We start from the raw sequence: 144,179 nt of genomic DNA, 5'->3' as shown, positions 1-144,179 counted from the left end.
CCCACAGCAATTTGCTGAGGCAAAACCACTATATTTTCAAGAAACAGTTTGATGACGCACGTGGGGTGAAGGCAATCAACAATACGGGAGGGGAGGCGGGGGAAGGAGGGATCAGCCAATTGGGTTGGATGATCAGCCATGATCACAATGAATGGCAGAGAAGGCACGAAGGGCCGAACGGCCTCCTTATGCTCCATTTGTTTATGTTTCTATGATTGGCGCAGAGCAACTTAAAGGCTGCTAGGCGGGAGGTGACGCTGATCTTCACAGGAACAGACAGCGAGACGGAACATTGATCATAAACAGACAGTGAGAGAATACAACACAATAAACACAGGGAGCAACAATGGGAAATAACAAATGCATTTGATTGGAATGTTCAATATCGTTTGGAATTGACAAAACACCGCCTGAAGAGGAAATTAAACTGGAATTCCCAACATTTTACCATCTCGGTGAGAAAGGAGAAACGGAGAGAACAATGTAGGAAGGAAGAAAAGAAAGGATGGAACTGCTCCCTTGTACTTTGGGAACTGCTGGTCCACAATTTGCAGCATCTCACCGATTAGAAACAAAAGGCCATAAAACTCTATCATTCGTGGATTCAATCAGATTCAGATTCATTTTGAACTCTAAAGGCTAAAGTATTTCTCACTCACTCAATATATTGAGACATTTGAGAATAAATTGACCCCACAGGGTAATGTTGTGTTTCTGCTCTCTTCCATTCGATGTAAATCAACAGGAAGTAAAGAGGGAAAGGAGCGAGGGAGCGAATATTCTGTTTCCTTACATGATTCTCTTCTGATCGTCACTTTACAGGATATAATCAAGGTGTAAATGAGGAAATCTGTCAGCATTGAAATTTAATCTTCGACAGGAGGTCTTGTGGCGCCCGATAGCGCTTCTGAATGCCGATCCGAAGGCTGCGTGTTAAATCACGTCAGGCTCACAGAGTTTTTCTGCTTGTTCCAGGATTTTATATCTGGACAAAGCCCATTGTGTGGGGAAGTTTTGAAAATCACACAACGATAGGGAGTGAAGTATGTTGTGAAGAGGACAGAAGCAGATTACAGACGGATAGAGAGAGGTTGAGTGAGTGACAGAAACCTGGCAGCTCCAAAACAATGTTTAAATAGCGCAGGGTTTCGCTTTGGCAGGTAGAGTAAAAATAAACAGAGCTTTACTTCGACGTCCAACGGCTGCAGAATTACGAGGGATCTCGGTTTGCTGATGCATGAATCACGAAAACTGAGTGTGTCAGTGCAACAAGTAATTAAGAAGGTGAGTAGATTTCTATCCTTATTACGAGAGGAGTTGAACATAAAAGTAAGGGAGTTATTCTTGAGTGATACAGTGAATTGGTGAAACCACATCACAGGATCAGAGAATGGTTACAGCGCAGAAAGAGGTCATTTGGACAATCGTGTTTACACCGTCTCTCCAAACAAGCATTACGAGTTAGTGCTATTCCCCCGCCCTGTCCCCGAACTGTTGCAAGTTTTTTCTATTCAAGTAATCACCTGATGCCCTCTTGAACGCTTCAGTTGAACCTGCCTGCACCACACTTCCAGTCAGTGCGTTCCAGACCCGAAGCACTCGTTGTGCAAAAGTGCTTCTTTTTCAAACATCACATCTGCTTCCTTTGCAAATCAACTGAAATCTGTGCCCTCTCGTTCTTGCTCTTTTAACTCGGGGGAACTGTTTCGCTCTATTTACTTCGCCTCGCCCGCTCATGATTTTGAACATCTCGATCAAATCTACCCTCAGCCTGATTCTGTCCAAGGAGAACGTTCCCAACATCTCCAATCTAGCCTCATAAATGGAACCTATTCTATAAACCTCTTCTGCACGCTGCCCAATACGTCCACAGCCTTCCAATATTGTGGCTCCCAGAGCTGTGCAAAATATTCCATCTGATGTCTAACTGGCGCCTTGTACAGATTCAGCATAACCTCCTTCCTCTTGTTCTCTTTTCCATTCGGAATAAACCCAGAATAAGATCTGCTTTATTGTCTGTTCTCTCCACCTGTCCTGCTACCTTCAATGGTCTATCCACACATACACCCACTTCTCTCTGCTCCTTCATCCCATAAATATTTGAATGGCAGCACCGTAGCATAATGGTTAGCACTATGGCTTCAGAGCGCTGGGTCTCAGGTTCGGATCGCGCTTGGATCAGTGTCTGTGTTCTCCCTGTGTCTGCGTGGGTTTCCTCCGGGTGCTCCGGTTTCCTTCCACACTCCAAAGATGTGCAGGTTAGGTGGATAGGCCATGCTAAATTGCCCTGAGGTTAGATGGGGTTGCTGGGATACGGGGACAGGGTGGAGGTGTGGTTTTCAGTGGGGTGCTCTTTGAAGAGCCGGTGCAGATTCCATGGTCCGAATGGCCACCTTCTGCACTGTAAATTCTATGATTCTATACTTCCCTACCAAAATGCATCATCTCACACGTCTCCAGATTGAAAATCTTTTTGAAGTTCTATCCAGATTGTCCACGTCTCAATTTACAAAATTTCCAAGTTTGTACCATCATCAAACTTTGAAACTGTTCCCTGTGCACCATGATCTAGCACATTGTTATATATCAGGGAAAGCAAATATTCCAGTAGGAACCCATGTGGAACACTACAAACCTTCTTCCAGTCCGAAAAGTCTCTAATTGACCATTACATTCTGTTCTTAATATTCAGCCACATTTATATCCTACTGTCCCTATTACTACTGTCCCTTTTAAGCCAGGAGCTGTAACATTTCGCTAATGCTGTGCAGTTTTGGTCTCCTTATTTGGGGAAAGATGTAAATACGTTGGAGACGGTTCAGAGGAGGTTTCCTCGATTGGTGCCAGGAATGAGCGGGGTTTCTAATGAGGAAAGGTTAGACAGACTGCACTTGTTTCCAGTGGAGATGTGAAGACTGACAGTTAATTTGATTGAAGTACATCAGATTTTGAATGGTCTTGACAAGGTGGACGTGTAAAGGATGTCACTGCTTGTGGGTGAGAGCAGAACTATTGGGCAGAGAAAAACAAGGATTTCGCCCTTTTCGGTCGGAGATTTGGAAATGTCTCCCTCTCAGAGAGTTGTGCGACTTTGGAACTCTGCCTCAGAAGGCGTGGAAGCGGGACATTGATTATTTTTAAGGCGGAGATTGAAGGATTCTTGTTCAGCAAATAAATCAAAGGTTATCGGGGTCACATACAACCATTGCATTCAGCCAGCTACCTGGATGCACAAGCGTTCGTTTGTTTTACTTGATATCTGAGGATAAATTCAGAGTCCGACACCATGGTGAAACGGTCTTTAAATGTCGTGTTCGTTACTTCACATGTTCTGCACTGATATATTCTCTGCAGCTCAACCCTGCTCCCGATTTCAGTCAATGACACCATATCGATCGTCCTGATTTAAAAAAACAGGGCTCGTCCGGGATTTGAACCCGGGACCTCTCGCATTTTATCGCAAATGGAAGCTCCCTAAGCGAGAATCATACCCCTAGACCAACGAACCAACCGAAGATCACAGCTCACTCAAACCAGCTTCTCATTGCCTCCCGAAGCTTATTGTATCAGCTCAATGCGCTTCTATATTCCTGTTCAATTTGGTTTCGTTGTTAAAATAAAATCAAAAGAAAAATTGTTGTCCCTTGCTTTTCGTACTGGGATCATTGGGTAAATTGGGGTATTTTGGGTTTGTTAGCCTCCACTGCGAACAAAATAAAACAGAACCTGAGGAAGGAGCAGTGCTCCGAAAGCTAGTGTTTGAAACAAACCTGTTGGACTTTAACCTGTTGTTGTCAGACGTCTTACTGAACAGAATAAAAGACATACGGGCCCAGTCGTTGCTCTTGCTGAGTATTTCGCAAGCCCAGGCCAGATGGTGGGGGGTGAATGTAATGCGACATGAATACAAGGACCCGGTTGAGGCCGCACTCATGGGTGCGGAACGTGGCTACATGTTTCTGTTTGTCGATTCTGCATTGTCGCGCGTCCTGAAGGCCGCCTTGGAGAACGCTGACCCGGTGGTCAGAGGCTGAATGCCCTTGACTGCTGAAGTGTTCTCCGATGTGTTCTCCGGTGTGACATGTGAATATTCGATTCATTCTCTGTCTGCAGTCTCTGCTGCTGTGTGTGGCACACAACTCGCCAGCCGCTGATTTGATCTCACTTAAAATAACTTTTAATTGCGTCCCAAAGCCCATCAGTTTCCCCACATAATAAATCAGAAATGTGAATGAACAATGTGACATTTATCTCTCTGTACTGGTGATGATCAGAGCAGTGATGTCAGATTTCACCACTCGCCAAGTCAGCCTGTGGTTGCGTCTCGCCAATCACGTGGGTAATGTAATTCTGCCAGTCAGTGTGTTCAGTTGGCATTTTAGGAGAAATTCGAAGTCATCATGACTTCATCAGTGGCCTCATAGTTAAGGTGTGAGTGATAGAACATCGAAAATTACAGCACAGAACAGGCCCTTACGCCCACGATGTTGTGCCGGCCCTTTGTCCTAGATTAATCATAGAATATACAGTGCAGAAGGAGGCCATTTGGCCAATCGAGTCTGCACCAGCCCCCGGAAAGAGCAGCCCACCCTTGGACTGTCGGAGGAAAACGGAGCACCCGGAGGAAACCCATGCAAACACGGGGAGGATGTGCAGACTCCGCACAGACAGTGATCCAAGCCGGAATTGAACCTGGGACCCTGGAGCTGTGAAGCAATTGTGCTATCCACAATATCACCGTGCTGCCCTTAAGAAGAAATTAATCTACACTATATCATTCTACCGCAATCCATGTACCTATCCAATAGCTGCTTAAAAGTCCATAATGTTTCCGACTCAACTACTTCCACAGGCAGTGCATTCCATGACCCCACTACAATCTGGGTAAAGAACCTACCTCTGACATCATCCCTATATTTTCCACCATTCACCTTAACTGTATGTCCCCTTGCAATGGTTTGTCCACCCGGGGGAAACGTCTCTGACTGTCTATTCCCCTGATCATCTATCAAGTAACCCCTCATCCTTCTCGGTTCTAATGAGAAAAGGCCAAGCACCCTCAATCTTTCCTCGTAAGACCTACTCTCCATTCCATGCAACATCCTGACAAATCTCCTTTGCACCTTTTCCAAAGCTTCCACATCCTTCCTAAAATGAGGCAACCAGAACTGTACACAGTACTCAAAATGTGGCCTTACCAGGGTTTTGTACAGCTGCATCATCACCTCACGGCTCTTAAATTCAATCCCTCTGCTAATGAATGCTAGCACACCATAGGCTTTCTTCACAGCTCTATCCACATGAGTGGCAACTTTCAAAGATGTATGAACATAGACCCCAAGATCTCTCTGCTCCTCCACATTGCCAAGAACCCTACCGTTAACCCTGTATTCCGCATTCATATTTGTCCTTCCAAAATGGACAACCTCACACTTTTCAGGGTTAAACTCCATCTGCCACTTCTCAGCCCAGCTCTGCATCCTATCTATGTCTCTTTGCAGCCGACAACAGCCCTCCTCACTATCCACAACTCCACCAATCTTCGTATCGTCTGCAAATTTACTGACCCACCCTTCAACTCCCTCATCCAAGTCATTAATTAAAATCACAAACAGCAGAGGACCCAGAACTGATCCCTGCGGTACGCCACTGGTAACTGGGATCCAGGCGAAATATTTGCCATCCACCACCACTCTCTGACTTCTATCGGTTAGCCAGTTCGTTATCCAACTGGCCAAATGTCCCACTATCCCATGCCTCATTACTTTCTGAATAAGCCTACCATGAGGAACCTTATCAAATGCCTTACTAAAATCCATGTACATGACATCCACTGCTTTACCTTCATCCACATGCTTGGTCACCTCCTCAAAGAATTCAATAAGACTTGTAAGGCAAGACCTACCCCTCACAAATCCGTGCTGACTATCCCTCATCAAGCAGTGTCTTTCCAGATGTTCAGAAATCCTATCCCTCAGTACTCTTTCCATTACTTTGCCTACCACCGAAGTAAGACTAACTTGGCTGTAATTCCAATGGTTATCCCTATTCCCTTTTTTGAACACGGGTACGACATTCGCCACTCTCCAATCCCCTGGTACCACCCCTGTTGACAGTGAGGACAAAAAGATAATTGCCAACGGCTCTGCAATTTCATCTCAGGCTTCCCATAGAATCCTTGGATATATCCCGTCAGGCCCGGGGTACTTGACTATCCTAAAGTTTTTCAAAATGACCAACACATCTTCCTTCCGAACAAGTATTTCATCGAGCTTACCAGTCTGTTTCACACTGTCCTCTCCAACAATATGGCCCCTCTCATTTGTAAATACTGAAGAAAAGTACTCGTTCAAGACCTCTCCTGTCTCTTCAGACTCAATACACAATCTCTCGCTACAGTCCTTGATCGGACCTACCCTCGCTCTAGTCATTCTCATATGTCTCACATGTGTGTAAAAGGCCTTGGGGTTTTCCTTGATCCTACCCGCCAAAGATTTTGCATGCCCTCTCTTAGCTCTCCTAATCCCTTTCTTCAGTTCCCTCCTGGCTATCTTGTATCCCTCCAGCGCCCTGTCTGAACCTTGTTTCCTCAGCCTTACATAAGTCTCCTTGTTCCTCTTAACAAGACATTCAACCTCTCTTGTCAACCATAGTTTCCTCACTAGACCATCTCGTCCCTGCCTGACAGGGACATACATATCAAGGGTATGTAGTACCTGTTCCTTGAACAAGTTCCACATTTCACTTGTGTCCTTCCCTGACAGCCAATGTTCCCAACTTATGCACTTGAATTCTTGTCTGACAACATCGTATTTACACTTCCCCCAATTGTAAACCTTGCTCCATTGTACGCACCTATCCCTCTCCTTTACTAAAGTGAAAGTCACAGAATTGTGGTCACTATCTCCAAAATGCTCCCCCACTAACAAATCTATCACCTGCCCTGGTTCATTGCCAAGTCCCAAATCCAATATGGCCTCCCCTCTGGTCGGACAATCTACATACTGTGTTAGAAAATCTTCCTGGACACACTGCACAAACACCACCCCATCCAAACTATTTGCTCGAAAGAGTTTCCACTCAATGTTTGGGAAGTTGAAGTCACCCATGTCTACTATCCTGTGACTTCTGCACCTTTCCAAAATCTGTTACCCAATCTGTTCCTCCACATCTCTGCTACTATTGGGTCGCCTATCGAAAACTCCCAACAAGGTGACTGCTCCTTTCCTATTTCTGACTTCAACCCATACTACCTCAGTAGGCAGATACTTCTCGAACTGCCTTTCTGCATCTGTTATCCTATCTCTAATTAAAAACGCCCCCCCCTCCACCTCTTTTACCACCCTCCCTAATCTTATTGAAACATCTACAACCTGGGACCTCCAACAGCCATTCCTGCCCCTCGTCTATCCAAGTTTCCGTGATGGCCACCACATCGTAGTCCCAAGTACCAATCCATGCCATAAGTTCACCCACCTTATTCCTGATGCTTCTTGCGTTGAAGTATACAAACTTCAACCCAACTCCGTGCCTGCAAGTACTCTCCTTTGTCAGTGTTCCCTTCCCCACTGCCTCACTGCACACTTTGGAGTCCTGAATATCGGCTACCTTAATTGCTGGACTACAAATCCGGTTCTTATTCCCCTCCAAATTAGTTTAAACCCTCCCGAAGAGTACTAGAAAACCTCCATCCCAGGATATGGGTGCCCCTCTGGTTCAAATGCAACCCATCCTGCTTGTACAGGTCCCACCTTCCCCAGAATGCATGCTAATTGTCCAAATACCTGAAGCCCTCCCTCCTACAGCATTCCTGCAGCCACGTGCTCAGCTGCACTCTCTCCCTATCCCTAGCCTCGCTGTCATGTGGCACCTGCAACAAACCAGAGATGACAACTCTGTCTGTCCTGGCTTTTAACTTCCAGCCTAACTCCCTAAACTCGTTTATTACCTCCACACCCCTTTTACGACCAATGTCGTTGGTACCAATGTGCACCACAACTTCTGGCTGCTCACTCTCCCCCTTAAGGATCCTGAAGACACGATCCGAGACATCCCTGTCCTTGGCACCCGGGAGGCAACATACCTTCCGTGAGTCTCGCTCGCGACCACAGAATCTCCTATCTATTCCCCTAACCATTGAATCTCCTCCTACTATTTCTTTTCTATACTCCCCCTTCCCTTCTGAGCCCCAGAGCCAGACTCATTGCCAGAGACATGGCCGCTAGGACCTTCCCCCGGTAGTTCATCCCCCCCCCCCCCCAACAGCATCCAAAACGTTATACTTGTTTTGAAGCGGAACAGCCACGAGGGATCCCTGCACTGTCTGCCTATTTGTTTTCTTTCCCCTAACTGTAACCCAACGACTCTTGTCCTGTACCTTGGGTGTGGTTACCTCCCGTTAACTCTTCTCTATAACCCCTTCTGCCTCCCAGATGATCCGAAGTTCATCCAGCTCCAGCTCCAGTTCCCTAACACGGTCTCCGAGGAGCTGGAGTTGGGTGCACTTCTCGCAGGTATAGTCTGTGGGGACACCTGTGGTATCCCTCACCACCCACATCCTACAGGAGGAGCATGCAACAGGCCTCGCCTCCATTCCCTCTTACCTTACAGAATATAGCTGCCCTGTGGACCAACTGGACCTCGCCCTCCGACTCTGCTCCCAGTCAGCTGCACTCTCTGTAAACTCCTGGATCCCTTCTCGCTCTTTGCGGAAATGTAGGAAACGAAATGAAAGGAGCACCTTACTCCCTTCTCACCTAACTCCCTCAGTCACCAAACTCTCACTATAGCACTCAAATGCACCAAATTCAGCACTCAGTGCAAACCATGATGTTTATCATGATGTGATCAAATGAGCGTCTGTTTCAGTCTTTCTGCGGGGAGTTTTCATGCTGAGGAGAAACATGTTGGACATGGTCTGGGAATGTTTCACTCCGGTCCATTACCAACATATCCTGCCCGGATGGGATGGGCATTTCCTTCCAAACGTTGCAGGACACTTTATTAATATTGAATAATATTTGTTAAGTATCATTTATTAAGTATTGTTTCATATGTTTAGTGTAGTTTATTTAGAAATATTAATTATCAGACGCGATAATTTTTTACTTTCATTCCCCAAACAGCTAAATTGGGTGAAAACCATGAATGGGAGGCTAGGGAGCCCCGATCATTTGTGTGGTCAGTGGTTTGTTTATGGAGCTGAGTAAATATTCCGGAGCAGAGCCGCTCCGAGCGGGGTTCTAACCTGCGCGGGGATACAATAATGTGGGTTTGCCGTTTCTGTCCACACATCTGGATAGGAATGGAGCTGCTGCTGCCCGGGGAGCTGGACAAGCAAGAGGCACAGATATTGACCAACTGCATCCGCAACAAATAGATTCCCCAAATTACCGAACAAAACAAAAACAAGCGCTACTGATCTTTAAAGAAACTATGACAGTCTCTCTGAAATCAATATACCAACACCTCTTGAAGATTAGATTTGTTGTAACAATTCACTATGAACTGTCTCAATATCAGCCTTAATTCCTTGCCAATTCTCAGACAGGCGCTGACTGGTTAGAAGTCTGCTTCACTTCTCAAGGTCCTGTTCAATAAAATCAATCACAGGCCCATGATCTGCTTTCCTCCTGTTCTCAGACACATCCACTTTCTACCAGGGCGCACTAACTGGTTTTCAGAGTAAGAGTCAGAATTCAGTCACCTCGTTCTCTCTCGATCCCTTTATCTCAGAGCCACCTCACAACCAGGAATGGAACTTCTCACAGAGCCAAGAATGGATTAGTTTGTCGATTCTTCCACTGATTCAGGACCGTCCATCACCAGGATGTATTCGTCCAAAAGAGTTGGGGTGAGATGGGGCTGAGTTTCACTGTGTATCCAATCAGTCCCCGGAGAAGCACAAAAACAAGGTGTGAGGGAGAGAGAAAGAAACAAAGAAATAGATAGAGAGAGACAAAGGAAAGAAAACAAGAAAATAATTTTCAAATATGTTCCATTTCTGCCTCGATGTTTTTACACAGAAATACATTCACCTGAATGAAACCAAACCACGTTTCCATTCGCTGCCGTTGCTGCTTTTCCTTCCAAACGTTGCAGGAAATGTTATTATTTATTGATTGCTGCTTTGAGTGTGAACTCCTTATTTATCTTTATATTGAAGAATGAAATGAAAATCGCTTATTGTCACAAGTAGGCTTCAAATGAAGTTACTGTGAAAAGACCCCACTCGCCACATTCCGGCGCCTGTTCGGGGAGGCTGGTACGGGAATTGAACCGTGCTGCTGGCCTGCCTTGGTCTGCTTTCAAAGCCAGCGATTTAGCCCTGTGCTAAACCAGCCCCGTCTAGTTTTTAAAAAGAACGTTTTTCGAAAAAACTGAATTCGATAAATGTTCACACCGTTAACAGACAACCAACCGAAATTCCGATTAATTGTCGAGCCGGCAGCTTCCTGGGGGAGTTAAACAAACATTTCGAATCACAGTCGCTGCGAGCAGGATTCGAATCTGCGCGGGGAAACACTATTTCATTTGAGGTCCAACCACTCGACCATCACAGCTGCGTCATTCAACATCAATTTGGTCGATAGAATACATTCTAAAACCAGCCTGGAATCACTCCAGGAAGTTGTTGCATTCAAGCGACCAACGGGGTCCCGGGGTTTATGTGAGGAGGGATTGAATTTTCGTTGAAAATGACCATTCGATTTGGAGAGACTCGGAAATCTCAGCTCCCTAAACGCACAATTCCACTGAATAAATATTTTGTGTAACAACATCAGTTAAATTGGAAATATATTAGAAATTCATGTTTCTTTTCAAATGCAGCAGCACTACACTTCCCAGTCTGGAAGAAAATTAAAATGATGAATCTAGAAATTACAGAGGGAGACCTGTGCAGACCGAATGGTCACATGATGACCTGATGACGCAACTAACATGATCACGTGTCGGGATTCCGGCATTTCCCCGGATCGCGGTCAGAGCACAAGCCAGGAACAGCTGCTCAATTATTAAATCAGTTATTTTTTATTACAACTCCTTGGTCGCCAGTCATTGAGAGAGAAGCATTTCTACATGGTTTCAGGAGTGGGCAGTATGGCAGAAGGACTCCACCGCATCAACCTCCTTGTATCATCAAATCGTAGAATGTCCAGCACAGAAGGCCATTCGGCCCAACGTGTCAGCACTGACCCTCCGAATGAGCACCGCAGCTACTCTCCTCAAGAAGAGGTTTAATAACTAGCGCAGCGTCAGCCCAGCTAGCTCCGTCGGTAGAGCATGAGACTCTTAATCCCAGGGTCGTGTGTTCGAGCCTCACGTTGGGTGCGTCTATATTATTATCTGAAAATATTGATGCTGAATGAACTGTCTTCCTAACAGGAACACAAGGTGATGTCGCTGGACTGGGAATCCAGAGGTCTGAACTAATCCTTGGTGATAAGATTTAATAAATCTGGAATTGAAATTTCGTCTCATGAAAGGTTCTGCTTCAGACGGATCACATTTCCACAGCAGGGATTGATTTGACTGAACCACACTGAAGATCTGTCACCGGCAGACTCACGGTTCCAGCAGTTGCCTATCAGAGAGCTCAGTTACACAGCAGGATACATTTACAAACAGGGCCCTCTCCACCTCGGCACATTGTGTGTGCCCTGATAGTCTCTTCCTGCTTTTCTGTGTGTCTTTCTCTGTCTGTCACGGCCGTGCTGTTGTTACGTATTAATCTCACTTTTCCCAAACAGTAATTGTGATTGATAGATACACACAGATTTCCGCACTGACATTCAGTACCAATGTCTAATAGAGACTGAATCCCACCCTCACATACAGCACCAGACATTGACTCATAATGAAGGAATCCTGCTCTCACAAACTGTTGAGACTGAGTTGCAGAGTGTTCCCTCCACTACCTGTGATTTACAGATACAGAACAAATCTCAGTCAGGTAAGTAGCAGAGTTTGATGGGTACGACATGTATTCCACACTCACCTTCTCTGCGCCAGATAATCAGATGCAGTCGACACGCGGTGTCTGTGTTGTTTTAACAAGAGTTTTACACAAGAACCGGAACACATTTACACAATATCAGGGTATAAGACGGAGGAGCAGAAGTAGGCCATTCAGCCCATCGTATATGCTCCGTATTTTAATGTGATTATGATTGATCCGCCACATGACGTGTTATGACCTCATACGGTGGCACGTTGTCACAGTGGCTACCTCACAGCGCCAGCGATCCAGTTCAATTCCAGCCTTTGGTCACTGACTGTGTGGAGTTTGCACTTTCTCTCCGTGTCTGTGTGGGTTTCTTCCGGGTGCTGCGATTTCCTCGCACAGTCCAAATATGTGCGGGTTAGGTGGACTGCCCATGCTAAATTGCTCCTTGGTGTTCAGAAAGTTGGGTGGTGTTACAGGGATGTGGTGGTGACACAGAAACTCTTTCAGAATATCGTTGCAGAGTCGATGGGCAGAATTGCCTCCTTTTACATTTTAATGATTTCATGATAATCCTCATGTCCACTTTCCCGGGTTTTTATCTCTAGATTTCATGATGAACCGTTAAAACCAACATTCCAACCAAGCCTCAGGTACCAGTAACTCCTCAATGGTCGTTAATTTCCCGGCTGTCAATCATTTGGTCAGTCATACCTCAGGCGAGGAGCAATAAAAATAATAATAATAATAATCTGTTATTGTCACAAGTTGGCTTCAATGAAGTTACTGTGAAAAGCCCGAGTCACCACCTTCTGGCGCCTGTTCCGGGAGGCTGGAACGGCAATTGTGAGAAGGCGGGGTTTTCATGATTCAGTTCTAGTATAACCGGGTGATCTGAATCTAATTCATCTGGTTTTCTCTCTGCTAATCTTGTCTCACAGTGAGGCAAACCTCACTGATTGGATAGACGAGTGATCGTTCTTCAGTCTTGTCATGGACGGACCCGCTGAATATGGAGGCATATCCTGTGTGGCAGGATTTAGCTCCAACTCAATCTATAAGTTTGTGGATGATACCACGGTGGTAGGTCGTATCGCAAACAATGACGAATCAGACACAGAAGGTAGATAAATCACTTGGTTGCATCGTGTACCTAAAACAGCCTGTCTCTAAATGTCGGAAAGATCAAGGAACTGATCATCGACGCAAGGAAGCGTTGCACAACACACACACCCGTCTGCATCAATGGCTGCGAAGTGGAGATGGTGGATAGCATTACATTTCCGGGTGTCACCCTCACCAACAGTCTGTCCTGGTCCACTCATGTTGATGCAACAGTCTAGAAACCCAACATCGTCTCTACCTCCTACGGAAGGAGAGGAAATTCGTCATGTCTGCATCAACTCTCACAAACGTCTACAGATGTACCACAGAGAGCATCCTATCGGGCTGCATCATAGCTTGGGATCGCAACTGCTCGGCCCAAGGTCGCAAGAAACTGCAGTGTGGTGACATCAGCCCAACGTATCACACAAGCTTGCCACCCGCACAGTGATTCTGTCTCCAACTCCCGCTGCCGCAGGACAGCAGACAACATTATCAGAGACCCTCCCACCCAGGTTTTACCTTTTTACAGATTATTCCATCAGGCAGAAGGTACAGAAGTCTGAAGACCCGCACATCCAGACATAGGAACAGCTTATTCCCCAGAGCTACTAGACTCCTCAACAACTCTCCCTCGGACTGATCTGTTCCCTGTAAGAACACTATTCACGACGTCCTATGCTGCTCTTGCTCATGGGTTTGCTTTGTTTGGCCCCTTGTTCCGCACTGTAACCAATCACTGTTTGTCCATGTACCATTTGTCAATGTACTCTGTCGATTATTCTTTTTCTGTCTACTATCTATGTAATGTGTATGTTCCCTTGGTAGCAGAAAAATACTTTTCATGGGACAATAAATCAAATCAAAGTGGTTCCTCTCTCACTACCCGATCAACTCATCTCAATCAGAACAAGACTGAATTTTGAATTCTCGCTTTTCCAACACAACTCGCTGCAATCTGGCCTGACAACTTGGACTGGATTGTCACATCAGTTGTTGCAAACCCATCTTGGACAAATGTGTCCCACTTCCGAGCAACCAGCGGATGAAAAATCGACGAGGATGGGATTCGAACGCACAGAGAGCACAATGGATTTGCAGTCCAACGCCTTAACCGCTCGGCCACCTCAACCCACAAATGCATGCGTCAAAAAGTCTTAATTCGTGTTGCATCCATGAATTGATGGAAAATATCCGCCTCTTTGTCTTCAGGCGTTGGTTTAGCACAGGGCTAAATCACTGGCTTGGAAAGCAGACCAAGGCAGGCCAGCAGCATGGTTCAATTCCCGTACCAGCCTCCCCGAACAGGCGCCGGACTATGGCGACTAGGGGCTTTCCACAGTAACTTCATTTGAAGCCTCCTTGTGACAATAAGCGATTTTCATTTCATTTCAGCCCGGTGTTCAATGATGGAAATGCAGATTTTGTCAGTAAAACGAATTCCCAGCATATTCAGGGACTTTTGTGAATGGACTGATGGGAAACACTTCAATATCATGTCCAAGATGTTTACACACAGTGTGAAAGGCCCCCGCTGAAAGACTGGAATCAACCATCATTTGATAGCAAAAACAAACGCTCCCGGCTTCACAGAGGAATCCGTCGATTATCGGAACACACACTTCACGATGGACATAGTCTGATCATTGAGTTACAGGTATCTCCAGGAAATAGAGTATATTCTTTCAGCGAGTCATGAAAGTATACTTGGAGCAGATTAATGATAAATTATTGTGTTGGGATGAGACTATTCCTGGTAGAAAGGTAAACTTTTCAGAAAGTGCCTCAATATTCAGCGGGTCCGTCCTTGACAAGACTGAAGAACGATCACTCGTCTATCCAATCGGTGATGTTTGCCTTACCATGAGACAATATTAACAGAGACAACAACAGGTTCATTAGATTCTGATCACACGGTAAATATAGAACGGAATCATGAAAACCCAGCCTTCACAACCTTGCCCCTCGCCTGAGGTATGGTGATAATGAATGGCTTAGATAGGGTGGACGTAGTGGAGTTGTTTCCATTCGCAGGGGAGACTAGGACCCGGGGGCACAGCCTTAGAATAAAAGGGAGTCACTTTAGTACAGAGATGAGGAGAAATTTCTTCAGCCAGAGAGTGGTGGGTCTGTGGAATTCATTGCCACAGAGGGCGGTGGAGGCCGGGACGTTGAGTGTCTTTAAGACAGAAGTTGATAAATTCTTGATTTCTCGAGGAATTAAGGGCTATGGAGAGAGAGCGGGTAAATGGAGTTGAAATCAGCCATGATTGAATGGTGGAGTGGACTCGATGGGCCGAATGACCTTACTTCCGCTCCTCTGTCTTATGGTCTTATGATCCTCAGGTTAAACCACCACCAGTCAGATCTCACTCTCAAAGGGGAAAGCAGCCTATGGTCATCAGGGACTAGAGCGACTTAATTTACTTTAGAACTGGATCAATGTGTGATATTTCCAGGATGTGACTTCCTCAGACTGACCAAATGATTGACAGCCGGGAAATTAACGACCATTGAGGAGTTACCGCTACCTGAGGCTTGGTTGGAATGTTGGTTTTAAAGGTTCATCATGAAATCTAGTGATAAAAACCCGGGAAAGTGGACATGAGCATTATCATGAAATCATTAAAATGTAAAAGGAGGCCATTCTGCCCATCGACTCTGCACCGACCCCGTGACAGCGTCACTATCTCTGCACCACATCCCTGTAACACCACCCAACTTTCTGAACACTAAGGGGCAATTTAGCATGGACAGTCCACCTAACCCGCACACATTTGGACTGTGCGAGGAAATCGCAGCACCCGGAGGAAACCCACACAGACACGGAGAGAAAGTGCAAACTCCACACAGTCAGTGACCAAAGGCTGGAATTGAACCGGATCGCTGGAGCTGTGAGGTAGCCACTGTGACAACGTGCCACCGTGTGAGGTCATAACACGTCATATATCAGATCAATCATAATCTCATTAAAATACGGAGCATATTCGATGGGCTGAATGGCCTACTTCTGCTCCTACGTCTTATAGTTCCGGTTCTTGTGTAAAACTCTTGTTAAAACAACACAGACACCGCGTGTCAACTGCATCTGATTATCAGGCACAGAGAAGGTGATTGTGGAATCCATGTCGTCCCCATCAAACTCTGCTACTCACCTGACTGAGATTTGTTCTGTATCTGTAAATCACAGGTAGTGTTCGCGAGTGGACGGAACACTCTGCAACTCAGTCTGTGGAACAGTTTGTGAGAGCAGGGTTCCTTCAATATGAGTCAATGTCTGGGACTGTATGTGAGGGTGGGTTTCAGTCTCTATTAGACATTGGTACTGAATGTCAGTGTGGAAATCTGCCTGTATCTATCAATCACAATTATTGTTTGGGAAAAGTGAGATTAATACGTAACATCAGCACGGCCGTGACAGACAGAGAAAGACACACAGAAAAGCAGGAAGAGACTATTAGGACACACACAATGACACAGAAAAGGTGCCGAGGTGGAGAAGGCCCTGTTTGTAAATGTATATCCTGCTGTGTAACTGAGCTCTCTGAAATGCAACTGTTCTCTCTCCATCGTGGAACCGTGAGTCTGCCGGTGACAGATCTTCACTGTGGTTCAGTCAAATCAATCCCTGTTGTGGAAATATGATCCGTCTGAAGCAGAACATGAGACGAAATTTCAATTCCAGATTTATTAAATGATGTCACCAAGGGTTAGTTCAGACCCCTGGATTCCCAGTCCAGCGACATAACCTTGTGTTCCTGTTGTGAAGACAGTTCATTCAGCATCAATATTTTCCGATAATAACATATACGCTCGAACCCACGACCCTGGGATTAAGAGTTCCATGCTCTACCGACTGAGCTAGCCGGGCTGCTGGTGCAATATCTATTAAACCTCTTCTTGAAGAGAGTTGCTGCGGTGCTCATTCGGAGGGTCAGTGCTGACTCGTTGGGTCGAATGGCCTCCTTCTGCGCTGGCGATTCTACGATTCTATGATCCAAGGAGTTTGATGCGGTGGAGTCCTTCTGCCATACTGCCCACTCCTGACACCATGTAGAAATGCTTCTCTCTCAATGACTGGCGACCAAGGAGTTGGGATAAAAAATAACTGATTTAATAATTGAGCAGCTGCTCCTGGCTTGTGCTCTGACCGCGATCCGGGGAGAACTGCCGAAATCCAGACACGTGATCATTTTAATTGCGTCATCAGGTCATCATGTGACCATTCGGTCTGCACAGGTCTCCCTCTGTAATTTCTAGATTTCATCATTTTAATTTTCTTCCAGACTGGGAAGGGCAGTGCTGCTGCATTTGAAAAGAAACATGAATTTCTAATATATTTCCAATGTAACTGATGTCGTTACACAAAATATTTATTCAGTGGAATTGTGCGTTTAGGGAGCTGAGATTTCCGAGTCTCTCCAAATCGAATGGTCATTTTCAACGAAAATTCAATCCCTCCTCACATAAACCCCGGGGCCCCGTTGGTCGCTTGAATGCAACAACTTCCTGGAGTGATTCCAGGCTGGTTTTAGAATTTTTCTATCGACCAAATTGATGTTGAATGACGCAGCTGTGATGGGCGAGTGGTTGGACTTCAAATGAAAGAGTGTTTTCCCGCGCAGATTCGAATCCTGCTCGCAGTGACTGTGATTCGAAATGTTTGTTTAACTCCCCCGGGAAGCTGCCGGCTCGACAATTAATCGGAATTTCGGTTGGTTGTCTGTTAACGGTGTGAACATTTATCGAATTCAGTTTTTTCGAAAAACGTTCTTTTTGAAAACTAAACGGGGCTGGTTTAGCACAGGGCAAAATCGCTGACATTGAAAGCAGACCAAGCAGGCCAGCAGCACGGTTCAATTCCCGTACCAGCCTCCCCGAACAGGCGCCGGAATGTGGCGACTAGGGTCTTTTCACGTTAACTTCATTTGAAGCCGAGTTGTGACAATAAGCGATTTTCATTTCATTCTTCAATATAAAGATAAATAAGGAACTCACACTCAAAGCAACAATATATAAATAATAACGTTTCCTGCAGCGTTTGGAATGAGAAGCAGGAATGGCAGCGAATGGAAACGTGGTTTGGTTTCATTCAGCTGAATGTATTTCTGGGGAACATGATCGAGGCAGAAATGGAACATATTTGAAATGTTTTTTCTCGTTTTCTTTCCTTTCTCTCTATATATTTCTTTGTTTCTTTTTCTCTCCTCACTCCTTGTTTTTGTGCTTCTCCGGGGACTGATTGGATACACAGTGAAACTCAGCCCCATCTCATCCCAACTCTTTTGGACGAATACGTCCTGGTGATGGACGGGCCTGAATCAGTGGAAGAATCGACAAACTATTCCATTCTTGGCTCTGTGAGAAGTTCCACTCTTGGTTGTGAGGTGGCTCTGAGATAAAGGGATCGAGAGAGAACGAGGTGACTGCAGTCTTCCTCTTACTCTGAAAACCAGTTAGTGCGCCCTTGTACAAAGTGGATGTGTCTGAGAACAGGAGGAAAGCAGATCATGGGCCTGTGATTGATTTTATTGAGCCGGACCTTGAAAAGTGATGCAAACTTCTAACCAGTCAGCGCCTGTCTGAGAGCTGGGAAGGAATTACGGCTGATATTGAGGCAGTTCAGAGTGAATTGTGACAGCAAATCGAATCTTTAAGAGGTGTTGGTTGATTGATTTCAGAGACAGTGTCATAGTTTCTGACAAGATCAGTATGCGCTTGTTTTTGTTTTGTTCGGTAATTTGGGGAATCTGTTTGGAGCGGGTGCAGTTGGTCAATATTTGTGCCTCTTGCTTGTCCAGCTCCCCGGGCAGCAGCAGCTCCATTCCTATCCAGATGTGTGGACAGAAACGGCAAACCCACATTATTGTATCCCCGCGGAGGTTCGAACCCCGCTCGCAGCGGCTCTGCTCCGGAATATTTACTCAGCTCCATAAACAAACCACTGACCACACAAATGACCGGGGCTCCCTTTGCCTCTCATTCATGGTTTTCACCCAATTTAGCTGTTTGGGGAATGAAAGTAAAAATTGATCGCGTCTGATAATTAATATTTCGAAATAAACTACACGAAACATATGAAACAATACTTAATAAATGATCATTAACCAATATTAATAAAGTGTCCTGCAGCGTTTGGAAGGAAACGCCCATCCCACCCGGGCAGAAAATGTTGGGAATGGACCGGAGTGAAACATTCCCAGACCATGTCCAACATGTTTCTCCTCAGCATGAAAACTCCCCGCAGAAAGACTGAAACAGAGGCTCATTTGATCACATCATGATAAACATCATGGTTTGCACTGAGTACTGAATTTGATGCATTTGAGTGCTATAGTGAGAGTTTGGTGACTGAGGGAGTTAGGTGAGGAGGGAGTAAGGTGCTCCTTTCATTTCGTTTCCTACATTTCCGCAAAGAGCGAGAAGGGATCCAGGAGTTTACAGAGAGTGCAGCTGACTGGGAGCAGAGTCGGAGGGCGAGGTCCAGTTGGTCCACAGGGCAGCTATATTCTGTAAGGTAAGAGGGGCTGGAGGTTAGGCCAGTTGCATGCTCCTCCTGTAGGATGTGGGTAGTGAGGGATACCACAGGTGTCCCCACAGACTATACCTGCGGGAAGTGCACCCAACTCCAGCTCCTCGGAGACCGTGTTAGGGAACTGGAGCTGGAGCTGGATAAACTTCAGATCATCTGGCAGGCAGAAGGGGTTATAGAGAAGAGTTAACGGGAGGTAACCACACCCAAGGTACAGGACAAGAGTAGCTGGGTTACAGTCAGGGGAAAGAAAACAAACAGGCAGACAGTGCAGGGATCCCTCGTGGCCGTTCCCCTTCAAAACAAGTATACCATTTTGGATGCTGTTGGGGGGGGGGATGAACCACCGGGGGAAGGTTCTAGCGACCAGGTCTCTGGCACTGAGTCTGGCTCTGGCGCTCAGAAGGGAAGGGGGAGGATAGAAAAGCAATAGTAATAGGCGATTCAATGGTGAGGGGAATAGATAGGAGATTCTGTGGTCGCGAGCGAGACTCCCGGAAGGTATGTTGCCTCCCGGGTGCCTGGGACAGGGTTGTCTCAGATCGTGTCTTCAGGAGCCTTAAGGGGGAGAGTGAGCAGCCAGAAGTCGTGGTGCACATTGGTACCAACGACATTGGTCGTAAAAGGGGTGTGGATGTAATAAACAAGTTTAGGGAGTTAGGCTGGAAGTTAAGAGCCAGGACAGACAGAGTTGTCATCTCTGGTTTGTTGCCGGTGCCACATGATAGCGAGGCTAGGAATAGAGAGAGAGTGCAGTTGAACACGTGGCTGCAGGAATGGCGCAGGAGGGTATTTCTCAGGTATTTGGATTATTGGAGTGCATTCTGGGGAAGGTGGGACCTGTACAAGCAGGATGGGTTGCATTTGAACCAGAGGGGCACCCATATCCTGGGAGGGAGATTTTCTAGTACTCTTCGGGAGGGTTTAAACTAATTTGGCAGAGGATTGGGAACCGGATTTGTAGTCCAGCAACTAAAGTAGCCGATATTCAGGACTCCAAAGCGTGCAGTGAGGCAGTGGGGAAGGGAACACTGAGAAAGGAGAGTACTTGCAGACACGGAGATGGGTTGAGGTGTATATACTCCAACGCAAGAAGCATCGGGAATAAGGTGGTTGAACTTAAGGCATGGGTCGGTACTTGGGACTACGATGTGGTGGCCATCACGGAAACTTGGATAGAAGAAGGGCAGAAATGGTTGTTGGAGGTCCCAGGTTGTAGATGTTTCAATAAGATTAGGGAGAGTGGTAAAAGAGGGGGGGGGCGTTTTTAATTAGAGATAGTATAACAGATGCAGAAAGGAAGTTCGAGGAGTATCTGCTTACTGAGGTAGTATCGGTTGTAGTCAGAAGTAGGAAAGGAGCAGTCATCTTGTTGGGATTTTTCTATAGGCCACCCAATAGTAGCAGAGATGTGGAGGAACAGATCAGGGAACAGATTTTGGAAAGGTGCAGAAGTCACAGGATAGTAGACATGGGTGACTTCAACGTCCCAAACATTGAGTGGAAACTCTTTCGATCAAATAGTTTGGATGGGGTGGTGTTTGTGCAGTGTGTCCAGGAAGATTTTCTAACACAGTATGCAGATTGTCCGACCAGAGGGGAGGCCATATTGGATTTGGGACTTGGCAATGAACCAGGGCAAGTGATACATTTGTTAGTGGGGGAGCATTTTGGAGATAGTGACCACAATTCTGTGACTTTCACTTTAGTAAAGGAGAGGGATAGGTGCGTGCAATAGGGCAAGGTTTACAATTGGGGGAAGGGTAAATACGATGTTATCAGACAAGAATTCAAGTGCATAAGTTGGGAACATTGGCTGTCAGGGAAGGACACAAGTGAAATGTGGAACTTGTTCAAGGAACAGGTACTACGTGTCCTTGATATGTATGTCCCTGTCAGGCAGGGAAGAGATGGTCGAGTGAGGGAACTATGGCTGACAAGAGAGGTTGAATGTCTTGTTAAGAGGAAGAAGGAGACTTATGTAAGGCTGAGGAAACAAGGTTCAGACAGGGCGCTGGAGGGATACAAGATAGCCAGGAGGGAACTGAAGAAAGGGATTAGGAGAGCTAAGAGAGGGCATGAAAAATCTTTGGCGGGTAGGATCAAGGAAAACCCCAAGGTCCTTTGCACACATGTGAGACATATGAGAAAGACTAGAGTGAGAGTAGGACCGATCAAGGACAGTAGCGTGAGATTGTGTATTGAGTCTGAAGGGACAAGAGAGGTCTTGAACGAGTACTTTTCTTCAGTATTTACAAATGAGAGGGGCCATATTGTTGGAGAGGACAGTGTGAAACAGACTGGTAAGCTCGAGGAAATACTTGTTCGGAAGGAAGATGTGTTGGTCATTTTGAAAAACTTTAGGATAGACAAGTCCCCGGGCCTGACGGGATATATCCAAGGATTCTCTGCGAAGCATGAGATGAAATTGCAGAGCCGTTGGCAATGATCTTTTCATCCTCACTGTCAACAGGGGTGGTACCAGGGGATTGGAGAGTGGCGAATGTCGTACCCGTGTTCAAAAAAGGGAATAGGGATAACCATGGGAATTACAGGCAAGTTAGTCTTACTTCGGTGGTAGGCAAAGTAATGGAAAGGGTACTCAGGGATAGGATTTCTGAACACCTGGAAAGGCACTGCTTGATTAGGGATAGTCAGCACGGATTTGTGAGGGGTAGGTGTTGCTTTACAAGTCTTAATGAATTCTTTGAGGAGGTGACCAAGCATGTGGATGAAGGTAAAGCAGTGGATGTACTGTACATGGATTTTAGTCAGGCATTTGATAAGTTTCCTCATGGTAGGCTTATGCAGAAAGTAAGGAGGCATGGGATACTGGGAAATTTGGCCAGTTGGATAACGAACTGGCTAACCGATAGAAGTCAGAGAGTGGTGGTGGATGGCAAATATTTCGCCTGGATCCCAGTTACCAGTGGCGTACCGCAGGGATCAGTTCTGGGTCCTCTGCTGTTTGTGATTTTAATTAATGACTTGGATGAGGGAGTTGAAGGGTGGGTCAGTAAATTTGCAGACGATACGAAGATTGGTGGAGTTGTGGATAGTGAGGAGGGCTGTTGTCGGCTGCAAAGAGACATAGATAGGATGCAGAGCTGGGCTGAGAAGTGGCAGATGGAGTTTAACCCTGAAAAGTGTGAGGTTGTCCATTTTGGAAGGACAAATATGAATGCGGAATACAGGGTTAACGGTAGGGTTCTTGGCAATGTGGAGGAGCAGAGAGATCTTGGGGTCTATGTTCATACATCTTTGAAAGTTGCCACTCAAGTGGTTAGAGCTGTGAAGAAGGCCTATGGTGTGCTAGCATTCATTAGCAGAGGGATTGAATTTAAGAGCCGTGAGGTGATGATGCAACTGTACAAAACCCTGGTAAGGCCACATTTGGAGTATTGTGTACAGTTCTGGTTGCCTCATTTTAGGAAGGATGTGGAAGCTTTGGAAAAGGTGCAAAGGAGATTTGCCAGGATGTTGCATGGAATGGAGAGTAGGTCTTACGAGGAAAGATTGAGGGTGCTCGGCCTTTTCTCATTAGAACAGAGAAGGGTGAGGGGCGACTTGACAGATGATCAGGGGAATAGATAGAGTAGACAGTCAGAGACGTTTCCCCTGGGTGGCACAAACCATTACAAGGGGACATAAATTTAAGGTGAATGGTGGAAGATATAGGGGTGATGTCAGAGGTAGGTTCTTTACCCAGAGTGTAGTGGGGTCATGGAATGCACTGCCTGTGGAAGTAGTTGAGTTGGAAACATTAGGGCCTTTCAAGCAGCTATTGGATAGTTACATGGATTACGGTAGAATGATATAGTGTAGATTAATTTCTTCTTAAGGGCAGCACGGTTGCATTGTGGATAGCACAATTGCTTCACAGCTCCAGGGTCCCAGGTTCGATTCCGGCTTGGATCACTGTCTGTGCGGAGTCTGCACATCATCCCCATGTGTGCATGGGTTTCCTCCGGATGCTCCGTTTTCCTCCCACAGTCCAAGGGTGGGGTGCTCTTTCCGGGGGCTGGTGCAGATCGATTGGCCGAATGGCCTCCTTCTGCACTGTAAATTCTATGATTAATCTAGGACAAAGGGTCGGCACATCATCGTGGGCCAAAGGGCCTGTTCTGTGCTGTAATGTTCTATCACTCACACCTTAACCATGAGGCCACTGATGAAGTCATGATGACTTCGAATTTCTCCTAAAATGCCAACTGAACACACTGACTGGCAGAATTACATTACCCACGTGATTGGCGAGACGCATCCACAGGCTGACTTGGCGAGTGGTGAAAACTGACATCACTGCTTCTGATCATCACCAGAACAGAGAGATAAATGTCACATTGTTCATTCACATTTCTGATTTATAATTGTGGGGAAACTGATGGGCTTTGGGACGCAATTAAAAGTTGTTTTAACTGAGATCAAATCAGCGGCTGGCTAGTTGGCCTGGGGAGACCTGTGCCATAAACAGGAACAGAGACTGCAGATAAAGAATGAATCGAATATTCACATGTCACACCGGAGAACACATCGGAAAATTCTTCAGCAGTCAAGGACATTCAGCCTCTGATCTCCGGGTAAGCGTTCTCCAAGGCGGCCTTCAGGACGCGCGACATCGCAGAGCCGCCGAACTGAAACATGTAGCCAAGTTCCGCACACATGAGTACGGCCTCAACCGGGACCTTGGATTCATGTCGCATTACATTCACCCCCCCACCATCTGGCCTGGGCCTGCGAAATACTCAGCACGAGCAACGACTGGGCCCGTATGTCTTTTATTCTGTTCAGTATGAAGTCTGACAACACCAGGTTAAAGTCCAACAGGTTTGTTTCAAACACTAGCTTTCGGAGCACTGCTCCTTCCTCAGGTCCTGTTTTATTCTGTTCGCAGTGGAGGCCAACAAACCCAACATGAACAGAGAAGGGTGAGGGGCGACATGAAAGAATCACATTCTATGCTCCGGTTTCCTCCCACAATCCAAAGATGTGCGGGTTAGGTGGATTGGCCATGATAAATTGCCCTTAGTTTCCAAAATTGCCCTTAGTGTTGGGTGGGGTTTACTGGGTTATGGGGATAGGGTGGTGGTGTTGACCTTGAGTAGGGTGCTCTTTCCAAGAGCCGGTGCAGACTCGATGGGCCGAATGGCCTCCTTCTGCACTGTAAATTCTATGAAAATACCCCAATTTACCCAATGATCCCAGTACGAAAAGCAAGAGACAAAAATTGTTTCTTTTGATTTTATTTTAACAACGAAACCAAATTGAACAGGAATAAAGAAGCGCTTTGAGCTGATACAATAAGCTTCGGGAGGCAATGAGAAGCTGGTTTGAGTGAATCGTGATCGTCGGTTAGCTCGTTGTTCTTGGGGTATGATTATCTCTGAGAAAGCTTCCATTTGCGATAAAATGGGAGAGGTCACGTGTTCAAATCATGGACGAGTCTTGTATTTTTTTAATAAGGACAATCGATAGGGTGTCATTGACTGAAATCGGGAGCAGGTTTGAGCTCCAGATAATATATCAGTGCTGAACATGTGAAGACACGAACACGACATTTAAAGACTGTTTAACCATGGTGTCGGACTCTGAATTCATCCTCAAATATCAAGTAAAACAAACGAACGCTTGTGCATCCAGGTAGTTGGCTGAATGCAATGTTTGTATGTAACCCCGATAAACCATTGGTTTATATGCTGAACACGAATCTTTCAATCTCCACCTTAGAAATAATCAATGTCCCGCTTCCGTCGCCTTCTGAGGCAGAGTTCCAAAGTCTCTGAGAGGGAGAAATTTCTACATCTCCATCCGAAAAGGGCGAAATCCTTGTTTGTAACTGCCCAGTAGTTCTGCTCTCACCCACACGCAGTGACATCCTTTCCACGTCCACCTTGTCAAGACCATTCAAAATCTGATGTACTTCAATCAAATTAACTGTCAGTCTTCACATCTCCACTGGAAACAAGTGCAGTCTGTCTAACCTTTCCTCAATAGAAACCCCGCTCATTCCTGGCACCAATCGAGGAAACCTCCTCTGAACCGTCTCCAGCGTATTTACATCTTTCCCCAAATAAGGAAACCCAAACTGCACAGAATTAGCGAAATGTTACAGCTCCTGGAATAAAAGGGACAGTAGCAATATGGATATAAATGTGGTTGAATAATCAGAAACAGAATACAATGGTCAATCGAAACTTTTCGGACTGGAAGAAGGTTTGTAGTGTTCCACCTGGGTTCCTGCTGGCATATTTGCTTTCCCTGATATATAACAATGTGCTAGATCATGGTGCACAGGGAACAGTTTCAAAGTTTGATGATGGTACAAACTTGGAAATTTTGTAAACTGAGACGTGGACAATCTAGATAGAACTTGAAAAAACAAAAGAAGATTTTCAATCTGGAGACGTGTGAGATGATGCATTTTGGTAGGGAATATAGAATCATAGAATTTACAGTGCAGAAGGTGGCCATTCGGACGATGGAATCTGCACCGGCTCTTCAAAGAGCACCCCACTGAAAACCACACCTCCACCCTATCCCCGTATCCCAGCAACCCCATCTAACCTAAGGGCAATTTAGCATGGCCAATCCACCTAACCTGCACACCTTTGGAGGGTGGGAGGAAACCGGAGGACCCGAAGGAAATCCACGCAGACACAGGGAGAACACAGACACTGATCCAAGCATGATCCGAACCTGAGACCCAGCGCTGTGAAGCCATAGTGCTAACCACTATGCTACGGTGCTGCCATTCAAATATTTATGGGATGAAGGAGCAGAGAGAAGTGGGTGTATGTGTGGATAGATAATCGATGGTAGCAGGACAGGTGTAGAGAACAGACAATAAAGCAGATCTTATTCTGGGTTTATTCCGAATGGAAAAGAGAACAAGAGGAAGGAGGTTATGCTGAATCTGTACAAGGCGCCAGTTAGACACCATATGGAATATTTTGCACAGCTCTGGGAGCCACAATATAGGACGGCTGTGGTCGATTTGGGGAGCGTGCAGAAGAGGTTTACAGGATTGGTTCCATTTATAAGGATAGATTAGAGATGTTGGGAATGTTCTCCTTCGACAGGATAAGGCTGAGGGTAGATATGATGGAGATGTTCAAAATCATGAGCGGACGAGGCGGAGTAAACAGAGAGAAACAGTTCCCCTGAGTTAAAAGAGCAAAAACGTGAGGGCACAGATTTCAGTTGATTTGCAAAGGAAGCAGATGTTTGAAAAAGAAGCACTTTTGCACAACGCGTGCTTCGGGTCTGGAATGCACTGACTGGGAGTGTGGTGCAGGCAGGTTCAACTGAAGCGTTCAAGAGGGCATCAGGTGATTACTTGAATAGAAAACAATTGTAGAAGTTCGGGGACAGGGCCGGGGAATGGCACGAAGTCGTAATGCTTGGTTGGAGAGACGGTGGAAACACGATTATCCAAATGACCTCTTTCTGCGCTGTAACCATTCTCTGATTCTGTGATGTGGTTGCACCAATTCACTGTGTCACTCAAGAATAACTCCCTTACTTTTATGTTCAACTCCTCTCGTAATAAGGATAGAATTCTACTCACCTTCTTAATTACTTGTTGCACTGACTCACTCAGTTTTCGTGATTCATGCATCAGCAAACCGAGATCCCTCGTAATTCTGCAGCCGTTGGACATCGAAGTAAAGCTCTGTTTATTTTTACTCTACCTGCCAAAGCGAAACCCTGCGCTTTTTAAACATTGCTTTGGAGCTGCCAGGTTTCTGTCACTCACTCAATCTCTCTGTATCCGTCTGTAATCTGCTTCTGTCCTCTTCACAACATACTTCACTCCCTATCTTTGTGTGATTTTCAAAACTTCCCCACTCAATGGGCTTTGTCCAGATATAAAATCCTGGAACAAGCAGAAAAGCTCTGTGAGCCTGACGTGATTTAACACGCAGCATTCGGATCGGCATTCAGAAGCGCTATCGGGCGCCACAAGACCTCCTGTCGAAGATTAAATTTCAATGCTGACAGATTTCCTCATTTACACCTTGATAATATTCTGTAAAGTGACGATCAGAAGAGAATCATGTAAGGAAACAGAATATTCGCTCCCTCGCTCCTTTCCCTCTTTACTTCCTGTTGATTTACATCGAATGGAAGAGTAACAGGAAAAACAAATAACCAGAGAGCAGAAACACAACATTACCCTGTGGGATCAATTTATTCTCAAATGTGTCAATATATTGAGTGAGTGAGAAATACTTTAGCCTTTAGAGTTCAAAATGAATCTGAATCTGATTGAATCCACGAATGATAGAGTTTTATGTCCTTTTGTTTCTAATCGGTGAGATGCTGCAAATTGTGGGCCAGCAGTTCCCCAAGTACAAGGGAGCAGTTCCATCCTTTCTTTTCTTCCTTCCTACATTGTTCTCTCCGTTTCTCCTTTCTCTCCGAGGTGCTAAAATGTTGGGAATTCCAATTTAATTTCCTTTTCAGGCGGTGTTTTGTCAATTCCAAACGGTATTGAACATTCCAATCGAATGGATTTGTTATTTCCCATTGTTGCTTCCTGTGTTTATTGTGTTGTATTCTCTCACTGTCTGTTTATGATCAATGTTCCGTCTCACTGTCTGTTCCTGTGAAGATCAGCGGCACCTCCCGCCTAGCAGCCTTTACGTTGCTCTGCGCCAATCATAGAAACATAAACAATTGGAGCAGAAGGAGGCCCTTCGGCCCGTCGTGCCTTCTCTGCCATTCATTGTGATCATGGCTGATCATCCAACCCAATTGGCTGATCCCTCCTTCCCCGCCTCCCCTCCCGTATTGTTGATTGCCTTCTCCCCATGTGCTTCATCAAACTGTTTCTTGAAATTATAGTGGTTTTGCCTCAGCAAATTGCTGTGGGAGCAAATTCCAATCTGACCAAACTCTGCGTAAAGACATTTATACTCTTCTCCGTCCAACACGGTCTACCCCATATCCTCAGACTGTGACCCCTGGTTCTGAACATCCCGCCATCAGGAGCATTCTTCCTGCATCAACTTTGTCCAGTCCTTTTGGAATTCGACAGGTTTCTATGAAATCCCCTCATTCTTCTGAACGCCAGCGAATACAATCGCAACCGGCCAGTCTCTCCTCATACGTCAGACCTTTAATCCCAGGAATCAGTGTGCTGTACCTCCGCTGCGCTCCCTCTACAGCAAGAACACCCTTTCTCAGAGAAGGAGACCAAATGTGCACACGATATTCCAGACGTGGCCTCACCAGGGCCCTGGATAATTGCACCAAGAATATTCCTGCTCCTGCACTGAAATCCTCTCGCGATGAAGGCCAACATACTATTGACCTCCTTTCGCGCCTGCTGCACCTGCAACCTCACCCTCAGCAACAGGTGTACGAGGACCGCCAGGTCTCGTTCCACATTCCCCTCTCCTATTAATGGACATTCAGATGACAATCTGCCTTCCTGTTTGTGCTCCCAATGTGTATAACCTCACATTTATACATATTATACATTCATCTGCCATTCATTTTCCCACTCACTCAACACATGTGGAGTTAGAGCAATTCATCCTGTCAGTTCGCATTTCATTATAGTTGGATTCCAGCTTGCGTGACTATCTGTGTGGAGTTTACACTTTATCCCCGTGTCTGCATGGGTTTTTTCAGTGTGTTCCTGTTTCGTCCCACAGTGTAGGTTGGGTGGATTCGTCATGAGCAAGTGCGGGGTTATGAGGAGAAGCGGAAGAGGGGGTCCAGGTCGAGTGTGCCTTCCGAAGTTCGGTGCAGACTCAAGAGGCCGAATGTCCTGCAGGGTTTCTGTGAATAACAAATTAGAATCGTCAGAACTCCGACATTGACGGGATGTTTGATGCGTCCGAGTGATGTCCATCATGATGCGATCAATTGTTTGTATCTTTCAGTCTTTCCGCGGTGTTTTATTTACAATGTGTAGAAACATGTTGGACATGGTGTTGAAGTGTTTCCCATCAGTCCAATCAGAACAATCCCTGAGTTGACATGATGGAAATGTAATTTGCTGACAGGAACAACATTTCCAACACTTCACATCTGGCTGCACATCTGGACCAATGCACAAAGACAACCTTCTTCCGTTAGTTATTGGGGATGTTAAAAGTCCATGAGGTGGTTTGGTGAAGTCAGGTTACATGGCGAGTTGGCCGAGAGGTGAAGGTGATGCGCTGCTAATCCATTGTGCTTTGCATCTGCGGGTTTGAATCCATTCTCGTCGACGCGGAACGAGGATGAAGGTTAGATTCGGAGTTCAACAGGCCTGAGGAATGAATCTTCTTGCACCAATCTCCATACCGATATTCCTAATCCTCTGTCTGATAATCGATTTAAATCACGACACCAGTTTTGGGCAGGAGTTTGGCACCATGAAAACTTGCGGCTTCAGAAGCTCCAAAACAGATGTATAAGATCATCTGGGGCACTGCTGGCAGATTTTGTCTTTCCGGAACCGGCAGCACAGCTGTGAAAACAAGTTAGTCAGATGATCTCATTGCACTGTAAGACGTGGGAGCAGAAGTAGGTCATTCGGCCAATCGTGTCTGCTCCACCATTCAGATAGGTTTTAACTGATCTGATATAATCCTCAAACCCACTTTCCCACATCATCCCCATAATCCTTGATTTCCTTACTGATTAAAAATCTGTCTGTATCAGCCTTGAACATATTAACTGACCCAGCCTGACAGCCCTATTCGGTTACAAAAATGGTTCCACAGATACACTATAGTCTGAGAGAAGAAATTACTCATCATCCCTGGTTTGAATGGGCGGCCCCTTACTCTGAGATCATTCCCTTTGGTCCGAGACTCTCCCACATGAAGAAACAACCTCTCAGCATCCACCCTGTTAATCCCCTTGTAAATCGATTAAATCGGTGAATTTGAATGGTGGGATTTCTTACGTGTCCCAAAGTTTAGTTCAGGCCTCTGGATTCCCAATCCAGTGACATAATCTTTCATCCCTCTGGACATAAAACAGTTGATTCAGCTCATTGTTAACATCTTGGGCCAGTGGGCCTATGAATGGCAAATGGTGTTTAATTTGGATAAATGTGGGGAGATACATTTTGGTTGATCCAAACAGAGCTGGACTCGCTCAATTAAGAGTAAGGAGTTGGGTACAGTTATAGAACAAAAAGATCAAGGAGTGTACAGGTCCATAGCTCCTTGAAGATAGCGTCGTAGTCGGACAAAATGGTGAAGAAGGCATTCAGAATGCTAGGTTTTATTGGTCAGAATATTGAATACAGGAGTTGAGACGCCTTGTTGAAGTTGTACAAGACATTGGTAAGACCACACACGGTATGCTGTGTTCAGTTATGGTCACCCTATTATAGGAAGGATATTGTTAAGCTAGAAAGAGTGCAGAAGCAATTTACGAGGATGCTACCAGGACTTGATAGTCTGCGTTATAAGGAGAGGCTGGATAGGATGGGACTTTTCCCCCTGTAGCTTGAGAGGCTTACGGGTGATCTTACAGCGATCTATAAAATAATGAGGAGCATAGATAAGGTAGGTAGTCGACACATTTCCCCAAAGGTACATGTGTCTCGAACTAGAGGACATTTGTATAAGGTGAGAGGGGAGAGATACTAAATAGACCAGGCAGGACATTTCTTCACGCTGAGGGTGGTGAGTATCTGGGACGGGCTGCCAGAGGCAGGGGCGTGTACAATTTAATCTTTAAAAAATCAGTTGGACAGTTACATGGGCAGGGTGGATAAGAGAGGGCCAAACACGGGCAAGTGGGACTAGCTTAGTGATAGAGACTGGGCGGCATGATCAAGCTGGGCCGAACGGCCTGTTGTCATGCTGTAAACATCTATGCCTCTATCCATCTTCCTGAGGACATTCGAATTTCCTCCACAGAATTGTATTTAACCGATTGATGCATAATAATTTATTCAATACTTTATCTAAATTAGACAGATATTGTGGATTCATTAGGGGCTAAACAAAATATGAGAGACAATTGAATGAACAAAGTTACAAGAAATTACATTCCAAAAAATCCCAACAGTGTTTGGATGGACAGGTGGAAGTTTGAGCTGAGGAGGGAAAACTCGGCTGTCAGCAAGTTGCACCGGATTTCTGTAAAAAACGACCGCGGCAGGACTCGAACCTGCAATCTTCTGATATCATCACTGAAATTCACCGAAGTCAGACGCCTTATCCATTAGGCGACGCGGCCACTGGCTCCGATACGTGAGCTGATGTTTATCTCTTGTGAATAAATACTGCGATTCTATGTGTTTCATTTCTATTGTTTGGTGATCCGCTGTTTCCCAGATCCCAGAAAATACAAGGGAAAGCTCCAGCTGCCGGACATGGTCATTTTCAAAGTGGAAAAGCCCTTCACTCTGTGAGCTGTGAAGATTCATGGAGGCTCGGGGACTCTCAGGCCGGCCAGGGCTCTTTATCCGGCTCCATTCACAGGAAAAGTGACTTCAGTTTCCGCAATAACATCCGCTCTCTCTGAAACCCCCAAACTGAAATTCAGTCTCACCGTTAAGGTGAAGACTGCGGACTGCGGTTCCCGCTCCTGCTGTTTAATACAGATCACTGTAACTGTGTACATTGAGCAGAAATAAATTGCAGTTGTTTGTAAACATTTCTTACTGAACTCACTGTCATTCTGCATTAACAGGACGAGTTTGAGTCTCGTGATATTTGATCCGATATTAAACCTTGCAAAAATATAAACTGAGCAGGTAAATCAGAAATATCCGGAAAAGATTATTTGAATTGCGCTTTTGAACGGAGTCATTTCAAAAACATTCCAACACAGAGAGAAATTCCTGGAACCAGCTGCAGAAAATCTCCGGGAGCCTGACGTGATTTGGACGCAACCTTCTGATGTGGAGTCAGACGCGCTACCTTAGCGCCAGAAGCCCAAGTTCTAATAACTGAACCTTTCTCCTCAGATATTTATTTTTTATTTACACTTTGACGGTACACTGTAAATCAGCACCTGTGCGAAAGAAACTCAAAGAAGTCTGATTGAGGGATACTACAGGGCCCTGAAGTAAAGCAGCTGTACCACGTTGTTAAGGTGATGCACAATAATCCATTGTGCTCTGTACACGTGGCTTCAAATCCCATCCTTGTCTGGAACGTGTCTGTTGTGTCTCTGGGTAACTTGATGTGGGTGAAGTGAAAATGCTGTGATTTTTAGCTTTTGTTTGAGGGCTTGGGTGGTGAATAGTCAAACACTGTCCATACTGAAAGCACATTCATCGTGGCCGGAAACTTCCACAAGGCCAACCTCAAGAGTGTACTGCCAAAATTCCACCAGCTCATCTCCTGTCCCACCAGGGGAGACAACACGATTGACCACTGCTCCTCAAAAATCAAGGGCACCTACCGTTCCATCCCGTGGCCGCACTTTGGAAAATCAGACCATAGGACGGTGCTCCTTCTCCCGGCATACAAGCAGAAACTTAAGTGGGACAATCCAGCTAAGAAGGTCGTGCAGTGCTGGTTCGAGGAAGCAGAAGAGCTCTGACGTGACTGCTTGGAGACAGTGGACTGGTCCATATTTAAGAACTCAGCGACTAACTGAAATGAGTATGTCACCACTGTCACAGACTTCATCAGCAAATGTGTGGACGACTGCGTGCCAAAGAAAGCAGTACGTACGTTTCCCAACCAGAAACTGTCGTGTTGGGTGTTGCGATACACAAATGAACCAACACGGGTGTAGATGGTACAAGTCTGTTTTATTATTCTGTACAATAATAACTATTAACTTCTGGCTGTGGTTCGTACTTCAACAGCTAACCTGTGGACCCAGCCCTAGCACTATCTTAGTGAGGCACTCAGCACATGGTGTATGTCTGAGTGGCTCGCTGTCAGCTCTGTGCTCTGAGCTATCTCCTGGTAGAATGAGCGGGAACTGTGGTGTGCCCTGTTTTATAGTGCGTGTGCCCTCACTGGTGATTCGCTGCGATGTTGTGTGTGTGTTGATTAGTCCAACTACCTGTCCATCAGTGTGTGTGTGTGATTGCACCATAACACCATAAGACATAGGAGTGGAAGTAAGGCCATTCGGCCCATCGAGTCCTCCACCATTCAATCATGTCTGATTTCAACTCAATTTACCCACTCTCGCTCCATAGCCCTTAATTCCTCGAGAAATCAAGAATTTATCAACTTCTGTCTTAAAGACACTCAACGTCCCGGCCTTCAGCGCCCTCTGTGGCAATGAATGCCACAGACCCACCACTCTCTGGCTGAAGAAATTTCTCCTCATCTCTGTTCTAAAGTGACTCCCTTTTATTCAAAGGCTGTGCCCCCGGGTCCTAGTCTCCCCTGCTAATGGAAACAACTTCCCTACGTCCACCCTATCTAAGCCATTCATTATCTTGTAAGTTTCTATTAGATCTCCCCTCAACCTCCTAAACTCCAATGAATATAATCCCAGGATCCTCAGATGTTCATCGTATGTTAGGCCTCCCATTCCTGGGATCATCCGTGTGAATCTCCACTGGACCCGCTCCACTGCCAGTATGTCCTTCCTGAGATGTGGGGCCCAGAAGAATAAATGGGGAATAACTAGTGCTTTATAAATCTTCAGAAGTACATCCCTGCTTTTATATTCCAAGCCTCTTGAGATAAATGACAACATTGCATTTGCTTTCTTAATTACGAACTCAACCTGCAAGTTTACCTTCAGAGAATATGTTATGATATGTTAATGTGGATATCATGACATCCCCCCTTTTCACAAGGAAATGTGCCGACATGGTAATAAATATTGGTGTGTACTGAGTGCATATGAATATGTGTGTGCAATATTTACAACATGTACATGAGGCTAAACTATATACATCGGAAGGTGTCAGGTGCAACAGAGCAACGAGGTTGTAGCACAAACAAAACAAGTGCAATCAGCAAATATCGAAACAGAACTTCTGGAACAACAAGAAAGAAACACGTTAACAGTATTGCAAAACAATTCAGTGAGTCCAATGTGCAAACAGGCTCATAAGTCCAGTCTATTAGGTGGGCGACGGATTTGGGTTGGCCGTTAGGATGGCACACCATTCATCGCCCGGATTAATGCTGTGCACTGGCATCGGCTGGTGGGTCCGACTTGGGGACATCCAGTTCTTGTTTATTACCGCAACACAAAAGGTTTCCCGGTCGTCGGTATCACCGGTCTGCACGTCGTCAGGGTATGATTCGGTGTATGGGGGCTAAATGGCCCGCACGTCCCTGCGAGGTTGGCAGAATTGCAGAGAGTTGGCACGTTGAGCTGCTCGACAGCAGGCAGCGTAGTGGCCCATCCTGCTGCAGCAGAGGCATTGTCGCGCTTTGGCTGGACATTGCCGCTTTAAGTGTGCGAATCCACAGTTGCCGCACGTCGTGACATCATGGCGTTCGTCGCGCCACCGTGCATGCATGGTGCGGTCCTGCATAGAGCATGCCTGCGCATCCCGTCCCTCTGTGTCGATGTCCCCTCTTTTGGCGTGTACAAGCGCGGGAGGCCTCGGAAAGCGCGCAAAATGGCCGCCCCCGTCCGGGCCGCGGGCCGGGAGGAACTCAATCGACTGGACCTGCTCGGCTCATAGGAACCCTGCCGTGCCGATTCGGCTGCCTGGAATTTGGAGTACCGGCTGGTTGCGTCTTCGTGGAGGACACAGGTCTCGATGGCGGTGGCTAGGGTGAGGCGCTTTATGTTGAAGAGCTGCTGGCGTAGGGTGTCCGAGGTGACCCCAAAAACTATCTGATCCCGAATCATGGAGTCGGAGGTGGCCTCATAGCCACAGGACTGCGCGAGGATATGGAGATATGTCAAATAAGACTGAAAAGGCTCATCCATACCCTGCAGGCGCTGCTGGAAGAGCTACTTCTTGAACCTCTCATTTATTTCCACGCTGAAGTGTTGCTCAAATTTTAGAAGGACCGTCTTGTACTTCGTCTTGTCCTCGCCTTCCGTGAATGCCAGGGAGTTGTAGATGTGGATGGCGTGTTGCTCTGCCGTGGAGAGGAGGAGGGCGATCTTCCTGGTGTCCGATGCATTCTCCCTGCCTGTGGCTTCTAGGAAGAGTTGGAAGCTCTGTTTAAACAGCTTCCAGTTGACGCCAAGATTTCCAGCGATCCGGAATATGAAGGTTTCCAGCGATCCGATGTGGCGGGATGATGGTTTCAATGGCGCAGGGTGGCGGGTTTCTGAAGAGGTGCCGGTAGGTCTCACAGTTGCTGGCGAGTATCCAGACCTGGTATCATGTCGTGTTGGGTGTTCCGATAAACAAACAAACCAACACGGTTGTAGATGGTACAACTCTGTTTTATTATTCTGTACAATAATAACTATTAACTTCTGGCTGTGGTTCGTACTTCACCAGCAAACCTGTGGACCCAGCCCAACACTATCTTAGTGAGACACTCAGCACATGGTGTATGTCTGAGTGGCACGCTGTGAGATCTGTGCTCTGAGCTCTCTCCTGGTAGAATGAGCGGGAACTGTGGTGTTCCCTGTTTTATAGTGCGTGTGCTCTCACTGCTGATTGGCTGCGATGTTGTTTGTGTGTTGGTTGGTCCATCTACCTGCTTATCAGTGTTTGTGTGTTATTGCACCAAGATATGTTAATGAGGATATCATGACAGAAACCATGGCTTAATCGGGAGATTGACTCCCTACAGAAGGGCAGGTCTGAGGTGTTCAAGTCAGGCGGCCCTGACCTATACAATAAATCCAGGTACAACCTCGGTAAAGCCATCCGGTATGCCAAGAGAGAATATCAGACCAAGCTAGAGTCACAGCCTAGCGTTACAGACTCTCGTCGGTTGCGGCAAGGTTTAAACAACATAACGGGCTACAAAGCGACGCCGAGCAGCGTCTCCAGCAGCAGAGCACCCCTCTCCGATGAACTCAATGAATTCTATGCTTGGTTCAAGCAGGAAACCATTGATCCGCTGTTGAGTGCCCCAACAGCCCAAAAAACACTCATACCCACCGATACTGAATTAATCCCACTTTTCCCAAACAGTAATTGTGATTGGTAGATACAGAAAGATTTCCACACTGATATTCGGCACCAATATCTGACAGAGACTGGATTCCACCCTCACGTGCAGTACCAGTCATTGACTGATAATGAATAAATCTATGAGGAGAAAGGTTCAGTGACCAGTACTTGAGCGTGTCGCGCAACGGTAGCGCGTCTGACTCCAGATCAGAAGGTTGCTTGATACGAAAGAGAAAATGATGGAAAATCACAGCAGGTCTGGCAGCATCTGTAGGGAGAGTAAAATCTAATGTTTTGAGTCTAATGACTCTTTGTCACATCAGGAGGTTGCTTGTTCAAATCACGTCAGGCTGACTGAGTTTATCTACAGCTGATTCCACAATTTTACATTTGGACAAAGTTCATTGTGTGGAAATGAAATGACTCCGTTTAGAAGCATAATGTAAATAATCTTTTCAGGATATTTCAGATTTACCCGTTCAGTTTATATCTTTGCACAGTTTTATATCGATTGAAATATCAGAAGACACAACCTCGTCCTGTTAAAGCAGAATGACAGTGATGTCAGTAAGAAATGTTTACAAACAACAGCAATTTCTTTCTGCTCACTGTACACAGTTATAGTGATCTGTATTAAACAGCAGGAGCGGGAACCGCAGTCCGCAGTCTTCACCTTAACGGTGAGTCTGAATTTCAGTTTGGGGGTTTCAGAGACAGCGGATGTTATTGTGGAAACTTTTCCTGTGAATGGAGCCGGTTAAAGAGCCCTGGCCGGGATGAAAGTCCCCGAGCCCGGGGTCAGTGGGAGCCCGGAGACAAGGGAGAGCCCAGAGAAAGAGAAAGACATTAGAGAGAGGGAGTGGGGTAGGAAGAGACAGGGAGGGGGAAAGGGAGGGAAATCGAAGGATGGCACAATGTGTGAGAGTGAAGAACGAACAGAGGGAGAGAGCTGGAGGAAGAAAGGCAGCTGGAGGCAGGACTCCGGGTAAATCTCCTCTTCTCTGGTTGTAAATAGTCTGGTTGGATTGTTCACACCCGTCCGAGAGGGGAAACTGGTGTCTCGAGTTTTATTGTGGTTTATATCTGGATATTGTTAAATACCCTTATTGTCCCTCTGTGGTGTATTACTGGATGTTGTTAAATATCCTTATTGTCCCTCTGTTGGGTATTACCGGATATTGTGAAATATCCTTATTGCCTCTATGTGGGGTATTACTAGATATTGTTAACATTCTTATTGCCTCTCTGTGGGGTATTACTAGATATTGTTCAACATCCTTATTGCCCCTCTGTGGGGTATTACTGGATATTGTTAAATATCAGGTTCGAGCCCTGCTCGCAGCGACTGTGATTCGAAATGTTTGCTGAACTCCCCGCACAAGCCGCTGACTCGAGAATGAATCGGAATGTTTGTAAATGAACGGTTTGAACCTATATCGAGTTCAGTCAGATATTCAACATTTGTTTTTGAAACTGAACGAAATATAAAGAAGCTCGCACTCAAAACAACAATCAATAAATAATAACGTTTCCTGCAACGTTTGGAAGGAGAAGCAGCAACGGCAGCGAATGGAAACGTGGTTCGGTTTCATTCAGCTGAATGTATTTCTGGGTAAAAAGATCGTGGTAGAAATGGAACATATTTTATCTCTCTATCTGTTTCTTTGTTTCTTTCTCCCTCCCTCACTCACTGTTTTTGTGCTTCTCCGGGGACTGATTGGATTCACAGTGAAACTCAGCCCCATCTCACCCCAACTCTTTTGGACGAATACGTCCTGGTGATGGACGGTCCTGAATAAGTGGAAGAATCGACAAACTATTCCATTCTTGGCTCTGTGAGAAGTTCCATTCCTGGTTGTGAGGTGGCTCTGAGATAAAGGGATCGAGAGAGAACGAGGTGACTGCAGTCTGACTCTTACTCTGAAAACCAGTTAGTGCGCCCTTGTACAAAGTGGATGTGTCTGAGAACAGGAGGAAAGCAGATCATGGGTCTGTGATTGATTTTATTGAGCCGGACCTTGAAAAGTGAAGCAAACTTCTAACCAGTCGGTGCCTGTCTGAGAACTGGTAAGGAATTACGGCTGATATTGAAACGGTTCATCTTGAATTAGTTACAGCAAGTCGATTTTTTCAGAGGTGTTGGTGTATTGTTTTCAGAGTCACTGTCATAGTTTCTTAAAATATGATTTGTGCTTGTTTTTGTTTTGTTCAGTAATTTGGGGAATCCATTTGGAGCGGGTGCAGTTGGTCAGTATCTGTGCCTCTTGCTTGGCAGCTCCCCGGGAAGCAGCAGCTCCATTCCTATCGAGATCTGTGGGCCAAACAGGAGACCCAAACTATTGCGCACTGCTGCCATCTCCTGGCTGAAAGCAAGTTGTGCAGCAAGGCAACGATGTATTCGTGACACGTTTCAATTGGAGCAAAATAACATTAACATGGTTAAATATTATCATTGTAGTAATCACATTTAAATCCCCAGATATCTGATTTCTGCCTGAGCGATCCAGCTCATCCCGATCTATCGGAAAATGAAGGATTCCCATTACAGCCATATTGGTTACAAGAATATCCAATCTCTGATTTAATACATTCCCCCGCTTCATTGTTTGTGTATTCGTTCTATAAATACAGAGGGGGTGACATTGCCCGGGGGGCAGGTGGTGGTATAGTGGTGACTGTCCCAGCATTTGACCCAGCTTCAGTTCCTGGCCATCACAGTGGTGAATTATTTAATTAAATAAGTGGTTGTGGTGTAATGGTGATGTTCCTGGGCTAGTAATCCAGAGGCCCAGGCTAATTCTCGAGGGACACAGGTTCAAAATCCCTCCATGGCAACTGGTGGAATTTATTTGGAGGCGGCACGGTGGCACAGTGGTCTTCACTGCTGCCTCACAGCGCCAGTTCCCTGGTTCGATTCCGGCCTCGGGTGACTGTCTGTGTGGACTTTGCACGTTCTCCTCGTGCCTGCGTGGGTTTCCTCCGGGTGCTCCGGTTTCCTCCCACGGTCCAAGGATGTGGTTAGGTGAATTGGGTAACTTTGTGGGGGAAATTGCCCCAAAAAGATTAGGTGGGGTTACGGGGCTAGGAGTGAGAATTGGATCTATCTTACAGATAGGTTCTGGATTAATAAGGGGATCAGGGGTTATGGGGAGAAGGCAGGAGAATGGGGATGAGAAACATATCAGCCATGATTGAATGGCGGAACAGACTCGATGGGTCGAGTGGCCTAATTCTAGGGCAGCATGGTAGCACAAGTGATTAGCACTGTGGCTTCACAGTGTCAGGGTCCCAGGTTTGATTCCCCACTGAGTCACTGTCTGTGTGGAGTCTGCACGTTCTCCCCGTGTCAGCGTGGGTTTCCTCTGGGTGCTCCGGTTTCCTCCCACAGTCCAAAGACGTGCAGGTTAGGTGGATTGGCCATGATAAATTGCCCTTAGTGACCATAAAGGTTAGGAGGGGTTATTGGGTTACGGGGATAGGGTGGAAGCGAGGGCTTAAGAGGGTCGGTGCAGATTCGATGGGCCGAATGGCCTCCTTCTGCCTTGAGGAGGTGGTGGAAGCAGGGACGATAGTGACATTTAAGGGGCATATTGACAAATACATGAATAGGATGGGAATAGAGGGATACGGACCCAGGGATTGTAGTTTAGTCGGGCAGCATGGTCGGCAGGGGCTTGGAGGGCCGAAGGGCCTCTTCCTGTGCTGTACATTTCTTTGTTCTTTGTTCTTTGTAAATATCGCAGGTCAGGACAGAAAAGGAGGGGACACTCCTCAAATAAAATTCACCAATTGTTCTCATCACACATGGGTTTCTTATCTAATAACCCGCATCAATTTGTTTTGAGTGGAAACATAGTTTAAATAAACAACAATCTTCAACATTAATAACTAAGTTCTCAGTCTGAAACAATAGTAAATAGGTGGGTTAAACGGGCCGGAAATACGAGCCACGCAAAGTTCCGTTCACAGAATGAGCTTAAAACACTCCTAGTGGCTGAATAAATTAATCACTAAGTAAGTTACATAATTAATACCAGTAAAAAGTTATTACCGAAACAGGATGAGAAGGGCAGCATCAGGACACAAGGACAAGGTAAGGTCTCAGATCAGAGTAAGAGTCCTATGTAATGACACACAGAACATCAGAAATAAATTGCATAACTACATTTATTGTGGACTGGTGCAATCTCCTGGCTGAACGGGAGCCGTGTGACACGGACACTTTCATTCAGGGGCGTTTCAAATTGGAGTGAAATTTACACAAAGAACACGAATTTCTTTCTGCTCACTGTGCCCAGTTATAGTGATCTGTATTAAACAGCAGGAGCGGGACCCGCAGTGTTCACCTTGTTTTAAAAGAATTTAGAGTACCCAATTCATTTTTCCCAATTAAGGGGCAATTTAGCGTGGCCAATCCACCTAGCTTGCACATCTTTGGATTCTGGGGCGAAACCCACGCAAACACGGGAGAATGTGCAAACGTCACACGGACAATGACCCAGAGCCGGGATCGAATCTGGGACCTCGGCGCCGTCAGGCAGCAGTGCTAACCACTGTGCCGCCATGCTGCCCTCGCAGTCTCCACCTTCACGGTGAGTCTGAATTTCAGTTTGGGGGTTTCCGAGAGAGCGGATGATATTGTGGAAACTGAAGTTACTTTTCCTGTGAATGGAGCCGGTTAAAGAGCCCTGGCCGGCCTGAGAGTCCCCGAACCCGGGGTCAGTGGGAGCCTGGAGACAAGGCAGATCCCAGAGAAAGGGAATTGGATTAGAGATAGAGGGCGGCTAGGAAAAGCGAGGAAGGGTGAGAGGGGGGGAAAGAGGTGAGTGACACAATGGGTGATATTGTGAGAGGAACAGATGGAGGGAACTGGAGGTAGGGAGGCAGCTGGAGGCAGGATTCCCCTTTATTTATCCTGATCATTACCACTTCAAATAATTCGAACAGATTGTCATGCATGATGTGCCCTTCTTGAAGCCATGCCGAATCTGTTTCATTATGTTATATATTGCTAAATGTTCTGCTATTATATCCTTTAGAATGGATTCTAACAGTTTCCACATGACAGATATTATGCTAACTAGCATTTAGTTATCTGTTTCTGTCTCCCTCCCTTTTCGAATAAGGGTGTTATGTTGGCAGTTTTCCATAAAGAACAGTACAGCACAGGAACAGGCTCTCCGGCACTACCAGCCTGCGCTCATTATGATGCCTGTCTGAAGTAAACACGCTGCAATTTTCCAGAATTTAAGGATTCATGGAAGATTTTCACCAGTGCATCCTTTTCATCGATGAGAAGTTGGTAAGAAGGTTCTGAATGTGCAGCCTGGTTTGCAATATTGGAAATACATCTTCCGGAAGCACACTCTTCACCACTGATACCACTCCAGTCAATCTCCACTGCACAACCTCCTCGGTCTTGGCGGTTTTCCAAAGGGTTTGTTTGAATCCTCGCAAGGATCTAACAATCCACAGGAATGCCATATGACTCCAATTCTTTGAATCCCATCTATCAGAGCAATTTTGATAAAAGGAGGTAATCACACATTATAGACAATGACATGCTTCCTTCAATGTTAATCTCCTTAATTACATCAAATACAATGGGCCTGAAATCTCTATTGAATAAATAAACAGCAAATTCTACAATCAGTTCAGGAACAACCCGTGCCTTCATTCCACTTATTGTTACTTTCATTTCCCGAATCCCACTTCTTTATCACAAAGGTTTCTTTAAACTCCCTTCAATAAAAGTGCTCACTTTCCTCATCGACCATTCGTAATTCTTTTCTTTTGTATAAAACTTATGTCAAAGAGGAATGAGAAAGACTGGCTGTAGGTAATGGTGACATGTCATGTGGACCAGATGAGATGCAGCTGAGGATGCTGAGTGATGTAATAGTGGACATTGTGAAGTTACTGGCCAGAAACTTCCGAATTCTATTTGCGTTTTTAATGGACAGCTACAATCCACTTGCTTATTCCAGGACACAACAATGAATAAAATGAATCAGTGCTGAACAGTTTCTATCATCCCAATCCTCCAGCTTGTTCTTATTGACAAACCGGTCCTGGATTGAAATTTTTTGCTTTAAGAATGAGACCACCACCTCCTGGGAATACAGCAGCGATTTCTCGAGGACCTGAGCTGTAAACGTGAAATTCAGTGAAAGGATTTCACCCTCCGCACGGAATCTGATCACCACCTCAACCCCAACATTCAGCTTGAGTGGGCAGGCAAGACAATTTCCTTCCCACAGCCCCCCACAAAGACTGGGTAATCTCCCAAACTCGTATCCTGCTATTGTCACAATGCTCCACAACATCGCTCTCTTCCCAAATCTCCAGGAATCTCACCCCAAATCCTCAAACCTTTTATTCTGTATTCAAACAACATTTTGTCCCCTGACTAAGTTCATCCTGGGAAGAGAGGTTTGGTATTCCGAGTTCCTCTGCAGATATCCGGTTTTTGTTTAATGACCAAAAGAGGCCTAAAACCTGAAAGAAAGCCTCTCTCACAGCCCTGTGAGCATGTCTCAAATAGACGGTGCAGTCAATACCCGCAGAGTAGATAACAATGGAGAGAACTGTGAGGAATTTCAGCGTCAACATTCGGTGGAAATAAAGGATTCAAAAGAAAACATTATTTTAACGACTGAACAGATTCTCTGGGAGCAGGACTGAAGTCAAAGGGAAAAATCCAGTTGATTTCTAGTCGAAAGCATTAACCATTGGACTGAATTCAGTCCTTCTGTTAAAATGTCTGTAAATTATCCACTGGAAAGTGAAGGACAAGTTAAACCTGCAATTCTGGAACAAAGACTGATTTTGCGCTGTTGTATTCTTTGGGGAGAATTACAGAACAAAGAGATCTAGGGGTACAAGTTCGGAGCTCCTTGTAAGTAGAGTCGCAGGTGGACAGGGTGGTCAAGAAGCCATTCAGCATGCTCGGTTTTATTGGTCAGGATATTGAATAAAGGAGTCGGGACGTCTTATTGAAGTTGTACAATACATTGGTAAGAGCACACATGAAATACTATGTTCAGTTCTAGTCACCCTATCATGGGAAGTATATTGGTAAACTAGAAAGAGTGCCGAAGAGATTTACGAGGATGCTACCAGGACTTGGTCCTCTGGGTTATAAGGAGAGACTGGACAGGCTTGGACTTTTTTCCCTGGAGCGTCGGAGGCTTCGAGGTGAACTGATAGAGGTCTATAAAATAATGAGGAGCATAGATCAGGCAGATAGTCAACATACCACAGGGGTGGTACCAGGGGATTGGAGAGTGGCGAATGTCGTGCCCCTGTTCAAAAAAGGAACTAGGGATAACCCTGGGAATTACAGGCCAGTTAGTCTTACTTCGGTGGTAGGCAAAGTAATGGAAAGGGTACTGAAGGATAGGATTTCTGAGCATCTGGAAAGACACTGCTTGATTAGGGATAGTCAGCACGGATTTGTGAGGGGTAGGTCTTGCCTTACAAATCTTATTGAATTCTTTGAGGAGGTGACCAAGCATGTGGATGAAGGTAAAGCAGTGGATGTAGTGTACATGGATTTTAGTAAGGCATTTGATAAAGTTCCCCATGGTAGGCTTCTGCACAAAGTAAGGAGGCATGGGATAGTGGGAAATTTGGCCAGTTGGATAACGAACTGGCTAACCGATAGAAGTCAGAGAGTGGTGGTGGATGGCAAATATTCAGCCTGGATCCCAGTTACCAGTGGTGTACCGCAGGGATCAGTTCTGGGTCCTCTGCTGTTTGTGATTTTCATTAATGACTTGGATGAGGGAGTTGAAGGGTGGGTCAGTAAATTTGCAGACGATACGAAGATTGGTGGAGTTGTGGATAGTAAGGAGGGCTGTTGTCGGCTGCAAAGAGACATAGATAGGATGCAGAGCTGGGCTGAGAAGTGGCAGATGGAGTTTAACCCTGAAAAGTGTGAGGTTGTCCATTTTGGAAGGACAAATATGAATGCGGAATACAGGGTTAACGGTAGAGTTCTTGGCATTGTGGAGGAGCAGAGAGACCTTGGGGTCTATGTTCATACATCTTTGAAAGTTGCCACTCAAGTGGATAGAGCTGTGAAGAAGGCCTATGGTGTGCTCGCGTTCATTAACAGAGGGATTGAATTTAAGAGCCGTGAGGTGATGATGCAGCTGTACAAAACTTTGGTAAGGCCACATTTGGAGTGCTGTGTACAGTTCTGGTCGCCTCATTTTAGGAAGGATGTGGAAGCTCTGGAAAAGGTGCAAAGAAGATTTACCAGGATGTTGCCTGGAATGGAGAGTAGGTCTTACGAGGAAAGGTTGTGGGTGCTAGGCCTTTTCTCATTAGAGCGGAGAAGGATGAGGGGCGACTTGATAGAGGTTTATAAGATGATCAGGGGAATAGATAGAGTAGACAGTCAGAGACTTTTTCCCCAGGTGGAACACACCATTACAAGGGGACATAAATTTAAGGTGAAAGGTGGAAGATATAGGAGGGATATCAGAGGTAGGTTCTTTACCCAGAGAGTAGTGGGGGCATGGAATGCACTGCCTGTGGAAGTAGTTGAGTCGGAAACATTAGGGACCTTCAAGCAGCTGTTGGATAGGTACATGGATTACGGGAAAATGATATAGTGTAGATTTATTTGTTCTTAAGGGCAGCACGGTAGCATTGTGGATAGCACAATTGCTTCACAGATCCATGGTCCCAGGTTCGATTCCGGCTTGGGTCATTGTCTGTGCGGAGTCTGCACGTCCTCCCCGTGTCTGCGTGGGTTTCCTCCGGGTGCTCCGGTTTCCTCCCACAGTCCAAAGATGTGCGGGTTAGGTGAATTGGCCAATGATAAATTGCCCTTAATGTCCAAATTGCCCTTGGTGTTGGGTGGAGGTGTTGAGTTTGGGTAGGGTGCTCTTTCCAAGAGCTGGTGCAGACTCGGGGGGCCGAATGGCCTCCTTCTGCACTGTAAATTCAATGATAATCTATGATTAATCTAGGACAAAGGTTCGGCACAACATCGTGGGCCGAAGGGCCTGTTCTGTGCTGTATTTTCTATGTTCTATATGTTCCTATATGTTTAAGGTGAGAGGGGAGAGATGCAAAAGAGACCAGAGAGGATTTGCTTTCACGCGGAGGGTGGTGAGCATCCGAAATGGGCTGCCAGAGGCAGTGTAGAATCGGTACAATGTTTTCCTTTAAAATACAGTGAAATATTTACATAGAACATAGAACATACAGCACAGAACAGGCCCTTCGGCCCACGATGTTGTGCCGAACCTTTGTCCTAGATTAATCATAGATTATCATTGAATTTACAGTGCAGAAGGAGGCCATTCGGCCCTTTGAGTCTACACCGGCTCCTGGAAAGAGCACCCTACCCAAACTCAACACCCCCACCCAACACCAAGGGCAATTTTGGACATTAAGGGCAATTTATCATTGGCCAATTCACCTAACCTGCACACCTTTGGACTGTGGGAGGAAACCGGAGCACCCGAAGGAAACCGGAGCACCCGGAGGAAACCCACGCAGACAAGGGGAGGACGTGCAGACTCCGCACAGACAATGACCCAAGCCGGAATCGAACCTGGGACCCTGGAGCTGTGAAGCAATTGTGCTATCCACAATGCTACCGTGCTGCCCTTAAGAACAAATACATCTACACTGTATCATTTTACCGTAATCCATGTACCTATCCAATAGTTGCTTGAAGGTCCCTAATGTTTCCGACTCAACTACTTCCACAGGCAGTGATTCCATGCCCCCACTACTCTCTGGGTAAAGAACCTACCTCTGATATCCCTCCTATATCTTCCACCTTTCACCTTAAATTTATGTCCCCTTGTAATGGTTTGTTCCACCCGGGGAAAATGTCTCTGACTGTCTACTCTATGTGTTCCCCTGATCATCTTATAAACCTCTATCAAGTCGCCCCTCATCCTTCTCCGTTCTAATGAGAAAAGGCCTAGCACCCTCAACCTTTCCTCGTAAGACCTACTCTCCATTCCAGACAACATCCTGGTAAATCTTCTTTGCACCTTTTCCAAAGCTTCCACATCCTTCCTAAAATGAGGCCACCAGAACTGTACACAGTACTCCAAATGTGGCCTTACCAAAGTTTTGTCCAGCTGCATCGTCACCTCACGGCTCTTAAATTCAATCCCTCTGTTAATGAACGCGAGCACACCATAGGCCTTCTTCACAGCTCTATCCACTTGAGTGGCAACTTTCAAAGATGTATAAACATAGACCCCAAGATCTCTCTGCTCCTCCACATTGCCAAGAACTCTACCGTTAACCCTGTATTCCGCATTCATATTTGTCCTTCCAAAATGGACAACCTCACACTTTTCAGGGTTAAACTCCATCTGCCACTTCTCAGCCCAGCTCTGCATCCTATCTATGTCTCTTTGCAGCCGACAACAGCCCTCCTCACTATCCACAACTCCACCAATCTTCGTATCGTCTGCAAATTTACTGACCCACCCTTCAACTCCCTCATCCAAGTCATTAATGAAAATCACAAACAGCAGAGGACCCAGCGGTACGCCACTGGTAACTGGGATCCAGGCTGAATATTTGCCATCCACCAGCACTCTCTGACTTCTATCAGTTAGCCAGTTCGTTATCCAACTCGCCAAATTTCCCACTATCCCATGCCTCCTTACTTTCTGCATAAGCCTACCATGGGGAACCTTATCAAATGCTAATTTTATCAAATCAAATTTACCTGGGCAGGGTGAATATAGAGGGACATGGATCAAATGTGGGCAAGTGGGACTAACTTGGTGATAGAAACTGGGCAACATGGACAAGCTGGGCCGAAGGACCTGTTTCCATGCTGTAAACATCTATGACTCTGTGACTTTATGGAGGAAGTGTTCAATCACACAGATCAGGTCAAACGCAGTGACACCCTGCTGGGATTGATCTAAGCTACAGAGTGTGAGGATGTTTAGCTGAACAAACCGGAATGCTTGAAATATTTTACGAATCTGTGGTATCACTGACAAGAGAAATAGTTAACATTTCAGATCCTGACCCTTCATTGGAACGACCTGTTCCTCTCTCCACAGAAGCTGCCGGGTCAGCTGAATATTTGCAGCATTTTCTGTCTTTGTTTCAGATTTGCGGCATCCGCAGTATTTTGCTGTTGGGCCAAAGGACAATGAGTTGTCTTTCCTGCTCTGAGGGTTATTGCAGGTCTCTCTGGCTGTGATTATCGCTGATTATCCATCTCTGGGATCTGTATTATTCAATAAGACTGCCGTTTGTGGAGGGTTTCTGAAATCCAGTCAGGGAGCTGGAGTTAAAATACACGGAGCCCTTACTCAATCTAAATGTAGGGCAGAACAGTCTCGAGGTGCTCAACGACCAGCCTAGTTTGTTTGTTCCTGTGAATACAACAGGATATAGACAGAGACAGCTGCAAACACATGTTGCATTTCATTCAGAAAGTCATCGAATCAGACAGCAGAGAAATGGCCCTTCAGCCCATCGCATCTGTGCCGGTCAGAAACAACCACCGAACCATTCTCATCCCATTTCCCAGCACTTGGATCATCGCCTCGTGTACCCTGGGATCGCAAATGCCCATCTAAACACTTCTTAGATATTATGAGGGGATCTGCTCCACCAACCTTTCAGGCAGGGAGTTCCAAACTCCCGCCTCCCTCCAGGGAAAGAGGTTTTCCAATAAACGGTTTCACAAGAAAAGCCTCTGCAGTCAGGAGCTGAAAAGGGAGAGATGACCCCTCTGTCATCTTGTACTCAGTGCCGCTATTAATAAAGTCATGACACTGTTTGATTTATAAACGACTCTTACAGCCTGCCCTGTCACCTTCAATGATTTGGACACATGTCCCGCTGTTCCTGCACTCTTTCTTGTAAATAGACACTTTATTTTATATTGTCTACTTCTGTTCTTCCTACAAAAATAAATCGCCTCATTCCTTGTCTGCTACATGTCCTCCCATTGCACCAACCTGGCTGTGTGCTTTCGGAGTTTTACTAGAATTTCTGTAGCGCTTTTCACAGCCACAGGACGGTCCAAAACATTCCCAGACAATGAAGTAGTTTTGAAATGTCGTCACTCTGCGAATTACTGAACTTTTGAACTGCCTGTTGGACAACTACAGAAATCCTCATATGGGGATGGGAAAGCGTTGCAGGTGTGGCTCTGTGGCGCAACGGATAGCGCGTTGTGCTTCTAGTCGCTGTCGTGATGAGACATTCAAAGGTTGTGGGTTCGAGTCCCACCAGAGTCGGTTTTTAGGCAAGGTTTGAATAAATCAGCAACAGGTTTATCAATGTCTCCAGGTCAGTGAAACTGCCGCCCCGAACTTCCTTCTGAGAGGCGACTCCAGTCACTCTCCGCTTTCCCATCAGAACAACGTCACAGAAGAAATCCCATAAATAAAATCTTTGAAAGCTGCTGACCAGAGTCAGTCTGTTCCCTCCTCAGACAGATTGCAAACCGTGCAGATATATCAGCGGGCAGTTTGTTCCTCACAGGCAGCTCCAAACAAGGATGATGTGAATCGACACCACTGGATGATGTGAATCTAACACCAACACGTTTATCACAGCTGTGATGAACAGCTCATGTTGCAGCTTTAGATCAGACAGTGGAGGATGATCACAGGCGCTCTGTCAGACTGCATGGTCCTTCAGACATGTTTCCGACTGGACACGTGGAATGAGCGGCCGTGTGAACATTAGCGGTTCAGGGGGAGATTTCTCACTGGAGTTCCGGTTCCATTCCCAGACCTTTCTCTTTCCTTGTCCTCTTGTCATTTGCACTTTTCATTTTTCCATCAATGGCGGCCGCGTCTTCAGCTGTCTGAGCCTTGAGCTCTACAATTCATTCTAGAAAAATCTCCAGCTGTCTCTCCGCCGTCCAAGTGCAAAATGAATGAATGCAATTAGAAGCAAAAAAACGGGGACGGGCAAGAAACACACCAAACAAAACATAATCTAAAATTACTGAGCTCGATGTTGAGGACGGAGTTCTGTGGGTGGCTACTTAAATGTTGAGGTGGTTTTACTCGAGTTTCCGTTAATCGCCATTGGAACACGGATGACCAACGACAGAAAGGTCAGAGTGGGGAGGTGGAGAATTGAAATGACAAGTGGCAGGAAACTCAAAGTCATGATTGTGGATTGAACAGAGATTTATCAAAGCGGTCACAGTCTGTTATCTGACCTGTTGAAGTAGATGAGACCAAATTGTGGCAGCAAATACCGTTGGGGGCGAATGGCCTCCTTCTGCACTGTGAATTCGATGATAATCTATGATACAGGAGATTAAACTGAAAAGCACAAGTGTCTCACTGGTTCACTTGGGATGAGTGTTTTGGGCCCTTGGATAATGAGGAGGGAGGGGGTAAAAAGACAGGAGTTGCATCTCCTGCACTTGCAAAGAAAGGTGCAGATAGAAAGTGAGCGGATATTGGCGGTGGAGCAGCGGTCGCGGAGGGGATTGTCCCTTCAGTCTGGTGAATGGGGAGAGCAGGGGAGGGCGTTTTTGATGATGTCATAAATGGTCCCTGGAATACGGAGACTGACGGGCTGCAAGGTGAGAACAAGCGGCACCAAATCAGTTCAGCTCGACTTACACAGGACACAACAATGTCAGTAACGGAAAGATATTTTGGGAGAAGAGCAAGAGTTTTGCAACATCGTTCACTTTTATTTCCATTTCCCACCTTAGCCGCTTTTCCTACAAATGTTGGCAGCGGTTGGACTTCCACCCGCATCCTCGAAGAGACTGAAACCTAAACCCATCTCCTCAGACCGCTCGGCCTCGCTATCCTAAAGGTTCATTGTTTCTGATACTGATGACTGGTGATTGGCATCTTGCTGTTTATCAGCTGAGTCCAGGATTTCACATTGAGAGAGAAGGAAATGATCCAATCACAGAGCTGGAACGCTGCTTCTAGTTTTCTCCCCACAGATGCTGTTTAATTCTGAGCATTTGCAGCATTTCCTGTGTTTATTATTTATGATGATCAATATTTGAAGTAATTTGCTTTGTGATTTGTGAACTTTCTGAGCTGAGTTCAGGGGACTCGGTTTCCAAAATATTTTTTAAAATATTTGACGGGATGTGAGTGTCGCTGAATCCGTCAACAATTATTGTCCAAAATGTATTACCCTTGAGAATTTGGCGGTGACGTGAATCTTGAGCCGCTGCAAGTCCATGTGGTGTATGCACACACACAGTGCCGTTAGGGAGGGAGTTCCGGGATTGTGAGCCAGCCACAGAAAGGGTGATATATTTCCCAGGATGGTGTGTGTCTCGGAGTGGAACTTGCAGGTGGTCGCTGTTTCTCTGTATCTGCTCCCCTTGTGTTTCCAGGTGAGAGATCCCGCGGGGTTGGATGGACCCTCGCGGAGGAACTGTCAATGTCAGGGGTGGGATTTCAATCCTCGCCTCCAAAGGAGACTGCGACCTGAACTACGAACTGGCCTTAGACCCACTCGGCCATCCTGACACACGACGCACTATCAGAAACTCCCAGCGCAAATGATATCAAATCCATAACTGCAGTGACCTGGGCTAAGTTTCTGAGTCAGCACCCACACAAACATTACCTACAGCCTAGAGCTCAATGACTGAAGATCGAGTTTGTCTTTCCAATGAAGATGGTTGGAGTGTGAACAATTTCCTGTCCTTCCTTTGATTTTCTCCAGGCCTGTGGGGAAGTTGCTGGGTGGCAGGTACAATATTGAAGTGAGGAAAATGGAAAAGTGAATTGGTGCAATGACGCTCCCTTTCTTTCTCTGCAGTTTTTATTGAGGGGAGTTTGTGTTCGTTCACTTGGTGAGGATCACTGACTGTATGTGATTGTGGAGCAGGCAGAGGATGTGACACATGTCCGGAAGCAGCCGAGTTTGTGGATGTTGCTCCATGAATCTTCACGGCTCACAGGGTGAAAGGAGTTTTCGACATCGAAAATGACCAAGTCCGGCAGCTGGAGCTTTCCCTTGTATTTTATGGAATCTGGGAATCAGCGGATCATCAAAACACAGAAATGAAACACGTCTAGTCACAGTATTTTCTCACATGATGTTAACATCAGTTATCTCAGCGCAGCAGGTGGCTGCGTGGCCTAACGGATAAGGTGAATCTACTGATAATATCAGAAAACTGCAGGTTCGAGTCCTGCCGCGGCCGTTTCAAACCAAAATCACATTGCTGGTTTTCCTTCCTCAGCTCAAAGTTCCGCGTTTCCGTCTAAACATTTCCCGACTTGTCTCAGAATCTATTTTCTTGCTATTTTGTTCATTCAATTGTTTCTCATCTTGGTACTCTGCTTAGATCCTAAGGAATCCACAATTTCTGTTTGATCTGGATAAACAATCGAAGCTCCATCCAGAACAAAATGTTTTGTGTCAATCGGTTCAATAAGATTCTGTGGCGGGAATTCTAATCTACTCAGGAAGATGTTTAGTAATGAGCTGAATGGACGGTTTTGTTAACTGGGGTGAAAGGTTATGACACTGGATTGGGAAACCAGCGGCCCGAACTAATCTTTGGGACAGAGAATAAATCCCAACACGGCCTCTGGTGACAGTTAAATTCACTGATTTAATAAATCTGGAATTGAAAGGCATCAGAACTGGTTAACTTTAGTCAGGTGTAAGCTGGTACCTTTTCTGATTGGTTAGATAATGCACCGCAGTCAATACTTCACTTCTTCACCAACTGCGCCCAACTGACCGCAATGTTTTTTAAAAAAACATGAATTTCTGGAATATCTGTAACTGATATTGTTACACCAACAATTTAATCAGTCGAACAGTGCGTTTAGGGAGCTGAGATTTTCGAATAGTTCAAGGGTTGGACTCCAAATCCAATGGTCTTTTTCCACGGAGATTCTATCCCTTCTCACATACAGTAAGAAGTCTTACAACACCAAATTAAAGTCCAACAGGTTTGTTTCAAATCACTAGCTCTCGGAGCGCTGCTCCTTCCCCAGCTGAATGGAGAGGTAGGTTCCAGAAACATTTATACAGACAAAGTCAAAGATGCAAGACTTTAAATGCGAGCATTTGCAGGTAATTAAGTCTTTACAGAGCCAGAGAGAGGGATAACCCCAGGTTAAAGAGGTGTGAATTGTTTCAAGCCAGGACAGTTGGTTGGATTTCGCAAGCAAAGGCCAGATGGTGTTTGGAAAGTTATGAAGGGTTGTCTATAGAGTCCTGTATCTTTTGGGGAGTGGTCAGGATTTGTAGTTGATATACTGTTTACTGTGTGTTTATAAAATGTTAACTGGATTCATGTAATAAAAATACTTTTGTTTTAAACATACTTTAGATCTCTGTTGCATCACACCTGTAAAATGGGCCCTTGTGCTCCCCATAACCAAAATGTATTTAAAGTTGTGGGTCAGGTGAACTCCGTGATATACTTTGGGGTTCTCTAAACCCTGGCCCATAATACGTGGACCGAGGTACAGTGAGAAGTATTGTTCTACATACAGTCCAGACAGATCGGTTCATACATGTAAAACATAACATAGAACATAGAACATAGAACAATACAGCGCAGTACAGGCCCTTCGGCCCACGATGTTGCACCGAAACAAAAACCATCTAACCTACACTATGCCATTATCATCCATATGTTTATCCAATATACTTTTAAATGCCCTCAATGTTGGCGAGTTCACTACTGTAGCAGGTAGGGCATTCCACGGCCTCACTACTCTTTGCGTAAAGAACCTACCTCTGACCTCTGTCCTATATCTATTACCCCTCAGTTTAAAGTTATGTCCCCTCGTGACAGCCATATCCATCCGCGGGAGAAGGCTCTCACTGTCCACCCTATCCAACCCCCTGATCATTTTGTATGCCTCTATTAAGTCTCCTCTTAACCTTCTTCTCTCCAACGAAAACAACCTCAAGTCCGTCAGCCTTTCCTCATAAGATTTTCCCTCCATACCAGGCAACATCCTGGTAAATCTCCTCTGCACCCGCTCCAAAGCCTCCACGTCCTTCCTATAATGCGGTGACCAGAACTGTACGCAATACTCCAAATGCGGCCGGACCAGAGTTCTGTACAGCTGCAACATGACCTCCCGACTCCAGAACTCAATCCCTCTACCAATAAAGCCCAACACTCCATAGGCCTTCTTCACAACCCTATCAACCTGGGTGGCAACTTTCAGGGATCTATGTACATGGACACCTAGATCCCTCTGCTCAGCCACACTTTCAAGAACTTTACCATTAGCCAAATATTCCGCATTCCTGTTATTCCTCCCAAAGTGAATCACCTCACACTTCTCTACATTAAACTCCATTTGCCACCTCTCAGCCCAGCTCTGCAGCTTATCTATCTCCCTCTGTAACCTGCTACATCCTTCCACACTATCGACAACACCACCGACTTTAGTATCATCTGCAAATTTACTCACCCACCCTTCTGTGCCTTCCTCTAGGTCATTGATAAGACATGCATAAATACACAATGTAAATAATAATAACAGTAATAATAAATGTAAGTAATATTAGTAAACAATAGCAAATCGTAAATAGAGACAAGAGTGAAAAGTTGGGTTAATCGCGTCAGTAAAATGACACAAGCAACATTCAGTTTACGGACACTCCTGGAGCCTGATGAGATCAGCAACTGATGTATTTGCATTGTGATAAGAAGTCTTACAACACTAGGTTAAAGTCCAACAGGTTTCTTTCGAATCACTAGCTTTTGGAGCGCAGCTCCTTCCTCAGGTGAATCGAAAGAAACCTGTTGGACTTAATCCTGGTGCTGTAAGACTTCTTACTGAGCCCACCCAAGTCCAACACCGGCATCACCACATCATGGCTTACATTATGACGACTAATACAAAAACATGCAATTCGTGGCCATGAGGCGGTAGATTCAAATCCCACCAGAGTCGGCTTTTGGGTGTCACCGTGGTTAACACTCAGGGACCCGGGGTCAATTCCAGCCTTGGGTTACAGTCTTGCACGTTCTTCCCGTGTCTGCGTGAGTTTCCTCCACTGTCCAAAGATGTCCAGTTTAGGTGGATTGGCCATGTTAAATTAGCCCTTAGAGTCCAAACGTTTACGTGGGTATGGGCCGTAGGTTGGGTGCTCCTTCGGATGATCAGTGCAGACTCGATGGGCCGAATGTCCTCCTTCTGCACAAGAAGTATTCTATGATTGCTTAAACAGGGTGAAGATGGCAACCTCAGGACACAGAGACAAGGTAAGCTCTCAGGCCAGAGTAAGAGCCCTATGTAATGATTCCTAACATTGGAAATAAACTGCATAAATACATTTATTGTGGACTGGTGCCATCTCCTGGCTGAACGGGAGGCGTTCGGCAAAGACACTTTCATTCATGAGCATTTTAAATTTGGACACTCCTCAAATTCAATAAACAAAATAACCTTCATTTGTGCGCTTCTTTCTTAAAATCCACCTTCATTCTTTTTCAGTACAAATGTTTTTTGAACACATGAGTTCTCAGTTAGAAACAATAGTAAACAGCTGGGTTATCCGGGCCAGAAAAATGAGACAAGTACATTTCAGTTTACAAACTGTGTTATGGACACACCTGGTACCTGGTGAAATTAGCACCTAAGTTACTTACAAAATGATGACTAATTCATAAAAGTGATGGTTACAAAGCAGGTTACAAACGGCAGCATCGGGACACAAGGACAAGTTGAGGTCTCAGGCCGGAGTAAGAGTCCTATGTAATGGTACCGTACGGCCTCCCTGAACAGGCGCCGGAATGTGGCTTTTCACAGTAAGTTCATTGAAGCCTACTTGTGACAATAAGCGATTGTTGTTACACACAGAACATCAGAAATAAATAGCATCAATAAATGTATTGTGGACTGGTGCCATCTCCTGGATGGTTCCTGACACTTTCAGGAACATTTTTAAATTGGAGTGAAATAGCATAAACATTGTAAGAATGATTAAAAACAGTCTCTCAAGCAAATGAAAAGTGAAGATAAACAATAGTTGGGCCATGGTGAGTCAGCAGGGACGGTATATGGGGAGCATTGCTCCCTTCCCGGCTGTTGACAAGCCTTCAATTTGTTGCGCTGCTTTATTTAGAACTTTCAGTTCGGCTGGTCAGTTTCACAATGAGAGACATTAAAAATTCTGACATATGATGAATTCTGGCAAAAGATGTGACAAAAATAAATTTCACATTGCTTTGTGATCAGACATTTTCACAATTCTGCTTCCTGACGAAGTTAATATGAACGTTACTGAGGTGATGATCTTGTCCTGACAAATAAGAAAATTCAGAGCGAAAACAGAATAAGAAAAACAGCTTCAGGGCACAAGAAGATTCTAATGTAATGACATTTCATCAGAATACATTGAATGATGACACAAAACTACATTTTTCGAACAAATGGCTCCAACATGGCCGTTATTTCGCTGCGAGTAGGGTTCGAACCTACGCGGGGAAATTTATTGGATTTCGAGTCCAACGCCTTAACCACTCGGCCATCGCGGCTGACAGCTATGCAACCAATTCGTTCTATAGAAAGCATTGTAAAATCAGACACGCGGGATTGCAGTAATGCGATGAACGGTGTCCCAGTCTTTCTTTGAGTAGGGATTGAAACTGCGTGGGGAAAAAACCATTAGATGAACCTTCACAGTATTGAGAATGTTAAGGAGAACGAACTGTTTTGATAACAGGAACACAAGATTATGTCGCTGGACTGGGAATCCAGAGGCCTGAACTCACCTTTCGTGACAAGATTTGATAAATCTGGAATTGAAATTTCGTCTCAGTAATGGCGCAGAAAGGTTCTTATTCAGACGGACCATATTTCCACAACTGGGAACACATTTACACAACAGGGAATGATTAGCACAACCACACTGAAGATCTGTCACCGGCAGAGTCACGGTTCCAACAGAGAGAACAGTTACACAGCAGAGAGCTCAGTTACACAGCAGAGAGCACAGTTACACAGCAGAGAGCACAGTTACACAGCAGAGAGCACAGTTACACAGCAGAGAGCACAATTACACAGCAGAGAGATCAGTTACACAGCAGAGAGCTCAGTTACACAGCAGTGTACAGTTACACAGCAGAGAGCTCAGTTACACAGCAGACAGCAGAGAGCACAGTTACACAGCAGAGAGCACAGTTACACAGCAGAGAGCTCAGTTACACAGCAGAGAGGTCAGTTACACAGCAGTGTACAGTTACACAGCAGAGAGCTCAGTTACACAGCAGAGAGCTCAGTTACACAGCAGAGAGCTCAGTTACACAGCAGAGAGCTCAGTTACACAGCAGAGAGGTCAGTTACAGAGCAGAGAGCTTAGTTACACAGCAGAGAGCACAGTTACACAGCAGAGAGCTCAGTTACACAGCAGAGAGCTCAGTTACACTGCAGAGAGGTCAGTTACACAGCAGAGAGCCCAGCTACACAGCAGAGAGCTCAGTTACACAGCAGAGAGCCCAGTTACACAGCAGAGAGCTCAGTTACACAGCAGAGAGCTCAGTTACACAGCAGATAGGTCAGTTACACAGCAGAGAGCACAGTTACACAGCAGAGAGCACAGTTACACAGCAGAGAGCTCAGTTAAACAGCAGAGAGCACAGTTACACAGCAGAGAGATCAGTTACACAGCAGAGAGCTCAGTTACACAGCAGTGTACAGTTACACAGCAGAGAGCTCAGTTACACAGCAGACAGCAGAGAGCACAGTTACACAGCAGAGAGCACAGTTACACAGCAGAGAGCTCAGTTACACAGCAGAGAGGTCAGTTACACAGCAGAGAGCTTAGTTACACAGCAGAGAGCACAGTTACACAGCAGAGAGGTCAGTTACAGAGCAGAGAGCTCAGTTACACAGCAGAGAGCTCAGTTACACAGCAGAGAGGTCAGTTACAGAGCAGAGAGCTTAGTTACACAGCAGAGAGCACAGTTACACAGCAGAGAGCTCAGTTACACAGCAGAGAGCTCAGTTACACTGCAGAGAGGTCAGTTACACAGCAGAGAGCCCAGTTACACAGCAGAGAGCTCAGTTACACAGCAGAGAGCCCAGTTACACAGCAGAGAGCTCAGTTACACAGCAGAGAGCTCAGTTACACAGCAGATAGGTCAGTTACACAGCAGAGAGCACAGTTACACAGCAGAGAGCACAGTTAAACAGCAGAGAGCACAGTTACACAGCAGAGAGCACAGTTACACAGCAGAGAGGTCAGTTACACAGCAGAGTGCACGGTTACACAGCAGAGAGCACGGTTACACAGCAGAGAGCTCAGTTACACAGCAGAGAGCACAGTTACATAGCAGAGAGCACAGTTACACAGCAGGATATACATTTACAAACAGGGCCTCTCTGTGTGCAGCAGAAAACACATTTTCCGAAAAAAACAGTTTCACCATCTCGGCACCTTTTCTGTGTGGCATTGTGCGTGTGTCCTGATGGTCTCTACCTGCATTTCTGTGTGTCTTTCTCTGTCTGTCACAGCCGTGATGATGTTGCGGATTAATCTCACTTTTCCCAAACGGTAATTGTGATTGACAGATACAGAAAGATTTTCACACTGACATTCAGTACCAATGTCTGATAGAGACTGAAACCCACCCTCACATACAGTATCAGACATTGACACATAATGAAGGAATCCTGCTCTCACAACCTGTTCCAGAGACTGAGGTGCAGTGTTCCCTCCACTCGCGAATACTACCTGTGATTTACAGATACAGAACAAATCTCAGTCAGGTGAGTAGCAGAGTTTGATGGGTACGACATGTATTCCACAATCGCCTTCTCTGCGCCAGATAATCAGATGCAATCGACATGCGGTGTCTGTGTTGTTTTAACAAGAGTTTTACACAAGAACCGGAACACATTTACACAATATCAGGGTATAAGACGGAGGAGCAGAAGTAGACCATTCAGCCCATCGAATATGCTCCGTATTTTAATGAGATCATGCTTGATCTGATATATGATGTGTTATGACCTCATACGGTGGCACGTTGTCACAGTGGTTACCTCACAGCGCCCGCGATCCGGGTTCAATTCCAGCCTTTGGTCACTGACTGTATGGAGTTTGCACTTTTTCTCTGTGTCTATGGGTTTCCTCCGGGTGCTGCGATTTCCACGCACGTCCAAATGTGTGTGGGTTAGGTGGAATGCCCATGCTCAATTGCCCCTTTGTGTTTATAAAGTTGGGTAGTGCGTTACAGGGATGTGGTTGGGGCATAGGGACTCTTTCAGAGTTCGGTGCAGAGTCGATGGGCCGAATGGACACCTTTTACATTTTAATGATTTCATGATAATCCTCGTGCCCACTTTCCCGGCTTTTCATCTCTAGATTTCATGATTAACCTTTAAAACCAATACTCCAACCAAGCCTCAGGTACCAGTAACTCCTCAATGGGCGTTAATTTTCCGGCTGCCAATCATTTGATTAGTCTGAGGGAAGTCACATCCTGGAAACATCATACATTGATCCAGTTCCAAAATAAATTAAGGTGCTTTAGTCCCTGATAACCATCGGCTGCTTTCCCCGTTGACGGTGAGATCTGACTGATGGTGATTTAACCTCAGGATCACGATACCTCAGGCGAGTGGCAAGGCTGTGAAGGCGGGGTTTTCCTGATTCAGTTCTATTGTAACCGTGTGATCTGAATCTAATTAACCTGGTTCTCACTCTGGTAATATTGTCTCATGCTGAGGCAAACCTCACCGATTGGATAGACGAGTGATCGTTCTTCAGTCTTGTCATGGACGAATCCGAGCTCACTGGGCTAAATCGCTGGCTTTTAAGGCAGGCCAGCAGCACGGTTCAATTCCCGTACCAGCCTCCCCGAACAGGCGCCGGAATGTGGCGACTAGGGGCTTTTCACAGTAACTTCATTGAAGCCTACTCGTGACAATAAGCGATTTTCATTTTTCATTTCATATGAAGGCACTTTCTGGACAGTTTACCTTTCAAACAGGAATAGTCTCATCGTACCACAATAATTTATCATTAATCTGTTCCAAGTATACTTTCACGACTCGCTGAAAGAATATAATCCCTATTTCCTGGGGAATGAAGCCAGGCAGGTGTAGAAACCTGCAACTGAATGATCAGAAAATGTCCATCGTGAAATGTGTGTTCCGATGATCGACGGATTCCTCGGTGAAGCCGGGAGCGTTTGTTTTTGCTGTCAAATGCTGGTTGATTCCAGTCTTTCAGCGGGAGGCTTTCACACTGTGTGGAAATATCTTGGACATGATATTGAAGTGTTTCACATCAGTCCATTCATAAAAGTCCCTGAATGTGATGGGAATTCATTTTACTGAAAAAAACTGCATTCCCAACATTGAACACGGGGCTGAAGACAAAGAGGCGGATATTGTCCATCAGTTCATGAATGCAAAACGAATTAAGACTTTTTGACGCATGCACTTGTCGGTTGAGGTGGCCGAGTGGTGAAGGTGATGGACTGCTAGTCCATTGCGCTCTGTAACGGCGTTCGAATCCCATCCTCGTCGATTTTTCATACGCTGTTTTCTCGGAAGTGGGGCTCATTTTTCGATGATGGATCTGCAATCACTGACGTGCAAATCTATTCCAAGTTGTGAGGCCGGATTGCATCGAGCTGTGTTGGAAAAGCGAGAATTCAAAATTCAGTCTTGTTCTGATTGAATGAATTGATCGGGTCGTGAGAGAGGAACCACTTTGATTTGGCTTACTGTCACATGTACTGAAGTACAGTGAAAAGTATTTTTCTGCTACCAAGGAACATACACATTACATACAGAGTGGGCAAAAAAAGAATAATCGACACAGTGCATTGCCAAATGGTACATCGACAAACAGTGATTGGTCACAGTGCGGAACAAGTAGACAAACAAAGTAAATCCATGAGCAAGAGTAGCATAGGGCGTCGTGAGTAGTGTTCTTACAGGGAACAGATCAGTCCGAGGGAGAGTTGTTGAGGAGTCTAGTAGCTGTGGGGAAGAAGCTGTTCCTATGTCTGGATGTGCGGGTCTTCAGACTTCAGTGCCTTCTGCCTGATGAAATAGTCTGTAAAAAGTCAGAACCTGGGTGGGAGGGTTTCTGATAATGTTGTCTGCTGTCCTGCGGCAGCGGGAGTTGTAGGCAGAAACACTGTGCGGGTGGCATGCTTGTGTGATTGGTTGGGCTGAGTTCACCACATTGCAGTTTCTTGCGAAGTTGGACCGGGCAGTTGCCATACCAAGCTATGATGCAGCCCGATTGGATGCTCTCTATGGCGCATCTGTAGAAGTTTGTGAGAGTCGAAGCAGACATGACGAATTTCTTGTCCTTCCTTAGGAGGTAGAAACGATGTTGGGCTTTCTAGATTGTTGCATCAACGTGAGTGGACCAGGACAGACTGTTGATGACGGCGACCCCCAGAGATGTAAAGCTATCGACCATCTCCACTTCGCACCCATTGATGCAGACGGGTGTGTGTGTTGTGCAACGCTTCATGGCGTCGATGATCAGTTCCTTGGTCTTTCCGATATTTAGAGACAGGCTGTTTTAGGTACTGTTATGAGCGAGGCGTTTTCCGAACCCCAAAATGTATCAGAGAGTTCAACCAATCTCTCCCTTTAATGGATTTGCTGCTTTTCCTAGCACATGGCTTTTTCCCTAGATGTGGGATTACAATTATGGGCACGTGGGTTTTTAAACACAAAACACTGTTTATTCCATGAACTCAACTGAAGATCTTAAATAAACATTGGATCTCTGACTTCAAAGATAACTCAGAAAATATTGCAACAGTAAATAATTCCTTAAACTGTTCCTTCAAACTTCCAAGAGACTTAACATCTTGAAACAGAATCACATCCGGTTAAAGGCTTTACAATTATCAGTTTAAATCACCCAAATGATCCAGAGATTGTCTTTTATATCAGAGATCCAGCTCCCTGCTAACACAGGCACTCCCAAGCTCTTTTCAAACTGGCAGCTCTCTGGAAACACACAGACACACACAAGCTGCTTTTTAAACTGAAACAAAAATTTGAAAAATGGCTGACCTAAAGCCCAGCTCCACCCACTCTCTGGCATTACTGTTTTCTTAAAGGGACATCGCTCAAACATCCATGTCTTAAAGGAACTCTTCCATGATACCTCCACCCAAGCAAAAAAAAACCTTCAACTTCAAGATGGTTTCATTTTTCACTTTTGCACCATTCACTAAGAAATATACACAGTAAATATACACTTTCGTTTAAAAAAAATAACAACACATGCAAACAGGTATAAGAATATAGTCCATTTTTCTTTGTTCTTCTTCCTCCGACCGAAATCCTTCTCGATTGACAGTCTCTTTGAACAAAATCTCTGCACGATCCATCCATTCCTCTACTCCTCGGCATTTCTCTTTAGAATCAGACACTTTAGTTCAATCTGACCACAGTGTCCCTTGCAATTCTCCAATACAGGAACATTGGTGATCACAGCTTTCAGGCAGTCAAATGCCTGTTGAAAGTCCGCAGTCCATTGAATATTTTTACGTTTCTTCTGCAATTCCATCAGTGGAGTAATCACGCCACAAAACGTTTGCACTAAAGTTCGATTAAATCCACTCATTCTAAGAAATCGCATTATTTCCCTTCCTCTTGAGGGTATCAGAAACTCCTCAAGGAAAGTGATTCGGGCTCCTGCAAATTCACTTTCGGCTAGTTTCATTACCAACCCCGCCACCTGAAGTCGATCGAAGAACTCCATACGATGCTTTAAATGTTCTTTCCATATCTGGAAGTTGGAAATAAAAGCAGATTGTTCCACTTTCTCAATGCAATCATTCAAACGTGGGATAGGATAAGAGTCAGTTCTTGTAACTGCATTCACCTTTCTATAGTCCACATACAACCGTTGGGTACCGTCTGGTTTAGGTACCATCAATATGGGTGAGCTCCATTGGCTGCGACCCACTTCAATTATGCCATTTTTAAGCATACTCTCAATCTCTTTGTTAACCTGTGCCAATTTTAACGGATGAAGTCTATATGGATGTTGTTTGATAGGAACAGCATTTCCTACATCTACATCATGTATAGCCATTTTAATACTACCCAATTTATCTCTACAAACTTGCCCATGTGATTTCAATAACTCTTTCTGGTCAGTTCGTTTTTCCTCTGGAAGGTAACTTAACAATTCATACCAATTTTTAAGAACATCCTCATTTTCCAATTTAATTTGAGGTATGTGAAGTTCACAGTCATCTGGATTTGGTTCGTCACTTTGAGTTAGAATCATTAAAATCTCATTTTTCTCTCCTTCCCTTTCAAAGTACCTTTTAAGCATATTCACATGACACACTCGGTGAGTCTTCCTTCTATCTGGTGCTTTTACCACTTAATTCACCTCATTTAATTTCCTTTCAATCTGATACGGCCCACAAAACATAGCTTTTAAAGGCTCCCCTGCCACTGGTAACAACTTTATCCCCACTGGCAAAACTACGAACTTTGGATTTCTTGTCCGCTACCCGTTTCATTCCATTTTGTGCAACTTTCAAATGTTGTCTAGCCAATTCACCTGCTCTATTTAATCGTTTCCTAAAATTTGACACGTAATCCAATAATGTAACTTCCGATTTCGCACCCACCAATTTTTCCTTAATCAATTTAAGCGGTCCTCTTACCTCATGACCAAAAACTAGTTCAAAAGGATTAAATTTGGTAGACTCATTAGGTGCATCCCTAATTGCAAACAATACGAATGGGATTCATTTATCCCAATCCTCTGGATAATCTTGACAGTACGGCCTCAACATTGGCGTTAATGTCTGTTGCAACCTTTCTGACGCTCTCTGCGATTCTGGATGGGACGCAGTTGATTTAAATTGCTTTATTCCTAAGCTATCCATAACTTCTTTGAATAACTTTGAAGTAAAATTAGTTCCTTGATCGGATTGAATTTCTGGTGGTAGTCTATATCTAGTAAAGAATTGAAGTAACTCCTCCACAATCCTTTGAGCTGTAATATTACGTACTGGAATGGCCTCTGGAAACCTAGTAGACACATCCATTACAGTCAAAAGATATTGATTCCCACTTTTTGTTCGAGGAAGAGGTCCTAGACAATGGATTAGGATTCTTTTAGAAGGTTCCTTAAATGCTGGAATGGGTATTAAGGGCGCTGGTTTTGTCACTGCTTGAGAGTTCCCTATCACTTGACATGTGCGACATGATTTACAAAATTTAACTACATCTTAATGTAGTCCAGGCCAATAAAAAAATTCTGTATTTTAGCTGGTGTTTTCCCTATTCCCAAATGACCTCCCACTGGTACCTCATGTGCAACTCGCAACACGTCCTTTCTATACCCTACCGGCAATACTACTTGATGATCTTCTGCCCACTTTTCATCTGCCTGCATATGTACTGGTCTCCATTTTCTCATCAGGACATCATTTTTACGGTAATAACACACTGGTATACTCTCAGATTCCTCTTCTGTATCTGCTTTCTGATATATCCGTTTTATTTCTATATTTTTCTGTTATAACTCCGCCAATTTTCCTGAACTAAAAATATCCGCCTCATCCTCCACCTCTTCCTGTTCTTTTTCAACCATCTGATCAAACATTGTTGCTGATAATTGCACTTCAACTTCATCTTTACTCTTTGATTTCTCCTCTTGCCTTAACCTGTAACTTTGCGACCTTGTTACTACAAAATCCGGACAAATCCCAGGATATTCGTCCTTCAACACTTCAGTTGACTGATTTTCCACTGTCTTATCAACCACAGTAGGCATCACTCCCACCTGCGATGCAGCTATATCATTACCCAAGATAAACTGTATTCCTGGACAAGATAGTTTATCTATTACTCCTACTACCTCTTCACCATTCTTCACTGGACTTTCCAACCTCACCTTATACAAGGGAACGCGACTCCTTTCATCCTGAATTCCACATATCACCACCTTTTCTGGCAACATTCTTCCCAAACTACATAATTCCTCATCTCTTACCATTAAAGATTGACTAGCCACTGTATCTCTTAACATTGTGACTTCTTCACCTGCTCCTCTTGATACACATAAGTAAAGTTTACCCACACAAGTAAATTCTTTAAATACATCTGGCACCTTCTTAACAATTGCTTCTTGAACAGGCTGTACAATTGTTTGCACCTCCTTCGCGTCCCTTGGGATTTCCTTTACCACTCTTACAAACCCCACCGTCTTATCCTGTTTTACCACATCACCCTTCTCAGTGCTTGTCTTCAACCACCAACACTGTGACTTTACATGGCCTAGTTTATTACAGTGAAAACATTTGAAACTTTTCATTTCTTTTCCACCCTCCTGGATATCTTTTTCAATCAGAGGTACACTCCCTTTATTGTCTCCCATCATATCAGCTTTACCTTTACCACTTGAGTATTTCTCATGTCCCCAGTTTCTATCCCTCATCGGCTGAAACTGATGTCGGAAAACAATCTTTGAATTATGAACTAATTCATAATCATCTGCCATTTCTGCTACTAATCTCGCAGTTTTAACCCCCTGTTCTTCCACATGAGATACAGTTTTAGTGTGAGTCATCCTAAAGTCTGTATAAAAGTCAGACAGAAAGCGCACATTAGTAAGCATTGCGCAGGTCAAGGAGACACAGCCAGAGTTAGTGAGACACAGACAGAGTGAGAATTTGGTAATTTGGTGCAGTGAGGTAACCAGGAAAAGTAAGTGGTTCATCTAATTTTGCTGTTTTTCAGTTAAAAGTGCAGTGTAGATTAGTGTCTGATTGGCTGAAGCTGCCCCCACCCTAATTGCTGAGAGGCAGTTATCTGGCAGTCACCTGAGGCCTGTTGAGGGGCACAAAGGTACACATTGTATTCTTCTCTTTGAAGTTTTAGTGTGAGTCATCCTAAAGTCTGTGTAAAAGACAGACAGAAAGCGCACATTAGTAAGCATTGCGCAGGTCAAGGAGACACAGCCTGAGTGAGAGAGATACAGACCGAGTGAGAATTTGGTAAGTACTGCTTAACAACTTCCTTACCTTGCAGGTCAGCTGTTAGTTTCGGGAGATCAGTTTCGGGAGCAGGCCTATTGGCTGACTAAATCAGGAAGGATACAAAGGGTGTGGCTGAAGTGCCTATAGAAACAGAGTGCTGGAGGCAAACAGAGTGTATCTGAGTTTGGGTAAGGCTGAGTTCGGGTAAGAGGTGAGTGAGGGCTGTGTTTTTTGGAGTTTGGTGTTTGGGGTTGAGTTTCAAAAAAAAAAAAAATCCAATTAATTAAGTAAATTAATTAACTAGTTAAGGGAATTTGGTGCTCATCTTAAGGAGGTGCAGAGAAGCAGACCTGTGAGGGAGTCTCGGGAGCAATTATATCACAGCCAGCAGGTAAGTGATTGGCTTGTGACTGGTAAGTGATTTCTCTCTCTTTGACTTTCTCTTAGCTGTGTAGTGTAGTTCAAATTTAACTTCAGGTTTAAGTCATGGCAGGAGAGCTCAGACCCGTGTCATGCTCCTCTTGTGAGATGTGGCAAGTCAGGGACCCTTCTGGTGTCCCTGACTCCTTCATCTGCAAGAAGTGTGTCCAACTGCAGCTCCTGTTAGACCGCTTGACGGCTCTGGAGCTGCGGATGGACTCACTTTGGAGCATCCGCGATGCTGAGGAAGTTGTGGATAGCACATTCAGTGAGTTGGTCACACCGCAGATTACAATTACTGAGGCAGATAGGGAATGGGTGACCAACAGACAGAGGAAGAGTAGGAAGGCAGTGCAGGGATCCCCTACGGTCATCTCCCTCCAAAACAGATTTACCGTTTTGGAAACTGTTGGGGGAGATGGCTCACCAGGGGAAGGTGGCAGCAGCCATGTACATGGCACCGTGGCTGGCTCTGCTGCACAGAAGGGCGGGAAAAAGAGTGGCAGAGCTATAGTGATAGGGGATTCAATTGTAAGTGGAATAGATAGGCGTTTCTGCGGACGCAAACGAGAATCCAGGTTGGTATGTTGCCTCCCTGGTGCAAGGGTCAAGAATGTCTCGGAGCGGCTGCAGGGCATTCTGGAGGGGGAGGGTGAACAGCCAGCTGTCGTGGTGCATATAGGCACCAACGATATAGGTAAAAAACGGGATGAGGTCCTACAAGCTGAATTTAGGGAGTTAGGAGTTAAACTAAAAAGTAGGACCTCAAAGGTAGTAATCTCAGGATTGCTACCAGTGCCACGTGATAGTCAGAGTAGGAATGACAGGATAGCTAGGATGAATACGTGGCTTGAGAGATGGTGCAAGAGGGAGGGTTTCAAATTCCTGGGACATTGGGACCGGTTCTGGGGGAGGTGGGACCTGTACAAATCGGACGGTCTGCATCTGGGTGGGACCGGAACCAATGTTCTCGGGGGTGTGTTTGCTAGTGCAGTTGGGGAGGGTTTCAACTAATGTGGCAGGGGGATGGGAACCGAAGTAGGAAGTCAGTGGGGACAGAAACAAAAGGCAGGAAGGGAGAGTGTGTAAAGCATGACCAGAGAAAGCAGGGCAGAGAGCAAGGAAAGTTTACATTAAACTGCATTTATTTCAATGCAAGGGGCCTGACGGGCAAAGCGAATGAACTCAGGGCATGGATGGGCACATGGGACTGGGATATTATAGCTATGACTGAAACATGGCTAAGGGAGGGGCAGGACTGGCAGCTCAATGTTCCGGGGTACAGATGCTATAGAAAGGATAGAACAGGAGGTAAGAGAGGAGGGGGAGTGGCGTTTTTGATTAGGGAGAACATCACGGCAGTACTTAGAGGGGATATGTCCGAGGGTTCGCCCACTGAGTCTATATGGGTGGAACTGAAAAATAAGAATGGAGAGATCACCTTGGTAGGACTGTACTACAGGCCCCCAAATAGTCAGCGGGAAATTGAGGAGCAAGTATGTAAGGCGATTACAGATAGCTGCAAGAATAATAGGGTGGTAGTAGTAGGGGACTTTAACTTTCCCAACATTGACTGAGACAGCCATAGCATTAGGGGCTTGGATGGAGGGAAATTCGTTGAGTGTATTCAGGAGGAATTTCTCATTCAGTATGTGGATGGACCGACTAGAGAGGGGGCAAAACTTGACCTCGTCTTGGGAAATAAGGAAGGGCAAGTGACAGAAGTGCTAGTGAGGGATCACTTTGGGACAAGTGACCATAACTCCATTAGTTTTAAGATAGCTATGGAGAATGATAGGTCTGCCCAAGAGTTAAAATTCTTAATTGGGGCAAGGCCAATTTTGATGGTATCAGACAGGAACTTGCAGAGGTAGATTGGGGGAGACTGTTGGCAGGCAAAGGGACGGCTGGTAAATGGGAGGCTTTTAAAAATGTGTTAACCAGGGTGCAGGGTACGCACATTCCCTTTAGAGTGAAGGGCAAGGCTGGTAGAAGTAGGGAACCCTGGATGACTCGAGATATTGAGACTCTGGTCAAAAAGAAGAAGGAGGCATATGACGTACATAAGCAACTGGGATCAAGTGGATCCCTTGAAGAGTATAGAGATTGTCGAAATAGAGTTAAGAGGGAAATCAGGAGGGCAAAAAGGGGACATGAAATTGCTTTGGCAAATAATGCAAGGGAGAATCCAAAGAGATTCTACAGATACATAAAGGGGAAAAGAGTAACTAGGGACAGACTAGGGCCTCTTAAGGATCAACAAGGACATCTTAAGGATCAACAAGGACATCTATGTGCAGAGCCACAAGAGTTGGGTGAGATCTTGAATGAATATTTCTCATCGGTATTCACGGTGGAGAAAGGCATGGATGTTAGGAAACTAAGGGAAATAAATAGTGATGTCTTGAGAAGTGTGCATATTACAGAGGAGGAGGTGCTGGAAGTCTTAAAGCGCATCAAGGTAGATAAATCCCCGGGACCTGATGAAATGTATCCCAGGATGTTGTGGGAGGCTAGGGAGGAAATTGCGGGTCCCCTAACAGAGATATTTGAATCATCGGCAGCCACAGGTGAGGTGCCTGAAGATTGGAGAGTGGCGAATGTTGTGCCCTTGTTTAAGAAGGGCAGCAGGGAAAAGCCTGGGAACTACAGACCGGTGAGCCTAACGTCTGTAGTAGGTAAGTTGCTAGAAGGTATTCTGAGAAACAGGATCTACAAGCATTTAGAGAGGCAAGGACTGATTCGGGGCAGTCAGCATGGCTTTGTGCGTGGAAAATCATGTCTCACAAATTTGATTGAGTTTTTTGAGGGGGTGACCAAGAAGGTAGATGAGGGCAGTGCAGTAGACGTTGTCTACATGGACTTTAGCAAAGCCTTTGACAAGGTACCGCATGGTAGGTTGTTGCAGAAGGTTAAAGCTCACGGGATCCAGGGTGAGGTTGCCAATTGGATTCAAAATTGGCTGGACGACAGAAGGCAGAGAGTGGTTGTAGAAGGTTGTTTTTCAAACTGGAGGCCTGTGGAGTGGTGTGCCTCAGGGATCGGTGCTGGGTCCACTGTTATTTGTGATTTATATTAATGATTTGGATGAGAATTTAGGAGGCATGGTTAGTAAGTTTGCAGATGACACCAAGATTGGTGGCACAGTGGATAGTGAAGAAGGTTATCTAGGATTGCAACGGGATCTTGATCAATTAGGCCAGTGGGCCGACGAATGGCCTTTTGGCAGATCGAATCAGGCCAGGACCTACTCAGTTAATGGTATGGCGTTGGGGAGAGTTATAGAACAAAGAGATCTAGGAGTACAGGTTCATAGCTCCTTGAAGGTGGAGTCGCAGGTGGACAGGGTGGTGAAGAAGGCATTCGGCATGCTTGGTTTCATTGGTCAGAACATTGAATACAGGAGTTGGGACGCCTTGTTGAAGTTGTACAAGACATTGGTACGGCCACACTTGGAATACTGTGTGCAGTTCTGGTCACCCTATTATAGAAAGGATATTATTAAACTAGAAAGAGTGCAGAAAAGATTTACTAGGATGTTGCCGGGACTTGATGGTTTGAGTTATAAGGAGGGGCTGGATAGACTGGGACTTTTTTCCCTGGAGCGTAGGAGGCTTAGGGGTGATCTTATAGAGGTATATAAAATAATGAGGGGCATAGATAAGGTAGATAGTCAACATCTTTTCCCAAAGGTAGGGGAGTCTAAAACTAGAGGGCATAGGTTTAAGGAGAGAGGGGAGAGATTCAGAAGGGCCCAGAGGGGCAATTTCTTCACTCAGAGGGTAGTGAATGTCTGGAATGGGCTGCCAGAGGTAGTAGTAGAGGCGGGTACAATTGTGTCTTTTAAAAAGCATTTTGATAGTTACATGGGTAAGATGGGTATAGAGGGTTATGGGCCAAGTGCGGGCAACTGGGACTAGCTTAATGGTACAAACTGGGCGGCATGGACTGGTTGGGCCGAAGGGCCTGTTTCCATGCTGTAAACTTCTATGATTCTATGAGTTCACACTACATCAGGAAATGAATTTTTAAACTCCTCCAAAAGTATAATTTTCTGAGAACTTAATACATTTGGTCTATTTTCAAAGCCCTTATCCACCTATCAAAATTACTCTGTTTCAGCCTTTCAAACTCCATGTATGTTTGACCAAATTCTTTCCTTAAATTTCTAAACCTTAGTCTGTAAGCTTCAGGCACTCGCTCAGATGCACTTAAGATGGGTTTCTTCACCTGCTCATACGTTCCAGATACCACCTCCGGTCGTGATGCAAACACTTCACTAGCTCTACCTACCAGCTTTGTTTGAATCAGTAACGCCCACATGTCCTGTGGCCATTTCATTTGTTTAGCTACCTTCTGAAATTAAATGAAAAATGCTTCCACTTCCTTCTCGTCAAACCGTGGCAATGCTTGGACGTATTTAAATAGATTCCCACCAAGCCTTTGACTATGACGCGCTTTCTCACTATCCTCATCACTATCATCCAACTGTACGTTTCCCTTTACGTCTGCCAATTTTAACTGATTGTCATGTTTCATGGCCATTTTCTGAAGTTCAAACTCGCTCTCTTTATCTTTTTCCCTCCTCTGTATTTCCATTTCTTTTTCTTTTTTTCTGCTAGGACTATTCTTTCTTTTCTCCTTTCTGCTCTCTCCTTTTCTTTTTCCTCTCTCTCTCTTTCTCTTTCTTTTTCCTCTCTCTCCCTCTCGTATTCAAGCCGCTTTAATTCTTTCTCATGTTCCATTTGTTTAATTTGCAACTGAATTTTTGCCATTTCCAATGAGTCAAACTCTATCGCATGCAACTTTAAATGCTTAACCACCGCCATAATTACTTCATCTTTTCGCATTTTGTCAGGTAAGGTTAACTGCAATGTTCTTGCCAAATCTAACAGTCTGCTTTTCGTTTCTGCCCGTAAAGTACTACGTGTGACATTCTCCACCCCCAAAAACTTCTGAGCCTCTGAAAGAGACATTGTTCACAACACTCTCCCCACGTAAACTAAAATACCACACCGGAAAAGCAACAATCTTTCACTGTCTTTAAGTTCACAAAAGCCAATCCAATAGATAGACTTTTATCCCGGATGAGCCCCCAATTTTTATGGGTGAGGCGTTTTCAGAACCCCAAAATGTATCATGGAGTTCAACCAACCTCTCCCTTTAATGGATTTGTTGCTTTTCCTAGCACACGGCTTTTTCCCTAGGTGTATTGTTATTATACAATTATGGACACGTGGGCTTTTAAACACAAAACACTGTTTATTCCATGAACTCAACTTCACATCTTAAATAAACATAGGATCTCTTAACACCCCTTACTTCAAAGATAACTCAGAAAATATTGCAACAGTAAATAATTCCTTAAAATGTTCCTTCAAACTTCCAAGAGACTTAACACCTTTAAACAGAATCACATCAGGTTAAAGGTTTTATAATTATCAGTTTAAATCACCCAAATGATCCAGAGATGGTCTTTTATGCCAGAGATCCAGCTCCCTGCAAACGAAGACACTCCCAATCTCTTTTCAAACTTGCAGCTCTCTGGAAACACACAGACACACACAAGGTGCTTTTTAAACTGAAAGTAAAAATCTGCAAAATGGCTGACCTAAACCGAGCTCCACCCACTCTCTGACCTCACTGTTTTCTTAAATGTACATTGCTTAAACAGCTAGGTCTTAAAGGTACAATCACCTTGTGATTTATCTACCTTCTGTATCTGATTCGTCATTGTTTGCGATACGACCTACCGCAGTGGTATCATCCACAAACTTATAGATTGAGTTGGAGCTAAATCCTGCCACACAGGATATGCCTCCATATTCAGCGGGTCCGACAATGACAAGACTGAAGAACGATCACTCGTCTATCCAATCAGTGAGGTTGGCCTCACTGTGAGACAAGATTAGCAGAAGGAAAACCAAATTAATTAGATTCAGATCACACGGTTATACTAGACCTGAAACATGAAAACCCCGCCATCTCACAATTCCCGTTCCAGCCTCCCCGAACCGGCGCCGGAATGTGGCAACTCCGGGCTTTTCACAGAACCTCGATTGAAGCCTACTTGTGACAATAAGAGATTATTAGTATTATTATTATTGCTCCTCGCCTGAGGTATGGTGATCCTCAGGTTAAATCACCACCAGTCAGATCTTACCCTCAAAGGGCCTATGGTCATCAGGGACTAGAGTGACTTAATTTACTTTAGAACTGGATCAATGTATGACATTTCCAGGATGTGACTTCACTCAAGACTGGCCAAATGACTGACAGCCGGGACATTAACGACCATTGAGGAGTTACCGCTACCTGAGGCTTGGTGGGATTGCTGGTTTTAAAGGTTCATCATGAAATCTAGAGATAAAAAGCCGGGAAAGTGGACATGAGTATTATCATGAGATCATTAAAATGTAAAAGGAGGCCATTCTGCCAATGGACTCTGCAACGATATTCTGAAAGAGCCTCTGTGTCCCCACCACATCCCTGTAAGACCACCCAACTTTCTGAACACTAAGGGTCAATTTAGCATGGATAGTCCACCTAACCCGCACACATTTGGACTGTGCGAGGAAATCGCAGCACCCGGAGGAAACCCACACAGACACGGAGAGAAAGTGCAAACTCCACACAGTCAGTGGCTAAAGGCTGGAATTGAACCGGATCGCGGGCGCTGTGAGGTAACCACTGTGACAACGTGCCACCGTATGAGGTCATAACACGTCATATATCAGATCAAGCATGATCTCATTGAAATGCGGAGCATATTCGATGGGCTGAATGGCCTGCTTCTGCTCCTACGTCTTATACCCTGATATTGTGTAAATGTGTTCCTGTTCTTGGGTAAAACCCTTGTTAAACCAACACAGACGCCGCATGTCGTCTGCATCTGATTATCTGGCGCAGAGAAGGTGATTGTGGAATACATGTCGTCCCCATCAAACTCTGCTACTCACCTGACTGAGATTTGTTCTGTATCTGTAAATCACAGGTAGTGTTCGCGAGTGGAGGGAACACTCTGCACCTCAGTCTCAACAGTTTGCGAGAGCAGAATTCCTTCATTATGAGTCAATGTCTGGGACTGTATGTGAGGGTGGGATTCAGTCTCTATTAGACATTGGTACTGAATGTCAGTTTGGAAATGTTTCTGTATCTATCAATCACAATTACCGTTTGGGAAAAGTGAGATCAATGCGTAACATCAGCACGGCTGTGACAGACAGAGAAAGAGACACAAAAAATCAGAAAGAGACTATCAGGACACACACAATGACACACAGAAAAGGTGCCGAGATGGAGAAACTGTTTTTTTCGGAAAATGTTGTTTTCTGCTGCACACAGAGAGGCCCTGTTTGTAAAATTATATCTTGCTGTGTCACTGAGCTCTCTGCTGTGTAACCGTGCTCTCTGCCGTGGAACCGTGACACTGCCGGTGACAGATCTGTGTTTGTGCCAAATCATTACTTGTTGTGTAATGTGGTCCCAGTTGTGGAAATAAGATCCATCGGAAGCAGAACCGTTACTGAGACGACATTTTAATTCCATATTTATTAAATTTTGTCACGAAATGTTCGTTTAGACCTCTGGATTCCCAGTCATAACCTTGCGTTCCTGTTACGAAGAAAGTTCATTCAGCATCAATATTTTCAGATAATAACACGGAAGCGCCCAACGTGGGGCTCGAACCCACGACCCTGGGATTAAGAGTCCCATGCTCTACCGACTGAGCTAGCCGGGCTGCTGGTGCACTATTTATTAAGCGTCTTCTTGAAGAGAGTTGCTGCGGTTAAGTCCTTCTGCCATACTTCCCACTCCTGACACCATGTAGAAATGCTCGTCTCTCAATGACTGGCGACCAATGACATGTAATAAAAAATAACTGACTTAATAATTGAGCAGCTCCTCCTGGCTTGTGCTCTGACCGCGATCCGGGGAACTGCCGGAATCCCGACACGTGACCATTTTAGTTGCGTCATCAGGTCATCAGGTGACCGTTCGACCTGCACAGGTCTCCCTCTGTGCTGTAATTTCTAGATTTCATCATTTAAATTTCCCTCCAGACTGTAAAGTGTGGTCCTGTTCCATTTGAATTTCTAATATATTTCCAATGTAACTGATGTTGTTCCACAATCTATTTAATCGGTGGAATTGTGCGTTTAGGGAGCTGAGGTTTTCGAGTCTCTCAAGGCCTCTCTCCAAATCCAATGGTCATTTTCCACGAAGGTTCAATCCCTCCTCACATAAACCCCGGGGCCCCGTTGATCGTTTGATTGCGATAACTTCCTGGAAAGATTCCAGGCTGGTTTTAGAATGTATTCTATCGAACAAATTACTAATGAATGACACCCTGGGCACAGCTGCGATGGCCGAGTGGTTAAGGCGTCGGGCTTGAAATCCAATGGGGTTTCCCCGCGCAGGTTCTAGTCCTGCTCGCACCGACTGTGATTCGAAGTGTTTGCTGAACTACCCGCGCAAGCCGCTGACTCGAGAATGAATCGGAATGTTTGTAAATGAACCTATATCGAGCTCAGTCAGATATTTAATGTTTTTTGGGGAAACTGAACGAAATATAAAGAAGCTCGCACTCAAAACAACAATCAATAAATAATAACGTTTCCTGCAATGTTTGGAAGGAGAAGCAGCAACGGCAGCGAATGGAAACGTGGTTCGGTTTCATTCAGCTGAATGTATTTTTGGGTAAAAAGATCGTGTTAGAAATGGAACATATTTTATCTCTCTATCTGTTTCTTTGTTTCTTTCTCTCTCCCTCACTCATTGTTTTTGTGCTTCTCCGGGGACTGATTGGATACAGTGAAACTCAGCCCTATTTCACCCCAACTCTTTTGGACGAATACATCCTGGTGATGGACGGTCCTGAATCAGTGGAAGAATCGACAAACTATTCCATTCTTGGCTCTGTGAGAAGTTCCATTCCTGGTTGTGAGGTGGCTCTGGGATAAAGGGATCGAGAGAGAACGAGGTGACTGCAGTCTGACTCTTACTCTGAAAACCAGTTAGTGCGCCCTTGTACAAAGTGGATGTGTCTGAGAACAGGAGGAAAGCAGATCATGGGCCTGTGATTGATTTTATTGAGCCGGACCTTGAAAAGTGAAGCAAACTTCTAACCAGTCGGTGCCTGTCTGAGAACTGGCAAGGAATTACGGCTGACATTGAGACAGTTCATCTGTAATTAGTTACAGCAAATCGATTCTTTCAGACGTGTTGGTGTGTTGTTTTCAGAGTCACTGTCATAGTTTCTTAAAATATGATTTGTGCTTGTTTTTGTTTTGTTCAGTAATTTGGAAATCTATTTGGAGCGGGTGCAGTTGGTCAGTATCTGTGCCTCTTGCTTGGCAGCTCCCCGGGAAGCAGCAGCTCCATTCCTTTCCAGATCTGTGGACACAATCAGGAGATCCAAACTATTGCGCACTGCTGCCATCTCCTGGCTGAAAGCAAGTTGTGCAAAAAGGTAACGTTGTAATCGTGACACGTTTCAATTGGAGCAAAATAACATTAACATGGTTAAATATTATCATTGTAGTAATCACATTTAAATCCCCAGATATCTGATTTTTGACTGAGCGATCAGTTCATCCCGATTTATCGGAAAATGAAGGATTCCCATTACAGCCATATTGGTTACAAGAATATCCAATCTCTGATTTAATACATTCTCTCGCTTCATTGTTTGTGTATTCGTTCTATATATAGAGGCAAAGTTTGAAGAACTCAGTAACAGGTTGATCAATGTTCCCAGAGAGGTGAAACTGCCGCCCCGAACTTCCTACTATGAAGATGATTCCAGTCACTCCCAACTTTCCCATCAGAACAACGTCACAGAAGAAATCACATCACCTTCACAGAACAACCATTCAGCACGAAAGTAAATGATCTGAACTATGCTGACCAGAGTCAGTGTGCTCAAACATGTGTTCTTGTTGAAAGAAAAAATGAGGAAGTGAATAGTTGTGTGGCTACAGCAGGGCAGTACTGTTGTAGCTCCTGGTTTAAGGAGCAGAGTGCCGCAGCGGAAGCGTGCTGGGCCATTAGCCCGAGGTCGAGGAATCGAGGCTATTCTCTGCTATTTACATCCTCCCTGACACGAAAAGTAAACATAACGCACGTTCCTGTTTGCTTTGCAGCAAATACCTATCAGAAAATTTCTTGCAGTCTCATCCCGACATTAAACCCAGGAATGAAGCAGACAGCATGACACATTACAACATTGTAAAGGTCACACAGAGGGAACCACAGAGAAAATGCTTTAAAGTCTCAGCAGGTCTGACCAGATCTGTAGGGAGAGAAAGAGCTAACGTTTCGAGTCCAGGTGACACTTTGTCAAAGCTGGACCGGATACGATATCCAGCAGTACCCCACAAAGGGGCAATATAGATATATAACGATATCCAGTAATACCTCACAGGGGGCATTTCAGGAAATAAAGCTTTATCGAGCAACAAATCACAATATAAACCAAGTTCCCATCTTCCCCTCTCGGACGGATGTGAACAATCGAACCTGCCGGACTGTTTACAAGAGAAAACGAATTTTACCCGGAGTCCTGGGATCAATATTAATTCCTCAACCAAAGTCACTGAAGCAGATTATCGAGTCATTAACTGCGCTTTTGCCTGTGTGGTCTCGCTGTGCGTATCTGAGCAGGAATCTCATGTCCTGAGACCAACGCTTTTCCATTGAAAGGAAGGTATTGGACAATCGTGAGGTTGAAAATCTCGCTGGAGAAATTTAACCGCGTGGGAGAAAGGTCAATATCAGGAGTGGGATTCGTATCCACGCTTCCATAAGAGACTGCGACCTGAACTTCAGCGGCTTTGACCGCTCGGTCACCCTGATGCGTTGTCGCCGAAACTAAGATCCGTGCACAAATCGACTCAAATTCTGTGTTCATCATCATTTCATTTCAAACAAGATATGCTTATCCTACTTTTGAACACCAGCCATAATCCTGTATCTGAGTGCCATCCTTGTCCAAGCCGCTGGGGGTTAAGGAGCTCCTCATTGCTGCATTGATCAGTTTGCTCCAATCAACCAGGACCGAATTCCCGCTCTACCTGTTCCTCACTCGAAGATATTGAGAGCCTAAGTCCTGAGCGACGTGAAGTATCCAATTGGAGTGTTGCATTCCGGCGAATGGAATCTCTCTCCACAGCTGCTTCCGGTGCTGTTTCCACCGACAAGGAGCCGAAGAATGCCTCCTGTGTCCAAACAGGAGAACGTTCATCCAGGAGAGGCGCCAGAAGAGTGTTCTGGGAGAAGTCAACTTAGTCACCTCGACTATACTGTGGGTAGCTGAAGAACAGGTGTCAAAGAGCGGATCAGACTGTAAGCTCAACGTTGTTACTGATAAAGAAAAAGGTAGATGTGCTGCTGACAAACAGCGACTTGTTTCTGTTTGGTGTGAGTGAGAATATTAATAGCGGAGAATGGTTTCGATCCATCGACTTCTGGGTTTGGGGTCCAGCATACGTTCGCTGCGCCACTTTGTTCGTAGTTGATTTTCTCTGGGGTCGGACTTGAAGCAAAGCTTGAAGAAATCAGTAAGAGCGTGATCAATCTTCCCAGAGAGGTGAAACTGCCGTCCCGAACTTCCTTCTATGAAGGTGATTCCAGTCATTCCCCACTTTCTCATCAGAACAACGTCACAGAATAAATCACATCCCCTTCACAGAACAACCATTCAGCACGAAAGTAAATTATCTGAACTGTGCTGACCAGAATCAGTGTGCTCAAACGTGTGTTCTTGTTGAAACAAAAAAATGAGGAAGTGAATAGCTGTGTGGCTACCGCAGGGCAGTAAAATCGTAGCTCCTTGTTTAAGGATCAGAGTGCCGCAGCGGAAGCGTGCTGGGGCATTAGCCCGACGTCAGGGAATCCTGGCTATTCTCTGCTATTTACATTCCCCCTGACACGAAAAGAAAACATAACGCACGTTCCTGTTTGCTTTGCAGCAAATACCTTTCAGAATCCTTCTTGCAGTCTCGTCCCAGGAATGAAGGAGACAGCATGACACAGTACAACATTGCAAAGCTCACACAGAGGGAACCACAGATAAAATGCTTTAAAGTCTCTGCTCAATTGATCCTCAAGATAAACACTTCCAAATTCCACCAATTCCATTGGGAAATGCATGAATATAGATTGTTTAAATTTTACATACATCTAACACCTCGCCGTCCACCCGGTCACATTCTATCACCGACAGTTCATGTGAATCTCCCCCGCTCTGTTGCGGTTCTGTGTCGTGGCCAGTAGATGTCAACACACCCTGGTAGAGCGAAGTTCACAGATTAGAGTGAGACACAACTGATAAAAATTGTTTTTATTATATTAAAGTTGGGACGGCGGGGTTTCGAAGAAGATAATATGTGGTGATGATCTTTTCTTATATTTTGGTTGTGTTGAAGCCGTCAACATATTGTATGTGGGAGTGACGTGCATTCTCTCTGCCCTTCTCTGGTCCCGTTTGTAAATGGGGGATTCCTGTCACTCTCGGGTAATGTGTGAGAGTGTAAGAGACAATCTGAACCTGTCAGTCTTCGTCACTATATGTGCCTGTGGATACGTTGTCAGTGGAACCGCACCGTGACACCAGTTCTTCAGCGACCCACAGTACAGTTGAGGTTACCGGGATGGCGTCTCCCATAATTCTCTTCAGCCACCTCTCCAGGATGAACCTACTCCTGTTTGTAGACTGGAGGGGTTCTTTGGCTACTTGCCTGGAATAAGATCGCATATTAAAATTCCATTGAAGTAAATGAGTTGTATCATGTGGTTAAGGAGACGCACAATAATCCATTGTACTCTGCACACGTGGATTCAAATCCCATCCTCGTCTGTAATGTGTCTGTTGTGTCTCTGTTTGGTCCACTTCATGAGCATGAAGAACAAATGCTGTGATTTTTTGCTTTGGTTCACGGGCTTGGCGGGTGGTGAATTCGGCGAACACTGTCTATGTTGAAACCACATTATAAAAAGGTGAGAAAGTTACTTATTTCACTCCCTGACCTAATTGCGTATAAATTCTGAGTTGGAAACTGTTTCTTCCTCTGATTTTGAAACTCACAAAGTCGGGCAAAAGGTAAGTTCATGAAATAAAGAAGCAGACTTCAGCCATTAGACCCATCGAGTCTGCCCAGCCATTCTATCATGGCTGATATCTTCCCCATCTGCGACCTACAATGTTACAGATGAAGAGGTCGATTGCGATATCAGCAGGAACACCTTCTCCCTAGAACGCATGATCTCGGAGCGGGAGGATGCAATTTAGCCTCCTGAGCCTAACACCTTCCATAGGATCTTGGCTGATCCCATCCTGGCCTCAACTCCACCGTCTTCCCGTTCTCCGTAACGCTTCAACTCCTTCCCAATAAAACTCTCTCTACCACCTCCTTAAATTTACTCACTCTCCCTGCATCCAACGCAATCTGGGGTACCGAATTCTACAGAATCATAAACCCTTTGGAATAAGTAGTTTTTACTCAAATCTTTTTTCACATTGCAATCTCTTATTCTAAGATCATGACCTCGCCTTTTAGAATGCCCCACAAGAGAAAGCAACAGCTCCACGTCAACTTTTTCCATACCTTTTGGCACCTGATACACCTCAATTAGATAATTGCGCATAGATTCTGAGTGTGAAACTGTTGGCCAGTCTTCCTCAGTTTGAAACTCACGATGTCGCACGATAACATCCGATTCAATGGCCGGGAATCGAACAGGGACAACTGCTTGGAAGAAAACTTTGCTCACCACTCTCCCACCGTCGCTGCATTTCCAATTTTGAACACCAGGTGGAATAGAAGGAGGCAGATACATTCAATCAGTTCATGGATGCAAAACGAATTATGGCATATTGACATGTGCACTTGTGGAACGAGGTGCCCGAGTGGTTAAGGCGATGGACTACCAATCCATTGTGCCCTACACACGTGTGTTCGAGTTCCATGCTCGTTGATTTTAAATCCACTTTTCTCGGAAGTAGGCCTCCTTTTTCCAAGATGGATATGCAATCACTGATGTGACAATCTATTCCAAGTTATCAGGCCAGATTGCATCGAGTTGGGTTTGAGGACGGTGGAACGGAGGCAGACGGGTTTGGGGCTTAACCACTCTTTGACACCAGTTCTTCTTCGGCTACCCACAGTACAGTCGAGGATACCGGGTTGACTTCTCCCATAATTACCTTCTGCCACCTCTCCTGGATGAACATCCTCCTGTTTGTGTACTGGAGGGTTGCTTCGGTCACTTGTCTGTGAGAAGGTCAGATATTAAAGTTCCATGAAGTAAAGGAGTTGTACCACGTGGTTAAGGGGATGCCTAAGAAACGTTTGTGCTCTGCGCACTTGAGTTCGAACCCAATCCTCGTCTGTAACGTATCTGTTGTGTCTCTGTTTGATCCACTTCATGAGGGTGACGGAAAAATGCTGTGATTTTTAGTGTTTGGGGCTTGGGGTTGTGAATAATCGAACACTTTCCATATTGAAACTACTTTAGAAAATGACGAGAAAGTTACTTAATTCACTCCCCCCCCCCCCCCCCCCATAATTGCGCACACATTCTGAGTTGGAAACTATTTCTTTCCCTCAGTTTTACAGCCATGAAGCCGCGCAAACGATAGATTCATCAGATAGATGAGCAGTATTACGCCATTCGACCCATCGAGTCTGCCCGCCATTCGATCATGACTGAAATGTTCATCATCTGCTACCTGAAATGTTACGGAACAAGAGATCGATTGAGATATCAGCCAGAACACCTCCTCCCGAGAACACATAACATTGGAGCTGGGATATGCAATTTAGCCTCTTGGGCGTAAAACCTTCCATGTGATCTTGCCTGATCAAACATAATGGCCTCAACACCACCGTCCTGCCCGTTCTCCAGAACCCTTCAACTCATTACCAATAAAAGTCTCTCTAAGTCCTCCTTAACTTTCTCACTGTCCTGCATCCACCACACTCTGAGGAAGTGAATTCCACAGAATTACAACCCTTTGGGAGAAGTAGTTTTTCTTTTTTAAATTTGCAGCCTCATATTCTAAGATGATGACCTCTCGTTTTAGACTACCCCACAACAGGTAACATCAACTCCACGTCTACAATATCTACACCTTTTCGCATCTTAAACACCTCACTTAAATAATCCGCATAAATTCTGAATGAGAAACAGTTGACCAGTCTTCCTCAGTTTGAAACTCAGGATGTCGCGCAAAAACACCCGATTCAACTATTACTGCGATGGCCGGGAATCGAACCGGAGTCAATGGTTTCAAAAGCAGCGATGCTCACCACTATACCACCACCACTGCATCTCCCCCGTGGCATACCTGGTTGAATAGAAAGAGGCAATTAATTGCCATCAGTTCATGGATGCAAAACGACTTAAGACGTATTGACGCACGGATTTGTGCGACGAGGTGGCCGAGTGGTTAAGGCGATGGACTGCTAATCCATTGAGCACGTGGGTTCGAATCCCATCCTCGTCGATTTTTCGCCCATTGTTTCTCGGAAGTGGGATTCATTTTTACACGATGGATCTGCAATCACTGATGTGACAAACTATTCCAAGTTGTCAGGCCACTTGCATCGAGTTGGGTTAGAGGAGGGACGAACGGAGGCACGAACGGCGGCAGACGTGTTTGGGGCTTAACTCCACATTGCCACAATTCTTCTTCGGCTACCAACTGTGCAGTCGAGGTTACCGGGTTCACTTCTCCCATTATTACCTTCTGCCACCTCTCGTGGATGAACGTCCTCCTGATTGTACATTGGTGGGGTGCTTCGGCTACTTGTCTGTGACAAGATCAGATATTAAAATTCCATGAAGTAAAGGGGTTGTTCCACATGGTTAAGGTGATGCACAATAATCCATTGTACTCTGCACACGTTGATTCAAATCCCATTCTTGTCTGTAACGTGTCTGTTGTGTCTCTGTTTCGTCCACTTCATGAGGATACAGAAAAAAGGCTGTGATTTTTAGCTTTTGATTAAGGGCTTGGCGGGCGGTGAATAGACGAACGCTGTCCATGGTGAAACCAAATAATAAAAAGCTGAGAAAGTTACTTTTCACTCCCTGCCCTAATTGCGCATAAATTCTGAGTTGGAAACTGTTCCTTCCCCTCAGTTTGAAACTCAGACTCGATGGGTCCAATGGCTTAATTCTGCTCCTATATTTTATGAACTTATCTTTTGCGCGACTTCGTGAGTTTCAAACTGAGGAGAAGGAACAGTTTCCAACTCACGAAGTCGCGCAAAAGATAAGTTCATAAAATATAGGAGCAGAATTAAGCCATTAGACCCATCGAGTCTGCCCCGCCATTCTATCGCGGTTGATTGTGCCAGTTAGAAACTTCTAATATTCTAACAATTATTTGGGAACTAGAATCGTCTAATATTCCATTCCCTGTGTAGGTTAGAAACTTCTAATATTCAAACCTCCACCTGCTTAACTAGAAACTTCTAATATTCTAGCATCGCTTTACCCAGAAACGTCTAATATTCTAGCCCTCCACGTTGCGCGCCATGAAGTTAAAACCTCACCACTATTCTTAGAATTCCCCCTGTACCAGAAAAGGGTCAAGATATTCTAAATGATGAACAGGGATTCTCACTCCCTGACTCCTATGCAGACTTAGGTGGGCGCTATTCGGGTCAAACCAGTGTTTCATGTTATCCCACGGCATAACCCATGTCTTCAGAGAAGATTCTGTTTACTTTCCACTCAGGTGCTTCACTCACGGGTCCGGCTTTTCTAAGTAGAGTAAAGTAAACTTTCTAATAAACACTCTTTCAGGTTATCAATTTAAGTTCGTTTTAATTTCAAATTAAAAGATGTAATCACTGTTTTTACAGAAAAGTAATAAGATCTTTTCTTTGCATCTTCCTGGTCAGTTGTTAGACCTTCAAGTCTGCCTTGACAATTATCTCCTGTAACTTTTGTTTTTTTCCTGATGGATTCGCTGTTCTGCTCGGCTTCCGTGTTCAGTCCTTCCCATGACCGAGGGCAGCTATGAGAGCTGGCTGCTGAATTATTAGGTATTATATAGCCCTTTGCGCAGCCTTAGTTTCTACATGGCATTTATTGAAATGTAACTGTTGCTTGCCGACTGTAGCTAATGCAAGCTCCCTGTCGTTGAACTAGCTTATTCTGCTTGACATGTAATACTTTTGTTTGGCAGGTAATACATTTATTTGTTGCTTCGTCAGCAACTTTCCTGATATCTGTCTTTAGTGATGTTTTTTCTCAGTCTAAATACTGGATATGAACTCGTGTCCAACGAAGCAGTTCGCCTCTGCACTTCCACTGGTCAGCTGGTGTCAACGGCAGGTCGCCCCCTATATTTCTAACCTTATCTGGCTTGGACCTGTACCCTATGACCTGATTATTTGCTAAAAGATTTTTAACGTCAAAAATGTGTAAATTATGGGATAAACGTGCCACCTCATGTGTTTCTTAGCTGGAAAGCAGTTGTCTCATATTTAAGTGGCGTCAGCAAGGTTTCCCGCTTAACCTTCTCCCCCAATTTAAACCTAAGATCCTGGTTGTTCCTTTTTTAATTGTTCAGTAAAATAATGCACTTCTCGGGAAGTGTGAAATACTGTTCCCGTTTATATAACTTAAGATTTTAAATTGATTGAATGTCTTTTTAACTTTAAAACCAGGTTGAGTTGTCCATATCTGTTTTCTTTAACGGCTGCGAAGCTATCTGTATTTTAAACAACCTGCGGCTGTTAACCCTTTGTGGGACCTTTCCCTTTCATTTAAAATCTCAGTCTTTTCCAGGTTCACATTCATGGTTCAAATGATATATTTTTTCATTATATCCTGTTCCTCACACGAAGGTATTGAGAGACGAAGATCTGAGCGACGTGAAGTATCCAATTGGAGAGATGCATCATGGCGACTGGAATCTCTCTCCACAGCTGCTTCCGGTGCTGCTTTCACAGCCGAAGAACCCCTCCAGTGTCCAAACAGGTGAAATTTCATCCAGTAGAGGCGGCGGAAGAGTGTTCTGGGAGAAGTCAACTTAGTCACCTCGACTATACTGTGGGTAGCTGAAGAACAGGTGTCAAGGAGCAGATCATACTGAAAGGAAAATGTTGATACTAATAAAGAAAAAGGCAGATGTGCTGCTGGGTGATAGCGACTTGTTTGCTTTTGGTGTGAGTGCGAATACAAATAGCAGACGATGGTTTTGGTCCATCGACTGCTGGGCTATGGGCCCACCACGCTCCCGCTGCGCCAGTCCGCACGTGGTTGAGCTATTCGCGGTCGAGGTCGAGGAATCGACTCACAGGGGGCCAATAAGGAAATAAAGCTTTATCGAGCAATGAATCACAATAGAAACCGAGTCCCCAACTTCCCCTCTTGGACGGATGTGAACAATCCAACCTGCCAGACTATTTACAAGAGAAGACGAATTTTACCCTTCTCTTGGGATCAACATGGATTCCTCAACCAGACTCACCGAAGCAGATTATCGAGTCATGAGCTGGGCTTTTGCCGGTGGGGTCTTGCTGTGCGTATTTAAGCTGGAATTTCATGTCCTGAGACCAACGCTTTTCTATTGAAAGGGAGGTAATGGATCTTCCTGAGGTTGAAAATCTTGCTGGAGAAATTTAACCTCGTGGAGGAAAAGACAATATCAAGAGTCGGATTCGAACCATCGCCTCCAGAAGAAACTGCAACCTGAACGCAGCGCCTCAGACCGCTCGGCCATCCTGATCCGTTGTCGCCGACACTAAGATCCGTGCACAAATCGACTTAAAGTCTATCTTCATCGTTATTTCATTTCAAACAAGATATGCTTTTCCTACTTTTGAACCCCAGCCAGACTCCTGTCGCTGAGTGCCATCCTTGTCCAAACCGCTGGAGGTTAAGGAGCTTCCCATTGCTGCAGTCATCAGTTTGCTCTAATCAACAAGGTCCGAATTCCCGCTCTACCTGTTCCTCAGACGAAGGTGTTGAAAGTCTACGATCTGAGCGACGTGAAGTATCTAATTGGAGAGTTGCATTCTGGCGACTGCAATAACTCTCCACAGCTGCTTCCGGTGCTGCTCTCACAGACAGGCAGCCGAAGAACCCCTCCAGTGTCCAATCAGGTGAACGTTAATCCAGTAGAGGCGGCAGAAGAGTGTTCTGGGAGAAGTCAACTTAGTCACCGCGACTGTACTGTGGTTAGCTGAAGAACAGGTGTGAAAGAGTGGATCAGACTGAAAGCAAAACTTTGATACTAATAAAGAAAAAGGCAGATGTGCTGCTGACAAATAGCAACTTGTTTCCGTTTGGTGTGATTGAGAATATGAATAGCAGAGGATGGTTTCGATCCATCGACCTCTGGGTTATGGGCCCAGCACGCTTCCGCTGCGCCACTCTGCTCGGTGCTCTTTTTTTTTTGTGGTCGGACTTGAGGCAAAGTTTGAGGAAGTCTGTAACAGCGTGATCAAAGTTCCCAGATAGATGAAACTGCTGCCCCGAACTTCATTTTATAAAGGTGATTGCAGTCACTCCCCACTTTCCCATCAGAACAACGTCACAGAAGAAATCACATCACCTTCACAGAACAACCATTCCGCACGAAACTGAATTATCTGAACTGTGCTGACCAGAATCAGTGAGCTCAAACGTGTGTTCTTTTTGAAAGAAAAAAATGAGGCAGTGAATAGTTGGGTGGTTACCGCAGGGCAGTAATGTTGTAGCTCCTGGTTAAAGGAGCAGAGTGCCGCAGCGGAAGCGTGCTGGGCTATTAGCCAGAGGTAGAGGAATCGAGGCTATTCTCTGCTATTTACATTCTCCCTCACACCAAAAGTAAACATAACACACGTTCCTGTTTGCTTTGCAGCAAATACCTATCAGAAACTTTCTTGCAGTCTCATCCCGACATTAGTCCCAAGAATGAAGGAGACAGCATGACACATTACAACATTGTAAAGCTCACACATAGGGAACCACAGAGAAAATGCTTTAAAGTCTCAGCAGATCTGACAGCATCTGGAGGGAGAGAAATGAGCTGACGTTTCGTGTCCAGGTGACCCTTAGTCAAAGCTGCTCGGGAAACGTTATCCAGCAGTACCCCACAGAGGGGCAATATAGATATATAACGATATCCAGTAATAACTCACAGGGGGCCAATAAGGAAATAAAGCTTTATCGAGCAATGAATCACAATAGAAACCGAGTTCCCAACTTCCCCTCTTGGACGGATGTGAACAATCCAACCTGCCAGACTATTTACTGGGCTTTTGCCGGTGGTGTCTTGCTGTGCGTATTTAAGCGGGAATCTCATGTCCTGAGACCAAAGCTTTTCCATTGAAAGGGAGGTATTGGATCTTCCTGAGTTTGAAAATCTTGCTGGAGAAATTTAACCTCGTGGAGCAAAAGGCAATATCAGGAGTGGGATTCGAACCCACGCCTCCAGAAGAGACTGCGACCTGAACGCAGCGCCTTAGACCGCTCGGCCATTCTGATGCGTTGACGCCGAAACTAAGATCCGTGCACAAATCGACTTAAATTCAATCTTCATCGTCATTTCATTTCAAACAAGATATGCTTTTCCTACTTTTGAACCCCAGCCTGAGTCCTGTATCTGAGTGACATCCTTGTCCAAACCGCTGGAGGTTAAGGAGCTTCTCATTGCTGCATTGATCAGTTTGCTCTAATCAATAAGGTCCGATTTCCCGCTCTACCTGTTCCTCAGACGAATGTATTGAAAGTCTAGGATCTGAGCGATGTGAAGTATCCAATTGGAGAGTTGCATTCTGGCGACTGCAATCTCTCTCCACAGCTGCTTCCGGTGCTGCTCTCACAGACAAGTAGCCGAAGAACCCCTCCAGTGTCCAATCAGGTGAACGTTCATCCAGTAGAGGCGGGAGAAGAGTGTTCTGGGAGAATTCAACTTAGTCACCTCGACTGTACTGTGGCTAGCTGAAGAACAGGTGTCAAAGAGTGGATCAGATTGAAAGCAATACTTTGGTACCAATAAAGAAAAAGGCAGATGTGCTGCTGACAAATAGCAACTTGTTTCCGTTTGGTGTGATTGAGAATGTGAATGATGTGGAGATGCCGGCGTTGGACTGGGGTGAGCACAGTTCGAAGTCTTACAACTCCAGGTTAAAGTCCAACGGGTTTGTTTCGATGTCACTAGCTTTCGGAGCGCTGCTCCTTCCTCGGGTGAATGCAGAGGTCTGTTCCAGAAGCACAGATATAGACAAAAGTTTTGTATCTTTGAATTTGTCTATATCTGTGTTTCTGGAACAGACCTCTGCATTCACCTGAGGAAGGAGAACATGAAAAACAGAGGATGTTTTCGATCCATACGAGCACGCTTCCGCTGCGCCACTCTGCTCGGTGCTCGTTATTTTTGTGGTCGGTATTGAGGTAAAGTTTGAGGAAGTCTGTAACTGCGTGATCAATGTTCCCAGAGAGATGAAACTGCCGCCCCGAACTTCATCTTATGAAGGTGATTCCAGTCACTCCCCACTTTCCCAACAGAACAACGGCACAGAAGAAATCACATCACCTTCACATAACAACCATTCAGCACGAAAGTAAATTATCTGAACTATGCTGACCAGAATCAGTGTGCTCAAACGTGTGTTCTTGTTGAAACAAAAAAATGAGGCAGTGAATAATTGTATGGCTACCGCAGGGCAGTGATGTTGTAGCTCCTGGTTTATGGAGCAGAGTGCCGCAGCGGAATCGTGCTGGACCATTCGCCCGAGGTCGAGGAATCGAGGGTATTCTCTGCTATTTGCATTCTCCCTCACGCCAAAAGTAAACATAACACACGTTCCTGTTTGCTTTGCAGCAAATACCTATCAGAAACTTTCTTGCAGTCTCATCCCGATATTAGTCCCAAGAATGAAAGAGACAGCATGACACATTACAACATTGTAAAGCTCACACATAGGGAACCACAGAGAAAATGCTTTAAAGTCTCAGCAGATCTGACAGCATCTGGAGGGAGAGAAATGAGCTGACGTTTCGTGTCCAGGTGACCCTGAGTCAAAGCTGCACCGGAAACGTTATCCAGTAGTACCCCACAGAGGGGCAATATAGATATAGAACGATATCCAGTAATAACTCACAGGGGGCCAATAAGGAAATAAAGCTTTATCGAGCAATGAATCACAATAGAAACCGAGTCCCCAACTTCCCCTCTTGGACGGATGTGAACAATCCAACCTGCCAGACTATTTACAAGATGAAGACGACTTTTACCCTTCTCTTGGGATCAATATTAATTCCTCAACCTGAGTCACTGAAGCAGATTATCGAGACATGAAATTGCCGGTGGGGTCTTGCTGTGCGTATTTAAGCGGGAATCTCATGTCCTGAGACCAACGCTTTTTCATTGAAAGGGAGGTATTGGATCTTCCTGAGTTTGAAAATCTTGCTGGAGAAATTTAACCTCGTGGAGTAAAAGACAATATCAGGAGTGCGATTTGAACCCACGCCTCCAGAAAAGACTGCGACCTGAACGCTGCGCCTCAGACCGCTCGGCCATCCAGATGCATTGACGCAGGAATTAAGATCCGTGCACAAATCGAATAAAGTCTGTCTTCATCTTTATTACATTTCAAACAAGACATGCTTTCCCTACTTTTGAACCCCAGCCAGAGTCCTGTATCTGAGTGCCATTCTTGTCCAAACCGCTGGTGTTTAAGGAGCTTCTCATTGCTGCATTGATCAGTTTTCTCGAATCAAGAAGGTCCGATTTTCCGCTCTCCCTGTTCCTCAGACGAAGGTATTGAAAGTCTAACATCTGAGGACGTGAAGTACCCAATTGGAGAGTTGCGTTCTGGAAACTGCAATCTCTTTCCACAGCTGCTTCCGGTGCTGCTTTCACAGACAAGTAGCCGAAGAACCCCTCCAGTGTCCAATCAGGTGAACGTTCATCCAGTGGAGGCGGCAGAAGAGTGTTCTGGGAGAATTCAACTTAGTCACCTCGACTGTACTGTGGCTCGCTGAAGAACAGGTGTCAAAGAGCGGATCAGACTGAAAGCAAAACTTTGGTACTAATAAAGAAAAAGGCAGATGTGCTGTTGACAAATAGCAACTTGTTTTTGTTTGGTGTGATTGAGAATATGAATACCAGAGAATGGTTTCGATCCATCGACATCTGCGTTATAGGCCCAGCACGCTTCCGCTGCGCCACTCTGCTCGGTGCTTATCACTTTTGTGGTCGGATTTGAGGCAAAGTTTGAGGAAGTCTGTAACAGCGTGATCAATGTTCCCAGAGAGATGAAACTGCCGCCCCGTACTTCATTTTTTAAAGGTGATTCCAGTCACTCCCCACTTTCCCATCAGAACAACGTCACAGAAGAAATCACATCACCTTCACAGAACAACCATTCAGCACGAAACTGAATTGTCTGAACTATGCTGACCAGAATCAGTGTGCTCAAACGTGTGTTCTTGTTGAAAGAAAAAAATGAGGCAGTGAATAGTTGTGTGGTTACCGCAGGGCAGTAATGTTGTAGCTCCTGGTTTAAGGAGCAGAGTGCGCAGCGGAAGCGTGCAGGGCTATTAGCCCGAGGTCGAGGAATCGAGGGTATTCTCTGCTATTTACATTCTCCCTCACGCCAAAAATAAACATATAACACACGTTCCTGTTTGCTTTGCAGCAAATACCTATCAGAAACCTTCTTGCAGTCTCATCCCGACATTAGTCCCAAGAATGATAGAGACAGCATGACACATTACAACATTGTAAAGCTCACACACAGGGAACCATAGAGAAAATGCTTCAAAGTCTCAGCATATCTGACAGCATCTGGAGGGAGAGAAATGAGCTGACGTTTCGAGTCCAGATGACCCTTAGTCAAAGCTGCTCGGGAAACGTTATCCAGCAGTACCCCATAGAGGGGCAATATAGATATATAATGATATCCAGTAATAACTCACAGGGGGCCAATAAGGAAATAAAGCTTTCTCGAGCAATGAATCACAATAGAAACCGAGTCCCCAACTTCCCCACTTGGACGGATGTGAACAATCCAACCTGCCAGACTATTTACAAGAGAAGACGAATTCTCTTCTATGTGGCATATAAGGAAAGTAGGAAGGAACTTAAGCAAGGAGTCAGGAGGGCTAGAAGGGGTCACGAAAAGTCATTGGCAAATAGGGTTAAGGAAAATCCCAAGGCTTTTTACACGTACATAAAAAGCAAGAGGGTAGCCAGGGAAAGGGTTGGCCCACTGAAGGATAGGCAAGGGAATCTATCTGTGGAGCCAGAGGAAATGGGCGAGGTACTAAATGAATACTTTGCATCAGTATTCACCAAAGAGAAGGAATTGGTAGATGTTGAGTCTGGAGAAGGGGGTGTAGATAGCCTGGGTCACATTGTGATCCAAAAAGACGAGTTGTTGGGTGTCTTCAAAAATATTAAGGTAGATAAGTCCCCAGGGCTAGATGGGATCTACCCCAGAATGCTGAAGGAGGCTGGAGAGGAAATTGCTGAGGCCTTGACAGAAATCTTTGGATCCTCGCTGTCTTCAGGGGATGTCCCGGAGGACTGGAGACTAGCCAATGTTGTTCCTCTGTTTAAGAAGGGTAGCAAGGATAATCCCGGGAACTACAGGCCGGTGAGCCTTACTTCAGTGGTAGGGAAATTACTGGAGAGAATTCTTCGAGACAGGATCTACTCCCATTTGGAAGCAAATGGACGTATTAGTGAGAGGCAGCACGGTTTTGTGAAGGGGAGGTCGTGTCTCACTAACTTGATAGAGTTTTTCGAGGAGGTCACTAAGATGATTGATGCAGGTAGGGCAGTAGATGTTGTCTATATGGACTTCAGTAAGGCCTTTGACAAGGTCCCTCATGGTAGACTAGTACAAAAGGTGAAGTCACACGGGATCAGGGGTGAGCTGGCAAGGTGGACACAGAACTGGCTAGGCCATAGAAGGCAGAGAGTAGCAATGGAGGGATTCTTTTCTAATTGGAGGGCTGTGACCAGCGGTGTTCCACAGGGATCACTGCTGGGACCTTTGCTCTTTGTAGTATATATAAATGATTTGGAGGAAAATGTAACTGGTCTAATTAGTAAGTTTGCAGACGACACAAAGGTTGGTGGAATTGCGGATAGCGATGAGGACTGTCTGAGGATACAGCAGGATTTAGATTGTCTGGAGACTTGGGCGGAGAGATGGCAGATGGAGTTTAATCCGGACAAATGTGAGGTAATGCATTTTGGAAGGTCTAATGCAGGTAGGGAATATACAGTGAATGGTTGAACCCTCAAGAGTATTGAAAGTCAAAGAGATCTAGGAGTACAGGTCCACAGGTCATTGAAAGGGGCAACACAGGTGGAGAAGGTAGTCAAGAAGGCATACGGCATGCTTGCCTTCATTGGCCGGGGCATTGAGTATGAGAATTGGCAAGTCATGTTGCAGCGGTATAGAACCTTAGTTAGGCCACACTTGGAGTATAGTGTTCAATTCTGGTCGCCACACTACCAGAAGGATGTGGAGGCTTTAGAGAGGGTGCAGAAGAGGTTTACCAGAATGTTGCCTGGTATGGAGGGCATGAGCTATGAGGAGCGATTGAATAAACTCGGTTTGTTCTCACTGGAACGAAGGAGGTTGAGGGGCGACCTGATAGAGGTATACAAAATTATGAGGGGCATAGACAGAGTGGATAGTCAGAGGCTTTTCTCCAGGGTAGAGGGGTCAATTACTAGGGGGCATAGGTTTAAGGTGAGAGGGGCAAGGTTTAGAGTAGATGTACGAGGCAAGTTTTTTACGCAGAGGGTAGTGGGTGCCTGGAACTCGCTACCGGAGGAGGTGGTGGAAGCAGGGACGATAGGGACATTTAAGGGGCATCTTGACAAATATATGAAAAGGATGGGAATAGAAGGATACGGACCCAGGAAGTGTAGAAGATTGTAGTTCAGTCGGGCAGTATGGTCGGCACGGGCTTGGAGGGCCGAAGGGCCTGTTCCTGTGCTGTACATTTCTTTGTTCTTTGTTGAATTTTACCCTTCTCTTGGCATCAATATTAATTCCTCAACCAGAGTCACTGAAGCAGATTATCCAGTCATGAACTGGGCTTTTGCCGGTGGGGTCTTGCTGTGCATATTTAAGCAGAAATCTCATGTCCTGAGACCAACGCTTTTCCATTGATAGGGAGGTATTGGATCTTCCTGAGGTTGAAAATCTGGCTGGAGAAATTTAACCTCGTGGAGTAAAAGGCAACATCAGGAGTGAGATTCGAACCCACGCCTCCAGAAAAGACTGCGCTCTGAACGCAGCGCCTTAGACCGCTCGGCCATCCTGATGCGTCGTCGTCGAAACTAAGATCCGTGCACAAATCGACTTAAAGTCTATCTTCATCGTTATTTCATTTCAAACAAGATATGCTCTTCCTACTTTTGAACCCCTGCCAGATTCCTGCAGCTGAGTGCCATCCTTGTCCAAACCGCTGGTGGTTCAGGAGCTTCTCATTGCTGCATTGATCAGTTTGCTCTAATCAACAAGGTCCGATTTCCCGCTCCACCTGTTCCTCAGACGAAGGTATTGAAAGTCTAAGATCTGAACGACGTGATGTGTCCATTTGGAGAGTTGCATTCTGGCGACTGCAATCTCTCTCCACAGTTGCTTCCCGTGCTGCTCTCACAGACAAGTTCACAGACTGTACTGTGGTTAGCTGAAAAACAAGGAGCGGATCAGACGGAAAGCAAAACTTTGCTACTAATAAAGAAGAAGGCAGGTGTGCTGCTGACAAATAGCGACTTGTTTCCGTTTGGTGTGAGTGAGAATATAAATAGGCTTGCAACTTGCTGGCGAGGCCGTCGCCGGTGATGATGACGTGGCGTGGACTCGCTGAACCAGGTTCAGGAGCTCGAGCACCGAGCAGGGACGCTCTGCCAGGCCCGACGATTTCAAACCACAGTGTTGCCGTGTCGCCTTGTTGGATACCCCAAGTTGACAGGAACCACTGGCAGCTATGGCATTGCCATTGTAGTCAAGGAACTGGCATGCCGGTGGAATAATGCTTGGTCTGGCGCGCATGGTGTCGAGGCTGGATTTTGAGATGAGGTTCGCTGATGCGCCGGTGTGAAGTTTGAATCGGGTGCAAGCCTTGTCTCATTTCATTTCATTTCGTTTTCATTTCATTAATTGTGTGGACAGCACACCACCCGTCGATCCAAACTGAGGATCGAGAGGCGTTTCTCGTTGTGGTGGAAGGCAGTGCATGTGTAGTTATGATGCCCACCCGGTATGGGGACCTGACGCACTCAGCATCAGGGTCTGTTGGGCTGTCGGGATCGGAATCTGGCATGCCTTGTTGTATTGAGCGGACACTTCTGCGCCGCAGCTGGGATCGCTGGCTGCTGAGCGGTGGAGCAGATCTGCAAAGGGCTGCATAGTGGCCAAGCTTGCCACACTGTAGACACCGGCGTACTTTTGCCGGACATTTCCGCTTTAAGTGGGTGGAGCCACAATTCGGAGATGTCATGACGCCGATGGCAGGGCATTCCGTGCGCCATCGCGCATGCGCAGTACGGTCGGTCGACGTACGCACCTGTGCAGTCGTGTTTTCGGCCTCATCGTCCACTCGGTCATGGCGCACCTGCGCAGGGACCTGGGAAAAGCGCACAAAGTGACCACTCTCCTCGATGCTCAGGCCCTGCATTTGAACAATGGCCTGCACCCGTTCCGCCTCGTGGGAGGCCAGTTTTGCAGTTTCTGCCGCCCTGATGTGGGAGTAACGATTCTTAGCATGCTCATGGATAACGCATGTCTCGATAGCAACTGAGAGGGTCAACTGTTTGACTTTCAGGAGCTGCTGCCGAATGGAATCGGAGTGGACCCCGAAAACGATCTGATCCCGGATCATGGAATTAACCATCGAGTCATAGTTACATGACTGCGCTAGGATGCGGAGATGGGTCACGAAGGACTGAAAAGGTTCGTTCTTACCCTGAAGCCTCTGCTGGAAAAAGTACCATTCAAAGCTCTCATTCACCTCAGTGTCGCAGTGGCTGTCAAACTTCAGCAGGACTGTTTTGAATTTTGTTTTGTCTTCGCCGGCAGCGAACGTAAGGGAGTTGTAGATGTGGATGGCGTGGTCCCCCACGGTGGAGAGAAATAATGTGACCTTCCTGGCATCCGATGCTGCTTCGAGGTCGGATGCCTCGATGTACAGGAGGAACTTTTGCTTGAAGGTTTTCCAATTGGCGCCAAGGTTGCCGGAGATGCGGAGCTGCGGAGGAGGCTGGTGTTTTCCATTTCACCGGATGGCTGCTTCCTACAGCTCCCCACCTGGAAGTCGGACCGGCCATACACTGCCCTCGAGGGGGACAGTCGCCTCAACCACTTCCTTAGGGTTCAGTATCACAAATGGGATCTCGGTCTTCCAAAAAGAGATGGACCAAGTGGTCGACCAGTACGGTTTGTGGGCCACCTTTCCGTACTTATAAAATGTCACCATCTGCGGCCATGACCAGCAGGACCACGATGCCAACCTCGATAAATTCCTCCGCACTGCCACCCATCTCAACCTGACCTACAACAAAGAGAAGTGTGTGTTCAGCATGACCCGGTTAGCCATTCTCGGCTATGTAGTCCAAAATGGTCTTCTCGGGCCCGACCCCGAGCGCATGCGCCCCTTCATGGAACTTCCCCAAGGCCCTCAAACACTGCCAGGGCTTCTTTTCCTACCACGCTCAGTGGGTCCCAAACTATGCCGACAAGGCCCGCCCACTCATTCAGTCCATCCAATTCCCCGTTGCGGCCGAGACACAACATGCTTTCGTCCGCATCAGAGCAGACATCGCCAAGGCTGGGTTGCGCGCAGTGGATGAGTCACTGCTTTTCCAAGTAGAAAGCGACACTTCAGACGTCGCCCTGGCTGCCACCCTTAACCAGGCAGGCAGACCCGTGGCATTCTTTCCCCGCACCCTTCATTCCTCTGAAATTCGACACTCATCCGTCGAGAAGGAGGCTCAAGCTATCGTTGAAGCTGTTTGAAGCGGCATTGGAGGCATTACCTGGCAGGTAAGAGATTCACTCTCCTTACGGACCAACGGTCGGTAGCCTTATTGTTCAATAACACACAGCGGGGCAAGATCAAAAATGATAAAATCTTGCGGTGGAGAATCGAGCTCTCCACCTATAATTACGAGATCTTGTATCGCCCCGGTAAACTCAACGAGCCTCCAGGCGCCCTCTCCCGAGGTACATGTGCCAGCGCACATGAGGACCAACTCTGGGCCCTACACAACAGCCTTTGTCACCCGGAGGTCACCCGATTGTACCATCTGGTCAAAGCTCACAATCTGCCCTACTCCGTCGAGGAAGTAAGGACAGTGACCAGGGTCTGCCAGGTCTGTGCGGAGTGCAAGCCGCACTTCTACCGGCCAGACTGTGCACGCCTGGTGAAGGCTTCCCACTCATTTGAACGCCTCAGGGTGGATTTCAAAGGGCCCCTCCCCTCCACCGACCATAACACCATATTCTCAGTGTGATCGATGCGTACTCCAGATTCCCCTTCACCATCCCATGCCCCGATATGACGTCTGCCACCGTCATCAAGGCCCTCAGCACCATCTTCGCTGTTCGGTTTCCCTGCCTACATCCACAGTGACAGGGGATCCTCATTCATGAGCGATGAGCTGCGTCACGTCCTGCTCAGCAGGGGTATAGCCTCCGGTAGGATGACCAGCTACAACCCCCGGGGAAACGGGCAAGTAGAACAGGTGAATGGGACAGTTTGAGGGCCGTCCCGCTGGCCCTATGGTCCAGGAACCTCCCAGCCTCTCGCTGGCAGGAGGTCCTCTTTGACACTCTGCACTCCATCCGGTCACTATTGTGCACCACCACTAATAACACACCCCATGAACGTGTTTTTACCTTCCCCAGGAAGTCCACATCTGGTGTGTCGCACCCTACTTGGCTCGCTGCTCCAGGACTGGTCCTTCTCCGTAGGCACCTCCGACTCCACAAGGCGGACCCCTTGGTGGACAGGGTTCACCTGCTTCACGCCAACCCTCAATATGCCGACGTTGAGTTTCCCGACGGCCGCCAAGATACTGTCTCACTCAGGGACCTGGCACCGTCAAGTTCCACCCCAATACCCCCCCCCCCACCAATGCGCCTCCCCGCCCCCCCCCCCCACCTCTCACCGCGCCGCCAATATTGACCCACCAGACCCCCTCACCTTTTCCGCACAAGAGGACGAAGAGGACTTCTGCACGCTCCCGGAGTTCCCCGATGACTGGCCAGCATCAGCACCGCCACCACCGCCATCGGTGCCACCTCCACCACCGCCAGCACCGACTTCGTCGCCACCATTACGCCGATCCCAACGAAGCACCAAAGCACCGGACCGGCTGAGCCTTTGACGGACTCCGGACCGTCAACATGGACTTTTCTTTCCCTACCACTGTACATAATTCCAATAATTGTATATACTTTCATGTCACCCCCGCCGGACTCATTTTTAACAGAGGGTGAATGTGGTGATCCACTGTAATAGGAGATGTAAGATAGGACCTGCACTACAGGTTCGCCGGTAGCTCCTGCCGACTGGCTCCGCCCAGTGAGAACTGGATAAATATGCATGCCCTCCAGTGCCCTGCCATTTCGCCAGCTGCAGCAGGAGGCCTCGCATCTGACTGTAATAAAGCCACAGTTGTCCACAACTTTAGTATTTGTGCAATTGATCGTGCATCAAAGATGAAGTAAAAATGCTGTTATTTTTAACTTTTGTTTGAAGGCTGGCGCGGGGGGCGGGGGGGGGGGGGGGGTGGCGGGGGGGGGGGGGGCGGGGGGATAGTCAAACACTGTCCTCATTGAAACCACGTTAAAAAACGATAAGTACTTATTTCATTCCCCGCTGTATTTGCGTATAAATTCTGAGTGAGAAACTTTCTCTTCCTCAGTTTGAAACTCAGGAAGAGGCGCAAAAATTCCCAATTTATTATTGCGATGGCCGGGAATCGAATCCGGGTCAACTACTTGGAAGGCAGCTATGCTCACCACTATACCACCATCGCTCACTGACTATAGACGTGTCCTTTTGGTTCTTTAGATCAGTTTGATTAACTGTTTCGTATCAAGTACTTACTTTGCGTAAGTTATTTCACTCCAATTTAAAATGCTCCTGAATGAAAGTGTCCGTGTCGCACGGCTCCTGTTCAGCCAGGAGATGGCACCAGTCCACAATAAATGTACATTCTATGTGTCATTACATAGGACACTTACTCTGGCCTGAGACCTTAACTCGTACCTGTGTCCTGATGCTGTCATTTTCACCCTGTTTAAGTAATCATAGATTGCCTCCAGTGCAGAAGGAGGCCATTCGGCCCATGGAACCGGTACCGACCCTCGGAAAGAGCACCCGATTTCGGCCCAAACGCACCTAACCTTTCAAATACGTCAGGATGGCCGAGTTCAGGTCGCAGTCCCCTCTGGAGGTCAGGGCTCGAAACCCACTACTGAAAGTGACTTTTCCTCCGCGAGGCAACATCCAAACCTGGTACCCCTCCCTAACAGCACTGTGTGTGTACATACACCATATGGACGTCCAGCGGTTCCAGAATCCCCTCACCGCCCATTCTCACGGTCAATTAATGATAGATTGTAAATGTTTTGCCGAATCAGCGACAATCAAAGCCAGATAAACCTTCAATAACCCTCAGAGCAGGAAAGGCAACTCATTGTCCTTTAGCCCAAAAGCAAAATACTGCGGATGCTGCAAATCTGAAACAAAGACAGAAAATGCTGGAAATATTCAGCTGATCCGGCAGCTTCTGTGGAGAGAGGAACAGGTCGTTCCAACGAAAGGTCAGGATCTGAAATGGTAACTATTTCTCTTTTCACAGATACTACAGATCCGTACAGTATTTCCAGCATTCCCTTGTGATTAGCTGAACATCCTCAGACTCTGTAGCTTAATCCGTTAAAGTGTCTGTTCCCTAAAGAAAAATCTGGACTCAAGTCCCAGCCCAGCCTTATTCCGTTTGACCACCTGTGCGATTGAGAACTTCCTCCACAACAGGGGGAAATGTGTTGGATTTCTAGTCGGAAAATATGCCTTTTGCAGGGTTAAATTCAGTAGAATATCTACAGAGATTGTAACGCAAGTACTGATTTCAGCTGCCATCATCCAGTTGTTAAATCTTTCCACTAGAAACCCACTGGATTTTCCCCTTTGACTTGAGTCCTGCTCCCAGAGGATCAGTTCAGTATTTTCAATAATATAATATTTTGAATGCTCTGTGTCCAGAGAATTGTGACGCTGAAATTGCTCACACTTCTCTCCATTGTTATCTACCCTGCAGGTATTGACTGCACCGTCTAATGGAGACATGCTCACAGGGCTGTGAGAGAGGCTTTCTTTCAGGCGTGAGGCCTCTTTTGGTTCATCAACAGCAACCGGATGCTGCAGAGAAACTCGGAATACCGAGCACCTCTTCCCAGGATGAACTTAATCAGGGACAAGATGTTGTTTGAAGAGCGAATCAAAGGTCTGAAGAATTGGTCTGAGATTCCTGGCGTTTTGTGAAGAGAACAAGGTGGTGGAGCAATGTGACACTAGCAGGATACGAGTTTGGGATATTATCCAGTCTGTGCTGGGAGAGCTGCGGGAAGGACGTTGTCTTGTCTGCCCACCCAAGCTGAATGTTGGGATTGAGCTGGTGATCAGATTCCGAGAGGGGGGTGAAATCCTTTCACTGAGTTTCAAGCTCACAGTCCGGTTGAGTGTCTTGAGTTACAGGAAGATACAGACGGGATGGTCAAATGGGCAGAAAAGTGGCTGATGGAATTTAACGCTGAAAACTTAGATGTGATCATTTGGTAGGGGGTTTTCGCAATAACTTCATTGCAGTGTTAATATAATCCTATTTGTGACAATAAAGAATATAATATTATTATTATAGGATTAATGTGAATGGCCTGACACTGGGAAGTCCTGAGGAACAAACGGACCTTGGAGTGTTTGTCCAGAGATCTCTGAAGGCAGACGGGCAGGTTAATAGGGTGGTGGAAAAGACATTTGAGATATTTGTCTTTATCAATCGGGGCATGGATTACAAAAGCAGAGAGGTCATGGTGGAGTTGTATAGAATGTTGGTGAGGCCACAGCTGGAGTACCGTGTGCAATTCTGGTCACCACATTATAGGAAATATCTGACTGCACTGGATGGGGTGCAGAGGTGATTCAGCAGGATGTTGCTTGGGATGGAACAGTTAGGATATGAAGAGAGGTTGGATAGGCTTGTTTTCTCTCTCACGCAGGGACAGAGATGACTGAGGGGTGAACTGATCGAGGTCTACAAGATTATGATAGGTATAGACAGGGCGGATAGGGAGCACCTGTTCCCCTCAGTCACAAGGGGACACTGTATTATTCTGTGATTCTGTTACTGATCAGATCTTGGAGGTATCACTGCTGTATTCCCAGGAGGCGGTGGTCTGATTCGGAGAGCAAAAGCTTCCATCGAGGACGGGGTTCTCAATAAGAACAAACTGGAGGTGTGGGATGTTAGAATCTGCTCAGCACTGATTCATTTTTATTCATTGTTGTGTCCGAGAATAAACACGTGGATTGTAGCTGTCCATTAAAAGCAAAAATAGAATTCGGAAATTTCTGGCCAGTAACTTCACCATGTCCACGTTACATCACTCAGCATCCTCAGCTGCATCACATCTGGTCCACGTTTCCTCAGCAGAGAGCAGTTTCACAGCAGAGAGTACATTTCCACTGGAGAGATTGCAGTTTCTCAGCAGAGCGCACAGTTCACGGCAGAGAACACAGTCCCACAGCAGAGAACACAGTCCCACAGCAGAGAGCACAGTCCCACAGCAGAGAGCACAGTTTCACAGCAGAGAACACAGTAACACAGCAGAGAACACATTTCCACAGGAGAGGTCTCTCTCTGATACAGTCTGTGAGTTATCCCTCAATGCTCTCACCTTCTGACCTATTGCTCACGTGCCCACTCCAATGGTGTTGAAGTGTTTCCCATCAGTCCGTTCAGAACAATCCTTCAGCTGATATGTTGGAAATGTAATTTGCTGACAGAGACTATATTTCCAACATTTCACAACTGGCTGCACATCTGGACCAATGGACAAATACAACCTTCTTCCGTTAGTTGTTGCAGATGTTAAAGGTCCATGAGGTGGTTTGGTGAAGTCAGGTCATTTGGCGAGTTGGCCGAGAGGTGACGGTGATGCGCTGCTAATCCATTGTGCTTTGCATCTGCGGGTTTGTATCCATCCTCCTCGATGATCAATTTCCTGCGTCTCCGCGTTGGGCCACTTATTGAGGGTGACCTGATGATTCATTCAGTGTATCCGGAACTAGGATGGAGTTTAGATTCGGAGTTCAACAGGCCTGAGGAGTGAATCTTCTTGCACCAATCTCTATACCGATATTCCTAATCCTCTGTCTGATAATCGATTTAAATCACGACACCAGCTTTGGGCAGGAGTTTGGCACCATGAAAATTTGCGGCTTCAGAAGCTCCAAAACAGACGCCAGCTTCATCTGGGGCACTGCTGGCAGATTTTGTCTTTCCGGAACCGGCCGCCCAGCCGTGAAAACAAGTCCATCAGGTGACCTCATTACACTGTAAGACGGAGGAGCAGAAGTGGCCCATTCGGCCCATCCTGTCTGCTCCACCATTCAAAGAGGTTATGATTGACCTGATATAATCTTCAAACCCACTTTCCCGCCTTATCCCCATAATCCTTGATTCCCTTACTGATTTAATCTTGCACATATTAACTTCCCCAGCCTCGACAAGTATTCGCTTAGAAACAATGTTTCCACAGATACACTATACTCTGAGAGAACAAATTACTCATCATTTCTGATTTAATTGGGCGGCCCCTTACTCTGAGATCATTCCCTCTGGTCCTAGACTCTCCCACATGGAGAAACAACCTCTCAGCATCCACCCTTTCAACGCCTCTGAAAATCTATTGAATCAGTGAATTTGAATGGTGAGATTTATTCCCTGTCCCAAAGAGTATTTCAGGCCTCTGGATTCCCAATCCAGTGAGATAATCTTTCATCCCTCTGAACAAAAAACAGTTGATTCAGCTCATTATTAAACATCTTGGGCCAGTGGGCCGATGAATGGCAGATGGAGTTTAATTTGGATAAATGTGAGGTGATGTATTTTGGTAGCTCAAATCAGGGATTGACCTAATCAGTTACTAGTAGCGAGTTGGGGAGAATTACAGAACAAACAGATCTAGGAGTACAGGTTCACAGCTCCTTGAAGGTAGTGTCGCAGGTGGATAGGGTGGTGAAGAAGGCATTCGGAATGCGAGGTTTTAAGCTCAAAATGTTGAATACAAGAGTTGGGACGTCTTGTTCAAGTTGCACAAGACATTGGTAAGACCACACATGGAATATTGTGTTCAGTTCTGGTCACCCTATTTTCCGAAGGATATTGTTAAACTAGAAAGAGTGCAGAAGTGGCTTACAAGGATGCTACCAGGACTTGATGGTCTGAGTGAAAGGTAGAGGCTGGATAGGCTGGCACTTTTTTTCCTGGAGCGTAGGAGGCTTATGGATGATGTCATAGAGGTCTATGAAATAATGAGGAGCATAAATAAGGTACTGAGGAGCATCTGGAACGGGCTGCCAGAGGCAGTGGTGGAGGCGGTTATCATTTTGTCTTTTAAAAATCAGTTAGACAGTTACATGGGCAGGGTGGGTATAGAGGGATATGGGCCAAATGCGGACAAGTGGGTCTAGCTTAGTGAAAGAAACTGGGCGGCATTGACAAGCTGGGCCGAAGGGCTTTTTCCATGCTGCCAACTTCTATGACTCTATGACTCTGTCTGTCTTCCTGACGACATTAGAATTTCCTCCACAGAATTGTATTGAACCGATTGATACATAATATATTATTCTATACTTGATCCAAGTCAAACAGATACTGCGGATTCATCAGGGGATAAACAAAATGCTAGGATGAGAGCGAATTGAATGAAAACAATGTTAGAAGGAATTATATTCCATAAAAAGCCCTGCAATGCTTGGATGGAAAGGTGGAACTATGAGCTGAGGAGGGAAAAATCGGCTGTCAGCAAGTTCCACCGGATTTCTGTATAAAACGACCGCGACAGGACTCGAACCTGCAATCTTCTGATATCATCATTCGATTCATCGAAGTCAGACGCCTTATCCATTAGGCCACGCGGCCACCGCCAGTGACGTGCGAGCCAATGTTTATCCCATGTGAATAAATACTGTGATCATATCTGTTTCCATAGAAACCAGTAAAATGCAGAAGGAGGCTATTCGGCCCATCGTGTCTGCACTGACACTCCAATCCTGCACCCCACTCATGAGAGGGGAGGGACGGATTTCAGGGGTTGGAATGGGGGCCAGAGTTGCTCCATCGGACCCAATATTCCAGTAGAGGGCAGGTGTGTGAGCTTTCGGAGGGTCAGTACATACTCGTTGTGCCGAATGGTCTTCATTTGCACAATAGGGATTCTCTGATTCTATGACAGCAGCGGGTTTAGGTGGCGAAGCCCTTGTGCCATACTGCCCACTCCTGACACCATGGAGAAATTCTGATCTCTCAAAGACTGGCGACCAAGGACGTGTAACAAAAAATAATTTATTTACTGTTTGATTCGCTGCTCCAGGCTTGTGCTCTGAGCGCGATCCGGGGAGAACACCTGATCATTTTAGATGCGTGACACGTAGTCACGTGACCATTCGGTCTGCACAGGCCTCCTTCTGTGCTGCCAGTTTCTGTGATTGAATTGCTTTAATTTGGAGCTGGACTGGGAAGTTCGGTGCTGTTCCATGTAAAGCAAAAATGAACTTCTAGGATATTTCCAATGTAACTGATTTTCTTCCGCAAACAATTGAATCAGTGAAATTGTGCGTTTCGGGAACTTGGATTTTCGAGTCTCTCAAGGCTTCTCTCCAAATCCAATGGTCATTTGTGAGGTAGATTAAACCGCTCCTCACTAAAAAACCGGGGCACCGTTCATCGCAGGAATGCAAGAACTTCCTGCAGTGATTCCTGGCCGGTTTTATAATGTTTTGTATGTTTTATAATGTTTAATGAATGACCTATTGAACCGAGCTGCGATGGTCGAGTGGTTAAGGTGTTGGACTTCCCCAGCAGGTTCGAGCCCTGCTCCCAGCGACTGTGACCGAAGAATTAATCGGAATTTTAGTAAACGGTTTGACACAAGGTTCGCTGCTCAGCAAATTATAATCTCCTCAGGAAGAGGGATACTAATATTTCTGACAGCAGCCCGGCTAGCTCAGTCGGTAGAGCATCGGACATTTAATCCCACGGTCGTGGATTCAAGCCCTATATTGTTTCATATTGGGTTCAAGCCCCATATTGGGCGCTTCCATCTCAGAATGTTGAGCTGACCGAACTGTTTTGATAACAGGAATACAAGGTTCTGTCCCTGGACTGGAAATCCAGAGGCCTGAACTAATCTTTCATGACAAGATTTGATAAATCTGGAATTGAAATTTCGTCTCAGTAATGGCGGAGAAAGGTTCTGATTCAGACGGATCACATTTCCACAACTGGGAACATATTTACACAACAGGGAATGATTTGACCCAACCACAGTGAAGATCTGTCAACGGCACAGTCACGGTTGCAGGACAGAGAGAACAGTTAAACAGCAGAGAGCACAATTATACAGCAGCGAGCGCAGTTACTCAGCAGAGAGCTCAGTTACACAGCAGAGAGCACAGTTACGCAGCAGACAGCACAGTTACACAGCAGAGGGCACAGTTACATAGCAGAGAGCACAGTTACACAGCAGGGAGCTCAGTTACACAGCAGAATGCACAATTATACAGCAGGAAGCTCAGTGACACAGCAGAGCGCTCAGTTACTCAGCAGAGAGCACAGTTAGGCAGCAGAGAGCACAATTAGACAGCAGAGAGCACAATTATACAGCAGAGAGCGCAGTTACACAGCAGAGAGCACAGTTACACAGCAGACAGCATAGTTACTCAGCAGAGAGCTCAGTTACACAGCAGAAAGCACAGTTACAAAGCAGAGAGCGCAGTTACTCAGCAGAGAGCGCAGTTACTCAGCAGAGAGCTCAGTTACACAGCAGAAAGCACAGTTACACAGCAGAGAGCTCAGTGTCACAGCAGAGAGCACAGTTACACAGCAGAGAGCACAGTTACACAGCAGAGAGCACAGTTACGCAGCAGAGAGCACAGTTACTCAGCAGAGAGCACAGTTACACAGCAGAGAGCGCAGTTACTCAGCAGAGAGCACAGTTACACAGCAGAGAGCACAGTTACACAGCAGAGAGCACAGTTACACAGCAGAGAGCACAGTTACGCAGCAGAGAGCACAGTTACACAGCAGATAGCACAGTTACGCAGCAGAATGCACAATTATACAGCAGAAAGCTCAGTTCCACAGCAGAGCGCTCAGTTACTCAGCAGAGAGCACAGTTAGGCAGCAGAGAGCTCAATTATACAGCAGAGAGCGCAGTTACACACCAGAGAGCACAGTTACACAGCAGAGAGCGCAGTTACTCAGCAGAGAGCTCAGTTACACAGCAGAAAGCACAGTTACACAGCAGAGAGCGCAGTTACTCAGCAGAGAGCGCAGTTACTCAGCAGAGAGCTCAGTTACACAGCAGAGAGCACAGTTACACAGCAGAGAGCGCAGTTACTCAGCAGAGAGCGCAGTTACTCAGCAGAGAGCTCAGTTACACAGCAGAGAGCACAGTTACACAGCAGAGAGCGCAGTTACTCAGCAGAGAGCTCAGTTACACAGCAGAGAGCACAGTTACTCAGCAGAGAGCTCAGTTACACAGCAGAGAGCACAGTTACATAGCAGAGAGCGCAGTTACTCAGCAGAGAGCTCAGTTACACAGCAGAAAGCACAGTTACACAGCAGGCAGCGCAGTTACTCAGCAGAGAGCGCAGTTACTCAGCAGAGAGCTCAGTTACACAGCAGAAAGCACAGTTACACAGCAGAGAGCGCAGTTACTCAGCAGAGAGCTCAGTTACACAGCAGAAAGCACTGTTACACAGCATAGAGCGCAGTTACTCAGCAGAGAGCGCAGTTACACAGTAGAGAGCTCAGTTACACAGCAGAGAGCGCAGTTACTCAGCAGAGAGCACAGTTACGCAGCAGAAAGCACAGTTACGCAGCAGAGAGCACAGTTACACAGCAGAGAGCTCAGTTACAAAGCAGAGAGCACAGTTACACAGCAGAGAGCACGGTTACACAGCAGGGAGCTCAGTTACTCAGCAGAGAGCTCAGTTACACAGCAGAGAGCACAGTTACACAGCAGAGAGCACGGTTACACAGCAGAGAGCTCAGTTACACAGCAGGGAGCACAGTTACACAGCAGAGAGCACAGTTACACAGCAGAGAGCACGGTTACACAGCAGAGAGCTCAGTTACACAGCAGAGAGGACGGTTACACAGCAGAGAGCGCAGTTACACAGCAGAGAGCGCAGTTACTCAGCAGAGAGCGCAGTTACTCAGCAGAGACCTCAGTTACACAGCAGAGAGCACAGTTACACAGCAGAGAGCGCAGTTACTCAGCAGAGAGCTCAGTTACACAGCAGAGAGCACAGTTACTCAGCAGAGAGCTCAGTTACACAGCAGAGAGCTCAGTTACATAGCAGAGAGCGCAGTTACTCAGCAGAGAGCTCAGTTACACAGCAGACAGCATAGTTACTCAGCAGAGAGCTCAGTTACACAGCAGAAAGCACAGTTACACAGCAGAGAGCGCTGTTACTCAGCAGAGAGCGCAGTTACTCAGCAGAGAGCTCAGTTACACAGCAGAAAGCACAGTTACACAGCAGAGAGCTCAGTGTCACAGTAGAGAGCACAGTTACACAGCAGAGAGCACAGTTACACAGCAGAGAGCACAGTTACGCAGCAGAGAGCACAGTTACTCAGCAGAGAGCACAGTTACACAGCAGAGAGCGCAGTTACTCAGCAGAGAGCACAGTTACACAGCAGAGAGCACAGTTACACAGCAGAGAGCACAGTTACACAGCAGAGAGCACAGTTACGCAGCAGAGAGCACAGTTACGCAGCAGAGAGCACAGTTACGCAGCAGAATGCACAATTGTACAGCAGAAAGCTCAGTTACACAGCAGAGCGCTCAGTTACTCAGCAGAGAGCACAGTTAGGCAGCAGAGAGCTCAATTATACAGCAGAGAGCGCAGTTACACACCAGAGAGCACAGTTACACAGCAGAGAGCGCAGTTACTCAGCAGAGAGCTCAGTTACACAGCAGAAAGCACAGTTACACAGCAGAGAGCGCAGTTACTCAGCAGAGAGCGCAGTTACTCAGCAAGAGCTCAGTTGCACAGCAGAGAGCACAGTTACACAGCAGAGAGCGCAGTTACTCAGCAGAGAGCTCAGTTACACAGCAGAGAGCACAGTTACTCAGCAGAGAGCTCAGTTACACAGCAGAGAGCACAGTTACATAGCAGAGAGCACAGTTACTCAGCAGAGAGCTCAGTTACACAGCAGAAAGCACAGTTACACAGCAGGGAGCGCAGTTACTCAGCAGAGAGCGCAGTTACTCAGCAGAGAGCTCAGTTACACAGCAGAAAGCACAGTTACACATCAGAGAGCGCAGTTACTCAGCAGAGAGCTCAGTTACACAGCAGAAAGCACTGTTACACAGCAGAGAGCGCAGTTACTCAGCAGAGAGCGCAGTTACACAGTAGAGAGCTCAGTTACACAGCAGAGAGCGCAGTTACTCAGCAGAGAGCAAAGTTACGCAGCAGAAAGCACAGTTACGCAGCAGAGAGCACAGTTACACAGCAGAGAGCTCAGTTACAAAGCAGAGAGCACAGTTACACAGCAGAGAGCACGGTTACACAGCAGGGAGCTCAGTTACTCAGCAGAGAGCTCAGTTACACAGCAGAGAGCACAGTTACACAGCAGAGAGCACGGTTACACAGCAGAGAGCTCAGTTACACAGCAGAGAGCACAGTTACACAGCAGAGAGCACAGTTACACAGCAGAGAGCACGGTTACACAGCAGAGAGCTCAGTTACACAGCAGAGAGGACGGTTACACAGCAGAGAGCGCAGTTACACAGCAGAGAGCGCTCTTACTCAGCAGAGAGCTCAGTTACACAGCAGACAGCACAGTTACACAGCAGACAGCACAGTTACTCAGCAGAGAGTACAGTTACTCAGCAGAGAGCTCAGTTACACAGCAGAGAGCTCAGTTACACAGCAGAAAGCACTGTTACACAGCAGAGAGCGCAGTTACTCAGCGGAGAGCACAGTTACGCAGCAGAGAGCACAGTTACGCAGCAGAGAGCTCAGTTACACAGCAGAGAGCACAAATATACAACAGAGAGCTCAGGTACGCAACAGAGAGCACAGTTACGCAGCAGAGAGCTCAGTTACACAGCAGAGAGCACAGTTACACAGCAGAGAGCTCAGTTACGCAGCAGAGAGCACAGTTACACAGCAGAGAGCTCAGTTACTCAGCAGAGAGCACAGTTACTCGGCAGAGAGCTCAGTTACACAGCAGAGGGCACAGTTACACAGCAGAGAGCACAGTTATACAGCAGAGAGCACAGTTACACAGCAGAGAGCATAGTTACACAGCAGAGAGCACAGTTACGCAGCAGAGAGCGCAGTTACTCAGCAGAGAGCGCAGTTACTCAGCAAGAGCTCAGTTGCACAGCAGAGAGCACAGTTACACAGCAGAGAGCGCAGTTACTCAGCAGAGAGCTCAGTTACACAGCAGAGAGCACAGTTACTCAGCAGAGAGCTCAGTTACACAGCAGAGAGCACAGTTACATAGCAGAGAGCGCAGTTACTCAGCAGAGAGCTCAGTTACACAGCAGAAAGCACAGTTACACAGCAGGGAGCGCAGTTACTCAGCAGAGAGCGCAGTTACTCAGCAGAGAGCTCAGTTACACAGCAGAAAGCACAGTTACACAGCAGAGAGCGCAGTTACTCAGCAGAGAGCTCAGTTACACAGCAGAAAGCACTGTTACACAGCAGAGAGCGCAGTTACTCAGCAGAGAGCGCAGTTACACAGTAGAGAGCTCAGTTACACAGCAGAGAGCGCAGTTACTCAGCAGAGAGCACAGTTACGCAGCAGAAAGCACAGTTACGCAGCAGAGAGCACAGTTACACAGCAGAGAGCTCAGTTACAAAGCAGAGAGCACAGTTACACAGCAGAGAGCACGGTTACACAGCAGGGAGCTCAGTTACTCAGCAGAGAGCTCAGTTACACAGCAGAGAGCACAGTTACACAGCAGAGAGCACGGTTACACAGCAGAGAGCTCAGTTACACAGCAGAGAGCACAGTTACACAGCAGAGAGCACAGTTACACAGCAGAGAGCACGGTTACACAGCAGAGAGCTCAGTTACACAGCAGAGAGGACGGTTACACAGCAGAGAGCGCAGTTACACAGCAGAGAGCGCTGTTACTCAGCAGAGAGCTCAGTTACACAGCAGACAGCACAGTTACACAGCAGACAGCACAGTTACTCAGCAGAGAGTACAGTTACTCAGCAGAGAGCTCAGTTACACAGCAGAGAGCTCAGTTACACAGCAGAAAGCACTGTTACACAGCAGAGAGCGCAGTTACTCAGCGGAGAGCACAGTTACGCAGCAGAGAGCACAGTTACGCAGCAGAGAGCTCAGTTACACAGCAGAGAGCACAAATATACAACAGAGAGCTCAGGTACGCAACAGAGAGCACAGTTACGCAGCAGAGAGCTCAGTTACACAGCAGAGAGCACAGTTACACAGCAGAGAGCTCAGTTACGCAGCAGAGAGCACAGTTACACAGCAGAGAGCTCAGTTACTCAGCAGAGAGCACAGTTACTCGGCAGAGAGCTCAGTTACACAGCAGAGAGCTTAGTTACACAGCAGAGGGCACAGTTACACAGCAGAGAGCACAGTTACACAGCAGAGAGCACAGTTACGCAGCAGAGAGCACAGTTACGCAGCAGAATGCACAATTATACAGCAGAAAGCTCAGTTCCACAGCAGAGCGCTCAGTTACTCAGCAGAGAGCACAGTGAGGCAGCAGAGAGCACAATTATACAGCAGAGAGCGCAGTTACACAGCAGAGAGCACAGTTACACAGCAGAGAGCGCAGTTACTCAGCAGAGAGCTCAGTTACACAGCAGAAAGCACAGTTACACAGCAGAGAGCGCAGTTACTCAGCAGAGAGCGCAGTTACTCAGCAGAGAGCTCAGTTACACAGCAGAGAGCACAGTTACACAGCAGAGAGCGCAGTTACTCAGCAGAGAGCTCAGTTACACAGCAGAGAGCACAGTTACTCAGCAGAGAGCTCAGTTACACATCAGAGAGCACAGTTACATAGCAGAGAGCGCAGTTACTCAGCAGAGAGGTCAGTTACACAGCAGACAGCATAGTTACTCAGCAGAGAGCTCAGATACACAGCAGAAAGCACAGTTACACAGCAGACAGCACAGTTACTCAGCAGAGAGTACAGTTACTCAGCAGAGAGCTCAGTTACACAGCAGAGAGCTCAGTTACACAGCAGAAAGCACTGTTACACAGCAGAGAGCGCAGTTACTCAGCAGAGAGCTCAGTTACACAGCAGAGAGCACAGTTACTCAGCAGAGAGCTCAGTTACACAGCAGAGAGCACAGTTACATAGCAGAGAGCGCAGTTACTCAGCAGAGAGCTCAGTTACACAGCAGAAAGCACAGTTACACAGCAGGGAGCGCAGTTACTCAGCAGAGAGCGCAGTTACTCAGCAGAGAGCTCAGTTACACAGCAGAAAGCACAGTTACACAGCAGAGAGCGCAGTTACTCAGCAGAGAGCTCAGTTACACAGCAGAAAGCACTGTTACACAGCAGAGAGCGCAGTTACTCAGCAGAGAGCGCAGTTACACAGTAGAGAGCTCAGTTACACAGCAGAGAGCGCAGTTACTCAGCAGAGAGCACAGTTACGCAGCAGAAAGCACAGTTACGCAGCAGAGAGCACAGTTACACAGCAGAGAGCTCAGTTACAAAGCAGAGAGCACAGTTACACAGCAGAGAGCACGGTTACACAGCAGGGAGCTCAGTTACTCAGCAGAGAGCTCAGTTACACAGCAGAGAGCACAGTTACACAGCAGAGAGCACGGTTACACAGCAGAGAGCTCAGTTACACAGCAGAGAGCACAGTTACACAGCAGAGAGCACAGTTACACAGCAGAGAGCACGGTTACACAGCAGAGAGCTCAGTTACACAGCAGAGAGGACGGTTACACAGCAGAGAGCGCAGTTACACAGCAGAGAGCGCTGTTACTCAGCAGAGAGCTCAGTTACACAGCAGACAGCACAGTTACACAGCAGACAGCACAGTTACTCAGCAGAGAGTACAGTTACTCAGCAGAGAGCTCAGTTACACAGCAGAGAGCTCAGTTACACAGCAGAAAGCACTGTTACACAGCAGAGAGCGCAGTTACTCAGCGGAGAGCACAGTTACGCAGCAGAGAGCACAGTTACGCAGCAGAGAGCTCAGTTACACAGCAGAGAGCACAAATATACAACAGAGAGCTCAGGTACGCAACAGAGAGCACAGTTACGCAGCAGAGAGCTCAGTTACACAGCAGAGAGCACAGTTACACAGCAGAGAGCTCAGTTACGCAGCAGAGAGCACAGTTACACAGCAGAGAGCTCAGTTACTCAGCAGAGAGCACAGTTACTCGGCAGAGAGCTCAGTTACACAGCAGAGAGCTTAGTTACACAGCAGAGGGCACAGTTACACAGCAGAGAGCACAGTTACACAGCAGAGAGCACAGTTACGCAGCAGAGAGCACAGTTACGCAGCAGAATGCACAATTATACAGCAGAAAGCTCAGTTCCACAGCAGAGCGCTCAGTTACTCAGCAGAGAGCACAGTGAGGCAGCAGAGAGCACAATTATACAGCAGAGAGCGCAGTTACACAGCAGAGAGCACAGTTACACAGCAGAGAGCGCAGTTACTCAGCAGAGAGCTCAGTTACACAGCAGAAAGCACAGTTACACAGCAGAGAGCGCAGTTACTCAGCAGAGAGCGCAGTTACTCAGCAGAGAGCTCAGTTACACAGCAGAGAGCACAGTTACACAGCAGAGAGCGCAGTTACTCAGCAGAGAGCTCAGTTACACAGCAGAGAGCACAGTTACTCAGCAGAGAGCTCAGTTACACATCAGAGAGCACAGTTACATAGCAGAGAGCGCAGTTACTCAGCAGAGAGGTCAGTTACACAGCAGACAGCATAGTTACTCAGCAGAGAGCTCAGATACACAGCAGAAAGCACAGTTACACAGCAGAGAGCGCAGTTACTCAGCAGAGAGCGCAGTTACTCAGCAGAGAGCTCAGTTACACAGCAGAAAGCACTGTTACACAGCAGAGAGCGCAGTTACTCAGCAGAGAGCTCAGTTACACAGCAGAGAGCACAGTTACTCAGCAGAGAGCTCTGTTACACAGCAGAGAGCGCATTACTCAGCAGAGAGCGCAGTTACACAGTAGAGAGCGCAGTTACTCAGCAGAGAGCACAGTTACGCAGCAGAGAGCACAGTTACACAGTAGAGAGCTCAGTTACACAGCAGAGAGCGCAGTTACTCAGCAGAGAGCACAGTGACGCAGCAGAGAGCACAGTTACGCAGCAGAGAGCACAGTTACACAGCAGAGAGCTCAGTTACACAGCAGAGAGCAAGGTTACACAGCAGAGAGCACGGTTACACAGCAGAGAGCTCAGTTACTCAGCAGAGAGCTCAGTTACACAGCATAGAGCACAGTTACACAGCAGAGAGCACGGTTACACAGCAGAGAGCTCAGTTACACAGCAGAGAGCACAGTTACACAGCAGAGAGCACAGTTACACAGCAGAGAGCACGGTTACACAGCAGAGAGCTCAGTTACACAGCAGAGAGGACGGTTACACAGCAGAGAGCACAGTTACACAGCAGAGAGCGCAGTTACTCAGCAGAGAGCTCAGTTACACAGCATAAAGCACTGTTACACAGCAGAGAGCGCAGTTACTCAGCAGAGAGCACAGTTACGCAGCAGAGAGCTCAGTTACACAGCAGAGAGCACATTTACACAGCAGAAAGCACGGTTACACAGCAGAGAGCACAGTTACACAGCAGACAGCAGAAAGCACAGTTACACAGCAGAGAGCACAGTTACTCAGCAGAGAGCACAGTTACGCAGCAGAGAGCACAGTTACACAGTAGAGAGCTCAGTTACACAGCAGAGAGCGCAGTTACTCAGCAGAGAGCACAGTGACGCAGCAGAGAGCACAGTTACGCAGCAGAGAGCACAGTTACACAGCAGAGAGCTCAGTTACACAGCAGAGAGCAAGGTTACACAGCAGAGAGCACGGTTACACAGTAGAGAGCTCAGTTACTCAGCAGAGAGCTCAGTTACACAGCATAGAGCACAGTTACACAGCAGAGAGCACGGTTACACAGCAGAGAGCTCAGTTACACAGCAGAGAGCACAGTTACACAGCAGAGAGCACAGTTACACAGCAGAGAGCACGGTTACACAGCAGAGAGCTCAGTTACACAGCAGAGAGGACGGTTACACAGCAGAGAGCACAGTTACACAGCAGAGAGCGCAGTTACTCAGCAGAGAGCTCAGTTACACAGCATAAAGCACTGTTACACAGCAGAGAGCGCAGTTACTCAGCAGAGAGCACAGTTACGCAGCAGAGAGCTCAGTTACACAGCAGAGAGCACAGTTACACAGCAGAAAGCACGGTTACACAGCAGAGAGCGCAGTTACTCAGCAGAGACCACAGTTACACAGCAGAGAGCTCAGTTACTCAGCAGAGAGCACAGTTACTCGGCAGAGAGCTCAGTTACACAGCAGAGAGTTCAGTTACACAGCAGAAAGCACGGTTACACAGCAGAGAGCGCAGTTACCCAGCAGAGAGCACAGTTACGCAGCAGAGAGCACAGTTACGCAGCAGAGAGCTCAGTTACACAGCAGAGAGCACAATTTTGCAGCAGAGAGCTCAGTTCCGCAGCAGAGAGCACAGTTACGCAGCAGAGAGCTCAGTTACACAGCAGAGAGCACAGTTACACAGCAGAGAGCCCAGTTACGCAGCAGAGAGCACAGTTACGCAGCAGAGAGCTCAGTTACGCAGCAGAGAGCACAGTTACGCAGCAGAGAGCTCAGTTGCACAGCAGAGAGCACAATTATACAGCAGAGAGCTCAGTTACGCAGCAAAGAGCACAGTTACGCAGCAGAGAGCTCAGTTACGCAGCAGAGAGCACAGTTACGCAGCAGAGAGCTCAGTTACACAGCAGAGAGCACAGTTACACAGCAGAGAGCTCAGTTACGCAGCAGAGATTGCAGTTACGCAGCAGAGAGCTCAGTTACGCAGCAGAGAGCACAGTTACGCAGCAGAGAGCTCGGTTACACAGCAGAGAGCACATTTACACAGCAGAAAGCACAGTTACACAACAGAGTGTGCAGTTACATAGCAGAGAGCTCAGTTACACAGCAGAAAGCACCGTTACACAGCAGAAATACATTTAATTGCCTATCTTTGTGCAACAGAAAACCCCGTTTTCCTAAATAACCAGTTTGTCCATCTCAGTATCTTGCTGGTTTGCACTGCACCTCTGCTGTGTGTCATTGTGTGTGTGTGTCCTGATATTCTCTTCCTGCTTTCCTGTGTGTCTTTCTCTGTCTGTTACAGCTGTGCTGAAGTTCCGTGTTATTGTCCAGCCAAAGTGAGCTTCACAACACTTGCGTTTTCGTTTAAAAAAATAGTTATCTGGCTGCCGCAGAGCAGTAATTGCGAACACGGCGGACCGAAGGAGCGGAGTGGCGCAGCGGAAGCGTGCTGGGCCCATAACCCATAAACCAACCTCTGCTGTTTATATTCTCACTCACACCAAAAGTAAACATGTCGCTATCATAGTGCATCCGCCTTTTCTTTTCAGTAAATTAGTATCAAAGTGTTGCTTCCAGTGTGATCCGGACATTTGTCATTTCACATTACTGGGAAGCTCAAAGTAACGAAATCGGGAAACTCTTCAATTGACTCTCTCTGAGGGAAACAGACAATATCTGCTGTGGTGTGTGAGTTTTATTGGTGCCAATATCACATCTCCACTGACTGAAATGGGTTATGTTTTATTAACACAGTCATATCATTTGATAAAGATAGAACCAGGAGTTTTCCAATGTTTCCAATTCCTTTAACAAAGCGAAGGGGAAATGTTTATATAATAACTTCCAGGAATACCCCACAGAGGGTATAAGGACAAGGTAAGGGCAGCACGGTAGCATAGTGGAATTGCTTTGACAAAACATTGAATTTTGGACACTAAAGGCAGTTCATTATGGCCAATCCACCTAACCTGCACATCTCTGGACTGTGGGAGGAAACCAGAGCACCCGGAGGAAACCCATGCACACGCGGGGAGGATGTGCAGACTCCGCACAGACAGTGATCCAAGCCGGGAATCGAACGTGGGCTCTTGGAGCTGTGAAGCACTTGTGCTATCCACAATGCTACCGTGCTGCCCTAGATAGTTTTTTGAAGAATAAAGGGATTAATTGTTATGGAGTTCGGGCCGGACAGTGGAGCTGAGTCCACAAAAGATCAGCCATGATCTCATTGAATGGTGGAGCAGGCACGAGGGGCCAGGGGCTAGCTCCTGCTCCTAGTTCTTATGTTCTTATGTTCAGTCTGACTTAACATTTTAAGCACCATCACTTGCAGAATTTGCACAGCTGTCCACGCTGCACAATCTGCTTGTTCATTACCAACGTCAACTGGGGTCGGAAATATCCGCGGGCATAAGGAGGGCCTGCAGTACGTCATTAACTAAACCCCGGTGGGATATTCCCGTGCCGACCGAGATAAGGAATCACCTATTCTTCCAGAGCTGTGGGTTTGCTGTAGTCGAGTGTTAATCGTTTCAGGGACCTCAAAATATTTTATGTAAGTGCCGTCTGGCGTGACTTGAAGTGCGTACTCTGTTGGACCTGAATGATCCACTGTCCTCCTTACCAGAGGCCCCAGATCCTTGGCATGGTACTGGTCGTGGACCTGACGTGTAATATGAGGGCCCACAGAAGCTGGCTGTGGCCATAAATGTGGTGGTATTGTAACAAAATCGGCTGTACCTTCTTTTCCCGTGACTGTGGCTGCAACCTTGACTGGCCATTCGGTCCCAATTAACGGCCGGTATTTGTCCTCCAACTCCCTGTTTTTTTCGGTTCTGTCATAGACCAGGGTAACGTGGTGCAGTGAATGTTCAATGTCTAACGTCCACCACTGGGGAGTGATAGAAATATAGCACTGTTGTCTCATCCTCCATGATTGAACCGTTACCCCTTCGTCTCCGCACTCTAGCTGTAGCTGGAAGATACACAGTAAATCTCGGGCCAACAAGTTACAGTACAATCCAATAGTCACCACAAACTGATGATCCGCAGACTTATTCTCATAAGTGGCTGTCACAGGTTCAGAAATAGGATACTCGCACACCTGTCCTTGAAACCTCGAGAAATGCTGGGTGTGGTCGGATTGTGGGAGTCGAAGTTCTGATTGCACCGAAGACATGGCTTCTCCATTGTTCCCTCTATATCTGCCTCGTCCTCTTTTCCCAGTAGACCAATGGCCCCTCAGAGGGGGCGGCAGTTGTGAAGCTGTTGGTGCATACGTTGGGCCATACAGAGGAGCTGAGGGTCCATTTGGGTGGGTTTGATATCCTACCCCACCCAAGGTCACAATATTGGGGTTCCAGCTGGTAAGCCACCGTATCTGCCGCTGGTTGGGGTCTCAGATCATCCTTTTTCATTACATACTCAGTCTTAATAAGAACATAAGAACTAGGAACAGGAGTAGGCCATCTGGCCCCTCGAGCCTGCTCCACCATTTATTGAGGTCATGGCTGATCTTTGTGGACTCAGCTCCACTCTCCGGCCCGTACACCATATCACCGAATCCCTTTAATCTTTAGAAAGGCATCTATCTTTTTCTTAAAAACGTTTTAAGAAGGAGCCTCAACTGCTTCACTTTGCAAGGAATTCCAGAGATTAACAACCCTTTGGGTGAAGAAGTTCCTCCTACACTCCGTCCTTAATCTACCTCCCCTTATTTTGAGGCTCTGCCCCCTAGTTCTGCTTTCCCCGACCAGTGGAAACAACCTGCCCACATCTATCCTATCTATTCCCTTCATAATTTTATGTGTCTCAATTAGATCCCCCCCCCCCCCGCATTGTTCTAAACTCCAATGAGTACAGTCCCAGTTTACTCAATCTCTCATCATAATCTAATACCCTCAACTCTGGGATCAACCTATTGAATCTCCTCTGCACTCCCTCCAGTGCCAATATGTCCTTTCTCAGGTAAGGAGACCAAAACTGAACACAATACTCCAGATGTGGCCTCACCAACACCCTATACAATTGCAGCATAACCTCACTAGTCTTGAACTCCATCCCTCTAGCAATGAAAGACAAAACTCGATTAGCCTTCTTAATCACCTGTTGCACCTGCACACCAACTTTTTGCGACTCGTGCACCAACACACCCAGGTCCCTCTGCAGAGCAGCATGTTTTAACATCTTACCGTTTAAATAATAATCCATTCTGCTGTTATTCCTCCCAAAATGGATAGCCTCACACTTGGCAACATTGAATTCCTTCTGCCAGACCCTAGCCCATTCACCTAACCGATCCAAATCCTTCTGCAGACTTCCGGTATCCTCTGCCCTTTTTGCTTTACCACTCATCTTAGTGTCGTCTGCAAACTTTGACACATTTCACTTGGTCCCCAACTCCAAATCGTCTCTGTAAATTGTGAACAACTGCGGGCCCAACACTGACCCTTGAGGGACCCCACTAGTTACAGGTTGCCAACCAGAGAAACACCCATTTATCCCCACTCTCTGCTTTCTGTTAGTTAACCAATCCTCTACCCATGCTACCACTTTACCCTCAATGCCATGCATCTTTAGTTTGTAACTGAGCATCCTTCCTGGCCTACACCCTCCTTCCAATAACATCTGACCGCCCTGGCCATCTGAGAACGGTCATTCTCTGAATAATTCATGTTATTACATTTCACGGCAGCAGCCACGGAAGGTGCTAGGCAATGCATTAACACAGCACAATAGTGAGGGGAATTCTGACCATTTTGGTACGGCAAGTTGCCTGACTGCCCACGGTAGATTTCATTAAAACGTTCCAGAAATTCCTCTGGCTCTTCAGTCTTTTTAGGTTTGAGGTCTAAGATAGCAGAAATGTTTATGGGCTTTTGTAATGTGACATTCAATGCATTCATGATTTGTGCCCGTCTATCATCGTCCAAAGCATGGGCTTGCTGAAGCGCGGCATGGCTAGCATAATTCAAGTGATTGAGATGATTGCTGTACTCTGCTGGGGTTAAACCCTGCTGGACTAGGGCCCAGATGTCCCTAGAATCAGCTTGATAAACTGAAATGGTAGTTCTCAGATAATCCACGAAAGCAGCAGGAGATTTCTTCCTGTCTGGGATTGCAGCCAGAATAGCCATCATCTCACTGGGTCTCCATGGGAAATAAACGTCTATCGTGGGCTGGGCGGCCGCCGTTACAGCATCAGGGTTTGGTATTTTCCGAATCGGCAACTGTCTCAGAGTCTCACTAGCGGGCGCTCTAGCGGATTCCTCTGGCTCTTCAAAGACTTCGACGTCCTTCCCTGCGACTACAGGGAGCTCCAGCTTCTCAGAACCATTCCCATCCTCTTTCTTTGTTCTCATACTTTTCTGTCCTACCATATCGGTCTGAAGGGATCTAGGTGGTATGCGTGATTGTTTCTGGATATGATCAGGCCTCTCTCTCATCGTCCGAGATCGTGTCATAGACACTAACTAGGCTTGTTGAACACAGCTCCCCTTCTCTAACAGACGGTGAAGATGCTGAATTAGGACGCAAGCTGTCAACCGAAGGGGCTGGAGAGGCTGACATGATTTGAATCTGGGGAGCAGTGACTGGATATAAATTATGATACCCTGCTGGTTCCTGAATTAGTGCAGACAATGCTACTGGTGCAGTCGGGACTCTACCCGACATGGTCCGATTTTCTAGGTGCTCATCTGCTTCTGACAATGCAAGGACAGCCATTGAACTACGTAGCTAATTTTTTTTTCTCGAGTCCACCCTCTCTTTACTTGCGCGTTTTTTGAATGCACACTCCTTTTTCAAGATCTCCAGAGTTTTCTGGTTCCCCTTTCACTTATTGGAATCCCTATTTTACGGGCATTTTCTTGCCAATTTAAAAACATGATCTTATCCCTCTCATGTTGACAATATTGTCTCCATAATCTAATTAACTCTTTAGCTTTCATACTTTGGCTATCTTTTTTTTTTTAAATAAAATTATTTGCCTATTTATGACCAATGGCAATTTCTGCTACTTGGCAAAATTATTTAAAAGGTATTAACAGTGTTCTTTTAAAACTTAAAATGTTTGAAAATTCAAATTGAATTACTGCAACCTGCATGCTTAGCTCTGATCACAACACAGAACTGAATTTACGATTTGCTTAACACAAACTTGTATAACTTTTACAACTTAATTAATTCTTTATCTTAACATTTTTTCTTTTAACAGGTTTTTCTTACCATAAGACCATAAGACATAGGAGTGGAAGTAAGGCCATTCGGCCCATCGAGTCCACTCCACCATTCAATCATGGCTGATTTCAACTCCATTTACCTGCTCTCACCATAGCCCTTAATTCCTCGAGAAATCAAGAATTTATCAACTTCTGTCTTAAAGACACTCAAAGTCCCGACCTCCACCGTCCTCTGTGGCAATGAATTCCACAGACCCACCACTCTCTGGCTGAAGAAATTTCTCCTCATCTCTGTTCTAAAGTGAGTCCCTTTTATTCTCAGGCTGTGCCCCCGGGTCCTAGTCTCCCCTGCTAATGGAAACAACTTCCCTACGTCCACCGTATCTAAGCCATTCATTATCTTGTAAGTTTCTATTAGATTTCCCCTCAACCTCCTAAACTCCAATGAATATAATCCCAGGATCCTCAGACATTCATCGTATGTTAGGCCTACCATTCCTGGGATCATCCGTGTGAATCTCCGCTGGACCCGCTCCAGTGCCAGTATGTCCTTCCTGAGGTGTGGGGCCCAAAATTGCTCACAGTATTCTAAATGGGGCCTAACTAATGCTTTATAAAGCTTCAGAAGTACATCCCTGCTTTTATATTCCAAGCCTCTTGAGATGAATGACAACATTGCATTTGCTTTCTTAATTACGGACTCAACCTGCAAGTTTACCTTTAGAGAATCCTGGATTAGGACTCCCAAGTCCCTTTGCAGTTCAGCATTATGAATTTTGTCACCGTTTAGAAAATAGTCCACTCCTCTATCCTTTTTTCCAAAGTGCAAGACCTCGCACATGCCCACGTTGAATTTCATCAGCCATTTCTTGGACCACTCTCCTAAACTGTCTAAATCTTTCCGAAGCCTCCCCACCTCCTCCATACTACCTGCCCCTCCACCTATCTTTGTATCATCGGCAAACTTAGCCAGAATGCCCCGAGTCCCGTCTTCTAGATCGTTAATTTATAAAGAGAACAGCTGTGGCCCCAACACTGAACCCTGCGGGACACCACTCGTCATTGTGGTTGCCATTCCGAAAAAGAACCTTTTATCCCAACTCTCTGCCTTCTGCCTGACAGCCAATCGTCAATCCATGTTAGTACCTTGCCTCGAATACCATGGGCCCTTATTTTACTCAGCAGTCTCCCGTGAGGCACCTTATCAAAGGCGTTTTGGAAGTCAAGATAGATAACATCCATTGGCTCTCCTTGGTCTAACCTATTTGTTATGTCTTCAAAGAACTCTAACAGGTTTGTCAGGCACGACCTCCCCTTACTAAATCCATGCTGACTTGTCCTAATCCGACCATGCACTTCCAAGAATTTAGAAATCTCATCCTTAACAATGGATTCTAGAATCTTGCCAACAACCGAGGTGAGGCTAATTGGCCTATAATTTTCCATCTTTTTCCTTGTTCCCTTCTTGAACAGTGGGGTTACAACAGCGATTTTCCAATCCTCTGGGACTTTCCCTGACTCCAGTGACTTTTGAAACATCATCACCAACGCTTCCACTATTTCTTCAGCTATCTCCTTTAGAACTGTAGGATGTAGCCCATCTGGGCCCGGAGAATTATCAATTTTTAGACCTCTTAGTTTCTCTAGCACTTTCTCCTTTGTGATGGCTACCATATTCAACTCTGCCCCCTGACTCTCCGGAATTGTTGGGATATTACTCATGTCTTCTACTGTGAAGACTGACGCAAAGTACTTATTCAGTTCCTCGGCTATTTCCTTGTCTCCCATCACAAAATTACCAGCGTCATTTTGGAGCGGCACAATGTCAACTTTTGCCTCCCGTTTGTTTTTAATGTATTTAAATAAACTTTTACTATCATTCCTAATGTTACTGGCTAGCCTACCTTCAAATGTGATCCTCTCTTTCCTTATCTATCTCTTTGTTATCCTCTGTTTGTTTTTGTAGCCTTCGCAATCTTCTGACTTCCCACTACTCTTTGCCACATTATAGGCTTCCTCTTCTGCTTTGATGCATTCCCTAACTTCCTTTGTCAACCATGGCTGCCTAATCCCCCCTCTGATAACCTTTCTTTTCTTTGGGATGAACCTTTGTACTGTGTCCTCAATTACTCCCAGAAACTCCTGCCATTGCTTTTCTACTGTCTTTCCCACTAGGCTCTGCTCCAAGTCGATTTTCGTCAGTTCCTCCTCAATGCCCCTGTAGTTACCTTTATTTAACTGTAACACCTTTACATCTGATTCTACCTTCTTTCTTTCAAATTGGAGATTGAATTCGACCATATTATGATCACTGCCTCCTAAGTGCTCCCTTACTTTAAGATCTTTAATCAAGTCTGGCTCATCACATAACACTAAGTCCAGAATGGCCTGTTCCCTCGTGGGCTCCATCACAAGCTGTTCCAAAAAGCCCTCCTGTAAACATTCAATGAATTCCATTTCCTTGGGTCAACTGGCAGTATTATTTACCCAGTCCACCTGCATATTACATTCCCCATGATCACTGTGACCTTGCCTTTCTGACATGCACTTTCTATTTCGTGGTGCATCTTGTGCCCCTGGTCCTGACCACTGTTAGGTGGCCTGTACATAACTCCCATTATGGTTTTTTTGCCTTTGTGGTTCCTCATCTGTACCCACACAGATTCCACATCATACGACCCCATGTCGTTTAGTGCTATTGATTTAATTTCATTCCTAATTAACAAGGCAACCCCGCCCCCTCTGCCCACATCTCTGTCTTTTCGATAGGTTGTGAATCCCTGGATGTTTAAATGCCAGTCCTGAACCCCCTGCAACCATGTCTCTGTGATGCCTACCACATCATACCTGCCAGTCACAATCTGGGCCACAAGCTCATCTACCTTGTTCCGTACACTGCGCACATTTAAATATAGCACCTTTAATTATCTATTGACCGTCCCTTTTAGTTTTCTTAGTGTGGTGGACCTTGGTTTACTGAGCCTTTCCATACACCGTGTCATATTTTGTGGGATGGGGACTATTGTAACCTTTCCTGAGTTCTGTCTTTTCGTGCTTTTTTGTATTCCTAAGCAGCTACGCTTCCCACTGATTACTTCACCGCTTGGTTCCCTGACTTTTCCTTCCCCGCCAATCTTTAGTTAAATCTATTGACCACCCTATTTACTCTTTTCGCCAGAACACTGGTCCCAGCTCGGTTCAGGTGGAGACCATCCCAACGGTATAGGTCCCCCCTGTCCCAAAACTGATGCCAGTGTCCCATGAAAAGTAACCCCTCATTCCCACACCACTCTTTCAGCCACGTGTTAACTTCCCTTATTCTTGCCTCCCTGTGCCAATTTGCACGTGGCTCGGGCAGTAATCCGGAGATTATGACCTGTTTTTTAATTTGAATCCTGGCTCTTTATAATCTCTAAACAGGTCCTCTTTCCTAGACTTGCCTATGTTGTTGGTACCGACATGGACCACAACAATTGGATCCTCCCCCTCCCTCTCCAGTATCCTTTCAAGCCGGTCAGAGGTGTCCCGCACCCTAGCACCGGGCAGGCAACATACCATGCGCGACTCTTTATCCTGCTCACAAAGGATACTATCTATCCCCCTGATAATAGAATCCCCTACAACTACAACTTGCCTATTTACTCCCTCCCCTTGAATGGCCTGCTGAACCATGGTGCCTTGGTCAGCTGACTCATCCTTCCTGCAGCCCTGTTCGCCATCCACACAGGGAGCAAGTGCCTCATACCTGTTGGACAGAGTCAAGGGCTGAGGCTCCTGAGTTCCTGACTGCTGGTTCCCTTTACCTGCCTGACTTGCAGTCACACCCTGCTGTCCCTGGCCACTAGCAGGATTTAAACTACTTACTCTGACAGGGGTGACTGCCTTCTGAAACACAGTGTCCAGGTAAGTCTCCCCCTCCCGGATGTGCCTCAGTGTTTAAAGCTCAGACTCCAGCTCATCAACTCTGAGCCAGAGCTCTTCGAGCAGCCAACACTTACTGCAGATGTGGTCACTGCAGCTCGCAATGGGACCTGCCAGCTCCCACATCAAGCAGCTCAAGCACATCACCTGACCAGCCATCACTAATTAATTGATTAGTTTAATTTAAGTTTATGGTGGGGGCAGCTTCAGCCAACATTACAGCTAACATTCACAAAAATGTTGGCTGCTATCAATGAGGAAGCAGTTAGCTGCGGTGATTTATACCGGAGCAAAGTCAACTGTCATCTCCAGATTTACACTTTTTTAAATGGTGTCAGTGAGTTTCTTTAAGTTTCTATTAATTCACAAATAAAATGAGATCAACATTATTTCAAGTAATTCAAACTTAAGATTCTGGCAATTTCAATCAATTGCTTGCTAAAATTATTAACTTATGTAAAAGAGGTGGAGAAATCCACTGGCTTCCTTTACCTTTTAATTACTTCAAAACGTAACTTTGCTGGAGTTTCACTGACTCGAAAGAAAGGTATTCAATTTCACCACAAGCTGCCAGCTATCTCAAGCTGCTGTTAACCCTTTGAGAGACTTCTGCTTTAACTAACATGCAGCATCCAGTTTGTTTTAAAATGTATCTTTTCTCGCCACTACAGTCCAAGGATACAATTTTAGCTTAATGAACGATAGTTTCAAAAACACTCTCGTGGAACTAAACCGTCTTTCCAGATGTCCCATCAGTTCATCAAAAACACTCGTAGAACGGAACCATCTTGCCAGATGTCCCATCAGTTCAATTTTCGAATCCCCAGACTGACCTTTGATTTTGTCGAGACGATCTTTCCGTACCAACCGCGAGTGACCAGACAAATCAGACCATGAGAAGGGGGGAAAACAAATGTGTGTAATTTTACAGCTACACACATTGTGGGCCCGTTTCCACTTTCCTTGTCGAAAATCAGTCTAATTCTGATGTCGCAGTTGGTCGCTAACCGTCTGGAGAAATCCCGGGTTTCCGGCACCAAATGACAAAACATTGAATTCTTTACCCGTTAGTCTGGCCTCAATAAAACTCGAGATGGATTTGTAGGCATAGTATTATTTATTTTTAACCAACTTGCAAGTCTGAATCGCATCACACAAACCCAGAACACAAGCTGCCTCCTGGGTCTTCCGAATCGAGTGCTATTGGAGACAAAGGAATCTCTACAAATACATTCAAATGACATCAAGTTTCACATACAGATTCCCATTGGTCATCCTATACCCCTCCTGACCTGGCAATACATCCTATTTGGCTCACTTCTCATTCCTTACCCCTGGATCTCTTGTTACCCAGCATCCTTTTCTCCTCCTCCACCAGACACACCTCCCCCTTTTGTGCCATGCTTTCTGAAATCCTTTGTCTGTGAACTCACCAGGATTAGACTGGCCTACATCTACATTACTGTAACTAATATATTTAAACTAACTATTTTATATCACATTCATCAGCTTCGCAGTTCCAGGGTCCCAGGTTCGATTCCCGGCTGGGTCACTGTCTGTGCGGAGTCTGCACATCCTCCCCGTGTCTGCGTGGGTTTCCTCCGGGTGCTCCGGTTTCCTCCCACAGTCCAAAGATGTGCAGGTTAGGTGGATTGGCCATGCTAAATTGCCCTTAGTGTTGGTTGAGTGGGGTTATTGGGTTATGGGGATAGGGTGGTGTGGGCTTGGGTAGGGTGCTCTTTCCAAGAGCCGGTGAAGACTCGATGGGCCGAATGGCCTCCTTCTGCACTGTAAATTCTATAGGGAACAATATCCAATAATAAACCACTACAGAAACCGAGATCACAGTTTCGCCACTCGGACGGATGCGAACAATCCAACCAGACTATTTCGAACAAGCGAAGATTCCTGCCTCCAGCCACCTCACTTTCTCCAGCTCTCTTCCTCAGCTCGAAACACACGAAATCACGCAAACGCCTCCGACCAAATTATTATTGCGATGGTCGGGAATCGACCCTGGATCAACTGCTTGGAAGGCAGCGATGCTCACCAGTATCCCTCCATCACTGACTGCCGAATGTTGAGTCCTTTTGATGCTTTGCTTTGTTTCGTAAACAACGTCTTACTATGTTTCTGTTATTTCACTCCAATTTAAAATGCTCCTGAATGAAAGTGTCCGTGTCGCACGGCTCCCGGTCAGCCAGGAGATGGCACCAGTCCACAATAAATATTTTTACTTCTGATGTTCTGTGTGTCATTACAGAGGACTCTTGCTCTGGCCTGAGACCTCACCTTGTCCTTGTGTCCTGATGCTGCCGTTTGCACCCTGGTTAAGTAATCATAGAATGCCTCCAGTGCAGAAGGAGACCATTCGGCCCATCCAGTCTGCACCGACCCTCGGAAAGAGCACCCCAACACGGCCCAATCCCCTAGAACCGTTTGGATACATCAGGTGTCAGTCTCCTCTGGAGACGAGGGTTCAATCCCACTCCTGACATTGACATTGATTCTCAGCTGCGATAAGATGCCAGAGGTCCCGGGTTCAAAAACCCGGATGGTGTCATTGACTGAAATCGGGAGGAGGTTTGAGCTCCAGGGAAGTTATTGCAGCGAATATATCAGTGCAGAACACGTGAAGAAACGGACAGGGTATTTAAACGTCGTTTGATCATGGTGTGGGATTCTGAATTGATCCTCAAGTAAAAACAGCATCCACGCAGCTGGCTGAATACAATGGTTATTTGTACCTGATAAACCTTTGATTTGACAAACGCGCTTGCGGGTTGAGGTGGCCGAGTGGTTAAGGGGACGGATTGCTAATCCATTGAGCTCTCCGTGCTTGAGTTCGAAACCCATCGTTGTCGATTTTCCATCCTGCTTTCTCCCAAGTGGGACTCATTTTTCCAAAGTATCTGCAATCACTGATGTGACAATCCAGTCCAAGTTGTGAGGCCGAATTGCATCGAGTTGTGTTGGAAGAGCGAGAATTGAAAATTCAGTCTTGTTCCGATTGAGATGCATTGATCGGGTAGTGAGGACGGAACCACTCTGTCTATTGGGTCGTGTCAAAGCCAAGCGGCATTTCATTTTTCGAGAGAATGAGGAGTTTAGGGAATCAGGATATTCACCCGGCAAAAATCTGCTGGAGGAGGGAATGAGGGGAGTCCAAAATTGTATTCAGAACTTTAATGTAGCGGCGGCAATGCAGATTCACCAGAATGATACAGACATAGACGGTTTCATTTACGAGAACAGATTAGAATTATAGAATCATAGAATGGTTCCAGCACAGGGTGCGGCCATTCCGCCCACCGTGTCCATGTCAGTCGCCCAGAGCTGGAAAATCTCAGCAGACCTGGCAGCATCTGTGGAGCGGGAAACAGAGAATGGGAAGCAGGGTCAGACTGGACTGGAAACTGTAACTCTGTTTCTCTCTCCACAGATGCTGCCAGACCAGCCGAGTTATCCAACATTGTCTATTTCTGTCGCAGGATTTTATGAAGAATCCCCATAGCGGCCTTGCCTTTGTGCTCGGCGTTTCTATTTATTTATTTAGTTCTGTATTAGTTTAGAGTACCCAATTATTTTTTTCCCAATTAAGGGCCAATTTTGCGTGGCCAATCCACATACCTTGCACATCTTTGGGTTGTGGGGGTGAAACCCACGCACACATGGGAAGAATGAGCAAACTCCAGACGGGCAGTGACCCAGGGCCGGGATGACGCTTCTATTTATAAAGACTGGTCCCGTATGGGCACTAAGGGTAATTTGGCCAATCCACCTAATCCACGTCTTTGCACTGTGGGAGGAATCCGGAGCACCCGGAGGAAACCCACGCAGACACGGGCAGAACGTGCAGACTCCGCACAGACAGTGAATCGAACCTGGGAGCCTGGCGCTGTGAAGCCACCGTGCTAGCCACTTGTGCTACCGTGCTTTGTGCCCAGAGAAGTTATTGCAGCGAATATATCAGTGAAGAACACGTGAAGAAATGAAAACGACATTTTAACACCGTTTCACCATGGTGTGGAACTGATATATCAAATAAAAAACCGCACGCTCGTGCACCCAGGTAACTGGCTGAATGCAATGATTGTATGCAACCCCGATAAACCTTTGATTTATTTGCTGAACAAGAATTTCCCCATCTCCGCCTTAAAAATAATCAATGTCCCGCTTCCGCGGCCTTCTGTGGCAGAGTTCCAAAGTCGCACAACTCTCTGAGAGGGAGAAATTTCCTCATCTCTGTCCGAAAAAGAGCGACGTCCTTGTTTTTAACTGCCCAGTAGTTCTGGTCTCACCCACGAGCAGTGAGATTGAACCAACTGTTTGGGCAGCACGGTAGCACAGTTGGTTCAATATTCTCAGATAATAATATGGAAGCGGCCAACGTGCGGCTCGAATCCTCGATGCTGGGAGGTTGAGTCCCATGCTCTACCGACTGAGCTATCCGAATGTTTGATGAAACTGCTCAAAAATATAAACTGAGCGGGTAAATCTGAAACATTCGGACAAATTGTGGTTTGAACGGAGTCATTTCGGGAACATTCCCACAGAGAGAAATTCCTGGAACCAGCGGCAGAAAAACATTCTGAGCCTGACGTGATTTGAACACGCAACCTTCTGATCTGGAGTCAGACGCGCTACCGTTGCGCCACAAGCCCAAGCCCAAGAATTGAGCGTTTCTCCTCATAGATTTATGTTTTATTTACACCCAACCGTGCGAAAGAAACCCAAGGAAGTTATATTGAGGGATAATAAAGGGCCCTGAAGTAAAGCAGCTGTATCACGTGGTTAAGGGGATGCACAATAATCCATTGTGCTCTGTACACGTGGCTTCAAATCCTATCCTCGTCTGTAACGTGTCTGTTGTGTCTCTGTTTGGTCCACTTCATGAGGCTTGAGTGAAAACGCTGTGATTTTTAGCTTTTGTCGGAGGGCTTGGGCAGTGAATAGTCGAACACTGTCCATATTATTTCACTCCTCGCTGTACTTGCCACTAAATTCCGAGTGAGAAACTTTCTCTTCCTCAGTTTGAAACTCACAAAGAGGTGCAAAATTTGCGAATTTATTATTGCGATGGCAGAGAATCGAACCCGGGTAAACTGCTTGGAAGGCAGCTATGCTCACCACTATACCACCATCACTCACTGATTAGAACGTATCCTTTTGGTTCTTTAGATCAGTTTGATTTACTGTTTCGTAACAAATACTTACTTTGCGTCAGTTATTTCACTCCAATTTAAAATGCTCCTGAATGAAAGTGTCCGTGTCGCACGGCTCCTGTTCAGCCAGGAGATGGCACCAGTCCACAATAAATGTACTTTCTATGTGTCATTACATAGGACACTTACTCTGGCCTGAGACCTTAACTTGTCCTTGTGTCCTGGATGCTGCCATTTTCACCCTATTTCAGTAATCATAGAATGCCTCCAGTGCGGAAGGAGGCCATTCGGCCCATCGAGTCGGCACCGACCCTCGGAAAGAGCACCCGATTTCGGCCCAAACGCACCTTACCTTTCGAATAAGTCAGGATGGCCGAGCGCAGGTCGCAGTCTCCTCTGGAGGTCAGGGCTCGAATCCCACTCCTGAAATTGACTTTTCCTCCGCGAGGCACCATCCAAACCTGGAACCCCTCCCTAACAGCACTGTGTGTGTACATACACCATATGGACTTGCAGCGGTTCCAGAATCCCCTCACCGCCCATTCTCGCGGCCAATTAATGAGAGATTGTAAATGTTTGGCCGAATCAGCGACAATCACAGCCAGAGAGACCTGCAATAACCCTCAGAGCAGGAAAGGCAACTCATTGTCCTTTGACCCAAAACCAAAATACTGCGGATGCTGCAAATCTGAAACAAAGACAGAAAATGCTGGAAATATTCAGCTGATCCGGCAGCTTCTGTGGAGAGAGAAACAGGTCGTTCCAACGCAAGGTCAGGTTGTGAAATGTTAACTATTTCTCTTTTCACAGATACTACAGATCCGTACAGTATTTCCAGCATTCCCTTGTGATTAGCAGAACATCCTCAGACTCTGTAGCTTCGTCCGGTAAAGTGTCTGTTCACTGAAGAAAAATCTGGACTCAAATCCCAGCCCAGCCTTATTCCGTTTGACCACCTGTGCGATTGAGAACTTGTTCCACAACAGGGGGAAATGTGTTGGAGTTCTAGTTGGAAAATATGCCTTTTGCAGGTTTCAATTCAGTAGAATATCTACAGAGATTGTAACGCGAGGACTGATTTCAGCTGCCATCATCCAGTTGTTAAATCTTTCCACTAGAAATCCACTGGATTTTCCCCTTTGACTTGAGTCCTGCTCCCAGAGGATCAGTTCAGTATTTTCAGTAATATTATATTTTGAATGCTCTATTTCCGCAGAATTGTGACGCTGAAATTGCTCACACTTCTCTCCATTTTTATCTACTCTGCAGGTATTGACGACACCGTCTAATGGAGACATGCTCGCAGGGCTGTGAGAGAGGCTTTCTTTCAGGCTTGAGACCTCTTTTGGTCCATCACCAGCAACCGGATGTACGCAGAGGAACTCGGAATACGGAGCCCCTCTTCCCAGGATGGACTTAATCAGGGACAAGGTGTTGTTTGAAGAGAGAATCAAAGGTCTGAAGAATTGGTCTGAGATTCCTGGCGTTTTGTGAAGAGACCAAGGTGGTGGAGCAATGTGACAATAGCAGGATACGAGTTTGGGATATTATCCAGTTTGTGCTGGGGGGCCTGCGGGAAGGACGTTGTCTTGTCTGCCCACCCAAGCTGAATGTTGGGATTGAGGTGGTGATCAGATTCCGAGAGGAGGGTGAAATCCTTTCACTGAGTTTCAAGCTCACAGTTCGGTTGAGTGTCTTGAGTTACAAGAAGATACAGACGGGATGGTCAAATGGGCAGAAAAGTGGCTGATGGAATTTAACGCTGAAAAATGAGATGTGATCCATTTGGTAGGGGGTTTTCATAGTAACTTCATTGCAGTGTTAATATAAGCCTATTTGTGACAATAAAGAATATTATATTATTATTATTGGATTAATGTGAATGGCCTGACACTGGGAAGTCCTGAGGAACAAACGGACCTTGGAGTGTTTGTCCAGAGATCTCTGAAGGCAGAAGGACAGGTTAATAGGGTGGTGGAAAAGACATTTGAGATACTTGTCTTTATCATTCGGGGCATGGATTACAAAAGCAGAGAGGTCATGGTGGAGTTGTATAGAATGTTGGGGAGGTCACAGCTGGAGTACCGTGTGCAATTCTGGTCACCACATTCTAGGAAATATGTGACTGCACTGGATGGGGTGCAGAGGTGATTCAGCTGGATGTTGCTTGGGATGGAGCATTTAGGATATGAAGAGAGGTGGATAGGCTTGTTTTCTCTCTCTCGCGGCAACAGAGATGATTGAGGGGTGATCTCATCGAGGTGTACAAGATTATGATAGGTATAGACAGGGCAGATAGGGAGCACCTGTTCCCTCAGTCACAAGGGGACACTATTGTTCTGTGATTCTGTTACAGATCAGATCTTGGAGGTATCGCTGCTGTATTCCCAGGAGGCGGTGGTCTGATTCGGAGAGCAAAAGCTTCCATCGAGGACGGGGTTCTCAATAAGAACAAACTGGAGGTGTGGGATGTTAGAATCTGCTCAGCACTGATTCATTTTTATTCATTGTTGTGTCCTAGAATAAACACGTGGATTGTAGCTGTCCATTCAAAACAAAAATAGAATTCGGAAGTTTCTGGCCAGTAACTTCGCCATGTCCACGTTACATCACTCAGCATCCTCAGCTGCATCACATCTGGTCCACGTTTCCACAGCAGAGAGCACAGTTTCACAGCAGAGAGTACATTTCCACTGGAGAGATCGCAGTTTCTCAGCAGAGCACACAGTTCACGGCAGAGAATACAGTCCCACAGCAGAGAACACAGTAACACAGCAGAGAGCACAGTTTCACAGCAGAGAACACAGTCCCACAGCAGAGCACACAGTTCACGGCAGAGAACACAGTCCCACAGCAGAGCACACAGTTCACGGCAGAGAACACAGTCCCACAGCAGAGCACACAGTTCACGGCAGAGAGCACAGTCCCACAGCAGAGAGCACAGTAACACAGCAGAGAGTACATTTCCACAGGAGTGGTCGCCGTTTCCCAGCAGAGGCACAGTTCACAGCAGAGATCATATTCCACAGCAGAGAGCAGTTACACAGTAGAGATCTCGGTTCCACAGTAGAAATCACAGTTCAGCGGGAGAGAATATACTGAAATATCGGAAAGCAGTTTAATTAACATCAGGGAAGACCTTTCAATAACAGAGTGAAGATGCAGATAACACAGTTACACAAGAGGAAAGAGGGGAGATTTTACAACAAAGAACAAAGACAAAGAAAAGTACAGCAGAGGAACAGGCCCTTCGGCCCTCCAAGCCTGTGCCGACCATGCTGTCCATCTGAGCTAAAATCTTCTAGTCTTCCTGGGTCCGTATCCCTATATTCCCATCCTATTCATGTATTTGTCAAGATGCCCTTAAATGTCACTTCCACCACCTCATCCGGCAGCGAGATCCAGGCACCCACTACCCTCTGTGTAAAAAACTTGCCTCGTACATCTCCTGTAAACCTTGCCCCTCTCACCTTAAACCTACGCCCCCCAGTAATTGACCCCTCTACCCTAGGAAAAAGCCTCTGACTATCCACTCTGTCTATGCCACTCACAATTTTGCAGACCTCTTTCAGGTCACCCCTCAACCTCCGTCGTTCCAGTGAGAACAAACTAAATGTATTTAACTGCTCCTCATAGCTAATGCCCTCCATACCAGGCAACATCCTGGCAAATTTCTTCTTCTGCACCCTCTCTAAAGCCTCCACATCCTTCTGGTAGTGTGGCGACCAGAATTGAACACTGTACTCCAAGTGTGGCCTAACTAAGGTCCTATACAGCTGCAACATGACTTGCCAATTCTTATAGTCAATTGCCCGGCCAATGAAGGCAAGCATGCCGTATGCCTTCTTGACTACCTTCTCCACCTGTGTTCCCCCTTTCAATGACCTGTGGATTAAACTCCATCTGCCATCTCTCCACCCAAGTCTCCAAACGATCTAAATCCTGCTGTATCCTCTGACAGTCCTCACGCTATCCGCAATTCCACCAACCTTTTTGTCGTCTGCAAACTTACTAATCAGACCCGTTACATTTTCCTCCAAATCATTTATTTATGCGACTAACAGCAAAGGTCCCAGCACTGAACCCTGCGGAACACCACTAGTCACAGCGCTCCAATTAAAAAAGCATCCTTCCATTGCTACTCTCTGCCTTCTATGACCTAGCCAGGTCTGTATCCATCTTGCCAGCTCACCCCTGATCCCATGTGACTTCACCTTTTGTACCAGTCTGCCATGAGGGACCTTGTCAAATGCTTTACTGAAGTCCATGTAGACAACATCCACTGCCCTCCCTGCATCAATCATCTTCCAAAAACTCTATCAAGTTAGTGCGACATGACCTCCCCTTCACAAAACCGTGCTGCCTCTCTCTAATACGTCCAATTGCTTCCAAATGGGAGTAGATCCTGTCTCGAAGAATTCTCTCCAGTAATTTCCCTACCACTGACGTAAGGCTCACCGGTGCGTAGGTACCTGCATTATCCTTGCTCCCATTCTTAAACAAAGGAACAACATTGGCTATTCTCCAATCCTCCGGGGCGTCACCTGAAGGCAGAGAACACTGGAACTTAATGGGAACACTTTCTATATATGATCAGTCAGTCGATGCTTGTGTGCGTGTAAAGTGACAGTGTCCAGCTGCTGCGTGTGTGTGTGTGTGTTCAATTGTTGGTGAGTTACACAGTGGAATTGTGCCGCCAGGGTGCGCTGTCGAGCACATGTCGTCCTGATGAACAACACTGCCGAAGTGAGGAATTGTGTCGCTTCAACGCAATAATAACCATTAGAGCTGAGTGGCGCAGCGGAAGCGTGCTGGCCCATAACCCAGAGGTTGATGGATCGAAACCATTCTCTGCTAGTTATTTTTTATACTTTACGTTACTGTAAAAAGAAACATTTATCTTCTTGCCACAAGTATATCTGACATTTCTTTCCAGGAAACGGGTTTTTTACTCGGCTGGAAGGGGGTTCCATCAAACACTTAATTTGTGCAACCAATGTCTGAAATGGCATTTACTCCCACAGGGACACGCTGTAAATGCTGCAAACACACACAGGCTTTCCATGATTGCAGAATGTTCAGCACCATTCACAACTCCTCTGTTAATGAAACAGTCCATGTCCAAATGCAGCAACCTGGACAATATCCAGGCTTGGGCTGAAAAGTTCCAGGCAAAGACCATCTCTAATAAGTCAGAATCTAACCATCGCCCCTTGACATTCACCGGAATTCCCATCACTGAAACCCCACTGCCAACATCTGACTGATTGCCATTGGCCAGAAACTGAACTGGTCATATAAACACTGTGGCTAGAAGGCAGGCCAAAGACTCGGACTCCTGTGGCGAGGCACTCACTCCCTGACTCCCCAAACCCTGTCGACACAGCATAAATCAGGAATGTATTGGAATAATTTCCATTTCCTTTAACAGTTGCAATTTCAACAACACTGAATAGGTTTGACACCATCTAGGACAAGGCATCCTGCTTGATCGGTACCCCATCCATAAACACTCACTCGCTCCACCACTGATGCAGAGTGGCAGCGTGTATACCAGCTACAGGATTTACTGCAGGAAGTCACCAAGGCTCCTTTGGCAACACCTTCCAAACCCACATCCACCACCATCGAGAGAGAACAAAGAACAAAGAACAAAGAAATGTACAGCACAGGAACAGGCCCTTCGGCCCTCCAAGCCCGTGCCGACCATGCTGCCCAACTAAACTACAATCTTCTACACTTCCCGGGTCCGGATCCCTCTATTCCCATCCTATTCATGTCTTTGTCAAGATGCCCCTTAAATGGCACTATCATCCCTGTTTCCACCACCTCCCCTGGTAGCGAGTTCCAGGCACCCACTACCCTCTGTGTAAAACACTTGCCTCGTACATCTACTCTAAACCTTGCCCCTCTCACCTTAAACCTATGCCCCCTAGTAATTGGCGCCTCTACCCTGGGGAAAAGCCTCTCACTATCCACTCTGTCTATGCCCCTCATAATTTTGTAGACCTCTATCAGGTCTCCCCTCAACGTCCTTGGTTCCAGTGAGAACAAACCGAGTTTATTCAACCGATCCTCATAGCTAATGCCCTCCATACCAGGCAACATTCTGGTAAATCTCTTCTGCACCCTCTCTAAAGCCTCCACATCCTTCTGGTAGTGTGGCGACCAGAATTGAACACTATACTCCAAGTGTGGCCTAACTAAGGTTCTATACAGCTGCAACATGACTTGCCAATTCTTATACTCAATGCCCCGGCCAATGAAGGCAAGCATGCCGTATGCCTTCTTGACTACCTTCTCCACCTGTGTTGCCCCTTTCAATAACCTGTGGACCTGTACTCCTTGATCTCTTTGACTTTCAATACTCTTGAGGGTTCTACCATTCACTGTATATTCCCTACCTGTATTAGACCTTCCAAAATGCATTACCTCACATTTGTCCGGATTAAACTCCATCTGCCATCTCTCTGCCCAAGTCTCCAAACAATCTAAATCCTGCTGTATCCTCTGACAGTCCTCATCGCTATCCGCAATTCCACCAACCTTTGTGTCGTCTGCAAACTTACTAATCAGACCAGTTACATTTTCCTCCAAATCATGTATATATACTACAAGGGCGGCCGACACATAGCGACACCGCGACCTGGAGGCTCTACTCCAGCCACTCACCATCCTGTATTAGAACTGTTACTTCACTGTAGCTGGATTAATTTTATTTCTCTGATGTAATGTATCTGTCTCTGTCTGTGTGCACATGCGTGTTTCTATATATATGTGTGTATCTGAGAATATGTGTGAATGTTTATGTGCCTGTGTCTGTATACCTGTGTTTGCGGGTGTGTACAACTGTGTGTGTATAATGCGTGTGACTCTGTGTACTGTGTGTGTACACGTGTATATACCTGTGTGTGTATGTTTGTGTATCTGTGTGTGCGCAACTCTGTGTATAATGTGTGTGGGCCTGTACACTGTGTGCATACGTGTGATTGTATGTCATTATTGTTTCCTCTCTGAGAGTCTTTTAACCATTTCTAAATCTCTCAGAGGCACAATTGTTGAGTCTGATTGCTTTTTGTGATTGCTATTTATGAGTGAGTACAGTGTATTTCAGCATTTTACTCTGAACAACCGTTTGAGAATAATCCTGAATCTGTCATGCTCCACGACTCAGTGTCATGATGGATCTTAGTCTGAACATGTGTTTGAGGATTATCCTGTACCTGTCAGGCTCTGTGACTCAGTGTGAAGATGCGGTTCAGGATGTGACCTTTCAATCTCTGGGACAGTTTATAAGTTTGCCTTCATTCCACGTAATTTTCCAGCACAGAAAGAAACCATTGCTGTGGGAGGCTTGAAGCAAACAATGTGAGAGTTTTGGACCAGCATTTAATATCAGAACACAATTGTGAAAGATAATGTAACCTTCAACCTGATACTGGATTGCTCTGGAAGTTTAACTCAGGCTGGACACATTGATTTGATCTGTGAGACTCAGTCTGATTCTGAGTCAGAATTTTGACATGAATGTAAAATGGACCACAGCCTGGAATTGCTGCAGTATCTTCCATCCGGAACAGAGTGAGTGAGGATTTTGCAATAGTTTGCAAGTTACAGCTCAGTTCATAGTCAGCGAAATTATATTGCATCTTTTATTTTCATAAATTAGGTGAGTTTTAAACGAGAATCAGAGTTTGTATCTTTGTCGCTTTCAGCATATCTCAATCTGAGAATGCACCTGATATTTGTGTTTGCAGCTAATGTATTTGTGAGGACACAGTCTGAGGATTAGTACAGCCACCCCTGATGTGAGTGATGTGGCTGGTATTTCACTCTATTCACAGAGTACATTATTACGGTTAATTGTGTAATTCTAAACCGGAATCCATGTGTCAGTTTTCTCTGATATTGATTATTTCACTAAGCTGCTCCATTGTGGAACTGATACAGTGATGATGAGAATGGGTGAGAATTTGCACTGGGATTTATGGGGCCTCCTGTCAGTGGTACTGTGTTAGGGTGACATGGACACAGCATCTGTCTCTCCTGCTGTTTGATTGATGGGTTGAAATGTGTCTCTAGAACTGTTTCTGCTGCCTGAGTCTGTGGAACTGATAACCTGTCTGTGTCTCTTTGCTCTGTCAGTGACAATGTACGGATTGTGTGTGGGAAGGAGCTTGCGACACTCTTCCCTGTAACTTGTGTGGAGGAAACATCACATTTATTCATCTTCAGAATATTCTGTTTTTTGTCTGTGGAAACAAATTATATTTTAAAACTCAAGTACAGTTAACAATTAACCAATCACAGGCCAGGGAGCAGAATGTGGAGGTTTTGATTGGCTGACATTTTCAAATTCGAAACTCCCGCCAATTTCAGTGCAGGAAAATCCCAAATAACGGAACGGCTCAATGTTCAGGAAACTATTTGAATCTCCCACTTGGTGATCTGTTTATTGATTTTTCCATCCCAGAATCCGGGCGCTATTTTCGGAACAGTTTTAATTTGTCAATCTCTTATCTGTAACCGGCGGTAATAAGACCCCGTTCAGCAATTTAAAACGGAGCAAATCTCAGCTCACTGCAAAAGCAGAAACAGATTACCAACCAACTCCTTCACACAGGCTTCACAGGGACAGGGAGAAAGGGCTGATTTCTGAGCCTCTCCTGAAAGCGGCCGGGAATGTTACACTGGGAAGTGTGGAGAGAATCCCCGACTCTATCCAGCCGGTGGAACAGGCAGCTTTGTGTCCGGAGAATAGGGAGGGCCGGGGAGAGGCAGATCTTAAAGCGCTGCAATGGACTCAGGTCCTGTGTGTGCTCAAATCTTGATGATTCCGTCCCTGGGAAAATTGCGGAATAAACAGATCAGCGCGAAAATAACCTCTTCATTCCCGCCTTTACTGTGTCCCGAGAGCGGGAAACACATCACCCGAGAGAAAAAATAATAATTTCCTTATGAATTTAACTCACCAGTTGTTAAACTCTGAATATAGGGACCATTAAATTTAAATAATTCCCTCCTGAAATTGTGTTTCTCCTCATTGTCCGTCACAAATGCCAGACTGGGTTTAAAATCCGCTCTCAATTCTGTTTGATTGTCTCTTCTGTGTGAAACGGTCTGTGACGGGCGGGTATGAAGCCACATTCACAACATTCTGGAACGGGACAAATCTCTATCCTCCACAAAGAGTTTTCTCATCAAGTCAATGCGGGAAAAGATGGTGCAGCTTTTTCACAGAGATTGTGGGTGGCTCTTAAAAGAGCCGTTGTGTTTGGGGTGGTTTTGAGTCCATTGTGGAGTTTTACTTGGAGCTGGTGTACTTGGTCACCGCCTTTGTCCCTTCCGACACGGCGTGCTTGGCCAGTTCCCCGGGCAGCAGCAGGCGCACGGCGGTCTGGATCTCCCGGGAGCTGATGGTTCTGCGCTTGTTGTAATGGGCCAGGCGGGAAGCCTCACCCGCGATGCGCTCGAAAATATCGCTGACGAACGAATTCATGATGCTCATGGCCTTGGAGGAGATGCCAGTGTCGGGGTGAACCTGCTTCATCACTTTGTAGATGTAGATGGAGTAACTCTCCTTCCTCGACCTTCGCCGCTTCTTGCCGCCCTTTACTGCCGGTTTCTTAATGACTTTCTTGGCTCCCTTCTTGGAAGCTGGTTTCGATGTTGGTTTCTTCTCGTCAGCCATCGTCAATTTCACCCAGAAATAAAGCAAACCCCTTCCGAGCGCTGATTAAATAGACAGAGCCTCACATCTATGCTAATGAGGAATGGGGAAAGGAATGATTGTGATTGGACATTGTGAGAATGAGGACAGCCAGTTATGTTCTGTTTATTTGATTGGATATAACAACAGACCAATCGGATTTAGGATTTTCCACCAATCAGAAACCAGCTTACTACAAACAGGAAATCCATTTCAGAAAGAATGTCTCCATTCCCAGTTTGTCAGTGTGTAAAGATTCACCGGGAAAAGTGACTTGGCTGTCGGTGAGAGGGACCCTTCACCACAGAGGGACTTACAACACCAGGTTAAAGTCCAACAGTTTTGTTTCGATGTCACTAGCTTTCGGAGCACTGCACCTTCCTCAGGTGAATGTAGAGGTATGTTGCAGAAACATATATATAGACAAATTCAAAGATGTCAGACAATGCTTGGAATGTGAGCATTAGCAGATGATCCCGTACCAGCCTCCCCGAACAGGCGCCGGAATGTGGCGACTAGGGGTTTTTCACAGTAACTTCATTGAAGCCTTCTTGCGACAATAAGCGATTTTCATTTCATTTTTTTCATTTCATTAAATCTTTACAGATCGAGACATGGGGTAACCCCAGGTTAAAGAGGTGTGAATTGTGTGAAGTGAATTGTGACACAATTCAACCCCCTTTAACCCGGGGTTACCCCATCTCTGGATCTGTAAAGATTGTCTGGCATCTTTGAATCTGTCTATATATATGTTTCTGGAACATACCTCTTCATTCACCTGAGGAAGGAGCAGCGCTCCGAAAGCTAGTGACATCGAAACAAACCTTTTGGACTTTAACCTGGTGTTGTAAGACTTCGTACTGTGCTCACCCCAGTCCAACGCCGGCATCTCCACATCATCACAGAGGGACTGTGCAGGAGTGTGGGATTCCTTCAGGAACTGTGAGTGTCTTGTAAAATGTGAGAGTGTGGGATTTACTCACTCTCTGATCCAGTGTGTGTGTGGGATTTACTCACTCTCTGATACTGTGTGTGTGAGTGGTATTTACTCACTCTCTGATACAGTGTGAGAGTGTGGGATTTACTCACTCTCTGATACAGTGTGTGAGTGTGGGATTTACTCACTCTCTGATACAGTGTGAGAGTGTGGGATTTACTCACTCTCTGATACAGTGTGTGTGAGTGGGATTCATTCACTCTCTGATACAGTGTGAAGAGTGTGGGATTTACTCACTCTCTGATACAGTGTGTGAGTAGGATTTACTCACTCTCTGATACTGAGAGTGTGGGATTTAATCACTCTCTGATACAGTGTGTGAGTGTGGGATTTACTCACTCTCTGATACAGTGTGTGAGTGTGGGATTTACTCACTCTGACAGTGTGAGTGTGGGATTTAATAACTCGCTGATACAATGAGAGTATGGGATTTACTCACTCACTGATATTGTCTGAGAGTGTGGGATTTACTCACTCTCTGATACAGTGTGTGTGTGTGGGATTTACTCACTTACTGATACAGTGTGCGAGTGTGGGATTTACTCACTCTGATACAGTGTGTGTGTGGGGGATTTACTCACTCTCTGATACAGTGTGTGAGTGTGGGATTTACTCACTCTGATACAGTGTGTGAGTGTGGGATTTACTCACTCTCTGATACAGTGTGTGTGTGGGATTTACTCATTCTCTGATACAGTGTGTGTGTGTGGGATTTACTCACTCTCTGATACAGTGTGTGTGTGGGATTTACTCACTCTCTGATACAGTGTGTGTGTGGAATTTACTCACTGTGATACAGTGTGTGAGTGGGATTTACTCATTCTCTGATACAGTGTGTGAGTGTGGGATTTACTCACTCCCTGATACAGTGTGAGAGTGTGGGATTTACTCACTCTCTGATACAGTGTGTGAGTGTGGGATTTACTCACTCTCTGATGCAGTGTGTTAGTGGGGGATTTACTCACTCACTGATACAGTGTGTGAGTGTGGGATTTACTCACTCCCTGATACAGTGTGAGAGTGTGGGATTTACTCACTCTCAGATACAGTGTGTGTGGGGGATTTACTCCCTCTCTGACACAATTTGAGTGCGGGATTTACTCACTCTCTGATACAGTATGTGTGTGGGATTTACTCACTCTCTGATACAGTGTGTGAGTGTGGGATTTACTCACTCTCTGATACAGTGTGAGTGGGATTTACTCACTCTCTGATACAGTGTGTGTGGGGGATTTACTCACTCTCTGATACAGTGTGTGAGTGTGGGATTTACTCACTCTCCGATACAGTGTGTGAGTGTGGGATTTACTCACTCTCTGATACAGTGTGTGAGTGCGGGATTTACTCACTCTCTGATACAGTGTGAGTGGGATTTACTCACTCTCTGAAACAGTGTGTGTGGGGGATTTACTCACTCTCTGATACAGTGTGTGAGTGTGGGATTTACTCACTCTCCGATACAGTGTGTGAGTGTGGGATTTACTCACTCTCTGATACAGTGTGAGTGTGGGATTTACTCACTATCTGATACAGTGTGTGAGTGTGGGATTTACTCACTCTCTGATACAGTGTGAGTGTGATTGTATTACTCCAGCTGTGGCCTAACCAACGTTTTACAGTTCCAGCAGAACCTGCCTCTTCTTAACTCTGTGCCTCGGCTAATAGAGACAAGTGTACCATCGGCCTGGCATTTTTAAGCTCAGTGTCGTGTCCTGTGGGTGGATCTCGGGAAGGTTCCAGGATGTTGGCGGTAATCAAGATTGCAGAAGGAATGGCCAATGGTCACGACCAGCTTTTAAAAGTGCTGGCCGTGATGGCCGTTTTAAGATTAACGGCCATCCCGCGCGTTCCTGCCTTATCAAGTAGTGCGCAAGGTGGACAGGCTCCTCCTGATGTCAGTGCACAATCCCAGGCCAGTTATTTTCAGCAAATTCTCGAGTCCTCCCACCGGAGGCGGCGCCAGCGAGCAGGTCACACGCCCCGTACGCTGACATCACGTGTTCTGGGCCCCGAGAGAGATTCCTCCATTTTGCAGCTGCCAGCAGTGCTGGAGTGAACTCCAGGGCCTCTGGTGAACAACCCATGAAGAAGCTGAAAACAGGAACAAAGCAGCACAATGATGAGTATTTGAGGGGTGGGTTTATAAATTGTGCCACTGCAATCAGGAGTCAAATTTCATGGGTGTTACATGTCGGGAATTACTGGCAAATGAAAGTTTAAAACCTCAAATTGTCAAAGACATTTGAAGAGTAAGCAGGGCGAGTTCCAGGACAAACCTCTGTATTTTTTTCAATGGATGCAGTGAGATCTTAAATCATCAGCTGGAGTCATTATCAGAAATGTAACATTGAATAACAAAGCAAGTGAGATCGTGGGGACCAAGCAGGCCCACCTGTCACATTAAAGTCAAGTGAAAATGGTGGGTCGCGATGATCAGCCGGAGATGGTCGCAAAGGCCGCCCAGCGAGGGTCCCGAAGGATGGCAGGTTGGTAAAAATGGGACCCCAGTTAAAAAGTTTGATCCACACTGCCATAGGCTTCCTTAACCAATGTATCCAGCTGCTCTGCTACCTTAAGGTACTGGTGTACATGCACACCAAGATCCCTCCGGTCCTTCGAGCCTCCCAGCGTCCTGCCATTTATCATGTATTCTCTTGTCTTGTTTGTCCTGCCCAAGTGCATCTCTTCCAGATTGAATTCCGTTTGCCACTGATCAGTCCATCTGTGTCCTCCTGTATTCAGAGGCTATCCTCCTCAACATTTACCACCCCACCAAATTTCATATTTGCAGCAAACTTACTGATCAACCCTCCTATATTCATATCTAAAGCATTTGTATCAACCACAAACAGCAAGGGCCTCAACACTGATCCCTGTGGGAAACCACTGGACACGATCTTCCAATCAGAGGCTAGGGGCTGGTTTAGCACAGTGGACTAAACAGCGGAACAATGCCAGCAGCGCGGGTTCAATTCCCGTACCGGCCTCCCCGAACTGGTGCCGGAATGTGGCGACTTGGTGCTTTTCACAGTAACTTCATTGAAGCCTACTTGTGACAATAAGCGATTATTATTATTATTAGAAAGACACTCCTCCACCAACAGCCTCTGCTTCCTGCCACTCAGCAATTTTGGATCCAATTTGCCAAATGTCCTTCGGTCCCTTGGGCATGTGTCTTCACATCAGTCTCCCATGTGGTACCTGATGAAAAGCCTTGCTGAAGTCCAAGTAGATTACGTCAAATGCATTTCACTCGTCTACACACCTGTTCACCTCTTTGAAAAATTCAATCAAGTTGGTCAGACATGTCCTCCCCTGAACCAAACCACGCTGACCTTTTAATCTCTGCCTCTACAAATGCAGATTAATTCTGTGTCTCAGATTTGCTTCCAATAGTTTCCCCACCACACAGGTTAGACTGACTGGGCTGTAGTTTCCTGGTTTATCCTTTCCTCCCTTCTTCAATAATGGTACCACATTGGCGATCCTGCAGTCCGCCAGCGCCTCTCCTGTGGCCAGAGAGGAATTGAAAATTATTGCTAGTGTCCCTGCTATTTCCTCGCTTGTCTCACTCATCAGCCTGGGACACATTTCATCTGGCCCTGGAGCTTTGTCTACTTTGCAGCCTCCCACTCAGAACCTCCTCTCTGTCTATATTAATCTCTTTAATTTTATTACAATCCTTCTCCCTGATTTCTATACCCACACTGTCCTTCTCACTGGTGAACACTGACACAAAGTACCCATTGAGAACCCCACCTACATCCCCCGGCTCCACACACAAGTTACCACTGTGATCCGTCATGGGCCTTACTCTGCCCCAAGTTATTATTTTACCCTTAATGTACTTGTAGAACAACTTAACAACTTTATTTTACCTGCCAGTATCCTTTCAGTATCTGGTGTGACCGCATTTGGAGTATTGCGTGCAATTCTGGTCGCCGCATTATAGGAAGGATGTGGAAGCATTGGAAAGGGTGCAGAGGAGATTCACCAGAATGTTGCCTGGTATGGAGGGACGATCTTTTGAGGAAAGGCTGAGGGACTTGAGGCTGTTTTCGTTAGAGAGAAGGTTAAGAGGTGACCTAATTGAGGCATACAATAGGGCAGCACGGTGGCACAGTGTGTTAGCCCTGCTGCCTCACGGCGCTGAGGTCCCAGGTTCGATCCTGGCTCTGGGTCATTGTCCGTGTGGAGTTTGCACATTCTCCCCATGTTTGCATGGGTTTCGCCCCCACAACCCAAAGATGTGCAGGTTAGGTGGATTGGTCCCACCAAATTTCCCCTTAATTAGAAAAAATGAATAGGGTACACTTAAAAAAAAAAAAAAAAAATTGAGGCATACAAGATGATCAGAGGATGGACAGTGAGAGCCTTTTTCCTTGGATGGTGATGTCGAGCACGAGGGGACTTAGATTTAAATTGAGGGGAGATAGATATAGGACAGATGTCAGAGGTAGGTTCTTTACTCAGAGAGTAGTAAGGGTGTGGAATGCCCTGCCTGCAACAGTAGTGGACTCGCCAACACTAAGGGCATTCAAATGGTCATTGGATAGACATATGGACGATAAGGGAATAGTGTAGATGGCATTTAGAGTGCTTTCACAGGTCGGCACAACATCGAGGGCCGAAGGGCCTGTACTGCGCTGTAATGTTCAATGTTCATGTCTCCTTTTTATTCTCCTCATTTCCGTTTTAAGTCCCCTCTTGCACATTCTGTACACCTCTAGCACTTCTGCTGTTTTGAGCCCATGATATCTGCCACAAACCTCCCCTTTTCTACTTATCCAACACTGTATATCCCTCAATATACATGGTTGACTGGATTTGTTGGTCCCACCCTTTTCTTGATTGGTACATGTTGGCCGTGTACTCTCCCTATTTCCTTGTTGAATGTGTCCCACTGTTCTGTCACAGATTTACCTAAAGGTGTCTGCTCCCTATCAACTCTGGCCAGATCATATCTGATCTTATTAAAATCAGCCTTCCTCCACTCGTGAACTTTGATCTCAGGTCCATCCATCTCCTTTTCCAGAACTATCTTGAATCTAATGAAGTTATGATCACTGTCTGCAAAATGCTCCCCCAGCGATACTTCAACCACATGTCCAGCTTCGTTACTGAAAGTGAAGTCCAAGACCGCTCCTCTCTTGTCTGTCCTTCTACGTACTGGCTTAAAAAGTTCACATGGATGCATTTTAAGAATTACGCTCCCTCTAAACCGTTCACACTATGACTATCCCAGTTCATATTGAGGAAGTTGAGATCCCCCACTGTTCCCACTATCACACCCCTATTACTTTTCCACTTCTCTGAAATTTGCCTCCATATTCACTCTTCTTTTTCTCTCGGATGGTTAGGGGGCAAATGGAACACTCCAGCAATGTGATTGCTCCTTTTTGGTTTTTAAGTTCTACCCATTTGGCTTCAGTATAGTTCTAATATCTGGGCCCCGCAAGGCTGCCTACTTAGCCCCTTACTATCCTCCTTGTACACACATGACTGCGTGGCAAAATTTGGTTCCAACCCCATCTACAGGTTTGCTGACGATACGATCATAGTGGGCTGGATCGCGAAAAATGACGAGTCAGAATACAGGAGGGAGATCGTGAACCTAGTGGAGTGGTGTAGCGACAACAACCTCTCCCTCAATGCCAGCAAAACTAAAGAGCCGGTCATTGACTTCAGAAAGCTAAGAACTGGACACACCACTGTCAGCATCTATGAGGCCGAGGTGGAGATTGTTCGCAGTTTCAAATTCCTAGTACACCGCTCCAAAAATCTGTCCTGGTCCACCCACATCAACGCTATCACCAAGAAATCTCAACAGGGCCTTTACTTCCTCAGGAAACTAAGGAAATTCAGCATGTCCACATTAACTCGTACCAACTTTTACAGATGCACCATAGAAAGCATCCTAGCTGCTGCATCACGGC

The 144,179-nt window shown here is 46.1% G+C and overlaps 1 protein-coding gene and 13 non-coding genes across 16 annotated transcripts in view; 3 read left to right on the top strand and 11 right to left on the bottom strand.

Moving 5' to 3' along the window:
• Nucleotides 1-3,416: 3,416 nt before the first annotated feature.
• On the bottom strand, nt 3,417-3,508 carry trnap-agg (transfer RNA proline (anticodon AGG)). Its single transcript has 2 exons — nt 3,473-3,508; nt 3,417-3,452 (listed from the first exon to the last, which is right to left on the bottom strand). It is a non-coding gene; the product is annotated as a tRNA-Pro (tRNA).
• Nucleotides 3,509-31,685: 28,177 nt separating this feature from the next.
• trnar-ucg (transfer RNA arginine (anticodon UCG)) lies at nt 31,686-31,775 on the bottom strand. The gene is given in 2 exon segments: nt 31,686-31,721; nt 31,739-31,775. It is a non-coding gene; the product is annotated as a tRNA-Arg (tRNA).
• Nucleotides 31,776-48,717: 16,942 nt separating this feature from the next.
• On the top strand, nt 48,718-48,809 carry trnar-ucu (transfer RNA arginine (anticodon UCU)). Its single transcript is given in 2 exon segments — nt 48,718-48,754; nt 48,774-48,809. It is a non-coding gene; the product is annotated as a tRNA-Arg (tRNA).
• Nucleotides 48,810-55,957: 7,148 nt separating this feature from the next.
• trnas-cga (transfer RNA serine (anticodon CGA)) lies at nt 55,958-56,038 on the bottom strand. Its single transcript has one exon. It is a non-coding gene; the product is annotated as a tRNA-Ser (tRNA).
• A 17,544-nt stretch (nt 56,039-73,582) lies between these two features.
• On the bottom strand, nt 73,583-73,655 carry trnak-cuu (transfer RNA lysine (anticodon CUU)). The gene has a single exon. It is a non-coding gene; the product is annotated as a tRNA-Lys (tRNA).
• A 618-nt stretch (nt 73,656-74,273) lies between these two features.
• trnas-uga (transfer RNA serine (anticodon UGA)) lies at nt 74,274-74,355 on the top strand. Its single transcript has one exon. It is a non-coding gene; the product is annotated as a tRNA-Ser (tRNA).
• A 6,992-nt stretch (nt 74,356-81,347) lies between these two features.
• trnas-gcu (transfer RNA serine (anticodon GCU)) lies at nt 81,348-81,422 on the top strand. The gene has a single exon. It is a non-coding gene; the product is annotated as a tRNA-Ser (tRNA).
• A 3,821-nt stretch (nt 81,423-85,243) lies between these two features.
• Nucleotides 85,244-85,315, bottom strand: trnam-cau (transfer RNA methionine (anticodon CAU)). The gene has a single exon. It is a non-coding gene; the product is annotated as a tRNA-Met (tRNA).
• A 1,006-nt stretch (nt 85,316-86,321) lies between these two features.
• trnal-cag (transfer RNA leucine (anticodon CAG)) lies at nt 86,322-86,404 on the bottom strand. Its single transcript has one exon. It is a non-coding gene; the product is annotated as a tRNA-Leu (tRNA).
• A 5,726-nt stretch (nt 86,405-92,130) lies between these two features.
• Nucleotides 92,131-92,213, bottom strand: trnal-cag (transfer RNA leucine (anticodon CAG)). Its single transcript has one exon. It is a non-coding gene; the product is annotated as a tRNA-Leu (tRNA).
• Nucleotides 92,214-96,863: 4,650 nt separating this feature from the next.
• On the bottom strand, nt 96,864-96,935 carry trnag-ucc (transfer RNA glycine (anticodon UCC)). The gene has a single exon. It is a non-coding gene; the product is annotated as a tRNA-Gly (tRNA).
• Nucleotides 96,936-102,018: 5,083 nt separating this feature from the next.
• trnar-ucg (transfer RNA arginine (anticodon UCG)) lies at nt 102,019-102,107 on the bottom strand. The gene is given in 2 exon segments: nt 102,019-102,054; nt 102,071-102,107. It is a non-coding gene; the product is annotated as a tRNA-Arg (tRNA).
• A 24,857-nt stretch (nt 102,108-126,964) lies between these two features.
• trnaw-cca (transfer RNA tryptophan (anticodon CCA)) lies at nt 126,965-127,036 on the bottom strand. Its single transcript has one exon. It is a non-coding gene; the product is annotated as a tRNA-Trp (tRNA).
• Nucleotides 127,037-130,000: 2,964 nt separating this feature from the next.
• LOC140400055 (histone H2B-like) overlaps nt 130,001-144,179 on the bottom strand; it is a 169,144-nt gene continuing 154,965 nt past the window's right edge. The window contains exons 1-2 of one of the 3 annotated variants that reach the window (XR_011938015.1): nt 132,010-132,293; nt 130,001-130,635 (exon numbers count right to left, since the gene is read on the bottom strand). The gene's annotated coding sequence lies outside the window, so the exon portion shown is untranslated. Of the gene's footprint in view, nt 130,677-132,009; nt 132,294-144,179 lie in introns of those variants that run through there. The other 2 variants (XR_011938013.1, XR_011938014.1) reach the window with 2 other exon arrangements.

The sequence above is a fragment of the Scyliorhinus torazame genome, chromosome 24, assembly GCF_047496885.1.
Source record: "Scyliorhinus torazame isolate Kashiwa2021f chromosome 24, sScyTor2.1, whole genome shotgun sequence".
Classification (NCBI taxonomy): Eukaryota; Metazoa; Chordata; class Chondrichthyes; order Carcharhiniformes; family Scyliorhinidae; genus Scyliorhinus; species Scyliorhinus torazame.
The sequence above is the reverse complement of the archived record's forward strand: the minus strand, read 5'-3'. Positions and strand labels throughout refer to the sequence as shown.